General features: G+C 42.6%; 10 protein-coding genes across 13 annotated transcripts; 6 read left to right on the forward strand and 4 right to left on the reverse strand.

Annotated features, from left to right (window-relative positions):
- Positions 1–255: 255 nt before the first annotated feature.
- tob2 (transducer of ERBB2, 2) lies at positions 256–2,157 on the forward strand (the record flags this gene model as incomplete). Its single annotated transcript, XM_083897063.1, has 1 exon — positions 256–2,157. One exon carries the CDS (start codon positions 256–258, stop codon positions 1,465–1,467), a length of 1,212 nt encoding a protein of 403 aa, XP_083753189.1. The 3' UTR covers positions 1,468–2,157.
- A 6,667-nt stretch (positions 2,158–8,824) lies between these two features.
- On the reverse strand, positions 8,825–12,443 carry tefb (TEF transcription factor, PAR bZIP family member b). Its single transcript, XM_083895781.1, has 4 exons — positions 12,273–12,443; positions 11,134–11,739; positions 10,685–10,887; positions 8,825–10,351 (listed from the first exon to the last, which is right to left on the reverse strand). The coding sequence occupies exons 1-4, from the start codon at positions 12,418–12,420 to the stop codon at positions 10,136–10,138; spliced, it is 1,173 nt and encodes a 390-aa protein (XP_083751907.1). The 5' UTR covers positions 12,421–12,443; the 3' UTR covers positions 8,825–10,135.
- A 4,550-nt stretch (positions 12,444–16,993) lies between these two features.
- LOC310932463 (zinc finger CCCH domain-containing protein 7B-like) lies at positions 16,994–31,027 on the reverse strand. Its single transcript, XM_083895789.1, has 23 exons — positions 30,890–31,027; positions 29,847–29,914; positions 29,690–29,726; positions 28,076–28,273; positions 26,074–26,232; positions 24,692–24,772; positions 23,946–24,005; positions 23,753–23,807; positions 23,520–23,626; positions 22,078–22,741; positions 21,562–21,617; positions 21,391–21,484; positions 21,136–21,300; positions 20,594–20,808; positions 20,279–20,379; positions 20,013–20,194; positions 19,798–19,883; positions 19,425–19,585; positions 18,785–18,890; positions 18,507–18,615; positions 18,189–18,325; positions 17,916–18,085; positions 16,994–17,699 (listed from the first exon to the last, which is right to left on the reverse strand). Exons 2-23 carry the CDS (start codon positions 29,903–29,905, stop codon positions 17,519–17,521), a joined length of 3,183 nt encoding a protein of 1,060 aa, XP_083751915.1. The 5' UTR covers positions 29,906–29,914; positions 30,890–31,027; the 3' UTR covers positions 16,994–17,518.
- Positions 31,028–32,023: 996 nt separating this feature from the next.
- Positions 32,024–38,348, forward strand: LOC310933258 (ran GTPase-activating protein 1-like; the record flags this gene model as incomplete). The annotated part of the gene is made up of 15 exons (XM_083896695.1): positions 32,024–32,085; positions 33,124–33,243; positions 33,355–33,482; positions 33,840–33,899; positions 34,052–34,231; positions 34,418–34,552; positions 34,850–35,008; positions 35,436–35,549; positions 35,785–35,884; positions 36,084–36,168; positions 36,532–36,691; positions 36,855–36,971; positions 37,066–37,171; positions 37,955–38,043; positions 38,223–38,348. The coding sequence occupies exons 2-15, from the start codon at positions 33,132–33,134 to the stop codon at positions 38,346–38,348; spliced, it is 1,671 nt and encodes a 556-aa protein (XP_083752821.1). The 5' UTR covers positions 32,024–32,085; positions 33,124–33,131.
- A 1,883-nt stretch (positions 38,349–40,231) lies between these two features.
- Positions 40,232–46,297, forward strand: chadla (chondroadherin-like a; the record flags this gene model as incomplete). Its single annotated transcript, XM_083896551.1, has 11 exons — positions 40,232–40,249; positions 40,480–40,638; positions 41,653–41,847; positions 41,930–42,085; positions 42,223–42,368; positions 43,165–43,403; positions 43,552–43,817; positions 43,988–44,324; positions 44,440–44,792; positions 45,561–45,727; positions 46,012–46,297. 11 exons carry the CDS (start codon positions 40,232–40,234, stop codon positions 46,295–46,297), a joined length of 2,322 nt encoding a protein of 773 aa, XP_083752677.1.
- Positions 46,298–46,771: 474 nt separating this feature from the next.
- On the forward strand, positions 46,772–48,750 carry rbx1 (ring-box 1, E3 ubiquitin protein ligase; the record flags this gene model as incomplete). 2 transcript variants are annotated; one of them, XM_083896612.1, is made up of 5 exons in its annotated part: positions 46,772–46,879; positions 47,897–47,975; positions 48,095–48,165; positions 48,344–48,429; positions 48,591–48,750. In XM_083896612.1, exons 1-5 carry the CDS (start codon positions 46,802–46,804, stop codon positions 48,601–48,603), a joined length of 327 nt encoding a protein of 108 aa, XP_083752738.1. In that variant the 5' UTR covers positions 46,772–46,801. The 2 variants fall into 2 exon arrangements, with proteins under 2 accessions (XP_083752738.1, XP_083752739.1); XM_083896613.1 differs by lacking the exon at positions 48,591–48,750 and having other exon boundaries at positions 48,344–48,433.
- Positions 48,751–49,458: 708 nt separating this feature from the next.
- st13 (ST13 Hsp70 interacting protein) lies at positions 49,459–54,475 on the reverse strand. Of its 2 annotated transcripts, XM_083896712.1 has the most exons (13): positions 54,362–54,475; positions 53,821–53,960; positions 53,476–53,518; positions 53,174–53,288; positions 52,958–53,031; positions 52,717–52,783; positions 52,419–52,503; positions 52,047–52,157; positions 51,175–51,277; positions 50,881–50,997; positions 50,427–50,499; positions 50,223–50,311; positions 49,459–50,108 (listed from the first exon to the last, which is right to left on the reverse strand). In XM_083896712.1, exons 2-13 carry the CDS (start codon positions 53,928–53,930, stop codon positions 49,974–49,976), a joined length of 1,122 nt encoding a protein of 373 aa, XP_083752838.1. In that variant the 5' UTR covers positions 53,931–53,960; positions 54,362–54,475; the 3' UTR covers positions 49,459–49,973. The 2 variants fall into 2 exon arrangements, with proteins under 2 accessions (XP_083752838.1, XP_083752839.1); XM_083896713.1 differs by lacking the exon at positions 54,362–54,475 and having other exon boundaries at positions 53,821–54,149.
- Positions 54,476–55,297: 822 nt separating this feature from the next.
- xpnpep3 (X-prolyl aminopeptidase 3, mitochondrial) lies at positions 55,298–61,601 on the forward strand. Its single transcript, XM_083896372.1, has 12 exons — positions 55,298–55,381; positions 55,525–55,602; positions 56,322–56,447; positions 56,821–57,008; positions 57,322–57,541; positions 58,162–58,346; positions 58,457–58,519; positions 59,049–59,162; positions 59,254–59,339; positions 60,059–60,242; positions 60,448–60,568; positions 60,690–61,601. Exons 2-12 carry the CDS (start codon positions 55,533–55,535, stop codon positions 60,854–60,856), a joined length of 1,524 nt encoding a protein of 507 aa, XP_083752498.1. The 5' UTR covers positions 55,298–55,381; positions 55,525–55,532; the 3' UTR covers positions 60,857–61,601.
- Positions 61,602–62,200: 599 nt separating this feature from the next.
- ep300b (EP300 lysine acetyltransferase b) lies at positions 62,201–90,700 on the forward strand. 2 transcript variants are annotated; one of them, XM_083896268.1, is made up of 30 exons: positions 62,201–64,163; positions 66,444–67,039; positions 68,300–68,479; positions 70,803–71,100; positions 71,450–71,563; positions 71,737–71,973; positions 72,128–72,230; positions 72,337–72,465; positions 72,598–72,715; positions 72,839–73,184; positions 73,329–73,406; positions 73,835–73,920; positions 74,242–74,394; positions 74,748–75,608; positions 75,928–76,167; positions 76,280–76,475; positions 76,613–76,764; positions 78,777–79,016; positions 79,727–79,815; positions 80,843–80,923; positions 81,645–81,701; positions 81,925–82,002; positions 82,598–82,665; positions 82,903–83,053; positions 83,241–83,501; positions 83,798–83,963; positions 84,695–84,862; positions 84,958–85,119; positions 85,269–85,550; positions 86,095–90,700. In XM_083896268.1, exons 1-30 carry the CDS (start codon positions 64,070–64,072, stop codon positions 89,359–89,361), a joined length of 9,051 nt encoding a protein of 3,016 aa, XP_083752394.1. In that variant the 5' UTR covers positions 62,201–64,069; the 3' UTR covers positions 89,362–90,700. The 2 variants fall into 2 exon arrangements, with proteins under 2 accessions (XP_083752394.1, XP_083752395.1); XM_083896269.1 differs by having other exon boundaries at positions 76,613–76,731.
- Positions 90,701–93,001: 2,301 nt separating this feature from the next.
- On the reverse strand, positions 93,002–99,490 carry cbx7a (chromobox homolog 7a). The gene is made up of 6 exons (XM_083895970.1): positions 99,217–99,490; positions 97,959–98,002; positions 97,710–97,775; positions 97,472–97,538; positions 95,651–95,966; positions 93,002–94,514 (listed from the first exon to the last, which is right to left on the reverse strand). The coding sequence occupies exons 1-6, from the start codon at positions 99,283–99,285 to the stop codon at positions 93,937–93,939; spliced, it is 1,140 nt and encodes a 379-aa protein (XP_083752096.1). The 5' UTR covers positions 99,286–99,490; the 3' UTR covers positions 93,002–93,936.
- Positions 99,491–103,348: the final 3,858 nt, after the last annotated feature.

A 103,348-nucleotide genomic window follows, 5' to 3' on the forward strand; every position in this document is an offset into this window, starting at 1 on the left:
AACAATGTTTCTTAAGTTCCTGCCGTGTGAGGATAACCTCTTTCTTCTGCTTTCTTTTTACAGCTGTGACATCACATAACTGTCTGCAAAGAAAGCTGCCCCTGCCCCCCTTTAAAGGGCGCCTTTACCATGGAGACGCCAAACGAATCCTACACGTTACAGTAAGCCAGAGGAAAAAACACCTTGTTACAGTTGCATTGCCTCACTTTCAGCACCACTCTTTCAAACCTAAGGCGGCGCTAACCCTGCACAGCCATGCATCTGGAAGTGAAGGTTGCCCTCAACTTCATCGTGTCCTACCTGTACAACAAGCTGCCTCGGCGTCGAGCTGACCTGTTTGGCGAGGAGCTGGAAAGAATACTGGTGTCTCGCTTTGAGGGTCACTGGTACCCTGAAGCCCCGCTCCGAGGTTCTGCTTTTCGCTGCATTCACCTGGGAGCACCGAGGGACCCCGTGGTGGAGTTGGCCGCCAAGAGGAGTGGACTGGACACCGACGAGGTCCGTGCGAATGTCCCCGCGGAGCTCAGCGTGTGGATCGACCCTTATGAGGTGTCCTACCAGATCGGAGAGAAGGGGGCAGTGAAGGTGCTCTACCTGGAGGACCCTCCGGGCCTCAGCTGTGACAGTGACAGGGCCGAGGCAGTGATGAGAGAGGGCAACGGCGATACAGAGTTGGAAGAAGCCAAGAATTTGGGCTTCAACCCAGATGCTCAGGTGTTTGTGCCAATCGGAAGTCAAGCATCTCCCGCGCTCATGCCATCACACTCCAGCTCTCCCACGCCTCTATCTGCCCAATCATGCTCCGGGCTCTTTAGCTACCCCAGCTCGACCACGCCCCCCGACCCTGCTGCCCACTCCTCCAACACCTCCACCCCTTCCCCTCCAAGCGGCGGGCTGCCCTACCTCTCTGCTCAGCACCCTCCCACTGCGCGCCCTGCTGCTCGCCCTCAACCCATCACGTTCACCACCGCCAGCTTTGCCGCCACTAAGTTCGGCTCAACCAAGATGAAGAAGTGCAGTGGCACAGGGTCGCCGGCCAGCTCTGGAGTTGTCATACCGTCGACCCAGAGGGTTCTGTCCCGCTCTCCGACCAACATCTCAACGCCGGAGCTACTCAAGCACAAGCCGCTCTCTCTCTCCTTGCACTCCCTCGGCGGTCCCATCCCCAGCCAGCTTTCTCCCAACGCCAAAGAATTTGTCTACCCAGGATCCCCAGGCCCCCTTTACTTCGAAGCTGACGCTCAGCCCATGCAACCTCACACCAGCCCTTTCCAGCCCCCCCACACGGTCAACACCCATCCGTCTTTTGACCCGTTCTCCAGCCCTCCTCCAGCCCCGAGTGTGGGCATCATCAGCAGCAACGGCGGGATCTCTTACATGGAGAAGCCGCCGTTCGTGGAGGGTTTAGGAAGCTACAACCTGCAATATCCCAGCCAGTCCTTCCAGCCCGTCGTGCTGGCCAACTAAGCCTTCATTTGTAATGAGAAGAGTCGCTATAGGAGGAGACGGCCGTGAGCACAGTGATGCTCCTGATGTGTGATGATTTTTTTTTCTAAGAAATTGTTCTAATACTAATACAAGTTAAGAGTTTTGTTTTACTACGAAGATTTAAAAAAAACAAACCCACATTCACTGAATATTTCATGTGATTTGTTTTGTTTTCTCCTCAACCGCCGACCCCACCCTGCCCCCTTTGTCCATTGGTGTTGTTCGTCATGTCCCGTTTGTTGGCTTTGAAGGAGTGGCTGGGGTTGAGTTCCAAGTTGTTTATTTATTTATTTTTTTGCATTGAATGTTAATGTGGGAGAGTTCTTTTTTTGTAGTCTAATGGACCAGGCTTTTGTATAGCACCATTTTTGCACTGCACTGTCATGCTGTGGAAAAAAGGACCTTGCCAAGTCCTGCAGGGAATGATGGCTGTGGAAAGCTCAGCACTTTGCACTGCAATCTGCTCTGCCCTACTTGCCACAAATACAGCGAGAGGGGGGCTCTGCTGTCTGTGTGTGTGTGCGCTTCTGTTTTGTTGTGGCTCAGCGTGATCAGGAGAACCACTGATTATACGTTGGGCCCATTACCCTTGAAACGCACTCGTGCACAGGCACATTTTGAGTTGTTGTCGGGCCGGCGTGTGTTGGAAGCAGTTTATTGCCAGCTGGAGTGTGTACATGACAAGGGTTCAGATGGAGTTAGAGCAGAGCAGAGCGAGGGAGCGTTGCGATGTTAAGGGAGTGATGTAGGAGAATGTAATGTACCTGACGGGGGGGGGGGGGGGAATCTTGAAGAATGTGTGAATGGCAAATTCATTCTTTTCTCTTTTTTTGCTATTTTAAAGATGCCAACTAATTGCTGATACCTCAGTTGCACGCACACGGATGCAAGTTGCAGTTAAATGCGGGTTTCGGATGGACAGACCTGCACGCAAGCACACACACACCAATGCATTCAGAAATATAAATGTTCCCATACACACAATTCCAGTCAGCAGTGTTTGAAGGTGAACAGGAAGAGAAGGTGACGAGGGGGAGGGGATGCAGCAGCTAAGCAGCAGGGATTGTGATAAATGGCTTAGCGTGACTTTGACTATGAAGGAGAGGTTTTCCTCTGCATGAGAGACGAGAGGGGAAGATGGAAGGAAATGAGAGAGCGAGAGATGCCTCGGTAGGGTCCAGAGCTTAGAGAGCGACGCGTTAAAACCCAGAGCACGTTTATGTGAGCTTAAATGGTATTGAAGCCAAAGGCTCTCACTACTCTCTTGAAATTCCTCCGTGATCGCTGCTTTTCTGGCTGCTACGACGACGACGACGACAAAAGCAGATCATACGGCTGAGGTTGCTCGGTCTGTTGCAGTAATATAGAAAAATGAATGTTATTTATTGACGCGAGGCTTTAGTTGCTTTATCGGTAACCTTGTCAAATCACTGGAGGCGTGTCGTTTCTCATGTCTGTTTATGTCGGTGAGGTCCCCACGATGCTGTGTGTCGCCTCCACGGACATGAGCACAAAACCATTCCTTTGCCCTGTGTTTCCATGAAATGCTTTAGAGATTCAAGCTAAATTTGTATTCGACTGCGGCTCGTGAGAGTGGAGATGTGCCGTTTTTTTTGTTTTTTTTTTTTCTTGTAAGACCTAAGGACCCTTGACTTGTGCTCATGTCAGTATCGCGACGTCACGCCTCGTCATATACATGAAAATCATCATTTTCTTTTCCCCGAGGGGGGGGGGTACGTGTGGAGGTTCATATCTCAGTTAATCTAACTGTGAAGCAAAGATGCTTTTCTAATTTTTTGGGGGTCATTTATTTTCAATATTTCTATAAATTTTTTGTTGTTTTGTTTTCACTTGCATTTGTATAAGGAAGACGTGAGCAGTCCAGGAATATGTACATATAAAAAAAAAAAAGATTTCTTATGTTGAGATTTTGTTTAGTTTCTTACATGCTGAAGTTATTTTTTCAGAAAAATAACAGGAATATATGCAAACTGAGACAAAAAAATAAATAAAGGTGTACAGATTAAAAGTATTGAATGTTTATTCTATCTTGTCAGTATTTGTCTAATAAGACGGGTAAATGACGGGTTAATTCTTCAAGTTGGAGTTGCAGTTTCAGGTGTGAATGTTTACAGTAGGTTTGTGTAGGAAAAGGTGACTGAGATCACATCGTCTCTGCTCCCCCCAGGGAAGTTACCCCCCCACAGGCAGTACATTTTAAACCAAAAATATCCACATTTCACGTTCATTTGAGTGCAATATCCACCTCCCCTGCATTTCTTTAAAAGATGTAATGTATAAATGGTATAAAATGTTCACTTTTTAACGCGCAAACGATCCTGTTTTCTACCAAAATTACACCTATATTGACCTTCCTCATATTCTTCTCCCTAAGAAAACCTTAACATTGTCCCACCTTTTTATTGAGCCAGTCATCTTCTCCCTATATCAGCCTGGTCCTTTGGTCCTGATACTATAGCCATATCCCAGATTGTCTTTGCTCTCACAGATGCTCATTCCTACTCTAGTGCAATGTAATGCCATATGTTAAATTACCCTGAAAGATACAAGGGGTTTCTACCTCTCTGCACCATGGAAACAAATGCACGTGTACATATATATGTGTGTATATATTTATGTATATGTACATATATATGTATATATATATATATGCGTATGTATATATATGTATCTATATATATATATATATATGTATATGTATATGTATATATGGATATGTATGTACACAGTGTAAATGTACCATGTTGGCACCTGGTTTGGAAGGATGAAGGAAATGAATGTGCTTTGAATGTGATTCTGGTCCGATGTTGACGTCAACCCAGGTTGAGAAGGCCTGCAGAAAACAAACAGAAGAAATGTCTTATTGTATTGTGTGTGTGTGTGTGTGTGTGTGTGTGTGTGTGTGTGTGTGTGTGTGTGTGTGTGTGTGTGTGTTTTAAACAGATGTTAATGTTACCCACATTTGTCAGATTATGCAGAATGCCACTGCGAGGATATTGTATTGTGGAGTATTGTGGAAAAAGCCTGACATCTTTAACAGTGGGGTGCACGGCTTGTGTTTTACACTTCTCGAGATGAGACGATGTTGGGGGGGGGGGGGAAACACACCACGGATCTGTTGTAAATGCAGGCTCTTCTACAATCAGGGTTGGCCATTAATGACGTGGAAAAATATACAATTTTTGTATTCTGATGTCCTTTGCTTATATCGATGTGTGTGTTTTGTTTTGCACTTTTGGGGGAAAAAAACCCAATTTTCATTGTCATAAAAGAAGTTTATTTTCTATGTAAAATTTAACATTTAAGGAGAAATAGATAGAATATTAAAAGTCCAAAATGATGTATAAATATATTGCTTTGTTTCCTGCCCGTAATTTATTTTTCCTATTTTGTATCAGATCTGTACACGCTGTAGATGTTTAATGAATCTTTCACTACTGAAATGCAATGACCTGTTTTCTGTGCTGCCCCTCAGGAATGGGGAGTCACTATTGCAGTTTCTTATTGTATCAGATTCTTTTTTAAGTTTGTAATAAAACCACTTTGGCAAAAATAAGCATGGAAAATAAGCTAATTGTGTCGTCCTCATTGTTTCTGGGTTGCTCGTCGCGTGACCACGTGGGGGGAGCTTGACAGACGTGGATCGTCGGTGTTGTCAGATTAGATTAATCTACCTCCACTTCTAGTAGAAAACGGATCACTGTGTTCACGTGCAAAGCCGCAGACTCGGATGCCAGAGCAGTAAATACATTCATGTGATGCTTGATCAATAATTCAAAGCCAAGACAAAATTCTCTAATGGTGAGGAGCCAGATTGCTCACCACCTACTTCAGCTGGACCCATCCCAGCAGATATTACTTTATATTTCATCATCCAAAACCCTCCCTCCCCATGTGTGTGTGTGTGTGTGCGCTTTTCTCCCATAAACACTGACCTTGTCAGGACCAGTATAGTCCTCATGGAGACTAAAGGAGGCAGAACCTCACTTTTGAGGAACTGGTTAAGATCGGGACTAAGATTTGAGGTTAGGGTTAAACATATGAATGTTTGTGTATGTGTGTATATATCGCTAGGACCATTGCATAAACACTGACCTTGTAAGGACCAGAAGAGGCAAAACCTCACTGGTTAAGGAGGAACTGGTTAAGTTATTAACAGATTATGGTTAAGGTAAGGGATAAGGCTTTGGTAAGGTTGTCCAAATGAATGGATTTCAATGCAGAGTCAAAGGAGAGCAGCGAGAAACTCTGTGTGTGCGTGTGCGAGAGAGATGGAGATGGCATGTGCCTGTTGGCTCCGGCATGTGAGGCACACACACACACACACACACATTCTGAGGCTGAGCTTTCTATAGCAACACATATACAGCGCACGCTGTATGGTGGCGTGACATTAACATGTATGGCTCGGCTCCTCCTTGGCTCTCCTCATCACCCACTCACTGCATCTCCCCCCACCCACATGTCTTCTTCAGCTGCATCCATGTTCTCCATCTCTCACCATCATCATCATCATCATCATCATCACATTCTCCTTCAACCCAGCTCGTCCCTCCCCACTCCCTTCAGAGGCCTTCTCTCCTCCAATCATTCAAACCACCCCATCCTTGTCCTGCCTCCAGGTTCCCAAAGCCCCTCCCTTTGTCCCCCACTTTTCCTTTCCTCCATCATCCCCACACACTCATCCCGTTTCTCTTTGAGGCTGCTGCTGCTGCTGCTGTTACGCAATGCCGCTCCGCTGCGAGTTGATGTGATCATTACGCAACATCTCCTACTCCTCTGGAATACTGATGAGCAGCAGCAGGGCCGTGGCAACAAAAGGACAATGGAAAACGACGCAACCTTTGAAAGAAAACAAAATCACAGTCGTCCTGCGAGGACATTACGACGTCCATTTATTTAGCTCTACGTAACCACAGATGGAAGCCGCAGCCGACATGTTATTAATTTCCAGTTTATTTCATAACACATGGTCAAAACACAGTTAGGACATGGCACTGCAGTTGTGTGTTTCCTATACAAGGTTAGGACAATAATACAAAAACATGTTTATATAAAAAGAGAAAAAAATAAAGCAAAAACACGAAATAACAAAACTCTTTTTTTTCTAAATAGACACTTTAAACATTTTTTTTCTCAGGGGTATTGTCGCTACAATCAAGACTCTAGTATGAGTGAAACGAAGCATCTGAAACTCGTACAGCTTCAGACCAAAACCCGAAAAACAAGTGTTTACGTCTACACTTGCGCCATCCAAAGACTAGTTGAATTTACTATATAATGTATATGTATTTCCACACTTATGCTACCTGCAGGTGGTGTTACAACTGCAGACGCTGAATGGAATTCACACTTCTTCTTTTTTTTTTACATTATCTGCTACTGATTGAATCACCTCACATTGTTCCGATCAATCAATATGTTAACGCCAACTGAATAAACTCCCTGACAAAGCTGAATGTAGTCACACGTAAAAGGTTACTGTTACAAATACATGCGGAAAAAACAATCATATTATATATTATTTCTTTTCTTAACAGGTTAAAATGAGACACCTGAGAGAAACAACAACGGCAGCTAGAAAGAAGAAGAAGAAGAAGAAAAATATGTTTAAAGAATGCCACAAGTGTAAAAGTACAGGAGCTGTTACTTTGTCTGGAGGTGGAGAAACACATCTTCATCTACAGGTCTAAAGCACAGCTCTTACTTCCATTGCTTTTTCATGGTGCAGGACGACACACTGAGTTTTATACAGTTGCTTTGCATCAGTAAAAGAGATTGCTACATACTGTAAGCCAATGCTGTACCATAAAAGTATGTATATTGCCTCCTAGAAGGCTTCCTTGGCCAGAACCCTTTGCTCAGCCTTTTGCATTTACTGATTAACATTGAAGTTTAAATTTCAAAGGAAAACAGATTCCACTGGAAACGTCCAATATACACGTTATATATACATACATATACATATATATTTATATATACATACATATCGTTAGCCTAATACCATAATTGCCTAAGTAAATTTTTTGCTATTAGGCTAACGATATATACACATATATGAATTGTATATATATGTGTATATATATACATACATATATATGTAATTGTCGAGAAAACAACAAGCACCAATTGACCCAGTGTGTCTACATATGGATCAATCTGAGGTAAAAAAAGAAAAGAAAGAAGAAAACAACCCACACACAGTGATCAAATGATGCTGTTTTCAGCTCAGCTTTACCCCGAGGTCAAGGTATGAAAACAAGACAACATCATAGCAGTTTTGCTCCCCCCGCCCCTTTGACAGAACTTTAAACAGACCGCCAAACCCACCCGTTTAAAAAAAGAAAAACACATCTAGTTTTCCGTGATGGTTTACAAACATAAGTACACTTGGTGTATAATAATCAAGAAAAACATACAAGTTCACGCAGGGTTTCATGCATTAAGATCCCGGACTACAGAGGATCTAAACTGGAAGCACAAAAAGAAATGACTTTGGGGGGGGGGGGTAATATTGAGAACATCATAGCAATTTTACACACACAAACGTCACTGAAGTTAAACGAGCATCACGTAACAGAGCATTATTGCCACGTTTGTTTTCTTCACACGGTTATGGCGATTATGAACAACAAGCCCAACCGATGACGAAGTCCGCATCGGTCAAAGACACTTGAGATATTAAGTCCTGTAACAGTCTGAAATGTGTTTTACTAATTTAGACTCAAACTCAGCCATTTTGGCATTAAAAAAAAATAAGGTTCTGCTAAACGGAACTGTGCCCTCTGCTGCACAACACCACTCTGTAGCCCTGCTAAACGCGTACCCACTCTACGTAAGAAGTGTTGGATGAGGTAAATAAGACTGTGCCTTGTTTCGTTCTGTTCACACAAACACTGTATGCATGTATGTATGCGTCGAGAACGATATACATCTGTTTTTAAAATAAATATTTATTTGATTCCCTGCTTAGTCATTGGTTTTTATCTTCATATTGTTTCTCAAAGTGCAGCGCTGTGGGAAAGTCTCAGGACAACACCAGCTCTGTGATCAGTGGCATTTGGACTGGAATGATGAAGTGAACATGGCACGATAGACCTTATTCACAGCAGATAGTCGACATGTAATAGGACATATTGTTCTATTTTGAATTGTTCAAGTGTAGGTAAGACTACATACTTGACACTTCTTCTAATAATGTGTCACAACATCTAATGGTGGCTTAAGACTTCCCCACAGTACTGTACATGGAATTGTCTGATATACGTCACAATCAACAGATGCATTATTACCATCAGAATAAATACAGCACTCACTATTTGGCAGATATAAGGAATAGTAACGGTTAATATATAGACACAGTCAGAGTTCCTGGCGTAGGAAATAAAGACCATGAGACAATCATTTAAATATAAGATTTAGAGGCAGTCAACTTTTTTCTTTCTTTCTTTTTAAAAATCAATCCAGCCATCACTACACTTTGAGCAGGTAGTGGCTCTGGCGTCCATGTCTTTGCTGTGTGCAGTACAATAAACATCCCTACATATAAAACATACCCCTCCACTAGTGATGTACGCCTCCGTCTGCAAACAGAAAAAAACAACTTTCTCTTTGTAAAACAGCCGTCTTAATCCAACAGTTTAATAAAATATCATGTGAGGCCCTGGAAGCTGATCTGAGGTTAGTAGAAAAGGAAGCACAGTAGCTTAAAACTGAAAGTCATGCAAGTCCCCCCCCCCCTCCATTATAAGCTGCTGTGTCTCCCGACACCTGCCAAAAGTGCGAAAATGAACACATATTTATGTGGTGCTGGTAGATGAATATATATATATATATACACAAAGTTTTTCTTAAACAGCATTTTTGTGTGCGCATACTATGTGTGCGAGTGAGTTACAAGAAGGGACTAACCGTGACTGAATGACGGCACTATGAAATGTCGCTCCTTTCCTCCTCGGCTGACCTGAGGTCTTTGATTCCTCTCTAACCTTAAGCATCCTCCTCCTGATTTATCCGTGTGTCCCTCACCTATCCTGCCGGGAGTTTATGAACCTCCTTACTCTGAGTCTCGGCTGGAGAACTGTATAGGTACAGAGTACAGACACGAACCTACGTGCAGCACAAGAGGGACTGCACCCCGGTCTAAATACACAACTTTTGTTACTCGTTCTTTGGTCCACTATAGGAAGAACTGCTATGCAGTGAATTGGTGTGTGTTTTATGTTTAACAGCTCGTGATTCTTTCGTACCAGCCTGCTCTTTTTCATACCCTCCCAACTTTCTTGAAACCAACATTAGACGGACCATATTTTCCACCTGTGTGTGACCATGGGAGTTTCCACAACCCTCATTTCTTCCTCTCGGATTGTAGGAGCCAGGCGCTCTCCACAGGCCCTTTCTGTGACCTCCACTCCCATCATGCCTCACTGCCTGCCAGTGTGTGCATCCAAAACTCCAGCATCACATTAAAAAAAAAAAAAAACAAGTGGAGCACAGAACACAGTGACTGGAGGCCAGCACAGTGCAAATTGAGAATCCCTTGGTATTTGTGTCTGTGTTGAATTTTGTGGGGAAGGGAGTTCCGCTTTTTTCTCGTTGATACTTTGTGAGATTGAAACTAACTTCTTTACAGTGGGCCATACTTGGCCTCATAGCGGGCCAAGACGTTCTTGCAGCGGCCACAGTCCTTCCGCATCTCAGACACTTGTTGCCTCAGTGCGGCGTTTTCCCGCTCCAGGAAGGAGGCGCGCACGGTGATCTGGTTCTCCTTCAGCCGGCGCGCGTCGCGAGAACGCTTCGCTGCCACGTTGTTCTTCTTCCTCCGAGACCAGTATTTATCATCCTGAGAGAATGAGAAATCGGAATAGGTTTAGAGGAACATTAGTCAGGGGATTTGAAACAAACAAACAAACAAACATCTGCGTTGTGAAAACATCCCCCCTGTCTCTTATCTCTAATCCACAAGTCACCCTTCTGTTTGCTTTAATCCAACCACAGCTGAGCTGCGTTCAATTCTGCCTGGGAAACATCAAAGCTCTGTCAGCTAAAACAACATGTTAATGTTGAACCTGATGACTGTGTTTTACCACCACACATTGAATTATCTGTATTCATAAAGACTATCATAAAAAAAAATATTTAACACTAGCTAAATCCAAACAACGAATCAACCGACCTTCTGCTCATCAGGAACAAACACTTTCTTGGCCTTCTTGATCATAGGCTGTGGCTTCAGCTCCTCGTCAGAGAACTTGTGTTTGCGGGGGTTGAACAGTTCGCCTCCTGGCACACTGGACAGAACCAGGTCTGTGGGATCGGGCTGGAAATTAATGTCCACCTCAATCGCATCTGGGTCGGTAGGGGAGGGCGTGTTGCGCTCTGTGGATGTGAAGAGAAAATGCGAGGTCGCGTTAAAGAGAAGTCACTCTGGCACATTTGCAGCTCTACGGAGCATTGATGTCAGAATAGTGTGTTGATTTGTCAAGCACACAAACAGCAACACCACATATTTGCTGTTACAGCTGCACAAGTTATTTCTTTTAGTCTTTTGATTTATCAATTCATGAAAAAATATAATAAAAGTCAGCCAAAAATACATCTTCAAATGTCTATAATCTCAATTACCGTTTTTCTTCTCCACTTTTGCTTCCTGGGGCAATGAATCCTCTTCTTGTCCCTCCTCCTCCTCCTCCTCTTCATCTTGTTCATCCTGCTCCTGCTCCTCCTCCTCCTCTCCTTCCTCATCTTCTAGTTTAGCTGGTAGCAAAGTAGTGATGGTCACAGCTTCTTCTGGTTCTGAGGTGACAATAGAGGTGGCGGAGGCAGAGGGGGAAGATGCTGAGACAGGGATGGATGATGCAGTAGCAGCAGCATCAATAGTAGGAGTGGGAGTAGGAGTAGGAGTAGTGGCAGCTGTAGCAGCAACCTTTCCGATGGATTTGCCTTTGCCCTCCACTGAGGCAAGAGTCTTCTGCAGCTCCTCATCCTCCAGGTTCACAGGGATCCCGTTCTCCAGGAGGAACTCGTCCAGGTCCATGTACTCCAAGTGGAAGGTCTCCCCGTCATAGGGAATGGTCTTCTCCCAAATGGCTGGGGTCAGGGAGGCGGATACCCCTCCACTGCCACCTCCGCCGCCACCTACCCCTCCTCTAGAACCTCCACCAGCACTGGCTGCCTCAGCCCTGCCTCCCTCCACATCCTCAGCTGTGCTCAGCTTCTCCTTTTCAATTTCTGCATTAAAAGACAGAGACAGGTAACAAACAGGTTAAATAAATGGTTGCTTGTGTGTGTTATTTTTTTTCTTCTGTGCACACGTGACTTCAAAAATCAGCATGTGAGACTAAATAATAAATGCAAAGAAAGTGGGAGGTGACCTCTGATAAATAAAAAAAAACAAAAAAAAAACACGTGTAAACAAAGGTGTTGGCAAACATGAGTTTTAAAAGAGAGATTGGAAGATGTCAGGGTGAAATAGGTAGACAAAGATAAGCACCATTAACAACAGAGGTCTGCAAAACACAAACTGTGGAGTGTGTGGATGCTCTGTTCAGCAGCAGAGAGCAGCGAGAACTTTTTGTTCTTTTCTGCTCCGTGCAGCATGATGTGATGTCTGTCATCGTCTCATCATGGAATACGAACCATTGTTTACTGACATATTAGATGATACCAACACACAGCATCTAATCCAGTACATTCATTATTATTTTAAATTTTTTTACCCACACTGGATGAGAGTGGGCGCTCGTTTTAAACACCGGTCTTACCATCGTCGCCTTCCTCCAGGATGTTAGGAGGCGGGATGTCCATGATTTCCTTCAAAACAAACGGGAAGGATTTCGGCGGAGCCACCGTGGCGGCAACGTCGCCGCCGTCGGGCTGAAGAGCCACGGACACCGCGACTTTACCAGGCATTGTCCGCTGTCAAACTCCTGAGGACTAACGACGCCGAGAACTAGCAGCTGAGCTCCTTCACCGGGAAACGGCACACAAACACACACACCGCGATTCTGAGCCGAGTACAACTGCGACTGCTGCTGTTGTTTGTTTGTCAACACTAACGTTTCCAGACGCCACACAACAAGCCCCTTGTTCGCTTCTGTTCTCACTCAGTGACTGAGTTCGTTAGAGATTCATGAGCTCAAAGCCCCGCCCACTCGGAATAGTAGCCGCTGATTAGCTGCCGTTAGCTTCTGTTCACGTCAACGTTCACTACGACAGCTGCTCAAAATACGTGTTTTTGTTTTTGTGAAGCACTTTTGTGCCCCACGACTGTCAACGAGAACAAAGACTGTTGAACCACAGCCAGGAAAACACTGACTATAGCTCATTTTTGAATGAACAAAGAAGTCACTAAATGTATGTTCACCATAATGGAGGGATAATAATAACGCTCACATTGACACAACAACAACAACAACACAACGCGCAGTTCAATGTGTGAGCACAGTCTCTTCAGCGTGCATGTGTGTGTGTGTGTACATTCTGTCCCAACCTCCCCATGAAAGCTCGTGGCCAAACACGTGTGCCCCGCCCCCATGCGTTTCACGTTTCGATACAAGCTGTCGAGGGGCGTGGCTTCACGTTCCCAGCACGTGCGAACAAACACAAGCTGGAGCGGGCACGCGCGCCGCCCCCACCGTTGGAACAGCAGCCACGAGACCCAGAGATAACAGAGAGCTGTTATTTACCCCCAACAACAAATTTAATTAAAATAAAAACAGACAAGAAAGCACACCAACAAACGTACTACTAATAATATTAGTCACCAATAAGTCATTCGACGTCATTAACGAACAACTGTGACACAGTTATAATCTCACGTCTCCATGCACGCGCGCAGTGAGGGTGTCACGCGCTGTTCTGCAGGATGTTCTGGCCTGAGGAACATGATGTTCAAACCTGCCTTCACAGTTCATCTCCCTCTCTTTCTTTCTCTACAAAACAAAACCTATCTTGGTGTCTTGTTATGGTGATATTACATTACTGAGGTAACTCCCTCACTCCCATGTTTTACAGCCGCACCAGAGTAAACAACATGCTTTTGTATCTGTCCCAGCAGAGAGGAGGCTTTAAATCCCTGCTACAGCTATTTTTTATATTCTCATTTTATCTTAAACTGCAAGTCCAGTTTCAGTCTCCTTGGATTTTGCAGTTTGCATGAGGCCCAACACAATTACTCGATTAATCTGTTATTGGTTTTCCAGCTTCTTAAATATGAATATTTTTGATTTTGAGGACAAAAGAGGACAATCGGGAACATCATTAGAATTAATCTAACTTATTATTAGATTAATTCTGTGAAAATAATTGTTAGTTGCTGCAGCCCTCGTGCAACCACAAACAACATGTTTTGGTTTGTTATCATTTTAACCTTGACTGGGAAGCGAGAGGCAGATATATATATCTATACATTACATATGGTCCATCGATTTGGTTTTGTATTAGCAGAAAATCATGCGACACCCGCTTTCGTAAAGGTGCCACTCTGGAAAGCTGATGCCGTTGTTGTCAGCATTCTTGGATTACAGAGGAATAATCTACAATTACAGCCTGTGCAAAAACCATCAAACTAATGACTGGAACCAATGAGGACGAGAAGGTTCTGTACACATACTGCAAGAAAATGTCAACAACTACTACAGTATGTGCAACATAGTGAGACACTGGAGAGTGACTTTTTTTATTCTAACAGGCTGCTGTTAGAATAAACAAGGAAAAGGCGACAAAAGGAAACAGGTTTGTGGCTTCCCTGTGTGAATATTAGTTTTCATTTGCAGCTAAAAGGAGAGCATGCAGAGAAAGAAAACACCTCCTATCATTGTCATGCAACTTGTGTTCTGTCAATAAGAGGCACACAAAGCAAGACCAGCAGTCCAGAGATGCATGCATTTAAGACGTATTTGAGTAACTTGTAATAAAACCATGCACAAAACAAACACAAATAAGTTAATTTATTGTATCTACAATAAATGGGACATGTGACACCAACGGTTTACCGTCAGGATAATTCTCAAAAGTCTTAATTACTAGTAACTAGTAATTTATTTTAACACCCAGTCACAAAAAAATGCCACGTCTTGTAAATAAGCCAGCATTGTCTATTTGTGTGTTCAGTGCTTCAGAGCAAAAATACTTATTTATCTGTGTTCCTTTTTCCATCATTTAAAGGTGCCATATGTAAGAATGTGTCCAAAAACGGTTACTACATTCAAATTCAAAATACCGAGGTCTTTTAGATTTCGTTTTCTGACGTAACTGGCAACCCGTGGTTGCGCGGCAGCTGAGACTCTACTGACTGCAATGATTGGTAGACGGCGGTAGGTGGCGCCACATGCCAAAACATGATTTCAAAACATAAACATGATTTGCAGTCTGCAAAATATTTTTTTTTTAATGCAAATATTTTGTCTGTACTGTTGTTGTTGGTGAGTTCAGTTTGTTATATGAACATTATTCCTGAGTCTCTGTGACATATTAGGAGGAGTTTATGGCCAGTTGATTTAGATTTATTACACAATGCACCTTTAAACATTAACATGTTGATATGACAGTAAAACTGCTTCACACATGATGACAGAACCTCTGATTTTGATGCCAAAGTCTGTAACAAATTGTGCTGGAGTGCTGTCGTGAGGACTTTGGGCATTGATATGTGAAGGTAACGGTAAAACCATAAATTCACAGAATGTGCTACACAGATTAAATTAAATGGCCTTGCCTTGGCAACACAAATGAGCTTCTAACACCTGAACAAAGCCTACAGAGAAATGAGAGACACTGAAAAAAGAAAAGAATGGGGGCCTGTTGTGAAGATAACACACGTGCAGAAGTGATGAAACCTCCTGCTGACACACTACACCTCACTGACCTTCCATCACCTGAGCCTCTAATAAGCATTCAGAGCAGCTGGGCACGTTTTTCATCACCAGCCTGCACCTGCTCCTGGGGTGACGGCCACGCGTAACCATGGTAACCACAGACCACAGCAGCAGGTGTAGTAGTGAGACCAGACAATTCTTTGTTGTTTTTAATTAAATATATCTTCATGTCAGTGGTGGAGGTAGTCAAAAATATCAAAAATATTTATGTTAATAATGATTTAAACTAAATGAAAGCAGACTTTCCTTAAGTATCTAATAAATACTTGTACCTTACATGGATAAATAGTACATAGTATGTCTTAGGTATAAGTAGTAAATAGTGCACCGAGTTGCTAGTTACATATACTTTTTAAAACTATTGCCCACTGGCATGCCAAGTCTTCGTAATGTAGTACAACACAGTACTCACTCTACAAATGACTCAAGGGAAAACAAGTACTCGGCTAGTAAGTATATTTAGAGTAAAGTGAATGGCTTTCCTACGTGAAAAAAACTATACAACAACATTATATACTTATATTCTTACCGCAGTCATCGAAGGCAGGGAAGGAGAAAGCATAGTCAGCCCAGGACTTGAGCAGGTCAGGGAGGTCGCTCTTGTCTCCCATGTAGATTTGGTTTGTTATGGACATAATGGCGAGCTGTCAAACTGTCCTCTTCTAATGTCTTGAAGTCGTAGTCAGAGATGCTCCTCCTGTGTCCGAGTGAGTGTCTGTTCTCGAAAGTGCTGACTTGAGTCACTTATACCAACTTCTCAGCGGCAGCAGCAGGTCTCTCCTCCTCACGGGGACTCTCTCCTCAAGTCCTCACAGTCTCGGCACACAGGGAGCCGCGCTGATTCGACGAGAGCGGAGCGCGCGCCTGTCAATCACGCGTATGGGCCAATCAGAGAGCAGTGGGCGGACTCTTGACGAATCAAAAGCACAACAACAACAGAGCACATTTGTCTCCACGCACGACAGCACGTGCAGTACACTGACGAGACTCGAGACTCAGGCCCCGGTTTCCACCTGGTTTGAACAAGCTGAGCGCCACACGCCACCTAACGATGTGAGGGGGTACTGCACTACAGTCCTGGTTCTCAGAAACGGCAATATTTGACTACTGCTGAACGAAATTGTGGTTACATGAGTTTCTAAAAGAATGTTGTGTAAACAATCCTGTTTATACATATATATATATAATGTGCTATGTATTGTTGCCAAAATATAATATTATTATTAATGGTGTTATTCTTATTCTCATCACTGGGTATTTTACCTCTTTTCTAAGAGCGTGTATAAAAATCCCCGGGCACTCGTACTGCAGTTGTGCAGGTACTAATGCCAAATAAAACCTAATACACCTCATAAAAACTTCACCAATGCTACACCTTTCACCCTCATACATCCAAACATTTTGAAAATGTGGGAAGCTTTCATGGAAAAAAAAATATTATTTGGCATTTACAGAGGTCACACATCAGGCTGTAGCAACAGTGCTATCTTACTGCTTCTAATTTGGGTTAGGGTTATTATTACCAAATCTATTATAATAAAACATCACATTATTCCACAAATAACAAACTATACGTCTTTGCGTGTCCTGGAACCGAACAGTGCATATTTTTATTTGGGATCAAGATTTAGAATGTGACATATCACTTGTGGGGTAATTTAATGTCCTCTCTTTATGAACATTGGAATACAATATTTTCAGAGGAGTAAATATAAAGCTGTAAAAAAAGGGTATGTGTAAACTTCACATGGATTAAACCACCGTTTGTCTCCTGTGTTTTTCATCAGCATCAACACAAGTCTGACTTTTTCTGTATCAAGTGATTTGTTTTTGTTTACACTGAACAGACATGAACAAGAAGAAATTAATATATTTACCCGGTGAAAGTAAATGCTGCATGGTTTTTGAGAAAGCAAATCCCTTTGAAGTGCTTCTTTGGTAAACTGGATACAAAATTTGAAAATTCCTCACTTATCATTATATATCATCACTCCATTCTCGCAGTGAGGCTGCAGTGGTAGGTAATACGCCACCACATGCTTCTTGAAAATACCTAATATACTGATATGTTAGTCTGGCAGGAACAAAAACTCACATTCGTGGCTCACAAGGGGAAAACATAATTAAATGCCTCAGTCCTGAAGTAGGAAGTTGTAATTCCCAAAGTCAAACTCATTAGGCATGATGAGCATATCGTCTCTGGCCTTGGCCAGCTTCTGTCGTAGAAAATCGCGTCTGTCGTTCCACTCCTGAAGTTCCTCCGGGCTGTGGGCGTAGTCACAGCTAACACCGTCGTGGCATACGCCAGTCATCCTGTTAGTCATGAACAGGATGCCAAAAATGAGTTTAGAACTTGACTGTGAGATCTACATCCAGTTGTTTAGCTGCTAAATGGCCAACTACAATCACATACCCTGTGTTTTTCTTATTAGATCATTTAAAAGAACTTTAAATAGTATGTCAGTCAATAAATATTTGCAGTATCGCGAACCAGTTCACTCCCAAAACTGATCCAGGAGAAGGACTCACTTGGGGCAGAGTTCAAAGTATTTTCCAGGGAACCGGTAGCTCCACGTCAGGGCCTCATCTTCTCCTTCACAGCTGAACACTCGAGCCTTGTGCTTCTCAGTGGAGATGTGCTGTTGCCACTGGCGCTCACTGTTACTGTGTCTGCCGCACAGACGGCAGTAGAGTCCGCTCTAAAATTCAAATCAGGGACAATAGTTTTATCATCCGTGGAGTTTTTTTTTTTTTTTTTTTGACTTTGACTCTATGGAACTGACAAATAAATGTAAACCCTACCATCAGTTCAGCGTAGTCAGTTGGCATGACAATAAATTTCTCTTCTGGTAAGGGCTGGGTGAGTGTGGCTTCATCTGCATGACGGGTTTGAGTGGATGTTGTCAGCCACATGTCATAAGCCTGCTGGATGTCTTGCACTACAGACACACACAAGTTATATTTGTTTAGTTATATTATTTTTTTAATCTTCACTATAGAGCCAGTGCTGTATTGAGTCATGCCATGTCACAATGAATCACCAAATGGCAAAAGGAGACCAGACAGACCAGCTTCTGAAAACCAGACTTTGTTGACTGAAAAGCGGTTTCAATAACTCACAGTTATTATTCTTCATATACGTCCACATCTCTCTCTCCTCTTGGCTGTGAGCAAAGGTGCAGTTCCCAGTGAAGTTACATTTCTTTTTTGCTAAAATCTGGCCACACATCTGCAGAGACAAAGGCTCAGACTGCAGTACAGACTCTCAAGAGGTGGCACAGTCAGCAACAACAGGTAAATGTGCACTTTCATTCGTAAAGCACCGCATGTATTAAGCGTATTTAATTAAAAAAAAACTTTTATGTTACATTGCACAATAGGAAGTGCCGGACACTTACATCATACTGGAAAGGGAAGTTCTTTGAATGAGGCAGTGGACGGACGGGAAGCCATTTGCTTCTCTCTAAAGAACAAACCAGCAGCACACGTCTGTCTTTAGTCCACCTGGAAATGATGAAGATGAAGAAGACACACACAAATTATTTTACATAGAGGTTTTCAAAACAAAGTAATTGAGTGTTTTTTGAGGGGGATGAACCAGGATAAAACACATGGACTCAATTAAACACAATTAAAATGAATACAAGGAAATACACAGTAGTAGAATAATAATAAGAACTATTAAGACAAGATTAAACCAGGTGTTTAAATTAAACCTCCACATGAGGGTTGCTGGAGCCAATCCCAGCTGACATTGAGCGAAAGGTGGGGTACACAGTGGACAGGTCTCCAGACCATCGTGGGGCCTTGCCTGCCTTGACCTTGTGATTCGGTGTATTTGCGCTTTTATTGTTATTGGTTTTTAGAAGTTTGTTTGTTTTAAAGCAGGCTTTAAAGTTAAAATGTTTGGGTTTCACCTGGATCTCTGATATCATCACATGTCTAGGTAACCATTGTAATTTAACAAACAGAACATATACTTTAAATACATTTTTGATTTATTTAACATTACTTTTTTTCTTTCTTTTTTTTACTTACGTATGCCTGGCCTTAGCAGTGCAGTACTTGAGGGCTTTATCTGGTTCACTGATCTGGCCATCCCGCCAGCACTGAGCACACGCCAGCTTCAACTTCATGTTCAGACTTTTTCTAGCTCCTGCTGCTCCTTTCTGTTTGCTACCCCCACTTCCCAAAAACAACTGCTCGAATATGACAAAAATAAAAAGCAATAATCACTTACACTTGTCAGTATGAGCCGTAAAATAACCGTAAATGTACAAATTGTACAAAAAACTAGTAATAATTACATAGATTTGTATAAATGCACTATGCTTGCTAATAGCTTTATAAAAATGACATAAGGGGAACATTTCAGGCAGCAAAGACAATGAAAATGTCACCGTTTTCTTACCCTATTGCATTTCTGCTTGCTTGAGTTTTGCGCCTGCTTCTCGTGATGCTGTATGGCTACTTTCACGATCTCCTCAGGGCTAATACCTGCAAATAACACAGATACACACATACAAGTGAAACATTACAACACAACACTCCTGTCCTCTGGTCTCATTATCGAAGTAAGAAATGAACGCCAATCGCTCTTGATTCCACTATTTCCTTCCGCTGCACCTGTGTCTTGTTGCACTCTCCACGTTTTGAGCTCTATGATGGAGTGGGCATAGTGGCAGTTGTCCTCTCTCTGGCAGCCGTACCGCATGGCTTTGTAGCACAGATCCAAATGACACAGGACGCTCAGTGGACGGACCTTGCTGTAGTTCACATTGTGGGTCCTCACCACAAAAGCCAAGCATCTGAGGGAGAAATCGAGAAATATAGTACGAGTTGCAGACGTCACAGATGAGTGAAGTGAGCAAACATGTTGCAAACACACTCACTTGTTGGCATCAAAAGTGTGACGAGCATCCAGGTTAGAGCAGACGGTGGGATTGTCTCTGCGGCGTATACTGATGATTCTAGGTTTGCTGTCGTAACATTCCTAAAGAGAGAGACAGAGAAACAGAAAAGAAGCTCAAATGAGACCAGCAACAAGTAAACTCAGAGACATGCTAATGCTGCAAACAGGAAGTGATGTGATTTACGTAAAGTCTGATGGAGGCGAGAAGGAGGCACAACAGCAGTATTGCGCTAGCCAAGTCAATTTTATTTCTAAATACACCAAATCGGTGTATATTATGTCTAAATTCACTTACCCGACAGAGGAAGATGAACGTGCCCTTGTATTCCTGGAGAAGGCTTTTGATGCTGTTCACAGGATCCAGTTTGACACCTGTTGTTTCAAACAACAGGTTTCTGTCCAGCCACCCTTTCCGCTCTTCGGTCCAAACGTCGATCTCCAGCTGGTTGTAGGCAAACGTACAATTCTCTCCATACTTGCACACACCCAAATCCCCCGAATTCAGCAGCTCTGAATGCGTAAGTAAATACATAATTCACTCACATGAACACAGCGATCATTAGTTGTTAGTCAGAGGCTGGCATAACTGTTATCAGTGGCAATTCATTCAACCGTCTTGTGATGAGAGTCATCTTCACCTATGATTGCCTGACAATATTCCACTCTATACAGTCCAAAAGTCAATTAAAAAGTATAATACATCACAATTTTAATGCTTTTATTCTACATGGACACAATATGTGAAATGGAAAGAATGAGAGGCGCATCACAGTCTTTCTGTGCATTTGTTATTAAGCACCTGCAAATAATTTGTGGACAGGAGTTTGAGATCCTTACCCCGGCAAAGGACAAAGGGCCCTTTAAAGGATGTGCAAGGAGGAATTGGTCTCACTCGGGTCCACTCTGAAGGAGGGTGCCCTTCCTTTCGTCTACATAACAGAATGCCTCGCTTGCAGCTGTGAACCAGGTCTGGTTTGTGAACGTATGAATATATCCCTTGACCTGAAAACAAACGATTCAATATTTAAAATGGGAAGAAACATAGGCATTGTAAACATGTCAGGACTTTACAGAACTACACCATCACCTTACCTTCTCGAGGGAAACAGAGCGAGCAGGCCTGCAGGAACTCGTGGGTGGAGGACAGAGGGTTAGAACCTGCTGGCCCTGCTTTGGTTTTCTTCTCCTACAGGGACACGATTAAAATAAGACATTGGTTACTGCTTTCAAAATAATGTAAAACAAAATAATGATCAGCCTTACTTTATAGTTATTCTTTGGGGAATGTGAAACTACAGGGGCTACAGCTGTGTGAGAGCCTGGAATACAAGAAAGTCAGGTTACAAATTGTGAATACCTGCAATAATTTACATATACTGTACAAATATGTGTACACAGTGCTTCCAGACATTGCTCGACATTTGCCAAATATTTACCACTGTACACACAATATCTTTCCTCATTTTCAGTAAATTCATAACCATGAACCATGACCATGTGTACAAAAAGGGCTTACTTTCCTTGTTTGAAGGGCCTAGACTGTATTTAAAAATGGACAGTCTTCCAATTTGAAAAGTGAAACCTAGGAAGTCAGTAAATATTTTCCTGAGAAGTTAAGGGTCTCAAACACTAGTTACAGCTCTTCTGCAATATAATATGATGAGAAGGCTTTTGAGTAGATCTGCACAAGGTTAAAAACATGTGTCAAAGCAACCTAGACAAAAGGAAAGACCCCATGTATTGCCATAATTGTAATATGTCACCATGAATCATAATCACCAGATGTGCTGAAATCAGAGAGCGAGTCCAGGCCTGATCCTCCAATGACACCTGGTAAAACCGGCCCGACGTGTTTCACCATGCAAAACGAGTCCAGGACATCGAGGGAGTCGAGCTGGTCCAGCGCTTTCACACCAAACACAGAGACATCACTACTATGAGCAGCCAGATTAAACACAGGCTCTATGTCGTCCAGTGAATCACTAAGGCGTTTATTCTTCACAGTCAAGTCTGTTCTGATTGTATTCACTTCCTCAGTTGCAGCAGCAGCAGCAGCAGTGGGCGTTGTATCCAAAAATTCATCAAGAGAATCAAGGCCATTCAGGGTTTCTAGTGCCGTAGAGGTCAGTCCTACATTTGGCACAGCTGCACCAACTCCAGCAAAGTCGTCTAAGATGTCCAGTCCCTGCAAGGTTGAGATGTCGTCCAGGATGTCCAGTGCTGCTGTTGTGGTGGTGGTGGTGGTGGTGGTGGTGGTGGTGGTAGTGGTAGTGGTGCTGTGGCCACCGGCAGAAAAAGAATCCAGGGAGTTCAGCTGGCTGATGGCGGAGTTAAAGAAGGCCGGGGGGAGCTGTGGTGTTGGAGCAGGCAGGATCGCAGGAGCTGTGCGTGTGCCAGTGGATGTTCTGCTGGGATCCGAGAGCGCTGCGTCAGTGTGGCGAGTCTGACGGAGCAAGAGCAAGACAAAAGAAATGTAAAAACTAAAAACAAAGTGCAACAAGTGATGATTAGATTCAAATGTTTTTAATGACGTGGAAATGAAAACACTGTCAAATATCAAGAGGATTCTAATTTCTAACTACTTTACTATACTTTATTACTTAGGTCCAATGTGCAAGAATTAGGCCAGACTCTCATTTTTACCCTTTCCTTCTGGAACTGAGTTACAAGGGGTATTGGTTAGTATCCAGCTCTATGAAATGGGACACTTTAAGGAAGTGATACATCCTCATGTAAGTAAATGCAACATGTTTGCCAGAAAAATGCAATTTCCAGCTGCTGTTCTATTACAATTCTGAGCAATAATGGACTATTCAATGCCTGGGAATACTCATGCACCCGTTTATGGTCTGTACCAGAGAACACGCATAAGGTCCATAATTTGAAGGTCCAGTTCACCCTGCAGCTGTACCTCAACAAGAACTGGGACATGCTACACCTACATGTGACCACGCAACAGTAAGAGGTAAGGCTAAATTTTAGGGGTGAGGGGTGAAATGGGATTGAGCCTCTAATAGTGAAACTGCAGTCTGTAACAAACGAAGGACATCTTCCTTTGCTCACCCTCCAACAGGAAGGATACTCTTAAGTTTGTGTGGTTATGCAAAATGGACGCTCTGGCTAGTTTGTCCATTCAAGCCTGTTGTAGGAACATGACGACGCAGTGGCGACATCAATCACACGGATCGATCGCCTGTGTGAATGCGACCAAACTCCTTTACCTCAGTTGTCTCCTGTTGGGTGGAAAAGCAGTCAAGCAGGCTGTCCAAGTCGTCTCCCATCAGCTCAGAGTCTTCCACAATGGACTGAGGCATGCTGGGAAAGCTGACTGAGAGATGCAGAAAATGATATATTTAGATATGACCTGCTATATGTAAAACTGATGAAAAACGAATGTAACGTACACGCTGCCTGTATATTTTCATATAACAAGTTTCAAGTCAAGTGTTCACACCTGGTGCGAGGCTGCTCAGAGGATTAATACCGTTTCCTAAATTAGCATCAGACACCTGCAGGTGAGAAGCAAGGAAGAAAATTAACATCTGGAGGATGTGAGGAGATGAGTAATAACCCAACAAAAATATTTCTGCAACACAGGAAAGCATTTATAAAACCACAACACATAAATAAATCACTGGAGGACTTGCCTTGTTGGCGTCAGTGGTCATGTTTCTGTTGGCGACAACTCTCGTCACATGTACGTGGTCCTGGGGGAGAGGAAATAAACTTGATAAGAGATGCAAAGTAAATGGAAGCTACATCTATAATATTATACTCAGGTGGTATAAGAACAAACAGTATATCACATAGTTATTCAGGTGCAACAGTCATGCACACGTCGGCGTAAACAGGAAGCTGACTCCATCCCCTGCAGATGTTTGCTTGGTTTCAGAACGTCGCTGATAGTAGAGTATGAGCAGAGTTTTCAAACACGACTTTTGACGATAAAGCTGATTATAGACATACACAGGGCTGAATTGAGGTTTGTTTTTTTATTAACAAAAGCTGAGTAATGTGACATATTACATGAAGATAGGTAATATGACAGCATGGGGTGTTTTTCCCCTCACTTTCCCCATTTTGGGTGGTTCATAATCATATTCAAATTACTTACTTACTAAGTGATATAATATCCTTTGATTAATGGTCTTGTGAGTAAGGTTTAGGTGGGATTATGTTCATTTGGCAGAAATTAAGACAAATAAATGACATAATTAATTCTTGTGAATGTTTTCATTACCCCCAGAATGAGCCTTTATATTCATATCAGGAATGATGTTAACTGAAGGCCACATAGGGTTTTCAACAGACTTGGAAGTGAAGGATATTCATCTACAATGCGCAACCTCACCCATAAATGTTGCTAATATTCACACCTCAAAGAATTACTCACATTAGTGCTGATATATGGTTTTCTGTTCTTTAGTCCCAGGTGGACGGCGAGCTCCTGTGCCAGCTCATTTACATCTTTGTCCTGTCAAGAATCAACAAAAAAAATAAAAAATAAATAATTAACTGATTCAGTACATAAACAACAAGTATGTGACATGTGCATTGAGCATCTGAACAAAACCAACATGCTGTTAAACCATCAGGTTCATCAGACAAATGACATTTCTGTGGCATGCTAACATTCATTAATCATTGTAAAGACTTATATATTTTATAACACAGGCTGGCTGTAATTTCTATGTTGCATCCTATATGGCGTATGCTGAATTTACTGAAAGACAACCTGTCATTGTGTGCTCTTTATCAGATACTGTGCTCCAAAAGGCTCCAAAATACTAAAATAAAAACTTTGTCTCAACTCCCAATTAACTAAAAGAGGGCATTTTTATCAAATGTAAATGATAAATGACACTTTTTTTAAAAACAGCGCTGTTTTTACTAAATGAAAATCAGAATTACATCAAAGCTGTTAGGCTTCATCCACAGGGGGCACTACATGTCAAGGCAAACAATCCAGTCAAACTTCAGATATATCAGTCAGGTGGAATCACACAACCCATCAACACGCAGCTGAAAATCCATTCAAGTGGACCTTGTGAATAGAGGTGGGCAAGATATAATATCGTTTTGTTGCTCTACAGATGTGCTAATTAACATTATCGAGTATTTAAACGAGGAAACCCAGCACTGAAACTCTGCACGTTGCGTGTGGCGGTGAGCAGAATTCAGTGTCACGTGATCACAAGTGGACCTATGTGATCACATGACCTCTCTCTCTAGCGTCCTCCTTGCCACACAGGTTAGCCAAGTGTGGTCATACACCAGCCCCCGCAGCTAAGTCCTTGAATTGTTTGTTTATTTGCTCTTACAGCAGAGCTATTTACCCGGAGTTCAATGTTTCGACACTGTAGTATAAAGAAAATAAGTTTGTTTTCCTGAAACATTGTATCCACTGATATAATCTGTAAGAAATAATCAATGCCTTCTATTTATTATTATTATTATTATAATATCAAGTTATTCATTTTTGCCCACCCCCACTTGTGAGTGAGTTTTTGTACAACTAAGACCCTGTTTGGACCTGGTATTATCATCTGGACAGTGATGAGTACAGCTCTGAAAATGGACAGATGTTTATACCAGGTCAAAACGTGGGCCAAACAGGCCAAGAATTAACTTCTCAAACAAAGTGATAACTTCCCTCCATCATCACACGCTCTCTGTCAGTGACGTAGTCATCCTATGCGTGAGAACAGCGTTTAGCATTATTCCAGATGTGTTTGCATGGAGGTCAACTGAATTGCAATTGTCTCTCTTACTTACCAGTCTAGTGATAAGGAGACAGTCTGTGGTGCAGTTGTAGGCTTCCTTGTGCCTCCCAAGCTCCTTCAAACAAAGTGCCTTCCTGTACAGAGCTCTTTGGCTTTCCTTACACAATGCGAGCGCTTGGTCGCAGTCCTGCACGCCGCGATCGTATTCCCCCTGCAGAAAACACGACAAATGTGGACAACGTGAAACAAGTACAAAGTAAGATTTGGAGAGTGTGTCCTTGGTATGTGGCCTTGCACGGCTCATAAACACATCGAAGTGATTTAGTACAGGTCACATTCTTTTAAGCGCAATACTGCCTTTAGAGGCAGCTTCTTAATTCAAGCGTGAGGAGAGATGAGCCCCTTTCTGAAAGGCCAACATATATGCCGAGTTTTTTTCTCTTAATACCACCTCTTCCTGTTGCGTTCTTCAGGATATCAAATGGATAAACTATAGGATGCAGCTAGAATAAAAAGTATAGTAATTTGGAAAAAAGCATTATTTGCATTATTATGTGTGTGTGTTTTTAACACAACAGTGTAATTGTTAGTATCTGCATTGACCCTCTATTAGTAATGGGTTGGTCTGGATATAGTGCCTCAGTGAGATGACCACATTGTTGACGTCTGAAGTTCATTCTTTTCTGATCAATTATTTAGTCTACTGAGTAATTTCATGCAAATATCACTCTCTCTATAGTATATTGCTATTTTGCCATTATATCATTGTTGATTACTCTCAAAATTCAACCCTGATTTATTCTATATCATAAATTATTGATGATGATGATACATCAGTCTTCCCACAGAATACACACAAGTGAGATCTAAAAGCTCAGATAAATGACTGATTTCATTAATGACTGATGACAGTCAAGCTAACCCCAGTTCCCATAAGCAGCCAAGGACATAACAATAAGAGGGGCTGAGTCATTATAACATGGTGTTATTCTGAAACGACAAAGTCGCTGTCCATTCACTGATACGCGACCACATATTTATTTTGCATTAGCATGCTACTACTTTGCGGCTAACTTGGTAAAACCTGTTTCCAAAGGTAAGCTAGCAAGGCTAGGATTAGCATTGGCGTAGGGCTAACATAAGACAAACACTGTGCAACCTCATTAGGCACAACCCAAATGTTTTCATTTTCAATTAGCATTAGCGTAGCTAGCCATCTGTCACAACATCTAGCTACACTAATGCAATGGAAAATGAAAACATTTGCGTTGTGCCTAAAGAGGTTGCACAGTGTTTGTATTATGTTAGCTCCCAATATAGGAATACATACTTCCTACAGGGCACTGCACTAGTTACTTGCAACTTGCAATTTTTAAATGGTGCCGTTTTAATACACCCTGACAGAATGTTAACCTTCAGACTGGGGAGACATTACACTGTTATCTTCTGTTGTTCACATCTACTCTCCTTGATCTAGATTCATTAAATGCTTCTGCATTACAAATCTGCCAAATTCTGCTGAAACCGTATCCACCATGAAGTGGAAAAAGTGAACCAACCCACAAAGTTGATTTGATGAAACAACCAATTTCACAGAGATACATCATAAAAGAATCAGCGCACACCCTTAATATTGGATCAATGAATATTACACCTTAGCTGCTAAAAGTCCCTCAGTGATAGTATATAACTGTGTACAAAAGGTAAACATCCAAAGCGTGAAATAGTCACTAAATTTATTCTTTGAGCTAAGCTTAACTGAGTTCTGTTTAGACGTGTATTGGACACATTTTAAAATAATCAGCACTGATGGATTATTATCAAATTAACCAGCTGAATATTAATAATTTTTGCAAGTTTACTCATTTATTACCCATTTCATTTGATTTTTAGTTTATACACCATTTAAAATATATACTACAAATTGTCTACAGAAAGTGTGCATGATTTGTTAATATTAAACAAATTTTTTGTAAAAACCTTTATGAGTCAACCTCAAATTTGTATTCCATAAACTGCTGTCTCAGAAACCCACAGGACCAAAAGTAGCTCACCATGCTGTGGAAAGCAGTGGCCCGGTTCACATACAGGCTCTCCAGCAAAGCCTCGGGGATGAGGATGGCTTCCTCGGTGGCGTAGCGCGAGACGTTCAAGCCTTCAGTGAACTGTCTCACCGCCTGCTCCCACTCTCCATCTTTGAACAAGATGTTGCCCTCATCGAGCAGGTTGCGAACCAAGTGGGTCAGGAAATCCTGGGGGGGGGGGGTAAAGGAGGGAATATGGTTCTAAGTTTCATGAATGGTCTTACGAGCTGGGTGCGGCTACAGTGGCTCATGGATGTGCAAGGATAGTATGCACAATGGATGTTAGTGGTTACAGGAAAAGAAAAACAGATTCAAGATCGGCCACAACAAAGTGGATGAAGAAAACATTATCATGTATGGGTGTGAAAAAATTAAATCAAATGCCGTAATACTATGTAATAAGAGATTTAAACAGTAGGAATGAATAATGACAGTCACACATTTACTATTCCACTTGTGCAACAATCCTGCTCTTTATTCAGCATCGAGACGACATCTCACCTGCCAGGCGGATCGATTATTGTAGTAAAGGTTATGAAAACGTATGAATTTATCAAATGTCTGTTTGAACAAAACACAAAATGGGACCAATCACATGGGTTTGTTTATTGAGTGTAACTGTTGAAGTGAAGCTCGATTTTTAAAGCTCACATAGAGTGGTCCTGTTGCACATATATGTTAGTTATGGAGGTCTACTTACATACATTAACTTGTTTTTATAGTCAAAAACCTCATAGTTGCTGTAAATGAGCCGATAGTAATCGTTATTCCTTATTGAAGCTCTCCTCAGTCGCGGTGTTTCTGACATAAATCTCACACCCAGAAGACAGACTGTGTTGTGATTGGCCAGGCAGCGTAGAGCCTTCCCAACTGTCTTGTGATTAGCCAATACCCGGAAGTGACATCATTAGCACACCAGCTCTCAGAAGCGCAGCTTCCCCCTCTGGAACGGTGGATGCACTGCTACTCATTATCAAAACATTGTTTTAACAACGTTTAAAAAGAGCTTTGTCACGACTCCCCGCTGCAGTCTCTTTTATGACTTTGACACAGAGTCTGGCCCAGAGTCAGAAGACACTGTCGCTCGTGATACACCTCCACAACGGACGTTATTCTTCTTCTGCGGTTCAATGTACGCAACCGGATGTGCCCGGACCAGGAGGATCCGCTGTTCAGGAGAAATGCTGGTTACGTAACCGGACCGGGTTTTTTCAGAGATCTCGCTGAGCCCGAGATTACAATACATCAAAGCGTTCTCAGCAGTGGCTGAACTGTTTGTTTCAAACCTTCAGTGCTTCATAAACGAAGTAATGTCGCAGATACACACCAGAAAAACAGCGTTAATTGGAACTTCCGGTCTAGGTCCGCTTTAAATAATAGTCTAATATTTTCTCCAAATCGCTCAGCTTTATTTTGGAAAATTCAGGGTCGGTCCAAATGTAATATGGTAGACGAGGAAAAAGACAGTGAGAGAACACAGAAAGAGTTTCACAAAGTCAGGCCCAACACACTGAGGATAATAAGATTCACAAAAAGTGCAAAGAGGAAAAAAAGAGTGGCTTAATAACAACATTGTGTTTGTACCTGGTAGTGCTCTGGCTCTGGATAAGCCAGGGAAGACCTGAAACAAAAGAAGCAAAATTCCAAATAAGTGACACTGCTTTTCTTGGTTACAAGAATAACGAGTGCTTAATATCAGTCAGGGCTGGTTTCACTTTCTGTCATTTAAAAGACAACTCACTGTATAAAGGAAAGGGCTTTGGCTATCTCCTGCTTGCGTTTGAGTCTGGCAGGGTCCATGCTTTTTCACTGAGGAAGACAAGAGCACAAGTGGATTATTAACACAAATACACCGGTGTTATGTTGACATTAGAGCTGGGCGACGTGGGCAGGAATGGTATCACACGACACGACTTTCAAAAACATAGTTGTGTGTTATGTCTACAAGTGTATTTGCTCAATGCATATAAGGTAGCATAAGGTAGCAGGAGGTTTGATATTCGCTGGACATTCGTTTTTTCGAAAGACATTTTCTCAATCGACAAATAGACATTTTCCCATTCTGATTGCTGTAGTAGTTGCCAATGGTAGACAGCTACTTACTACAGGTGACGTTTTGTTGATATCTGCCATTATTGTGAAACGGTATGATATTCAATATTTTTTAAAAATTCACCAAAAATCAACAAAAAGATATTTCCTCATTCTGATTGCTGTAGTAGGCGGCTACTTGCTACAGGTGAAACAGGGTGGGAATAATTCTGAAAAACACACCAAAGGCATCGTCAACCAGTCATTTTTTTTATTACAGAGTATTTAAGAATAATAATATTTATAATAATTACTTTCATACCGTTTCACAATAATGGCAAATCAACAAAACTTCGGCTGTAGTAAGTAGCTGTCTACCATTGGCAACTACTACAGCAATCAGAATGGGAAAATGTCTATTTTTTGATTGAGAAAATGTCTTTCGAAAAACGAATGTCCAGCGAATATGAAACCTCCTGCTAATGCATTCACTTTATATCAGTGTATATATAGAATTGTATCGCTACATTTATTGGTACGGAACTATCGCCCGGCCTTAGTTGACTGTGTTAGCTGTGAAGTGAAGCTTTTATCTCCCGGTTAACGGCAACAAACCTCCGTCTTCCAGTGAAGACAGTCTTAACTGGGCCTGAGTGGAGCCCTCAAACACCCAGCTTTCATGCCCCCTGCCCCCCGCACGAGCCCCGGCACGAGCCCCCCGCTATCCTGGCTCCAAACACAACAAACACCTACCTGGCGAAATGAGGAAGTTCATTGAAGCCAAACTGTGGCACTGTGGCGCTTCTTGCCGGGGGAAAGACGCGGAACGGTTGTGTCGTGCCGAGAAGCAGAGGTGTCAAGCCGCAGGGCGAGAAGGAAGGAAAGAAAGCAGTGAAGTCTCCCTAAGTTTCGATTCTCAACGGCGGCAGTGGCAGCTCACTGTGCCCCGCCCACAGGGCAACTGCACATTACTCCATTTCGGCACTGGCCCTTTAACGACGCCCCCTGCTGTTCACTGCTTGTGAAGTTCTGGTTCAGACCACACGGCGGCGCAGAGGTTCAGAGTTCACGAGGGCATTTCCGCATGGAGTTTGCACTGGTCTCCGCACGTGTGTCCGGTTTCCTCCCACACGCAGAGGTGTATTTGTACACACTAAATTAACTGTGCATGTGAATAGTTGTTCATCTCTGTGTGTAACTGCTGGCAATCTGTCCAGGGTGAACCATGCCCTTTGACCTTTGTTAATTGGGATTATTTTAGCTCCCGAGGCTCTCATGTGGAGGACAAAGCAGTAGGCAATGACTGGTCTGTAATGAGCTGTTATGGAAAATGTAGTGATGATGATTTTCTGCTTAGTTTTGAAAGTATCTGACAGGAAAACACAATAACCCAAAAATGCATCATGAGAGGGTTGATTTATGGGTTCAGCACACACACACACACCAATGGTAGTTATGCAGCATGTATACAGTAGGAGCCGATAGGCCAGTTTTGGACTAAATTGCACCACTGTCAAATCTGTTATTAAATATATAGAATAAGTTGACTTAACTTGTTTTTCAACATATTTGGCAATTGTCATTTTATACAGCCCTGATGTCTAAATATCAGCGTCAGTCATAGAAAAATCCACCATCAGTTGACCCTATACTATTTATAATAGTTTATAGGGTCAATAATAGTAATAGTATTATACTATTATAATGATAATAACAGAAAATAAGTTTTGCTGCTTGATAGCGACTTTCTCTTGTCCTACATTTTAGCAGCACGTGAACGCACCGTTGTAGTCCTACTGCACTACAAGTCCCGTGTTGTCTCCCAGCGCTGTGCTCGTCATCTCGAGTGTGTGTTGCTGAATTTGGATTTTTGAACACCAGGGGTGAGCGGGAGTGTATGACTTTAACTGGATTGGATTGACTTGACGCAGCGGTCAGCGTGTGTTGTGGTAATGTTGATATTCACTTCTGTTGTCGGTACCAGAGCGAGAACTTTATGTCTTAGAAAACATTTGAACGGCGGAGCGGAGACAGGTCATGCTAACTCACACAGCAGTGGTTTATCTGAGAGGCCGAGCTACGACCACGTTCTGTGTCAGGTTACCTTTGCTAGTTAGCCGAGTTAACAGTGTATATTGACCAGACTGTAACCACCACACTAAAATTCTTTACTAACCTCGAACCACTGCTGTGTTTCCATTGAACCTACCTGTCAAAATTGCCTGTCCACGCTCCTCCGGCGTCACATTAGAAGCAGCGCAGCGGGCTAATGCTAACAGTTACAGTCCAGTCATCTGCTGCTGACGAGGGAAAAAAAACAATCAGAAACAACATTGAGCCCCGGTGACTGTTGATCCTGAAGCCGGTATAAATGAAAACACATGGCAGCCGAGCTCGACAACGAAATAACAGACATTCTCGAGTTATTGTGCACTTTCATAAGATCTGAGCTGAAGTCAAACACCTCAAAACAGACGTGAATAGGATTTTTAAAGGTGCTCTTAATGGTATATTATGGTGTTGTATATGTCTGCAGTTCGGTGATCAGTGTTTTTGTTTATGGTTGGTAATAAATGTCCATCAAACACAAGAAAATTCGGGTACATAGATGTATATCTTTAGGTGCTGTGTATAGAACTGAGTTTCAATTGGGTAAAAATAGAAGTAAATACTACTTATTCATTACTAAGTGTACAATAATATAGTGCTTGACTTTTGTTGTGCTTTCAAAGAGATCTAATGCTGATTTGGTGAATTCTTGATCGGTAAATAGTAGGTCAGAATCTGTTTAAATGCAAAGGTTTTCAATCTAGTCCCTGAGGTAAAAAAGCAAAACAACAAAGCAGCTAAAATGTAATATTAATAATTCCTTTCTTGGGCCACAACATGTAATCAAAATCTGTCCTTTTCTATTTATGCTGCTCACAGACAAACATGAACAAAACATGACCTTCTTGATGAGTAATAAATTATTTTTTGTCCCTCAGGTGTCCCGATGGCGACAGACATTGTTGGGCAGTTGGCCGACTCCCTGGCCAAGACAGGTGTAGACGAAGGGGAGCTGAGCTACAAAGGCCAGGGAAGAAAGCTGGATGATGCCCAGTCAGGTGAGCATCAGCTCTCACTGAACCAATGAGTTTCCCAGGAGTTTATATAAATTAGTCTGCCTTCTTACTTCTTTTTACCTATAAAACCTGTGCCCTGTTCCTCCTCTTTAGTGGAAACGATAGTGAAGGAGATCCAAGACTTTGAGGGTTTAAAGGCCCTGAGGTTGGAAGGAAACACTATCGGAGTGGAGGCAGCACAGGCCATCGCCAAGGCCCTCGAGACTAAGAGCGAGTTCAAGGTTTGAGAATAGTTTACTATTGACCATTTAGTCATTCTCATTTAAATCCTTTTAAAACTGTAAGATACAAATAAATAAGGTTATTGTCGTGATAGTGTCATAACATTTGCAGATTTCTTTCATCTTGACCAGTTTCTCTAATATTTCCTCAAGCCACGTAGTCATTGTGAATTATAGTTCAAACTCATTGTCGAGAACGAGATATATATATATATTTTTTTAAACAGGACACGGATATACTCTGCTCTGCTACAACATTTCAACGAGTTATGTGTTTTATTGTTGTGTCTGATCAGTGATACGATGAGTGTAATGGAATATATTAATGACTCTGTATGTTTACTGTTTCTTCCTCAGTTCTGTTATTGGAGTGACATGTTCACAGGTCGTTTGCGCTCTGAGATCCCACCCGCCTTGGTAATGCACCTTTTGTAAACTACTGTCCACATCTAAACAAGTTGATGCTAAAATATTGCAAATTGTCCACCTCCTGAATTGTTGTGCTCTTCTTTTCATGCCTGCCAGTCACTCACTCACTCACTCAGTCTCTTTCTCTCTTTGTGCTCTAGAATTCACTTGGTGATGCTCTGATGCTGGCAGGTGCCAGGCTGGCCGTTTTAGACCTCAGCGACAACGCCTTTGGGCCAGATGGGGTGAAGGGAATCGAGAAACTGCTCAAAAGCAGCGCCTGCTACACGCTGCAGGAGCTGCGGCTCAACAATTGTGGCATGGGCATAGGAGGGGGCAAGGTAAGGCTGTGTTCAGATTGCTGAAGTGATAAAATCACACAACCATAGAGGAGAGTGTCATACTCTAGAGCTGAAACATACCCACAATTTGCTGTTTTAATTGTTGTGTTACTGGATATCCACCAATGCGTGGATGAAGGTCATTATTACAGTTTAACACACATCTCATGTTCATGCACTCCTCAGATCTTGGCTGCTTCATTAACCCATTGTCATAAGAAATCCAGTGCAGAGGGCACCCCCCTCAGCCTTAAGGTGTTTGTTGCTGGGAGGAACCGTCTGGAGAATGATGGAGCCACTGCCCTCGCTCAAGCTTTCCAGGTACATGTAATCTTTGACCTTTGAACTTGAAGATGTGAAAACACATCAGTCCTCTTTGAAAGAATTCCTCACTGTCGTGCTAAATTTGTACTCCATCAGAACATAAAGATCTGTGTTGCTTGTTTTTATTTTGATGTTATATCTGATTTTATAAATGTCTCTTTTCTATGCTTTTTAATGTTTTATGTAAAGCACTTTGAATTACCTTGTTGTTGAAATGTGCTATACAAATAAACTTGCCTTGCCTTGCCTTGCCTTGTGTTAACAAACTTTTACGTCTGTGACTTTTGTTCCCAGTTGATGGGCAGTCTGGAGGAGGTGCACATGCCCCAAAATGGTATCAATCACGCTGGTGTGACGGCACTGGCCTCAGCCATGCAGCACAACGCCAAGCTCCGTATCCTCAACCTCAACGACAACACCTTCACTGAGAAAGGAGCCATCGCCATGGCTCGGGTAAGAGTGCAGTATTGATTACTGTAAATCACAAACGGTGGCTAAATATAATGTCGCCTTCACTTTCTTTTTCAAATGTTTGCATTTTGCTAATTTTAATTCTAAATACATACAATTACTATTTAATTGTTCTGTTTTTGACTCTTCTATGCTCTATAAAATACAATACACATTTTATATATAATATTTTGTTGAAGGTATGCTGTAGTAATGCTTTATCTTTATCTTGTTTTACTGTATATACACTGCATATGCATCTTTTCTACTGTAAATGTTGTAGTTGTAGGTCTAATAAAGGACTATCCTATCTTAAATCTATAATACAGCAGCTCCATCTTTCTTTCTTTCTTACATTGGTTTGCACTCAGCAGGGTTTGATTTGAATATTAATGACTAATAAGCAGATCATGTCTGTGTCCTTGTGCAGGCCCTGAAACACCTCCGCAGCATTCAGGTAATAAACTTTGGTGACTGCCTGGTGAGGCCAGCAGGAGCCACGGCAATGGCAGAAACTGTTTCAGAGGGACTCCCGATCCTCAAGGTGAGTCTGTATTTTACACTGGACACTGATCAAAGCCTCAGATCTCATTGATTTTTTTTAAGTGCAAAACATTATCAGTTGTGACAGCTCTCTGCATTAGGTGTGGACAGACTAGTTGTGACTTGGTGTGTCTCTGTAAATGGTTCTTCATTTCCTTTAATTTGTTTGCACACATTCTTTCCTTGAGATTATATATATTCTCTATTCTCTGCCCTTTTTTTTTACCTTTAAACAGGAACTCAATCTGTCTTTTGGCGAGATCACAGAGGAGGCAGCTCTGGCTGTGGCACACGCAGTAAAGAACAAGGACCAGTTGCAGAAGCTGGATCTAAATGGTACAAAGCAGCAAATAGCATAGTTTTTTTTCACACCTCTAGGTTAAATGATTCACTTCTAAATGAGGTGCATACCTCAAAGTACAACAGTCAGCTCTTAAGTTTCCATCAGTGGCTAAAGAAGAATAGAAGATTTGACTTCTGATTTGTGTTTATTTCACAGAAACTCCACAGTTTAAAAATGATTTCTGGTTTCCAGGTAACTACTTTGGAGACAATGGCTGCAAAGCTCTGAAAGACATCATGGAAGGCATGAAAATGGGTGATCTCTTAGGATCCCTCAGGTAATCAAGATTGGGCTTTTTATCACCTACTTTGCTTATCTGGCGATTCTCTGAACCTCCTTTTTTTCGAGAGACACAAGAGCAGATGCTGGTATAGGAATCCCATTCAGTTTTGATTCCCCTGTTTTCTGAAATGTTGGTGTATGGACTTTGAGGAATCCAGAGAAAATTGTGTGAAGGTTCCTCTTAAAGCCAGTTTTTACTTAAAGTCTAATGAGGCAACATACAGTTAATTGTCATATCTATTTCCGAAGCCTTCACCATGGGTGGTATAGCTCAAGCAAATCCATCTCAGGCATGTTTTACTTCATCCTCGAGTTGAACTTGACTTGCTTTGTCTATTCTCTTCTTTGACTGCTTCAGCGATGACGAAGGTGAGCCAGAGGATGATGATGATGATGATGACGACGATGAGGAGGATGAAGATGATGAAGATGAAGAGAAGGATGACGAGGAAGTGGATGAGGAGGAAATAGAGGAGGAAGAGGAAGAAGAGGAGGAAGAGGAAAGCAATGGGAACAAGGTTGGTTAAATGTGTGATTATAACCTGATCTGTAAGTATATTGTACATACACTGTTTAGTCAGTTTTATTGCGGTAGTTAATATTTGAGGAAATGGTAGCTTATCTATATACGTTTGTTGTATGTTGCAGTTCGATGACTTTCTGTTCTCTCTCCTTTTTAAGTTCTCCACACCTGTGAGTGCGCCTCGGCCACCAGACGTGTCGTCCTTCCTCAGCTTCCCGTCTCCAGACAAACTTCTCAAACTGGGAGCCAAGAGAGCCATGCTGATCGAGCAGGAGGTAAACTCCAGCTTAGGTTTTCACCTGCAGGACTGTAGGACTGAGAGGTGCGGTAGAGCTAAAAGTCGTAACTTGTGCCATCTCTTGTGTCAAGGTGGATCTAACCGATGCTACAAAAGCAGCTGAAACCTTGTTCAAGATTGCGTCCGTATACAAGGAGGAGAACGTTGACGTTAAGAATGCAGTGCTGGACAGTATCGGTGAGACTTTAATGAGAAACATAAAATGATGCCCTCTTTGTTTTGTTTTTCCATGTTTGTTTACACTATGAAAATGGATGTAGTTTTGTGGTTTTTAAAAAGTGAAGCTCAGGAAGTTGGACACCAGGGGGCGACTCCACTGGTTGCATCTATGAAAGTCTTTGGGAACATTAGCCTACTTGATTTATCAGTTAACATTGAGAGAATGGTCTCTCCTGTTAGTTTCAGGTCTTCTTCAATAGAACATGATGTTGATTTAGCTAATTATCTCCCTGGTTGGAAGACAATAGATGAGAAACTACACCACATTGTGTGTGGTTGACACTGGTAATGTCCAATATGTCCCTGGTTGCAGGTGACATCTGTGAATTTTGAGTCGGAGGCTTTAAAAAGAGTTTGTTTTCCAACCAGAATACTACGTCCACTTTCATGTGCAGTCTATGAACTGGTGCTTAGCGCATGGACGCACATCGCGTTTCCATGATGACTGACCGAAAAAGACGCGCGTGGCGTCATGTTTACGTGCCGCAACACCGGAGTCCAGGCACCGTTTACCAATTAGCTCCGTTAGCTGTATTAGCTCCTTTAGCGCCATTAGCGTGTACTGCGTATGTGTGCCTCTGTTTTTAAAGTTAAGTGTTACTTTAGAGACTAATTTTAACAATCTGGATTCAAGTACATGACGTCATGCGCGTCTTTTTGCGGTCAGTCGTCATGGAAACGTGTCGTGCGTTAACGTTAATGCCCCCAGCACTACTCTGAACTCAACCTATCTCATCACAGATGCTCTTCTGAAGAAAGCCTTTTCCTGCCCAACCTTCCAAGGCATCAGCTTTGTATCAGCTTTGTTAGTGCTGCTCGGACTTATCAAGGTACGTTTTTTTTATTTATATTCCCACATTACTCACTTTCATCTTTTCACTGCATTTACCTGTAGCTGTCCAGCACTGCTCTCTTCCCCAAACTCTCCCACTGCTCTCTTCCCCAAACTCTCCCACCTATGCGTAATGGATCTCCATGTCCACTGTCCATCCCTGTGTCCCCCACTCAGAGTGAGAACAAAGTGAAGCCTGTGCTCGTGGTTCCCGGCCACCTCCACGTCCTGGAGCACGTCGTTCAGCAGGAATACTTTCCCAAAGAGAGCGTAGCTGTGCTCGAGGCCTTCATGTCCCGGTAAGGACGTGACAGAATGAGCCAATCAGCAGGCAGCATGCAGGTACTCGACAACTGGATTACAATCCCGTATATTTAGGAACGATGCACATACTGTACGTGACTGTTGATGCACTTGGTGGCGTGTCGGCGGTGGACACTCACTGGTGAATGCTTATTGTAGTGATGGAATATGTTAGTAATATAAAATTGGTAAAAAATTAAGGTGTGCAGCCTGTTGCCTCAAGTTTGAGCTGACCGTTTGAATCAGATGTGGGGCTGGGAAACACTGAATTAGATATTGGTCAAAGTCATTTGACTAGATATTGAGGTGGAACATTAAAAATGTAAGAATTACAGCTGTGCACATGTCTGTAGAAGAAAATGGACTATCAGTAGATATTCAAGTCAGTGATATTGGTGTGAGTACCTCAAAGTAAGGAGCTATCCCTGTGAGTATTTACAGCAGCACGACAGTGTGTGTTGGACTGACTCGCACTATAGTGCCACTGTTAGTCATTAGTATGTGAACCTACAGAGACGGCAATAGTTCAGTTTCTGTATTTCACTGCATTTGATGACAATTTCCCTTGAGTTTGTATTGAAAGTTTTTCTATCATACAGGTGTAAAACCAGCATATAGAAAAACATTCTTATTTTCTTCTACTCGCTCAACTGCCTCCGTCACTGTTCTTGTCATGATTGTTGTCCACTTTATCAACTTTTCTTCAAACTGAGCTTCCTGTAGTCGTGAGCGGTGTGACCTCTTTAATTCCATTTGTAAATTGTTAAATTGATCAAATTCATTATTTAATACATTAATTTTTAATTAATTGTGTATTTTTCCTCATTCACAGTAACAACAAGACTCTGCAGTCATGTGGTAACGCAAAGAACAGCCTCCTATCAACACTGCAGATTGTCAAGACTAAATGCTGAGGACTGGACGTACACTGAACTTAAAGTGATGAAGTCAAAACCGAGTCAGATTTTGAGAAGAAGACTCTCCTCTCTGAGGCTCCTCCCCCTCCGCTCCCCTGAGTCACCTCTGTCCCTCAGCTACGACCATCTCTGCTTCCTGGACTGGACTTAAATACTTAATATTTTGAAGTAGCTTATACTCTTGTGGTGATGAAGTACTCCGAGTACACTCGTATAGAGACACAGCACAGCACTGATACCTTAGTCTTCATGCTCTTAATGTTCTGGTTTGAAAAGATGACACAAAGGCCTCACTTCCCACATGACCTCTGACCCCTCTGTGTGTTGTGACTGAAGCACAGAAACTTTGTGGCCAGGATAGACTCCGGACTCAGCTGCTGTACATTTTTCTATTTCATTTACTATTCTAGTCTTTTATATAAAATGTTTATGAAATTTAGTTGACAATTTTATTAATTGTGTATTGAGTGGGGAATTTCCACATACGACTGTATATTTCAACGAAAAGAAGGGATTAAAATCAAACATGAGGCACAAAGTGCGGAGTTTTTTGGATTTGTGTTTGTGTTTGTGTCTTTCACATTTTTTCATTTTCATTTAGCATATTCTTTTTAAATTAACTGGCAAGATTTGGAGAGGTTTTGTCTGATTGTTGAAAGTAATATTCACATAGTTTGTTCCATGAAAATTCACTTAATCTCTCGAATTAAAAAGTGCACTACAGTCGTTTGGCCACACAGTTTCAGCTTCTCTAACTGGACTCACATTGTGAAGCCATGGTGTTAATTTGCACTGAGGGGGCTCAAGGATCAGGGGTCAGCGAAAGAATTTTTCAAACCCTTGTTTTTTTTTTTTTGCATTACTGGAACTCAGTGCTGGACATGGACACAGTTAACAGCAGGTAACTGAAGCAGCAGGTTCACATTTAATTCAACTTTAAAACCTGTAATCATCCACACGGACAGCATGTCTTTCTGCTTGAAGGTAAGATGTGCATGTTTTTATATGGCATCTATGATGAAATGATTCTTCGCTGATTAACCTGTGGCTTAATAATTGTGTTGTAGTATGTTTTAATTCCCAAAATGTTTTGTTTTTGGTATTACAATTAATATTTCCCTTTTGTTCCAAACTAAACCGGTGTTTCTGTTGTGAAGTAATCCCAGCAGCTTTGTTATATTTAAACATCTTGATTCATGTTTTCTCTGGCACAGATGAACTTCTGCTATGCTGCGCTCTTCATGCTGATTTTAGCTCAAACGTTGCTCACTGAGGCGGGGAAATGTCCCAGGCTGTGCAGTTGTGACGGCACTAAACTCACCGTCGCCTGCGTTGGCAAGAACCTGACTGTGGTTCCCCCAACTATAGATGAGGTGAGAAATTCACCTGGGAAGTACAGTGACTTCTTTTTTACTTAACACAGTGGTCTGAGGGAGGAGCATAAGATTGTCACTGCACACAGTACATGTTTACCTGTTTTCAAAATGTGTCAAATTTTGGACGACCGTATAGTATGACGTTTTTGTCAAATTTTGGACCAAAACATTATTTTCAAAAAATGTGTCACATTTTGGACAATGTAGTATAGTATGACGTTTTTGCCAAATCTTGGACCATAAATTTTTTTTTTTTTTTTTAATTGTCAAATTTTGGACGACATAGTACAGTATGACGTTTTTGTCCAATTTTGGACTAAACATTTTTTTTAAAAATAATTGTCAAATTTTGAATGACATAGTATAGTATGACGTTTTTGCCAAATCTTGGACCATAAAATATATATTTTTTTAATTGTCAAATTTTGGACGACATAGTACAGTATGACATTTTTGTCCAATTTTGGACTAAACATTTTTTTCAAAAATAATTATTAAATTTTGAATGACATAGTATAGTATGACGTTTTTGCCAAATCTTGGACCATAAAATATATATTTTTTTAATTGTCAAATTTTGGACGACATAGTACAGTATGACGTTTTTGTCCAATTTTGGACTAAACATTTTTTTTAAAAATAATTGTCAAATTTTGGATGACATAGTATAGTATGATGTTTTTGTCAAATTTTGAACCAACAATTTTTTTTATTTTTTTTTAAAGGTCATTTTTTGGATGACATAGAACAGTATTACTTTTTAGTAAAATTTTGGACCAGAAAAAGTTTAAAAAATTGTCAAATTTTGTATGACATACTATACTATAGTATGACGTTTTTTTTAAATCAAATTTTGGACCAAAAAAAAGTTGTCAAATTTTGAACGCCATACTATGGTATGACGTTTTTGCATTTTATTCTGCTTAGGAGCTGCATGTATGTAATGTTCATACCATTATTAGAAAGCTACACCTCCATCTCAGATATATTTTTTCTTCATCGCCCTCACAGATCACAGTAAAGCTGGACCTGAGGAACAACAACCTGCAGATGCTGCCCAGAGGGGCGTTTGTACTCACCCCCTACCTCACCCACCTGAACCTGCAGCGCTGTAATATCATCACGGTGAAAGAGGGAGCTTTCCGGACACTGGGCCGTGTCGTCTACCTAAATCTGGCCTACAATAAAATTGACATCCTCTATCAGGTGAGAGGAGAAAGCACTGAAACAACTGCACCCCCACAGAGATATGAGTGGCTCTTATTTTGTCTTTCTCTCCGTGTTGCAGGAGTCCTTTGATGGCCTCTCCTCCCTGAAGGAACTGCACCTGGACCATAACCGTATAGAGGAGATCCAGCCTGGTGCCTTCACACAGCTGGGCTCCCTCAACATGCTGGCACTCACCCACAACCAGCTGGTTTACATCCCCAATATGGCCTTCCAGGTAGTCAGGTTCATGGTTGTTGTGTCAACACAAACACAGACACTCGCGTAAATCCAGAGAGCGACTGCATAAGCATTATGGATAATAATCATTATGTACAGTCTGTTGATTACACAATGGTCCGACTTCTCTTTCAGGGCCTGCACAACATCAAGTGGCTTCGTCTGAGCCACAACGCCCTGAACAACTTGGCTGCTGAGGCGTTCGCTGGCCTGTTCACTCTCAGCCGCCTCAGCCTGGACCACAATGAGCTGCAGTTCTTCCCCACTCAGACCATGACCAGGTAGGTCAGTCTGAAGCATCGGATGGTTTTTGTCCCTTATTTTTCAAGAGCAAATTTCCTTTTTTACAATTTGTACTGTACTGTAACTATTAACTTTACTGTCATAAAAAAACATCCCAAGAGTCACAGCAGCCTGGGTTTTATTAAGAGCTATGAGGCTCTACGAGGTCTTTCTTTGTGAAATCAAGCGTTCCTTTCTCTCTGTTGCTTTACAATCAGCCGTTTTTCCCTCTTAAGTTATATAAGACCAGGTTATTCAGCTGGATGACTCTGCTTACTTACTGCAGGTGTTCAAGTCTGCACACGCTAAAATTATATCAAGATTTAAAGGCACCGTATATAAGAATGTGGCCAAAAACGGTTACTACACTCTAATTCAAAATACTGAGGTCTTTTAGGTTGCGTTTTCTCCGCCATTGTAGCTCAGACCTAACTGGCAACCATCGGTAGCTGTGACTCTACTGACTGCAATGATTGGTAGACGGCGGTAGGTGGCGCCACATGCCGAAATATAATGATTTGCAGTCCGCAAAAGATATATTTTTTAATGCAAACATTTTGGCTGTACTGTTGTTGTTGGTGAGTTTGGTATGTTATGTGAACATTATTCCTCAGTCTCTTTGACATATTAGGATGATTTTACGGCTAGTTGCATTTACATTTAAAACCAAAATCTTGCTGTAAACACTTGAAATGTTAAGAAAATATCAAGTATAATATAAACACGGTCATGTCATCCTAAGTCTTACTGAACGTGTCGTTCAGATGTTCACTTCACTCTCTTCTCTCTGTTTAGACCCAGTGAGGTCACACGTCTAGACATGAGCCACAATCCCATGACCTACCTCGGGGAAGAATCCGTCTCCATGGCAAAGCTAACGCACCTCTACCTGGACCACATGTCCCTTCAGGACCTGTCTGATCAGGCTTTGTCCCGCGCCCCTCTCCTCTCCCACTTGGACCTCAGCCACAATCAGCTTCGTTACCTGGAGCCACTCACGGGCCCCAAGGAGCTGGTCAGCTTGAATCTGACTGGTACGGCCGCTCTTTAAAGCTCCAGTGTGCAACTTCTGTGGCCAAAACACTGCTAATGTTGCTACGCCTGATTTCAGAGAGAGTCATGTGAACTCACAATTGTTTGAATGTAGCTTTAATACCTCCTGATCATCATTTGTTTTTAAAGGCAACCCTATCTACTGTAGCTGCTACATGAGGCCCCTGAAGCAGTGGGCAAGTGCTGGGCATGTGAAGCTTCTGGGAGCCTGTGCTGGACCTCCTCACCTGTCGGATGAGCTGCTGCAAGCAGTGACTCCTGTGAATCTGCGCTGCCGCAGCAGAGGAGATATACTGACGGATGAGTTAGAGGAGGACAGTGAAAGCACAGGAGGCTCTCTTCCTACTGCCAAGCCCAAGCAGAAGGTCAAGTGTCCGGTTAACTGTGACTGTGATGTGAGTGCAAGGTTGTATTATTTGAAAATGCAGAGGTTTTGAAGGTCCAGTGTGTAGCCACAGACTTCTAAGTCAAGCCGTATAATAGTAGGATTCATTGTTCAACACTATTTATAAATCCAAGAAAGCCAAATTGCTATTGTGTTTAATGTGTGTTTCGCGCCGCTCAGATTGAAGCCCAGCATGCCACATGTGAGGGGCAGGGTCACACTAAAGTCCCACGAGGCTTCCCCGCCAAGACGCAGCTCCTTGACCTCCGCAGCAACCATTTCCACCACCTTCCCGCCAACAGCTTCCCAGGCTCCAGTCAAGTGGTTTCCCTTCACCTGGAGCTCTGCAAAATCCACGAAATTGAAAGCGGTGCCTTCCGGGGGATGAAGCAGCTATTTTATTTGTATCTCTCTGACAATGACCTTACTTCCTTGGACCCCGGAGCCTTTTCTGGAACCCCGGACCTTACCTACCTCCATCTTGAGGGCAATCGGCTGACTCGGCTACCTGGGTCAGGTCAGTGGGCAGGGGTCAAAGCTAGTCTGTCTTTGTGTAAATGAAAGTATCAGAAAGTTACAAATACTAGAGCCTAAACACAGATATTTTGTGTATTTTTGTGTTTCTCTGGCAGCTCTGGCACCTCTGTCAAGTCTGTTTGTGTTACACCTGGAACGAAATGCCTTGTCTAAACTAGAGCCTGCTGGTTTCCTGTCGTCAGTAACCCCTAAACTGAGGGAACTCTACTTAACCAATAACACGCTGACTGCTATTGCCAACGGAGCTTTGGAGTCTGCTTACCTTGGTATACTTCACCTGGATTCAAATCAGCTGACAGAAGTGCCAACCCACGCACTGTCCGATGTCCCTAATCTGGAGGAGCTCAACCTGTCTCACAATCCGATTCGCTGGGTAGGACCGAAAGCATTCCAGCCCGTTTCCCAGTGTCTGAAGAGGCTTTACGTGGATCACGTGGGCATGAAGAAGGTACAAGAGATGTCCCATGCTTCCTGTACATCATGTTTCCTGCATTGTTTTACTTCTTTAGTTTTATTTAATCCATTCCATCATAATTATTGGACACCAAACCTGAAGGAAAACATAAGGGTTGGGATTGTGTTTTCACCCTGAAAACTGTAGAGGTTCATTACATTCAAACCATTGACAAATGAGTTAACACAATGCATCTATAGCGGTGTTTGGGTCTCATTTTGCCCAGTGACATTCCTGCACTGTACACAGGAAGTGTTTTGTTCTATTTGAAAACGGGTGGAGGCAGCAGCCGCAACAACATTGTGCTGGCTACAAAAAACACAAAGAGGGGCCCATGAAAAGTTTTAGTATTGAATTCTACTGGTAGAAGTTCCAACAGAGGTATAACAACAATAAGGCTACTTAGGAAAAAAGATTATACAAATATGAAATTATGGCCCTGTTCAAACCTGGTATGAACATCTGTCCTGAGCAGGTTTTCTCACTCCTGGTCCTGGGGAGTCTCTGTCCTGCATGTTTTAGGTTTTCCCTGCTCCAACAAACCTGATTCAAATAAACGGGTCGTTATCAGGCTTCAGCAGAGTTTACAGACGAGCTGACCGTTTGAAATCAGGTGTGTTTGAGCAGGGAAACATCCAAAACATGACCATGCATGAACCCAAGTGTTGTTTAAATATTAGTCATGGCATGGATGCCACAGCAGCCATGCGTGCAGCTAAATAAGCAGTGCAATCAGCTCTTTGTATTTTTCCTGCCCTCCAGATGTCCAGAGACGCTCTGGCAGGTCTGGGCGCCGAGCTGAGAGCTCTCACCCTGAGAGGGAATCAGCTGGAGACGCTTCCCGAGCTGAACCCGCTCACGGGCCTGGAGGTGGTCGACCTGCAGGACAACCCCCTGCAGTGTGACTGTGCTCTCTTGCCCCTACGCAGGTCAGTGGAGAATTAAATCAGGATTTAACTACATTTTGGCCAAGAAAGAAGGAAAGAATCCGAATAAAGAATTTATCACCAGTAGTGCTGTTTTTCAGGCTCTTCCTAAAACTATTGATAAATACAGTTGCTATCTTATCCAATGAGTTACTCACATAATACATTACAGCACCTATCAATGACGAGGCTATTGTAAATAGCCATCTTTTGCATTGATGACACTAAAACACTAAAACAAGATAACAGCCCGTCTCTCTCTCTGTCTCTTTGTGTCTGGGTCTCAGGTGGATGGAGAAAGTGAGTTTAGAGGTAACTGCCACGTGTGGTCACCCTCCTGAGCTCAAGGGTCAGAAGGTCCGCGAAGTCCAGATCTTTGCTTCGTGTCCGGAGAGCAGTGCTCGTCCACAGCAGGTGGTCATTGTGGACCCCAAACCCATTCTCTCAAAGGCTCTGATGGGAGCCAAAGCTAAACCTGCAAAGCCCAAAACTAAACCACCCAACCAAATCAAGAACCAACCTAAGAGGAAAACTGTGGCAAAAAAGGTGGCAAAAAACAAGAAGAAACCATGAAAAGTCAATATAATAAAAATAATTGTTGTTGTTAAACTTGGTCATAATGTTACTGATTACTGTTTGTTATTATAAAAACATTGATGTCCTAATTAAAACTGTTACAACTGTGTTGAATTTAGCAGCTATTTGCTATTTTGGCTGTATCTTTATATAGGTACATGAAGGCTCTTCTCGATAACTGGTTCCATGGTGTAATGGTTAGCACTCTGGACTCTGAATCCAGCGATCCGAGTTCAAATCTCGGTGGAACCTGAAATATCCTTTTATGTTTTCATCACTCATCGTGACATGAAAGGCAAGAAGAAACGTCGTTTTTTTTTTTTTTTTATCGATTCATAATCAAGTCATCTCTACAATTAACATATACCTACTGTCACGGCGCAGTTAATACTTCATATACATCCATCGCCATAGCCCCGTAACTAATGAGCTAATACGCAGACGGAAATCAGCGAGTTTCTTCCGGGTTATTTCTGTTCGCATTTAACTTCTACGATCATAATGGCAGCAGCAATGGATGTGGATACACCGAGCGGCACAAATAGCGGAGCGAGCAAGAAACGATTTGAAGTGAAGAAGGTAATGCACCGTGTCCCTTAGAGTGTTTTAAGTATGTCTGCATTGCCAACTGACGGCTAATAACGAGATACTTGCCGTTAGCATACTCTTGCTAAGTGCTAACTCACCACGGACTAGAGGCTAACGTTGTTAGCTGTTAGCTTGAATTAGGGCATGAATTAGCACTTCTCCTTTTTGGGACACATAGCCCTTTTAGACAACAAGACGGTGTGGCGGACATACGTGTAATTAACGTTTAGACAACTCATCGTTAAGTTAACGCTAAATCTCATCTACCGTTGTCGTATTAACACTAAAGCTCCTTAAGAGTTAGATTAGCTTAGCTGAAATACATTTGCCGATATCGTCCGTCTCGATAGAGGCATAAGCGGTTTATTTCCTCATTACAAACAGTAATATTTATATTCAGTCGAAGTTCAACCTTGAACAATGTTTTGATTTTTTACAAATTTTTGTACAAATGTTCTTACTGATTTTAGTACGGTTATATAGCTTTACATTAAAGGGCTAGTCCACAATTTAAGGTGGACTTTAAAGGAGGTGGGAAGAAGCCGTGAAAACACGTCAAAAATATCCGGATAACAACAATAATATGATTGTATATAATATGTTTAGTTTCCACTCAACATCTGCAACATCCATGTCAAAACATTAAACTACAGTACTCTGGCACTACTAGTGCTAGTCCACGGTAATACCACACACAGCCCTGAGTGTCATTTTCATTCTGAAGGATTTAGTTCAGAATAATTTTGACTTTTAACATTTTTAAGATTATTTGGATCAGTTTCAAACAATCGTATAGTTATTGTTGCTTAGCTATTATGATTTTTCTTATTGGTCACTAATTTAGACTTAACACAGTGTATGCATTTTGCAAGTCCAGGAGCAGAAGGACCTGCTCTTAGTATACTCAGAATTCTTTCACCAGACCTTTACATTTGTCAAATTAAACCATTTAATTGTTTTTTTTAATCTGAGGTTTTGGAATTAATGTTTGTTGTCGTTTCTCTCTAGTGGAATGCCGTGGCTCTGTGGGCGTGGGACATTGTTGTGGATAACTGTGCTATCTGTCGAAACCACATCATGGATCTCTGTGAGTTCACTTCAACATTCGCTCCCCTGACTCGTGTAAACACACTCGCACACAAACATCCATGTGACGCATGTGGCAGTTTTGTGGCACTTGACATACGTCTCCTTCCCCTCTTTTAGGTATAGAATGCCAGGCCAACCAAGCGTCTGCAACTTCTGAAGAGTGCACTGTGGCCTGGGGCGTCTGCAATGTAAGTTTTAAAACCGGTCTCCCAAGGATGGATGTCTTGATATCACTTATGTGTCTGATTCAGATACCGACATCACTCTTGAGAATCTTCTCAAAAAATAAAGTTTAATTAAGGAACCTATAATTATTACTGTAAAGATTAGTCTGAAAAAATAATCTGTATATCTTTCCATTTCCAGCATGCCTTCCATTTCCACTGTATTTCTCGCTGGCTGAAAACCAGACAGGTGTGCCCTCTGGACAACAGGGAGTGGGAGTTTCAGAAGTAAGAACATTGATTTAAGATTCAAGTGTCATCTTTGAATGTATAGTGCAGCTGTACTGGCTCTTTTTAAATATCTGTGGATGAAAATTGTGGTACGTCAGATGTTATTTATTTAACATTTTTATTGACAACATTCTGTCTCTTTCTCTCTCTCTTCACAGATATGGACACTAGCTGGCTGTGTAGTTGTTTATCTGTTTCTTTGCTTTAGCATTGTTCCCCTGTTCCAATCTGCCTGTAGTCCTGATCATTTTACAGCCATGTCTTTGTTTTGGATATGTACATGAATAAATACAAGTGTTGTCACAACACAATGAGGTTTCCTTGTGTGAGTAGTAGTGGTTTCTGATGATTCTGTGAAACAGGAGGTCTTGATCATCTTTGGGAGCATATGAAGAGCCTCCACTTAACATCGGACATAAAACGGGAAGTAAAATAAAACGAACATCTGGGTAGTTTAAATCGATGAGGCAGATGCCCCAGTCATGATTATGTCAGTGTTTCCTCAACTGTATAGATTTTATCAGTAAACTCAAACTCCATACTATGTCCAGTGTTCTAATACGTCTAATATCATAGTTTTAAATTATGGGACTGACCATGTTTTCGAGCAGTTATACTGTGCCTGAGAAACAAATACACCAAAGTGGTTTGTTGATCCACAGTGGGCCTGACTTCTTCCATAGCTCTTATAAGGATGTGTGCATATTTGTGATCTCTTACATCCTGAAAGAGCACAAGTGAAATGATCGTAATAGCCACGTTAGCTTCAGCGTACAATGTTTCAGCTTTCAAAAACAGTCTGATTTTCTCTGTCCCGTAACTACAGCAATGCAAAGTGCACTTGTGCAAACGTGTCATCAGTGATGCGCTCGGTAATAAAGGGTTTTAAGGATATATTTAATGAGAACTCCGTATACAATCTGCTGCTGCATTCAATGTGAAGCTTGTAAAGTGAAAATCAGTGGGTGTAAAAGATGGCAAAATACAAGAGAACAAAAAAAGGGTAAACTAGAATGTCAAGTTTGCAGTAACAGAGGTTTTATTATTGTGATCGTTTTTCCCCATTAGGGTCAGAATTTTTTTTTGCATTAACAAGGAAAGAACTGTTCACAAAAGTGCCGACAGTAATGTGTGACAGGTCGACACTGCCCAGAGAAAAGAAAATAACCCATGACACGTATTAAATGCCTGTAAAAATGAACTAGTGTCTTAAAGCAGGCACTCACAGTTTAGCTTTTCCAGGTCCAGGTTACAAATATTGACCTGCTGTAGTTAAGGGATTTCCAGCTGAGATGCATCGGAGTTTGTCTAAGTGTCACACCTGACCTCCTAACCATCGGGTTGTTGCTTTGTTGAGACATCGCTAAGTGCTAAAAAGACTGATTCAGAACATTTAATAAGGAGCCCCCACTTTCAGTGGCTCACTCCAATTAACCCGTCACCTGCTCCCATGTTTGATCTGCACACAGTGAAATAATTGTTGAAAAGCTCTCTCCACATCGTTCCACCTCGTATCCGCTCGGATCTTTACCGTTACCATTTTACGGCTGTGGTGAAGCTCCGAATTTAGCGCTCAGCTTGGTGATGAGTGCCATGATTTTGGGGTTGTTCTGGTACTTGGAGATGTTTGCTGGGTTCTGCGACACGTCCTGGAAGGCTGCCATCACCTCAGGGTCCTGGAGGTTGATACAGAGTCATTTACACAATTGCATTTCCAATAAAAGCCTGAAAATGGATCCTACATAACTAATATAGTCTAGTGTAGACACCCGTGGTGAGCATTAAATTACCTGCATGGCACTGAGCAGTTCAGGATCCTTCAGGAGATCACCAAGACCTCCCATGCCAGGAGGAGCTCCACCTGGGAATCCAGCACCACCTTGAGAACAACAATGAGAACTTGTTTACTGAATAACATGACTAATTCCTATTTACAATTCATTTTTTTAATTGGTCCTGTAATGCAATGAACTGGTCCGTTTCCACTCTCATACCTGGGAAGAATCCTCCTCCTCCACCTCCACCTCCACCACCTCCTCCTCCTCTGGTCTGTCGTGCTTCCTCCTCCTGAGACAAAAGCAAGGGTTGTCAGTGGTTACCTCTAGGGCTGCAACAATTCATTGATTATTAATCAATTACTACAATAAATCAACAACACATTTTTATAATTGATGGTGTTTTCAAATAATCAAATCAATGTGAATATTTTCTGGCTTCTTTGCTCCATACAGGAAAGAAATCATTAAATAATTGATGAATTGAGGAAATCATTAGTCGCAGCCCTAGTTATTACCACTGTAAGTGATTAGCATGCATGTAGCTATGAGATGCATACATATTCAAGACAAAATATATCAATAATACCTCTGAGCTGGTTTTTATTACACTCAAGTTCAACTTGAAAAAGGTCCATTTATTCTATTTTTCCCAAATATGACAGCAACTCACCTTTTGAGCACGAGCGTGTTCTTCTCTCGCTTTCTTAATCCGATCTTGTTTCTCCTTAATCTCCTTCTCTTCTCTCTTGCGCTCGTACTTGCGCCTGTGCTCGATGATCTTGTTTGCCTGAAAACAAATGACGGACCACAAACAGAAATCACAAATGCTTCTCAACCAGAGTACTCTGTGCCGGTGGAACACATTACAAAACCACGACATGTTAAAGTTCATATAAAATACATATTGTTATATTATATAATGGCTGCAAGAGTTTTATTCCCTTCATTTTTTGGGGGAGTGTACCTTAGGCTGGACCTCCTTCAGCAGTGCACTGGCGTCTTCATCATAGTCCAGTTTACAGGCTGTAGCCAAGTCCCTGGCTGCCTCTTCCCAGTGGCCCAGCAGCCTGCAGCAGCACACACACATTCATCAGCAGGGTTGATTAAAAACTGCACAACCAAATTGCAAAGTCTGGTTTCCACTCTTTATAAAAGGCTAGCTTTACATGACCCAGCAAAAGGGGTGTTGCGTTCCCACTTTTATTTCGCGTTTAGACGAGTGTCTTTGGGTGGAAATCTGCATGTACACGGTGACACTTTTGATGTAGCATGCATGCCAGGTGGCTAGGTGGCACTGTGAAGCACTGCCATACAACAACACCAGGAGTGCAGGAGCGTTGAAACTTCCTTCTACTTCACCCAAGTAGCGCGAAGTAGCAGCTAAGGCAACTTGAGTGTCCGACATTTTTAAGCCCCAAAAACGCCATCGCCGTCTGAACGAAAGGCACATCTGATAAAGTGTTGGAGTGTTGTCGTGTAAAGCCAGCCAAAGTCTAGATTATTCTGGATCTAGAATAATAATTCCCAGTCACGTTTCATAGCCCAGAAAAGGTCATGGTCATATTTTTATCCCTCCAACAGATATAGTAGTAAAAAAAAATATATATATATATATATATATATATATATATATATATATATTGTGAAGTGGGTCACAAATGTTCACCATCTTTAAAAATTAGTTCCCATATAAAAAGGTTTGGGAAACACAGACCTAGAACAACTACAGTTGATTCCATCACTGACCACATGGTTAGCAATTGGAAAAAAAAATGACTTAACCAGCTGGAAAGGATCTGACCTATAGTAGAACATTTCAACAGAACACAAATGTACCTGTGAGCTTTCCCCCTCCACTTGTAAGGCTGTGCAGAGTCTGGGTTGATGCTGATGGCTTTGTTACAGTCCCTTATTGCCGCATTGGGTTTCTGCATCTTGATGAAGACACTATACACAAAAGAGCACAACTGATTTACACTCAATCATGACAAAAAAAGAGAAGGTGTGACGTAGAAAAAATGTGTGTGTGTGTCAAAGCAAATCGACATAGGACTAAATGCGGGGTACACCCTGGACAGATCACTGGTCCATAGTTTTTGAATTATCTCAATATTTCAAGGGGTCTAGGAATTATGGTTAAACAGCTGAATGGTATTGTCATGAATTGTAACTATATAAAATACATGGATGTGTATAGCTCACTCTCACCTTGCTCTCTTGGCATACAGGATGGCCAAGCACGGGTTCAGCTTGATGGCTTCAGTGAAAAGATCCACAGCTTTCTGCAGATCACCTGTAAAAAAAATAATATATATATATATATATATATATATATATATATATATATATATATATATATATATATATATATATATATATATATGTATGTATCAGAGATAATAACCTACTGCATTTCAATAATTCATTGTCTTTATCTAATTCTATTATTATTTTTATTCCCATTTTGTCAAATGTCATCTTTTTTCAGACCAGCGTGTGAACCTACCTTCTCCCAGTGCATTAATGGCTTCCATCTTCTTCTCACTGGCTTGGTCCATCATTTCCTCTGTGGCCTGATCAAATGTAAGGACAGGTAAACTCAAAAAAAATCCTTCCTAAATTCAGATTTTACAATATAGGCACTTTGGTTTTGATATGAGAGAACAGCCTGTGTTTGAGTAAGTGCATGTATGATTAGCAGGCATAACAGAGGAGCTAAAAAACAAACAAACAAACAAACAATGCACCTCAATGTCTTCAATGTCTTCCATCTCCTCTGGATCAACTGCGTCTGGCTCAATCACTCCCTCTTGGTCGATTTCTGAAAAAGCACAGGCGAACAACATTTACATTAAAGCTCCACTGTGTCACCAAAACACTGCTACGAGTATGACTGACGGCTGTGGGTAATACTGGTAGAATTGTATTAACAGAGCAAGTGTGAGAGGTAGAGTTGGACAAACCTATTTCACTCTCCTCGCTCTCAGTAGGTCCACGAGGCTCGGGTTCAGGCTCAGGCTGAGACTGAGGCTCAGGTGGTGGAGCTGCAGTCGGAGCAGGACCACAGGGACAGCCACCCTGCAGGTCAAAGAACACTCGGTTACAGCACAAGGTGACTGATCAGAATCATCATCTACTGGCAACATATCGACTCCCAGAACTATTCATTATTAACTTTCCAAACACATATCTATGTATAATAAAAAGGTTAAAAATAAGAAGAAAACATCAAATCATTAAATAGCATAATGACAGTATTCATCACCTGACATGACGTCTTGGGAGGAGATGGGAGTGTTGCCCCCATGCTGCAATATATAATTCAAGACAATGAATCAGCAACTATGGTATATTTTGAAAATCAGTGAAAACAGATCATTGTCATAAAAATCCAGACAAGTCATTAGATAATAGATCAGTGGTTTGCACTGAACGATGGGCAGGACATGGCACGTGGAACACTTACAGTCTCTTTAACAACATATCAAAAACTTAAATCGCATGCTGAAACAGAGGAATCTCTGTGAATCCGTTACATGAAAACCTGAATGAACGTGCAACACTGTCACACACAGGCTGGAGCAACTGGGCTGCTCCATGGCGCACTGACCTCTGCAGCCAGCTCCGGAAGAAACCCATCTCTGGAAGGTGCAGGATCGCGGAGTTAGACTCGCACAACTGCACGAACGTCTTCAACTCTGCGACTTTGCGTGGGTCCATGGTGCTCCGTCACGTCCACTACAAAGTGCGCTGTGTGCGGAAACAGAGAGACACAATCCACAGCTTAACAAGAGTCTGCCTTGTTTACGCGCTCAGTCGCTAATGTTTAACTCCAACGGCGCTAACTAAGCTAGCTGCGCTAACTAGCAGCACGGAGTGAATGGCTGTCCACAGAAGTCTCAATGGGATCACTAATCACACCTCGCGATAACCCCACGACTCCTGCACACTGTGAAGAATCCCACCCATAAACGTCCGCAAGCTAGAAGTTTCTAGAAATGCGATTCTGTCACAGTGACGTGAGGGGCATTTGACGCATGATAGCCGCGCTTAGCTAGCTAACGCCTGCAGCACGGATGGAGCAGTAAACGCAGAATAACCTCGGAGCTGCAGTAGCAGCGAAAAACTTAAATTATTAAAGTGAGACGCACCTGTTCGGGGATGTATGCCGTTGGGTCCACAGGAGAAACACAAGATGAGTGCAGCCGAGTTTCAACAGCGCTTCACTTCACTGACTGCGCCTGCCTGCTCGCTCTGGTGTTTTCACTCAGGCAAGTTGTTGGACAGAGCAGTAAAGTTATCAGGCCTTTGCTTCCCTCGCGTTGTCTGTCAGGCAGCCGTCATGAAACCACAAACTAATAATAATCTAATAAAAAATATATACCTGCTATATTCTATCATATCTTCAGAATATTCTGTTGGCCACTTTTTCCTCATAGATAGGCACCAGCTTTTACCAAATGGAAACTTGGGAAATCTGTAAATTGCTCACTTTCTGCACCAAAGTCGAAATAAACCTGCTGAAAGTCATGTTTTTTGACTCACAGAAACCCCAACTAATCTGCAGCTCTCTTGTTGGTTAAGTCAGATCAGATCAGAATCTTTATTGTCATCAAGACAACGAGACATTGCACAATAGAATTAAAAGTGCAGGTTTTCCTGTGCAAACATTTATGGAATATAGAAAATAATAGATACATATATATGTGTTTACATTTTTTGCAAAATTTGATAAACTGAGAAAAGACAGTTATACTCAGACATTATTGCACATGTCCTGAACTATGAAAACTTATAGACGGGATGTGCTGGAAAAAATCAGAACTTTCCTTTTAAACAACTTACAACTTACTTTTAAACAACTAAACAAGTTTTTTTAAAATGGATTTATTCATTGTCTTTGAGAAGTGTTTGTCCAATGTGTAGTCTCATCTATTATATGCTCAAATCACATTTCTGCCCTCAGGTGTTTTTTTTATATTGAGCTCTGTTAGTAATTGTGAAAAGGGGGCGGGACCAACGCCTCTTCCTGAGAAGCCAAACCCAGGGTAACCAATACCCACGGCGCTGTATGAATGTGGATAAGTCAAGCGGTGAGGGCAGCAGTGTAGCTAGCTAGGGTTTCTGTGAAACTAACGAGATTCATGTTACTTTTATAACATTTATAGCCGGTAAGTCGCAGCAGCAACACATGGCGGTGTGTGTAAATATACATATAGGGTGATGACTTTGTTGACTGAACGTGACTTTTCCGGTGTAGAGTTGTTGTACGACATGCGGTGACACATCTCCGTGTGTGTCCTCCACTTTTCAGCAGCAGCAATGTTGCCCTCGGCCAGCACTGTGCTGCGGTCTACAGTCAAACTGCTGCCGCGGCCTCTGTGGAACACAGGTGGGTCCAACACTGTGTGCTTGCTTCTTATTTCCCACTATATTGTGTGTAATATTAAATATTAAACCCTTAACACCACGACATTTATTTGACTTGTTGGAGTAACATTTTATAGTGTATTGTTAAATATTAAATCAATAGTACCCTGTGACTTTTTATTCAACATGTATAATTCGGTATTTGTACATGCAATCACTACTGGTGCATAGGTATTTTAGAGTTAATACATAAACCCAAAATTCAGATTAAAAACAGCTGTTAAGCTACTCACACAATAACATGAACATTATGAACACTGCTGCCTTTTGCATATGAATATTGCACATTGTGCAATTCTATTGCACTTTGTCCTGAGATGATAAATAGTGTGGGAAACAGGACTAAGTCAAAGAGTCCATAATAATAACAGGGAATACTCTTTATGTATGCATAACTTTTCACACACGTGTAAAGTGCTCTTCATAACTGCAAAATTGTAATCTGTAAAGGACAATAATAATCAAATGTCCGTTATGTTCAAACCATTGTCAAATGTGTTCACACGATACTGATGTGAACTAAGCCCATGCTTAGGCTACATCCACACTACTTAAATTCTACTGTGGATACAGCTGTCATCCACACTAACCTGGCAGGGCTCCTGGGCTGCGTGTCTGATAGTATTGCTTGACAGAGCCCGTTTTCAGTGCATGAGTTCCGTGTCGTTTTTCTGTCTGCAGCAGGTTGTTTTTGGTGCTCGTATAGAAACATTTCGTTGAAACCAGGAGGTTTGAAACCAAAGAGAGTTCCACATCGGTACCTGGGCCAGCCCAGCCCTTTCACACATCCACACCTCATTAAACATGGTAAGTATAGTGGTGCAGTGTTGTGCCAAGAACAGCACATTTATGCCTTTTAGCAACTGGCTCAAAACAAAGTTATATGTTTTGGGTGTTAAACGTTCATACTTTCATGCATATGGTAAGAGAATTATTATTCCAAGATGTCCAGAGTTGAAGTTAATTCAAATACAAATGAAAACATGATCATTGTCTGTGATTAATGGAAAATTGACTATGAACTCACAAACTAAGTTTGTTGATATCTCAGGAACAATTTTAGGGGAATTTCTTCAAAATTCAGCTCTTGCTGATCTGTAATACCTCTCATAATGCAGGGTTTTTATCTGTCGTCACTTGTTTTTTGCATGACACCACACTTCTGACCCGTGTTCCTCAGGTGAGGTGACCCCAGGCTTGAGTCAGACAGAGTTTGAGCTCCGCAGACACCGGCTGGCCTCTCTTATCGAGGCCCAGGCAGCCAGATTGGAACCACCGGCATCCTCTAGCACCCATGTCGTCATTGTTTTGTCCCATCCTACCCGCTACATGAGCAATGACATCCCTTATCCCTTCCACCAGAACCAGGTGCGTGTTTGGTGTCATGTTGCATCCTTTTATTGTCAGATCTATTTCCTGTGTCTTTGCTGGACACCACAGCAAACATCATATGACTGACGGCTGATTACTCGGGGTGGGAAATAAATGTAATTGTGATATTTTATATACATACAAATTCTGATATTGATTGATTGATTTTTTAAATTTACGTACAAAGAAGCGTTTCTTGCAGTGCTAATGTAAACCCTTTTTAAAATAAATATAATTTGTTGTTGGTTCCGTTAGTAATTGCATTTCTGACACGCCTTCACCAAATAACTAGGAATCAAATGTTTCCCAGGATTTCCTCTATCTCACTGGCTTCCTCGAGCCAGACAGTGCCCTGGTTCTTCATGGGAAAGGGCGACCGGATCAGGCCATCTTGTTTGTGCCCCGCAGAGACCCAGGGAGAGAGCTGTGGGACGGGCCTCGGTCAGGGAAGGACGGGGCTGCCACTTTGACCGGCATAGAGAGAGTTCATAGCACTGAAGAACTGGGTTTGGTGCTCCGCTCCCTTAAAGGTGCGTGGATGTGTGAGGATGCCTGTCCATCATAAAATGTCTCTTCACTGAACTGAGATTACAGTAACCGTAGCAATTTTGAATAAACATTAATTTTTTTGCATTCAATTTTGAAACGGTGGAGTGGTGATTTCACAGAGGTGTAGAACATCCATTGTTTTTTCAATTCCAGCTAAAGAAACAGTCTCAAATACATTCAATAAGAAGCAGGTACCTACCTATTTACATTCCTCTCTCTCAGCGTTTCCATTCTATCTCCAATTTTACTATCACGTCATAGACTGTATATAAAAATGTATGTCTTCCAGTTGCAAAACAAACTCCCTATTTGAAGTCAAGATTTGACCAGTACAGACTTCACCTGTAACCAGGCTCCCACTGGATAATACCAGCTGTCAATCACACTAATGTCCACTCATATGTTGTGATTTATTGTCTATTTTCCTGTGCACATCATTTTCAAAAGTATTGACAACCAAATCATGCTGTTTCTTGAACGACTGTGACCTGGATGAGGGAGAATGGTCACTTCCTTTATCTTGGCAGTGAACATAATATTGTCCTGAAACACCGAGACTAAAGCTGCAACGTATTAAACCCATTAAACAATATTCTTTCAGGCACTCAGCTGTGGTACGATAACTCTCAGCCTGTTCACCCTCGACTCCACCAGTCTCATGTAAATCCTCTGCTGGAGGCGGGGCCGATGCCGTGCTCTCTCAGGCCCCTAATCCACTCTCTCAGGGCCCTCAAGAGCTCAGCAGAGGTGGCGCTCATGCAGGAAGCAGGTCGCATAACAGCACAGGTTAGTGTATAATAACATATTACTTCTGCTACCTTTAAGCAAGGCTGTATTTTCATGAAACGACTGCCAAACACTTTTTAAAATAACACCTGCTCAACCTTGTCTTCCAGGCTTTTAGGAGGACGATGACCCTGTCTCAAGGAGACGTAGATGAAGCTGTCCTCTTTGCAAAGGTAACTAAAGATCTTTCCTCACTACACTTGACTGTCATGTGTTCAAACAGTATGTTTATATACACATAATGAAAATCAGATTACTCTGAGCCCCTTCAGACCAGGTACTTGCATCCATCCTGAGTGATCTGTTCACATGTGGACAGCTCTAATGCAAAATGCTTCCTCCGTGCGTCTTCAGATCCAATCACGCAAACCACAATCAGAGGTGGTCTGGGACAGATGTGGCCACATTCTTTTAGATGTGCAAAGGCAAATGTTTGCTCAGGATGCATTTAAGACCACCTGCTAAGCTGACATCCTCTGATCCACTGCAGTTTTACTCTGTGAAGAGTATATTTTCATTTCTCAGAGACTGTACGTTGATCTATTTCTGACCACTGTCACAAGTTCAGCACGTATCACCATACTCTTCTTTTACCATTGTTTCTCTTGTTTACACTGACACATATATATGTGTATATGTATATATGTATGTGTGTATATGTGTGTGTATATGTATATTATTAACATTAAAATCTTATTCCAGTTTGACTTTGAGAATCGGATCCATGGTGCAAACTTCCTGGCTTATCCTCCTGTGGTTGCTGGAGGTAATCGAGCCAATACTCTTCACTATATAAACAACAACCAGGTCATAAAGGTAAAGGAAGATGCTGCCGACGTCGTGCTTGTCATATAAGTCGGTATGATCATACAGTATGTTTATATACTTTCCTCCTCTACTGCGTCAGGATGGTGAACTGGTGCTGCTCGACGGTGGCTGTGAATACTTTGGTTACGTCAGTGATATCACTCGAACATGGCCAGTGAATGGGAAGTAAGTCTGACACAATAAAGTCATATAAGGATCTAATCATCAAAACCAACGTAAAACAGAAGTTGCGATGTACAAAAACATATTTTATTTATTTTGCACTACAATCAGTACTCCTTATTTATAACATTTTTTATCTATCTGCAGCACATCATATAAAAAAATTAAACACACATGAAGTTAGTTTTGATGTAATTTGAATGCAAATAATTTGCTTAAATGTTTTTCTTTAATTGTGAAAAGTTTTACATTTGGTAAACTTAAAGTTCCAGTGTGAAAAAAAATACTTGCATCTTACGGTGATAAATGGTGATACTAAGGTGGCCTTTGCATACCAGAAAGGGTGACAACACTCACTTTCACAACTCTCTCCCCTCTCCCATTCTCACGTCTTCATTGAACTATGCATCAGGTTCATGCAGACTGAAATGTCATTGTTTGTGTAGTAAGCTTCCGCATCTAAATATGAAATTCACTCTGTGGCTGTTTTGTCCATTCAGGCTGCTGTAGAAACATGGTGGTGCAACGTCCATAAAGCAAGGCCCCTCATATAGTACATATAAAAGGCTCACTCAAAATGCTAAAAAGAACTAAACACACTGGACCTTGATTGATTTGAAATTGGAAAATTTGTTATGCCTGGGTGTTTGATTATTGTCTTATTATGCATGAGAGACACAGATGTGCCTTTAAGCCTGAAGCTCTGTCCTCTCTGCTGTCAGATTCAGCCCCACCCAGGCAGAGCTGTATGAGGCTGTCCTGGAAGTGCAGCGCTCCTGTATTTCTCTGTGCTCCCCTGGTGTCAGTCTAGATCATATCTACAGCACCATGCTGGCTCTGCTGGGACAACAGCTCCGGAGGCTTGGGATCATCAAGGCCAGTACAAGTGATTCTGATCTACTACAGGTAATGGTCTGGTTTACACTGTACAGTATTGGAAGTGACACTGTGATTAATCCTGAACTTATTAGCCTCGCTTCATAAATGTAGGTAGAAAACAGGGCCACATAGAGACAAACAACCGTCCACTCTCAAACTCACACCTACGGTCAATTTAGAGTGTCCCTTGTCCCCCTGACCTTAAATGTATTTATGTATTTTCACATCCTAGGCCGCTCGACGGTACTGCCCCCACCATGTTGGACATTACCTAGGCATGGATGTCCACGACACTCCTGAGCTGTCTCGCTCACAGCCTCTACAGCCAGGAATGGCCATCACTATAGAACCAGGTACGACTTTTAATTCCCTCACTCTAGTTTCTCGGTAAACCCACTCACATTTTCCTCTATACAACGTTAATATGCTTCTATGCGTCTCGTGTTTTTGCTGCTTTCGTGCATTTTCTACTAGGGTTGTACATCGGTAAGGACAATGACCAGGCCCCTGATCGCTTCCGTGGTTTGGGCATCAGGATTGAGGATGATGTGATAATCCGAGACAAGGGCGGCCCTCTGATATTGTCTTCTGACGCGCCCAAGACCATTGCTGATGTAGAAAAGGCTTGTGCCCAGAGATGAGGCAGGGAGAAACCAAGTCAGCCACAGAGTTGATGGGAGATGGTGTGCTGTGCTTTTTGACCTTCTCTGTGGTGATGACATCGACAGGCTCAGGGCTCGGCTACGTGAAAGGTGTGAGTGCTCTGCAAGTCTCATTTGTCTGCCTACGGCCTGGATAAAGTCTTAAAACATGAACAAATGATGTAACACAGTGCTGATTCAACTGAATCTTTGAATTTCTCCATGTACACTACACTGTACCTGATGTGATTCTCCTTAAAAATGTAACTACTATCAAGACGACAGGGATTACAGCATACCACATCTCCATGTGACATGTGATCAGCCCTAATCATATACACCGTGTTTATCTAATAATGTGATGGTGCTCTCAGCATTTTTATTCTTTAAAACTACAGTATGTGCTCCGCATCATGTTTCCCAGAATCCTGGCACAGCAGTCAAGTCGATGTTTATTTGTTTTTAAGTTCTTAAGCCAGTTCACACACTTCATTAGTCTGTTACACTCAATCATGTGGCAGTGCATGCTGCAGCACAAAGGATTTAAACACCAAATGCACATGAACGTGCATCCACTGTGCTGTAGTATTATTGTCAGGATAATAAGGTCCAGAGGATGTTAGATCTTTAAGCGCACACGCAATAAATTATAAGGAACCTGTCAACAACAGCTGCCTCTAATACACCAATGCAATATAATGTGAAAAAATAGATTCTATACATGTGGGGAAGGGTTTTGTTTTTAGCAGAGACGAATGTTATCTCTTGGAAATTGGTGTTTATACTGTATGTATTAAAAATATATTACTTTCATAACTTATCTCTTATGTTGGTTTGAATAATTCTCCTTGTGATGGACAAGACAAGTTGTATGATGATTTTAATAGTGGCTGCAACAAGACATTGACTGTAATGCACTGGGACAGTGTTTCACCTCTGGGTTGGATGGTCACATAGGCAACGATCTCCATTCTGATTTCTGATATGAAGGCCTCCGTCAATTCGGTTACTAAGTAAGTGCATTAAGTCGGTTAAAATGGAAATACTCTAAATACCACAAACATATTTTTTGTAGGGTATTTGTGTAAAGGTCCACCGTCGAGTGCAGATAAAAGTGGAGCATCACTGTCCCCTACAGATTTATGTCGGCGACTGCCGTCAAAGAGCGGAGAACCGGTTTCCGAGCAATCCCGAACACCTACGAAGACGGCCTCCCCTCTCCTTCCCTCCCTCCCTCCTCCCCTTCACGCCTAATGTTGCTGTACCTCCAACCCTCCCCCCGTATCAGAGGAGTAGAAACAACAAGCCGCCATTTTGTTTGTGCGGAAAAGACCGTCAGAAACAGGAGGAGATAACCGAGAGAAGGAGCGACTCCGGCGACCAAAGTCAGCCGCTCCAGGAACAGTCGGGGGAGGAAAGAACTGCCAAATTTTGTCCGTGTTTATCAAGAGAGCGAAAGCATCACAAAACGATAAGGCGGCAGTGGTGGGAAAACCGACTGGGTGATATTTATTTATATATATAAATATATATATATATATATATATACATATGTGCATGCATGAGAAGTAAATACTCCGAAAAATCCAAGGAAGGGGGTGTTTTGCGGAGCGGAGACGGAGAGGGGAGGCGGAAGAGAGCGAGACATTACAACGAGGAGAAACCTGCGAAAAAAGGGAGAAAACACCAACATGAAAAATCATTATGTGTCCGTCGCGGAGGAAGGAAAGAGTCCGCATAGACAATTATATAAATAAATTGCTGCCGGGCAGAAGGGAGAGGTGGAAAGAAAGACTGGTTTAAAGAGAAGGGGATCAACGCGAAGGGGGGGCAATCTCCATCACAAAGAGTCAATGAGAGGATTTTTGTCTGCCCTAAAATATCTTATGGGGGTGTCAACATCGTTGTGCCGATGTGAAGCTTTCCACTTCCGAAATCATCTTTTCTCAGTGACCCGCCGTCACATTTTTCGCCTGTCGCCGTGCTGTGTGCCTGTTTTTTGTTGAGAGCGTTGTGTTTCTCGCCTCTGTGCACGGTCAAGGCATCCCGTTGCAGTGAATGACAAGTGTGTGTACTTCTGGGGAGGAACCTCTCCGAGAGCACAAGATAAGTAACCCCGCAGATTATTACAGTCATCGGCGAAATGCAACTAATTGGGATCAATCTGGCTGCCCTCTGATTGGTATTGGAGCGCTGTGATTTCCTTCAGAAACCGCACTATCAGAGAGGAAAGTGTGTGCATCAGCATCGACGGCACGAGAGGAGTGATTTCTGACGAGATTTCTCAATATTTCAACCTTTGCCACCCCGCTGACTGCAAGAGGCATATTCGCGTAAAAGGGGGTTGCAACAACCAAATGTGCAATACGAGTGTCTTCTTTCTGACCGAGTGCCTTGCATGGTCAAACACATGCACACGCAAAAGAAAGCCAACGTGCAGTGGAGTATTTGCAAGACTTCTGTGTTTGCATATCCGCAGAACTGTCGTCCTATTTATTAAGCTACCGTTTAACCAGTGCAATTAAATCATTCACAGTGTTGCACTTGAGAGTGCCACTTACACCCGAACTGTATTTTGAATCTATTGCAGGCAGACCGACTGCCTTTTTTTCCATGCAGAGACGTAAAGGGATCTGCGGCGTTGATATCAGTGAGGTGTTTGGTTAGATGAGAGAGAACGATGGTCTCGAAACTGCTGCATGAGAAATCGGCATCCAGAAGTTAACAAGGAGGGGGGTGGGCTGCTCTCTGACCTGAGATTTGGGATCACAGTTGCCAATTCGCACCCACACAGAGTTTAGTCTTCTGGGTTGTTTGAGGCGAGAAGTACAGGCTCTCCCCGCCGACTATGGCGGGCAGGACTGAGTGCACTACGGAGGACGGATCTTGGGACAGTTTTGTGTCGTAGAAGAGGCTACATGAGGTTGTCAGTGGGTCGCACGCTTGCCTTTTCGCCGACTCCACCTTCCCACCTCCTCCTCTTCAAATCTGTGAAGAAACACTCTCCGTCAGGGGAGGGGGATTGATATCTGCAGAGAGGAATAAACTGAGAGGGAGAACTGTGAGGGAAGGAGTCAAGCACCGCTGTCTTCTCCCCTACCGTCCCCCCAAGCGGTGGGGGAACGATTTCTTAAGGACTTGAGGAGACGCAAATAAGGGAGATAGATTTGGCCGCCGTGGATCTACGGCATTTTTTTTTAATTCGTCAAAAATATGGCTGATAATGTCCTGGAGTCCGGCCCGCCTTCAGCCAAGAGGCCCAAGCTGTCCTCTCCAGCTCTCTCTGTGTCTGCAAGTGATGGAAACGGTAAATATATTTGCATGCATTTCTTGTCTGAAAAGAAAACGCAAAGTAGCATGTAGTGTTACTGCATGAAGTAGCCACAATCATGAGTAACCTCGGACTTGCACAGCAACTTAGTTGGTCTGAAACATTACCCTTAATTAATGCATTTTCTATGTGACTAAATTCGAAGTTTGTCTAAAAACAGGTATTCTGTGATACGTTCAGTCCATGTTATTTAATTATTAAAAAGAAAAGACAATTTGGCGTTGGCGGTAGACGTAGTTGTGTTTTGATGTGTTAGCCTCAACAGGCTAACTAGCTTCGAACTACAACATTCATCCCCCAAACAATGGAAGAGTCGAGTCACCCCCAATTTACTCGAAGTTCTCTAGCTCCACCAAAAGTTGTTTATTTGGAAGCGTTAGAGTGTTTACACATACATTAGCAGTATCAATTAATATTTTGCAACTAAAGGGTAAAACCGCTCTTTCTAAAACGGCTTTAGGAGAAAGTAACGGAGCAAGCTAGCTAAGTAGCTAGTTAACCCACCAGACCGGCTCAGCTGTGCACGGTAGCTGGCTAGCAAAGGAAATGAGCGATATTTAGCTAAACCGTGTTGGTCAACCGAGCGACTTAAATTCTGGCTTATACTTGCCAATTCTTTATGTTTATGTTTTTTTGGAATGGTATGGGGCCACGTGTTTCGTGTACTTGGCGTGTTGTAAACAGTGATATGCTCCGTTTCAGTGAGCTGTTGTTCGCCAACTAGCCATTGTTCGACTACTTCAATGGAGTTACGCTAACTGTTGTTTTAGCCAGCTGAAGATGAGGCTGAGGGTGTTTGAATTTTAACTGCGCTTCTGAGTGAACATGTGAGAGCATATGGTCACCGACACTGAAACGTTTACTCCTACGTCTGTCGATTTGGAAGGTTTTACTTTTTGGGTGACGGTACTACCGACGAAGCACATTCTTATTCATCCATTGTTTGACTGCACGGCGACAGTGCGCTGCACTTTTCGCAGTTTACGTGTGCTAATGTTGCGACACTTCACCCAGGCACAGAACTTAAAAGACGTCGATTGTGATTTAAAGCAAAATCAAGTTAAGGCATGGCACGTTTATTTATGAAGCTTTACAACAATATAAAAAAAGGAACAGAAATACAGCAGCAGGAAAGCAACATTAAAGAGGGGGGATAATTTGGAAAGAAACTAAAGGGTGCATTTTGGCTGAGGTGCAGCAGTGATGATAATTATATTATTATCATCAGTGCTGTATGATATATTTAAATACCGTTGCAAACAGGTAGGTTTTAAGGCTAGTTTTAAAATAATAAATTGGTTTAGCAGACTTGCAGGTTTCTGGGAGTTTGTTCCAGATATTTGGGGCATAAAAGCTGAAGGCAGCTTCCCCGTGTTTAGTCCTGGTTCTGGGGACACAGAGCAAACCTGAGCCAGGTGATCTTAGTGGTCTGAATGGTTCATAGTGAGCAGCAAGCATGTCAGAAATGTATTTATCAGCCCAAACCGTTCAGTTAAGGAAATGCTCAGTCTCTAAATGGACTGAGCCAATAAACAGGATGTTTGTTTGACAAGGTCCCACTATTAAACATATGCTTCAACAGTTATTTCTTACAATACTTTGGATTTGCACAGTCATGGGCTGACCAGGCGCGAAAATCAGCACGTTTTAAATTTGATGTGTCGTATCATATAGCTGTACCCTTTAATATAGTGAGACAGGGAATAAAGGGCTTGAAAGGATGCAATTAGTTTCATACCTGCACCATTTGAAAAACTGGCATATCTTTTACACAGTAGCAGTTGGTGAGTCATCATTAATGTACATGTATGTAAATGTGCAGTTTACTCGAGACCATCTGAGGCGAATAACTTGATCGGTTACATTCAGACCAGTGTCAAATAAGTTCACACAATGCACACAAAGATAAAACCATCAGCTCCATGCAACGTAATGTAAAGCACTGTTTAGATCATGTTTTGCCCAGTAACATTCCCACACGGCACATAAGAAGTAATCTGCTCTATGTCCAGACAAATTGAGAGAAAAATGCTTCTTGCACTGCAGCTGTATACACACAGGTTCCCTCAGTCATATCTGGTGGTATTGCTTGACAAAGCCGGTTTCCAGCTGTAGGAAGCAGCATTCAATAATGTTAAATCACTTCTGTGCATGACCAAATGGAGGCAAAATCATAACCCCAAAAAAGACTTAAACCTGCAGTTAACTTGGTCATTTTGGGGGTGTTAAGATTTCAATTTCTCCCCTTGTGTCTAGATTTTGGTTCATTCTTCGACCTGGAGCAAGACCTCCCAGATGAGCTCATCAATTCCTCAGACCTAGGTCTGACCAACGGAGGGGATGCCAGCCAACTCCATACCAGTCATGGAGGTATCGGAGGAGGCATTGGTGTGGTAGGTGGCCAGGATGCAGCTGCAAAGCACAAGCAGCTATCAGAACTCTTGCGTGCTGGGACACCAGGACAGCAGGGTGGCCCAACTTCCAACAGTACAGTACCTGGGGGTTCCATGGGGATGATGGGGGTTTCCTCTGGTGGACCTCAAGGCATACCCCCCCAGGGCCCGCATCAGCAACCAGGATTAATGCAACAGGCTGGCATGGTTGGAGGAGTGGCAGCTCTCAGTCGGGCAGCTGCCATGTTGGGTAATCAGAAGGGCAACACTGGACAGCAGGGGCTGATGGGGGGGCAAGTGATGAATGGTTCGCCAAGAATGGGTTACCCTAGCAATGCAGGCATGGGTAATGGTGGTAACCTTTTGGCGGAAACCTTACAGCAGCAGCAGGGCGGTCAGCCAATGGGACCTGGTGGTCAAGCAGGAATGAGACCTCAGCAACCTGGAGCACTGAACAAAGTAAGCACACTCAGCAGGTCCAGCTGGTTCAAGCAGGTCACATTTTCAATAGCAGCCTATTTATCACAAATTATTAGGAATAAAATGTTTTCAAATGAGGAAATGCCTTTCTCCATACTTTGCATGTTTGTCGGCAGTGTGTCGCATATACAGTGTTCTAGTCACACTGCCTTGCCCTCGATTCTGTTCATACTAAAATGAGGGTTCTTGTAGTTCTGCTTTTTTTCACATAGAGACCTGATCCCACATTCTGTTATAACCCATTTACTATCCTACCTGAAGACTGTGCAGCCAATGGCATATTGTTTGTGCAGTCACAAATGTTGGGCTGTGAGTAGACAACTGCATACTAGTCTATGCATACAGTCCTGGACATTGGTTGACCATGCGATAGGCCAACATTAGCGGACTGGCCAACACGTCAACAACGTTGACTTTCGAAATGTTAGCCCAAATAAAATATGGTTTTGATGATCTACTGAATCATACTATTGACTACTCAAGTAAAAATTCTTAAAATCGTTTGAAATAACCACTGTAAAATATTATTGATTCTGGTTTGTTACAGTTCACTGTCTTAAGTTCTGTTTATTCAGAAAAGGAATACAAGAATGTATTTAATCTGAAAAGCTTCCGTAATTTTGTGAAGTTTACTTTGAGGATTTTGGCATGAAAGTTAGAAGTCATCTTCTCAGCTGAATGAAGGTGTAGAATAGTAATTCTCCAGAGCAGGCATATGGATGTGGTTATGTGCTGGATGCACAGGCATGTGCGTGCTGAAGCCCTATTTTCTCACTTCCCATCTTTGTTACCCATAAAGTGTCAGTAACACTGTGGCCCATATCTGACTAATGTAGCTAATAATATTATTTTTTACTAAAAGCTAGGGCTGGGTGAATATTTCAAATCTGTCTATCAAATATTATCATATAATAAATTGTCAGATGATTACAGATTATGTATGGCAATTATAATGTCTCAAAGTGTATATTTTGAACATTTGTAACGGAATTTTTCTTTATACACACGCATAACAGCAATATAACCATACAGTGTAGCTGGATCATATGGAGTTTTGTTTTCATGTAAGATGACATTCTAATTGCCCTTAAATGTTTACATATCTGCTTCAATCCTCCTTTTAATGATATGATCCTCTTCTTCCTTTCCTGTTTTGGTCATCTGTGTCTCTGTCTCTGTCCTCCTTACTGATTTTCATCCAAATTGTCTCTCACCTGCTTCTGTCTTCCCCTCTTCCAGATGAATATGATGGCTAATGCGGGCCCCTATGGTGGCCCGTATGGTCAGTCTGCTGGCCAGGGTCTGTCTGGAGCAGGGCTGGGCCCACAGCTTCAGAATAAGGCAGGTATGCCCAACAATATGGCGGCTCAGTTCAACATGGACAAGAAGGTGCCACCGGGTCAAGGCATGCCTGGAATGGTAGGATGCATATTTATTTCTATACATTCTGTAACTCTTTAAGCTTTTGCGTGGTTAGAAGTACAACAAAACATATTTCTAATGTTGCACACTTTCTCATATTGCACGAATAGACTTTTCTCCCACAGTTCACTTGGCAAATCAAAGAGCCACAAGTAAAACCTGGATCACAAATCTGTTTTTTCACTGTTCGGTCATGATTCAACATAGTTTTATTAATCTCACTGTTGATGTCCAGAGTCCTTGCAACATTTTTAACATTGTTTTTGTAGAGGGTCATTGTAGAGCTATATCAAACTGTTCATCACAGTCAGACAATTGGCAGCTCCAGGAGAAAACCTGATACATGGCCGTATATCCTGCACTGGTTTATTATTGTGTAGTTTTGTGTTCATTATTTTATTGTTAAATGGATAATTATGTACATCCCCACTGTTTGTATATGGGAATGTCATAGGATTCCTTTTGGGTATAAACGTCAGTTTAAAGACTACTTAGCTGGAAATGGCGTGTCTAAGTGTGTGCGTGTGTGTGTGAGAGAGAGATAGATTGAATGGAACAGGCAGAGAAACCAGTTTCTCCTCCAACAAAAGCCTGAAAAGATGTAAACAATGTGCAAAATAACCGTATTATAATATGTGTCCTCATCACTGTCACGTCATTGGCTCTCTCTATATATGAGATATGATATACAGATTTAAATTTTATATTGCACCTCCCCCTTATGTCTGGCATGGTCCTGCGATTAGTTCTCTTACACCACTCGGCGCATTTACCTGAAGCCTTGGTATGGTGCTCAACATGCTATCAACTAGCCACTAGCTAAACCTGAATTCATCTTAATTCTAAAAAGCTAAAAGTGGAGACGGATACACCTCAGTGTATAAATCAATAACCCAGGAGTGCCTGATCTGTATATTGGGAGAAGGACAGTAGTCCAATTGCACGATGTAGTTGATCTACAACCACAGCTGGACCTAAACAGCTGGACCTAACTGTGGAAAAACATGCTATTTTATGTATTAGAAGAACTGACTGACGAGTAGTATTTATGAAACGGTAAAGTTTGTGCCATTGAAGTCAATGTGACTCTGTCTGAACACTTGTCTGAACAAACCTCACCAAAAAAAAGTTAAACATTCTTTTTTGTGTGTAATTCCTGCCTGAGGAGATAAGGGAGGTGATGGGCTTTGGTCTGTATCACATTGTTGAGTAATTACTTTGTTTAAAGTGTATTTTCTGTTTAGATGGTTCCTTTTGTATTTTTGTATGTTGCAACATGCAAGTGCATTTTTGGGAAAAGGCTAATTTTTGCAGACTACCCTGTAATTAACTAGTAGCTAAATTATCTGCACCTAGGCTTACAGTTCTCAGTACTCATTGATCTTAAAGGAAGACGCTTCCGAGACTGACTCCTCAGGTGGGGTGGTGGGGGGGGCATCATTGACATTGACTTCTAGCTGAAATTAAATTACAATAACCACAGTTGCCTCAGGGAAATTAATGTTCAAGTGTATTTAGTTAATTTTAAGCTTCACTTAAAGTTCAAATCAGACATCAAGGAAAGTCTGTAAACTCAAGTGATGGAAGTCATGACTTGGATATAAAATGTTAGCCTAAAGTTTTCTTTATAGCCAATTGAAACTCTTGAGTTGACTTAAAATTATTTGGTGGGTGTTAAATCAAAAAAAAGTTTTGTTGCCCCTTTTCTTGTCTCGTGCAACCTATCAAATGCCAATGATTCTTGTGAAAGGTTTGATCAGTCATCATAGCGTGGTTCCTTTTACAGGCTTGAGTAATTTTTGGTACATATTGATATTTGTCTTTAATCAACCACCCTTTTCAACAGAGAACAACTTAATTCTTTATATGCCCCCCTGTTTTTAATTACAGCATTGTCACCAGCATTTTGAAACGGACAATTTACTTAGTATTTTACAACTACAATCAGTATTTGATTGTAGTTTTGTGTACTTTTAATTGGCAGTATACTGGGTTCATAAAGAAAGCCAGTTTATTTATTTTTTTAATGATGGGAAATTTTCGTATACCACAAGAATGGTATATGAAAAATGAAACGCAACAGCAAAACACTGTTCGACAAGGGACCCTCTCATTTGCCCAACCACTCGCACAATGCGCACACCCTCGACAGTGCCTTGCTCTTGCTGTAGCACTCACTCGTGTTAAAAAAAAAAATACTGTTGTATACTGTGAAACTGTTGTCAGTTGTAAAAGTTCAAAGTATTCTAAGAAAAAAAAAAGAGTCAATTAAATTGTTTCTTAATGCTCATCTGTACCTCTTCTTTCTCTTTGTCACAAGCCCTCTCAGCAGCCTGGAGCAGTTGGCTGTGTATCTGTCAGCGGAGCAACAGCAGTGGGAGGGGCCCAGGTTGGGCTTAGTGCTTTAGGGACAGGTCCCGGCACAGCGCCCCCTACTGCAGACCCAGAGAAGCGGAAGTTGATTCAACAGCAGCTGGTCCTCTTGCTCCACGCGCACAAATGCCAGCGGCGTGAGCAAGCCAACGGTGAAGTGCGACAGTGCAACCTGCCGCACTGCCGCACCATGAAAAATGTGCTCAACCATATGACTCATTGTCAGGCTGGCAAGTCCTGCCAGGGTGAGTCTGCTGAATTATCCCGATTTGCTGGTTTTATGGTTTGCCGTGTTGGAATGTATCCATGCAAATTATTTTTGCATGTCGTTATTGCCCCATTTCATTTGCCTCCTAGTTATTTTCTCTTTAGGTAGCACTGTTACAATATCACCCTGACACATGGACATGGATTCATTTAACAGAATGACTCATACAATCCCCTCATCTTTTCACTCTTAATTTTTCTGTTTGGCTCTCAACATTTCTTCTCTCATTATTTGTCTTCCTGTTGTACCTACCTATCACATCCTCTTTTTTTCACTCCTCTTCCCTTTTTGTAAACGCTTTTCAATTTCTGTCTCTTCTCTTCCAGTCGCACACTGTGCCTCATCCAGACAGATCATCTCTCATTGGAAGAATTGCACACGACATGACTGCCCCGTATGCTTGCCACTGAAAAATGCCGGGGATAAGAGGAACCAGCAACGTGAGTGCATTATGCAGTAATTCTAATGGCTGCCACAGAAATGTTAAACAAGACCCATCATGCAATTATATAGAATCTTGTAACTGTCCATTAAAATACATTACACTGGGTTGAATTCACAAATAACCTGTCTATTCTCTTTCCCCATTTTCCGCTCTTATTTTCTTGAACAGCTCTTCTCAACAGTGCAGCAGTAGGTTTGGTAAACTCTCTAGGATCTGGTGTGCCAGGCGGACAGTCAAACACTCCAAACATGAACCCTGCCAACCAGATTGACCCAAGCTCAATAGAAAGGGCCTATGCAGCTCTAGGTCTTACTTACCAGGGCAACCAGATGCCACAGCAGCAACAGGCCAACATGCCAAACCAGGGGATGCAGGGGCAGCCTGGGATGAGGAATCTAAACATGGGTTAGTTTTTAATGTCATAGTATACATATGTAATGTACATACTGTGCATTAATATGTTGTTATTTCTTGATCATAAGCTGATCTAAGCATACATTATCAGGGTATTACAGCAGCTATTCCACAATACTGATGTATATCCACTCTGTTCTTCTAGGTGGAAACTCCATGGGAGTGAATGGTGGCGTGGGGGTGCAGCCTCCCAACCAGCAATCGAACCTACTGCCAGACGCCATGTTGCACAGCATGAATTCTCAGAGGTACAACCGGTCAGGCTGGTGTTATGTGACAGACTTTCACAAAATCTGTTCTGTATTGGCTTATGTCTTAATCCCTGTACCTCTTTCTGATCGTCGTTTCCCTCAGTTTGATGAATGATAGTTTGGGTAACCTGGGATCAATGCCCACAGCAACTCCCCCCTCTGCTGCAGGCATGAGGAAGTCCTGGCATGAAGACATCACACAGGACCTCCGCAACCATCTTGTACACAAGCTGTAAGTCTGCTCTGCCCCCTCCCCAAAAAAACCCAAACAAACTTCTAATGGGTATGAGCTAGTGAATTTGAATATTAGATAATTTTTAGTGCTGAATGTAAGTAGGTTGTCTTTGTTTGCCTGTGTGAGTAGTGTGCAGGCCATTTTCCCCACTCCTGACCCAGCTGCACTGAAAGATCGGCGGATGGAGAATCTGGTGGCATATGCTCGTAAAGTAGAAGGGGACATGTATGAGTCAGCCAACAGCAGGGTAAGAACCATCCAGTGGCAGAGCCACCACTAAGATTTTCCAGTAATATAAAATGATAGAAATGTATTTCTTCAGTCTATCGCCTTTGACGTCATCCTTCATTTGTGCTACATCCCCTTTTAGGCAGAGTACTACCACCTGCTAGCAGAGAAGATCTACAAAATCCAAAAGGAGCTTGAAGAGAAGAGGAGGACGAGGCTCCAAAAGCAGGGGATGATGCCAGGGCAACAAGGAATAGTTTCTCCAGGTTTTCCACAAGGGCCTCCCAGCATGGGACAGCCACCCAGTATGGGACAGCCACCCAGCATGGGACAGCCACCCAGCATGGGACAGCCACCTAGCATGGGACAGCCACCTAGCATGGGACAGCCACCTAGCATGGGACAGCCACCTAGTATGGGACAGCCACCTAGCATGGGACAGCCACCTAGTATGGGACAGCCACCCATGGCCCCAGGGCACTCTCCAAGTAAGTAAAAGTATAGTTACTTAACAGGCAACCCCTCCTTGTCAGGCCTTTGCGTAATTGCCTCTAGTATCTGGTCATTCAAATATTTTTTTTTTTGTTTTTACTCTTGGACGAGATTGTGTAACTGTTACTGTAACTTGTCAGATGGTCCCCACGCTGATCCGTCCATGGTCCGACCAGCTGGACCCAATCAGATGGTCAACCGGATGCAGAACCCTGCAGGTATGTCTAATAACTGACACTATTTGTAAAGGCACATTGCATGAACAGATTTGGGCGAATCCATTTTATATATCATACTTTCAACTTCAATACAAATGAAAATTGTGTTAAAGTTAAAATTATTTGTAAAATTGTATCTTCAGAACTGCTTACAACATTATGTTCGATGGTGTGTATTTTATTTTGCATTTGCTTTTCTGTTATTAACCCCATGTTTTCATGTTTTACCATTATCAAACTTACTATATGAATAACAAAAATGTATTAATATTAATAGTAGATCATTACCATTTCAAATTGTTTCAATGTATACCCCACAGACGGTATTTAGCATATTCATAAAGTGACAGACCTGGAGTGTGCACATCATGTTGGCCTTTGTTCTCTTTGCGTTTCCTCTCATTTCTGTTTTCCTTTTTACTTTTTAGGAATGAATCAGTTTAATCAGATGATGATGCAGTCCATGGGTCAGAGGTCAACACCTCCTCTTCCTCATAGCTCTCCAGTGAACCAGGTTGGTATCCCTGTCACTCCTGCCATATTTATACAAATTCATCCAAAGGGTTAAAATGTTGTTACTTCTTTAAACGAGTGTTCTATGATATTGATTATTATTCTAATATACATATCATTATATAGATTTAATGTCTGTGTTCGTGAGTATACATATTTTAGTTGTAAGATATTTAATCAAAGAAAGAAAAAAAAAAAGAGTTCTGACATTAGTTGAATAATTGAACAATCATTTAAAAACATTATGTTTTGGTACAGCCTTAGCTGTAGTGCTGTTGTATTTACATTAGATGCCTCATGTCCCTCGATGTCCTATTTGCAGATGTCTATGGGTACGACCAGAATGGGGCAGCCGAATGCTTCACAGTTACAGAACCAGTACCATCCCCCAGGCCAATTCCCTGGGTCCAGTCCTGGACTTGGTTCTGGTCCTGTTGGCATGAACCATCCAGGGCCACAGACTGCAGTGCCACAGGTGAGGATGGAGTGACAGTGCATTAAGATTTATTACTTATATACTGAATTGTGATACATGAAATTCAATGGCAAAAACTCTAAGAACAGCTTTTAAGGAATTGACTATCAGTGATAATCCTGTATAGCTGTTATGTTATGTTATATTGTGTGTGTGTGTGTGTGTGTGTATATGTGTATATATATATATATATATATATATATTTTTACACAAGGTTTCTAGGTGACTGGTTAGAAATAGTGGAGTGTTCCAGGTTTGTTGGTCACGCCAAGCTATGTTGTGTTTTCTTTCTCATACTCTGGGAGTGATATTTTATAAACGGTCTAAACCTTTACTTGTTCTAACCTTCACAGCAGAACCAGATGTCAACGCCACCTTCCGTCCCAGTCAGCAGTCCCGCAGCACAGTCTGCCTCTTCTGCTCCTGGATCTGCAGGCCCTATAGGGCCTGGTAGTTGCAGTGGTGCTGGGCCTCTACCCAGTCTGCCTCCATCCTCTACGTCCACCCAGGCCAACAACTACCCTCACTGCCCATCCATCCGTACAAACTCCCCATCACCAGCACGCAGCTTGACGCCACAACCCCATCAAACACCCCCAACGTTACCTCGTTCTCAGACCCCACAACCACAGACACCTAGCACACCTCAGCTCCCGCCTCCTCCACAACAACAACATCACCAACAACAGCAGCAACATCAACAACAGCAGCAGCAGCAGCAACATCAACAACAGCAGCAGCAGCAACATCAACAACAGCAGCAGCAGCAACATCAACAACAACAGCAGCAGCATCAACAGCAGCAGCATCAACAACAACAACAACAACAGCAGCAACAACAACAGCAGCAGCAACAGCAGCAGCAGCAGCAACAACAGCAACAACAGCATCAGCAGCAGCAGCAACAACAACAACAACAGCAGCAGCAGCAGCAGCAGCAGCAGCAGCAACAACAACAACAACAACAACAACAACAGCAGCAGCAGCAGCAGCAACAACAACAACAACAACAACAACAGCAGCAGCAGCAACAACAACAGCAGCAGCAGCAGCAACAACAGCAAAGTTCACAGCAGACGGTGAACTCTGAGAAGACCGGTCAGCCTCCTCAACAAACACTTGGGAGTGGGGCTTCCTCAGGTCCACAAGCAAATCAAGCTTCTTCAGTGCCGAACCAGAATGCTCATGTACCACTGCAGCTGCCTCAGACCCCAGTGAGTAGATGTCTTGGCCCACTTTCTAAAACAGTCATGTTTTTTCCTAAACCTTTACCAAGGGTGCTTATGTAGGTTGCAGATTTGTTTCTGATTGCATGTTATTTGTAATCCCTGTCAAGTCTATTGTATTGGTTATTTACTCAAATGGAAAAGGTTTGCAGAATTGTATAAAAGAAAATTAATTGGAGGATAACATAGATTGTGAATCATGTCCTTCAAATGCATGGCAAACTAGTGAAGAATGAGTGTGGGAACTTAACAATAAGCATATGTGTGCAACTTCTAAACTGTATGCAATCTCTGTCTTATAACTCAGCAATCTCCAAAGCCTTCACTGACGGGGGATTGTCAGGTGTCCTCCCCAGCCTCAGTCAACAGCAGCACTGATGCAAGCTCCCAGCCTGCACCAGCAGATGGCCCTGCTCCCTGCCAGGAAGATGTTAAAATGGAGGTGAAGAAGCAAGAGGAGGAGGACGAAGGGGCTGACACACCGGTAGAGAGCAATGGGAAGATGGGGAAAGGTCAACCTGACGTGAAGACGGAAGTGAAACCAGAGGCAATACATTTAAATGATTTGATCTTAAGTTTACGCCTTAAGGAATTAGAATAGTTTGTGTTTTAGCTTTACAGGTTTTCACCTTAATATACTGACAATTGAATCTTAACAGATAAAGAAAGAGAAGCTGTTGGCAGAGGGTTGTAAAGGCGAGCCCATGGACACGTCTTCATCCTCGGTGAAATCATCAGTAGCAACGGTTGAAGACAAGAAGCCTGAAGTGAAAAAGGAGCCCAAAGAGGAAGAGGAGGGTTCAGGGTCAACAGCCAGCAACAGCTCCCCAGCCAGTGCTCAGAGCAAGAAAAAAGGTAACTACGAAATCTTCACACTGCTGGTTTAACATCTATCATTGTTTGCACATTGATTGGTGGGCAGATTTCAGACTTCACAGTGAAAAAATGTACTCAAAATTAGAACTTGTTTTTAATTGCTCCACCTTTTGCAGTTTTTAAGCCGGAGGAGCTGCGTCAGGCTCTGATGCCGACCCTGGAAGCTTTGTATCGGCAGGACCCTGAGTCCCTTCCCTTCCGTCAGCCGGTGGACCCCCAGTTACTGGGAATACCCGTACGTATTCGAACTAGTAACAAAACTAACCTGGTAAGGGACTGCACTGGCTGCCATTTTGCTTCAACTCCTCTTAAAACGTAGTTTTTTTTTGATTGTTTATTTTCTTTTCCATATTTCATATTTTTCTTGCTTTGTCATCAGAAGTTCATACATCTGCTTAAATTTTGTTTAACCATATAGATGATTTTTCTCCCCATTGCATGACAGAAGTTAAGAAAATGAGATTTAAGAAAAGGAGCGTGGATGTTTGTTTTTGTGTGTGCAAATGTGTGCGTTTGTTGCTCTTTTTCTGAAACTTCTTGTCATTTGTAAATCAAAGCAATGACTCTTACGAACATTTGCCTTTACTTTGATTCATATTAATGCTATAAATGCAAAAAAATCTGCACCGACAGCTTTCTGTGCAATTTGATCTGGATATTCTACCTAATGAGTTCACAACCATTGTCTTTTCTAGCAGTCATAAAACCAACATGAGATAATAATGAAATCCCATCAAATTCATAAGGATAAAGGACAACGGTTCATGAGCCAATTGCTTTTATTTATCACTTTAATATGTTTTACTTTTGCATTTTGTTTTTACATTTTAGCTTTTTAATTTAAATTCCATTTTTTGTAGTCTTCATCTTCGTGTTCCATTTCTAGCTTTCTAGTTCAGTTCCTCACCAGTAGTAGTAGTACCGATGTGTCAGTGTTCAGGTGGGCAGTGTGTAGGAGATTGGACAACACATTTTACCCTCAATGAATCCAAGAAGTGGGGAAAAAAGAACCCATTGGACTAAATATTCACTGTCGTATAAGGATAAAATATGATGGGACTGACAGTTCCCATCTTGAACTTTACTATATACTAGCGCTAAGAGCAGTGATGAGTGAGCAGCAGCCTTATCGGCTCCCCACAGTCAAGCGATGCAACTCTCCACTATTGTATATTTATATGACGCCATTTTCACCTAAACTTAAATGAAAGTTACTCACTCACCGGTGGGATTAATCAATGGCGTGTTGTTGTCTATCTATCAATTAGTAGGTTGATATGACAACATGCATCACTTGCTCATGTGAGAGGTTCCATTCAGAGATGAGGGTCTGTTTCCCTAATTCGTGTTGCCATGGTGACAACTGAGATGGACCCTGCTCTTTGAGACTCACACCGCCTCTTTTTTTGGTCGACTCTAAAAAAAAAAAAATCCTTTCTTTTCCTCGCCCTTTTCTCTGCTCATTTTTCAAATGGTATTTGTTGTTTTGAGAAGAGGCAGAGGGATGACGACTGGGACAGAAAAATAACTTGGGGACTCATCTGTCCCCCTCACATTTGCTTCACCTCAACACTGTTGGCTTTAACTGCGTCGTGATATTGTTGCTCATGCTGCTGCCGTTGTTAATGCCAGACACTATGTTGCTAAAAACAGTGAATGTGTCTGCCTGTTGCTGTTGCCACTGCTCTGTTTTTCTTGGTTTTGCACCCAGATCACTACCCAGGCCTAAAAGCTTTGTTTGCTTTCAAACCTCAGCAGACATGCATTCCCTTGCCTCCAACATTTTCATCGCGGTCTGACGAAATGTACTTTCAAAGATATGATAAATGATTGATAATGAATTACAAGGCTGGGCTTTATTTTCATTATGATGTCATAAAAATAACAGGACAGGCTTGTGATGGCCTCTGGGTCCCGGCTGTTAAAATGCAGATAGGGACTTTAATATATAGGGTGCAAAGCAGAGAGCTGGAGGGCAGAAGTTGTCATGTCTCTCTGTTTGCACGTGAACCTTCTTCTCTGCAGTGCTCAACAACATTGTTCCCCTGCACCCTCTTCTCTCCCTACTCTGGTCCCGCCTGGTCAACTGCGACGACTTCATCGTACCTGACGGCCATGATGCTGCTGATACATCCCTCCCTATTTCTTTTCCTTTTCCTGTGGACGGCCAAACCGTTCCGCCATCTTGTTGCTCTTTCTTCTTTCCTTCCCTCTCAACTATCCCTTGATCTGTTACTTGAATCCTGATCCTCCCCCCCCCCCCCCGCCACTCCACACCAGGACTACTTTGACATTGTGAAGAACCCCATGGATCTGTCGACCATCAAGCGGAAACTGGACACCGGACAGTATCAGGAGCCGTGGCAATACGTTGAGGATATCTGGCTGATGTTCAACAACGCTTGGCTCTACAACCGCAAGACTTCCCGCGTGTACAAGTACTGCTCCAAGCTGGCTGAGGTGTTTGAGTCAGAGATCGACCCCGTAATGCAGGGTCTGGGATACTGCTGTGGGAGGAAGGTGAGAATTGTTTTGCTCATTGTCCTTCATGAAGTCAGTGTAGGTTAAGACATTGTACTCTTACTCTTAAAGCATGTTGCCTCTGCTTATTGAAGCATGTATGGCATATTTAGGATTTTTGGTAGAGCTGGGCAATTAATCAATTTAATTCATTTGAATTAATGGCTTAGGGCGATTTTAGTTTTTAATGAAAACTTCATCATCCACCATTCACCTTGGGCATTCCTAGTTCATAGTGGTGCAGCAGTACAGTCCATCCTCTGGCACTTCCACAGAAGCACTAACAAGATGGCAACAAACACTGTTCTCAATGGCAGGTTCTGCAAGCATGTAAACCAGTGTTTGGTTAAACCCAAGGGGAAATTCAATTTTAACTCTGTTTTCAATAAACTTGCCAGTATCACACCAATACTGAGTATCATTTAGGCTCATAGTGTGTACACTTCTTCAATTTATGAATAGGAAAGGGTGAATACAGAGTAAACAGTTGTTTAATTTGTGTACTGTGTTAAGCTAGATCGCTGCTGGCTGCAGGCTTACATTTAATAACGATTATATCAGCCTTTTAGAATTAGGTATTCTGTGAAGTCTTTGTGAATCGTGAACTTGAGTCCTTGTATGAGAAATTTATTTTATTTACTTCATGTCCAGTTTTGGTCAGAAAGCCGTATTGTAAACAACTTTTCTTTTTATTTCTTTTCTTGTTGTAGTTTGAGTTTTCCCCTCAAACGCTATGCTGCTATGGAAAACAGTTATGCACCATCCAACGAGACGCTGCTTACTTTAGCTATCAGAACAGGTAAGGGCTTTTGTAACATTGGATCACAAGCATGCACAGATGACAGAAAAACACTTTTCACAAACTATTATTTAAAGGCATACGTTTTGCAGTCAGTTAGATCAGCTTGAGAATGTCTACAGCATAGCATCAATTAATCAATGCAATCACAGATGAGTTTAAATTTGGCTTCAAATGGTTCCCCTGGCACCATCTTTTTTTCCATAGTTCACCATTTCAAATATCATTTTCACTGTGTTGTTATTTATAAAGTGGGCTCGTCAGGCAAATTTACATCCTCGCCACAGGGTGCTCATGCTTTCTGATATTATATATTTGAGGTGGGTAGGTAGCCATGCTCACCACCAGAAGAAACGTTACCACTTTATAAATGAACTCAAAGGATGATTTGGGTCTCTGTTGCTTTACCATTATTTTTTTCCTCATCCACCCTTTCATGTTTGGAGACTCATATCCTCACTCCCCTCCTCCTCCACAACTCCTAGTGGTCTCTCATGTTGCTGTAATGTTGTTGTTGTTTACCACTGAACGTCTGACGCTAATCTTTGCTTTGCCTTGGCTCTCTGTCCTCTGTTGGTTGTCGTTCACATTCTGTTCGTCCCTCCCTCCCTTTCTCTTTGTCTCTCATTGTCTCTGTCTGACCTGTAACGATTTATTTCACGCTTCTTTAATATTCATTTTGACCTCCCCCTTCCCCATCTCCCCTCTCCCCCTTCCCTTCTCCCCTTCTCTCCCTCCTTTTTTAACGCTTGTGATGTCTGCATTGGCCTGCTTTGGTGTGACCAATCATCCACTCCAAAATTTACGCGCAAAATCACAAACACGCGCCCACACAAAAACCCTGCATCACGATTGGCTGCTACCGCCTGGCGACGACCTACCTTGCCCTCTGCCTCCTCCTGTGTGTCCGCCCCTGGCCTGTCCTGCCCTGCCCTGATTGGCGGCTGCTTCTCCGTGCCCTCTCTGTGATTGGCTGTGCTGATGGCGAATGGTGTAGTTCACCAAAATATGGGCTTCTTGCTGACAGGTACCACTTCTGTGAGAAGTGTTTCAACGAAATCCAGGGCGAGAGCGTTTCCCTAGGGGACGACCCCTCTCAGCCTCAGACGTGAGTATACACCCTCTCCCTCCTTACTCTTATACATAGCAGACAACAGCTCTTCCATGTGTATAGTTTATCAAGTAACGCTGATCCAGATGAGCAAACCTGCAGCTCTGTTTTAGCAGCATCAGTGCATGAATGTACCAGTTGCTAAGTATCTCGTCTAGAAAGTTTCTGGTTTAAAATAGATTGTCATGAGCATCATAACTTCTTAACATCTCAATTTTTTTCACTTTATAGCTTTAACGTCAGGAAAGATATACCATTATAACAGACACATACTGCTCAGATAAAGCTCAGTATTGGAAAGTATAGCAATTCGTTGTTGCACTTGAGTGACAAAAAATGTATATAAGACAGAATTTATTAGGGAAAATGGCAGCCATAACATGTTATGGGACATTATACAATTGTTATCTTACTACTAAAACAATACTACTCATTGAAATAAATGAAGGTTTATATCGAAAATAAGTTGTTTTTTCATATTATCATCTCAAAGCAATTGTTTTACATCAAATTCAGGGTGTGTCCTATCGTAAATGTGGCTTACATAGATGATTGAGTTTAACAATGCATTGTGATCTTATGTTTAGCCGGTTGGTATATTTTGAATTTCTGTGTGTTTACTGACAATTTATAGACAGGATTGTGCACATTCTGTGTTGTATTGCACAACTTTGCGTTGCATCAGTTACAATAATTGGTTTTCTGTTATTTCCGGCAGTTCAATCAACAAAGAGCAGTTCCAACGAAAGAAGAACGACACCCTTGATCCTGAGTTGTACGTCTCATTTTTTAAAAACTTCTTTTTAGATTTTTATGTCTGATTTTGTACCATTTTGTGATGATCATTTATAAACCATACATGTGATAAAATATTCTTATATATTCCAACATGTTGGCTCTTATTTAGCAACTGTTCAGCTCCTATAGAGGTACAAACATGGTGGAATTCAACCTTATTAACCGAGTAATGTGTCTCTCTTTGTCTTCCCTCTGCTCAGGCTTGTGGAATGTACTGACTGTGGTCGTAAAATGCACCAGATCTGTGTCCTGCATCACGATACCATATGGCCTTTAGGGTGAGCCTGCTATCATACATAAACTCCTAGCTTTCTTCCTTCCTCTCTGAAGCTTTAGAATCAGGAAGAGCCTCCAGTAAATGTACTGGAAAGTACAATTGCTTCATCCTAATAAATGACTGCACTTTTTTGTGTAGCTGTGACTGTGCTGTCTAAAGTAAACCCTTAAAGATCACAGCCCTAGTTCGGTAAATGTTTTGAGACATATGAAATATCTTGTGCTTTGGAGTGTTGATTTATTGCATGAACATTAAAAATGCATGCCAGAATGGCTGCAACGGATGCACATGCATCAAATGAAGTTTTTGAAGTCTTGAAGTTCGATTTCTCTTTATGTGTGGTCTGTTAGTAATTAAAAGATTTGAGTCGTTGTAGTTGTTTGAAGAGAGGAGGACGAACATTAAAAGGCTAAATTGTCTATTCATAAGTGACTGTGTGCTGGGTTAAAATGCAGAAATTGGATATTTCCCCACTGCGGGACTAATAAGGGAATCTTAATTTTAATCTTAATATGCTCTTAGGACTGCCACGATTAATCGAAATACAAAATTAATCAACATTAACCGTTTAATGCTTATTTCCTCCTCCACCACAGTTTTGTCTGCGACAGCTGCCTCAAAAAGGCAAACAAGACGCGGAAAGAGAACAAATACGCAGCCAAAAGTAAGTGAACCCTTTTCTACCAGTGCAACTACTTTCTATCTGATGTTCCTTTTTCCATTTTGTTTTTCAATACAAACACTAATACTGCAGTATAATGCATGCAGTATGAACGGATTACATTCCAAAAGCAGATAACCTTTTACTGTTATTACATTACGTGCAGCATATGAACAATAGGACTTTCATACAAGTCGCCGCAATAAGGACATCGCATCTTTTTCTTTTTTTCTTCTGCAGGACTTCCCCACACCAAGTTGGGAGTATATTTGGAGACACGAGTGAACGACTACCTCAAGCGAGAGAACAACCCTGAATCTGGCGAGGTCACCATTCGAGTGGTCCATGTTTCAGATAAGGTGGTGGAGGTCAAGCCGGGCATGAAGTCCAGGTAGGAGGTTAAACTTGCTGCTGCAGGTGAACTATGACTGGACATATTTAGGACTTCTTTATGTCATCAAATACCATACGCCAGAAGAGGACAGCAGGCTGACCACTTCATGAAAAGGCTCCATTTAAAAAAAACTATGTAAAGAAACAGCAGGTATGAAATATAAATGTCTTTTGTTTTCATCCAGATTCGTGGACAGTGGTGAGATGTCGGAGTCCTTCCCATACAGAATGAAAGCCTTGTTTGCATTTGAGGACATTGACGGAGCAGACGTGTGCTTTTTTGGCATGCACGTTCAAGAGTATGGCTCGGACTGCCCACCTCCTAACCAGAGACGAGTGTACATCTCCTACCTGGACAGCGTGCACTTCTTTAAACCTCGATACCTCAGGACTGCTGTCTACCATGAGATCCTGTTAGGCTACCTGGAGTATGTCAAGAGGATGGGGTAAGAGAAAATATCTGGATGAGATTAGCAGATTGCAGTGGAAAAAAATGTTACTAAGTCTCTGGAAGAAAGCAAATCACTTTTCTTTTTTTTCTTTTTTTTTTTGGATTCACATCTTCGCCGACAAACAAAAGTCACCTTTCAAATTGACCTTACATACAGTGAACCATCTTTTCAGTTTTTTTTTTGTTTTGTTTTGTTTTGTTAAACAAACCAAAATTAAAAATAATATGGGGTGTCACGAGTTTGCAAATCACTTTTCAATAACCTCAACGACTTCATGTCTCCCTGTCTAGGTACACCACGGGTCATATCTGGGCCTGTCCACCCAGTGAAGGGGATGATTACATCTTCCACTGTCACCCAGTTGATCAGAAGATCCCCAAGCCAAAACGCCTGCAGGAGTGGTACAGGAGGATGCTGGACAAGGCTGTTTCTGAGCGCATTGTCCATGATTACAAGGTGAGATATATTAATATACCAAGAACGGGATTAGATGCATATGTAATTGTGGATTTTGGTCAAACAGAAAGACATGACTTTGTGACTTTGTTTAAGTCTCAAGCCTTCATTAGGTTTGTGGTTATAGCAATGCTGACAGTGTACAATGTAATCACTTCTCTATCATGAAACATGTATGCAGTTGTAAAAGAACACATTTGTCAGGAAAAAAAGCTTCTACGGGTTAAAGTGTCATATTTACTGTGACTAATCCTTAAACTTGGACAATAGCAGTCCGGACTCTCTTAAAACAGGACTGGAACCTTGATTAATTTTTTAGTAAAAACTTTAAGTTTGCTTCCATATAAAATCAACTCTCAATGTCATCATTCCAATCCAAATGTCAAGGATCACAGAATTTTTGTTCCAATTCTGTAAATAATATAATATTTGAGAAAACAACAACAAAGTCCTTTCACTTGATCATCACTCAACTGTGCCTCGCTCTTGCTGGAGCACTCACTCCTGTACATGCATAAAAAATACTGTTGTGTATCGTGAAACTGCTGATATTTTGAAAAATACTGTGATAGAAATGTTTGCAGCATTGTGAAAACTGGGCATATGTGATATAAAACGATTTGTAAATGGTCAGAGGTCACAAATTTTAGTCTCCATTTATACTATATGTTATTAGTTTGTTTTATTTGGTGGTGCAGAAGCTAATAATGCTGATAATCGTCTCTTTTTAGGACGTCTTCAAGCAGGCAACAGAGGACCGGCTCACCAGTGCAAAAGAGCTGCCATATTTTGAGGGCGACTTCTGGCCCAACGTACTGGAGGAGAGCATCAAGGAGCTGGAGCAGGAGGAAGAGGAGCGGAAGAGGGAGGAGAACAGTACCTCCAGTGAGAGCACTGATGTGAGTACAGAAGTCTTTCATTTGTCTCAATAAAGAATATTGGTCACATCAGTCCTTTTGTTCTGATATGTTTTCTTAAACAAACACACACACAGGCCACAAAAGGAGACAGCAAAAATGCCAAAAAGAAGAACAATAAGAAGACGAGCAAGAACAAGAGCAGCTTGAGCCGAGCCAACAAGAAGAAACCAGGGATGCCCAGTGTTTCCAATGACCTTTCTCAGAAACTCTACGCTACCATGGAGAAACATAAGGAGGTATGTCGGGTTTCAAATCTAAAGGAATACATTATAAACTGAGGATGTATGCATCTACAGGAATTAAATATTCAGATTCATGTCAAAGCCATGTTTTACTAGAAGCCTTCTTGTGGTAGTTAACAGCTGATCTTCATCGTTATTCCCAGGTCTTTTTTGTCATCCGCCTCATTGCCTGCCCCTCTGCCAACTCCCTGCCCCCCATCACTGACGTGGACCCGCTAATGGCCTGTGACCTGATGGATGGCCGCGATGCCTTCCTGACTCTGGCTAGAGACAAGCACCTGGAGTTCAGCTCTCTCAGGAGGTCCATGTGGAGTTCCATGTGTATGTTGGTGGAGCTGCACAACCAGAGCCAGGACCGCTTTGTCTACACCTGCAACGAGTGCAAACACCACGTGGAAACTCGCTTCCACTGCACCGTCTGTGAGGTGAGAAATGAGAATTGCTGAAATCGTAACGTGACTGAGGATCAGTGACCCTTTTTAAAGTGATGTGTTTCATCATCAAACCTTGTACATGCGCTCTGTGTGACAGTAATATTAGTGTGTTAGTGAGCTAGTTTCTCACCCAAAATCTCACCTGAACCCATTCCATATATATTTCCGTTATTATTATTATTCACATGTTTCCAACAGCACATGGAACTTGGTAATTTTTTTCTATCTGTTTCTATCACTGAGAAATATATTGAATAATTTGTCTTTTCTGGAATTCTGTATTCTCAGAGTGTAAGTAAGATGCAGCAACATCCAAAACACAATCCACAGATTTATTCTTCCATGAAGTGGCTGCTGAAAAAAATATGTTGACCGGTTTTGTGAAATCCTGGTGGATTAACAATAATCTTTTATTATTTCCACTTTACTGTGAAACCAGTACTGTATTGGTGTTTGTTGTTTTATCTATCTTTATTTTAATTGTTCCAGTGCTTGTATTCAACTTTGTTTCCCTGTCTTTCCCTTCTTCCTTCAGGACTATGATTTGTGCATCACCTGCTACAACACTAAAGGCCATGTACACAAAATGGATAAGCTGGGGCTTGGGCTGGATGACGACAGTAACAATCAGTCAGCAGCAGCTACCCAGAGCCCCGGAGATTCCCGTCGTTTGAGCATCCAGAGATGCATCCAGTCGTTGGTCCATGCATGTCAGTGCCGCAACGCCAACTGCTCTCTACCTTCATGCCAGAAGATGAAGCGTGTTGTTCAGCACACAAAAGGCTGCAAGCGCAAGACGAATGGTGGCTGCCCCATCTGCAAGCAGCTTATTGCTCTATGTTGCTACCATGCTAAACACTGTCAGGAGAACAAATGCCCTGTCCCGTTCTGTCTGAACATCAAACAGAAGCTGCGGCAGCAGCAGCTTCAGCACAGACTCCAGCAGGCTCAGATGTTGAGGAGAAGAATGGCTAGCATGCAGAGGGTGGGACAGGCAGCTGGAGGGCCACCGGGTGGACCTATGGTAGGACTTCCATCACCGGGGAACAATGGTACCACAGCACCAAGTACCCCAACATCAGTTGGAACCCAACCCCCAACTCCCCAGACCCCCACACAGACCATGCCGCCAGTCCCACAACAGGGAATGGGTCCAGGACCTGGTGTCCAGCAACAGCAGCAGCCAGGTGGGATTCCCCCACAAAGTGGCATGCCTCCTCAGCACAGCCTTCACCAATTTCAGCAGATGGCGGGTGGAGGTGGTGGGCCTGGGGGCAAAATGAACTCTCCCCAACATCAGCAGCAGATGCTTCCTCAGATCCAGCAGCAGCAAAGCATAGCAGCTCAACAACTCCAACAGCACCCCAACAATTTGCCTCCATATGCCAGCAGACCTCCAGGCTCCTCCCCAATCCATCAATCCCAGGGCAAACCAGTTCTTGGCTCTGCAACACCTCCACAGCAGCAGCCTGGTGGCCGTGTCACGCCTGGAGGTGTTGGGGGCCAGCAACCTCCTGGTCAGCCACAGGGTCAGCCTCTACTTCCACAGCAGCAGCAGCCAACATCTGGACCTCCACCAGCAGCTGTAGAAATCGCCATGAAGATCCAACAGGTAGCTGATGCTCAGAGGAAGATGGCTCTACAAAGACAAGCTGCACAGGCAGCTGCAGGAATGATCCCTCCCCACCCACATCAGCAGGGCCAAAGCCAACAGATGGGCATGGGACATCCAGGGGCAGTAGGGTTGGTTGGACCTCAGGGGATCCCACCACAGTCGGCAACAGTGGCAGCTGTTCGGGCCCACATTGATCAACAGCAAAGTGCTCCACAAGGGATGATGGTCAGTCCTGGTGGTCCCATGCAGCAACAACCCCCTCAGCAGGGTAACATGCCCCAGGGCCAGCTCCCCACTCAGGTGCAGATTCAACAGCAGAGGATGGGGCCAACTCTTCCAAACCCTCAACAGCAGCAACAGCAGTGGGCAGGCCAGGGCATGCCACCCCAGCAGAGACAAGCTATGATAAACCATCAAGCCATGATGGCAGCTCAGCAACAACAGCAGCAGCAGCAGCAAATTCAACAACAGCAGCAGCAGCAGCAGCAAATTCAACAACAGCAGCAGCAGCAGCAGCAAGGTGGGGCAGGTATTCCAGGTGGAGCTATTCCTGGAGCTGCCGGTGTTCCAGGAGCTGGTGGGAACATCCCTCAGGCAGCTCTACAGGATCTTCTACGGACACTGCGCTCGCCTAGCTCACCACACCAACAGCAGCAAGTCCTCAACATATTACGCTCTAATCCACAGCTCATGGCTGCTTTTATTAAGCAGAGGGCCTCAAAGTACAAGGGGGTTCAGGGGGGACCTGGTGGTGTGCCAGGAGGTCCTGGTCCCACTGGAGGTCCTGTTGGTAATGTCATGGCAGGTGGGGGCCCACAGGTGAATATGAATTCCGCAGGTTCTGGTCAGCCAGGGATGCACATTGGGGGTCAGGGAGGAACTAATGTCAACATGGCCACTATGGCTCAGCTGCAGCAAGTACAGCAGCAACAGCTACAACAACAGCAACAGCAGCAACTTCAGCAGCAACAGCTACAACAGCAGCAACAGCTTCAGCAACAGCAGCAGCTTCAGCAGCAACAACAGTTACAACAGCAGCAACAGTTACAACAACAGCAGCAGCAGCAACAGTTACAACAGCAGCAGAGACCAATGCTCACTGGTTTACAGCAGCAACAAGTGGCAGCTCTCCAGCAGCAGCAGCAGCAGCAACAACAACAGCAGCAGCAGCAGCAGCAAGGGGGAGGAAGAGGAATGCAGGGCCAAGGGCCACAGATGGGAAATCTCAACACTACCCAGTTTAGAGATATGTTAATGAGACGGCATCTCCAACAGCAGCAGCAACAACAAATGGGAGTAAATCATGGTCAGTTTCAGCAGCCACAACCACCACAGGGACAGGGCTACATGGGACAGCCTGGGATGCAGCCTCCCACAGTGGGACAAGGCCCATCTGGCGGTCCACCTCATGGCCCCCAGCAGCCCAGTGGTCCCCCAGGCCAACAGGGGCAAGGTTACCCAGGATCAGTGGCTCAGCAGCAGGCCACAGCTGCACTGCAGCACAGGCTGCAACACCAGCACCATCTCCAGATGCAGCAGCAAAACGCCATGGCTGGCCTGCAAGGGGGTGACGCAGGGCCCGGCGGGGGTGGTGGTGGAGGTCCCCAGCAGCCACCTCAGGGCCCTCAACCCACTCAAGGTGGCCCCCCACCTCCGTCCTCTCAGGCCCTGCTCCAACAGGCCCTCCACCAGAGGTTGCTCCAGCAGCAGCAGCAGCACCTGGGCCCCGGCAGCTCACCGGCCCAGCACAGCAACCCTATGAGTCCCCAGCAGCCACAGCAGATGGCGCCGTCCCCACACCTGCAGGGCCAGACACTGCCCACATCGCTCGCCAACCAGGTGCGATCCCCACAGCCTTCTCCTCGACCGCAGTCCCAGCCGCCGCACTCCAGCCCATCCCCGCGCATGCAGCCTCAGCCTTCCCCACATCACATCTCACCTCAGATGCAGTCAGGTTCCCCACACCCGGGCCACCTGAGCCAGCACCACCCAGGGATGGGAGTCCCTCCACAACAACAGCAGCAGCCAACAACCCAACAGCAACAGAACTCTATGGAGCAGTTTGGGTCAGACCAGAGCGCTATGCTATCTCAGCTGAGTGGCATGGCGGGTCTCCACGGGCCAGGGGGCAGCGGTCAGGACCAACTGGGCCAGAATATGAATCACAACCCTTTAGACATCATGTAGGAATTCTACTAATGTGTCAAGCCGAGCTGAGACGCTCAGTGATTCTCCGCACAAACTGCACTCACCCAGGACAGTGTTATTGTTTTTACTTAGCCTTTCTTTTTTATACTATTATTAAATGTTATTTAAAATGTTTTCAATAAAGATGCATTGAACTGAACTTCCTATGGGAGATGAACAATAAATCAGTCGTTAAATAAGTTAGAATAAATGAATTGTAAGTTATTGCTGTTAATATATATTTTTTTGCCAAGTGGGGACAAAGAGGGGGAGGTTTTTTCTTTCAGCCTCCTCACCTCCACATCTTGCAGAATAGAAGAAAGGTGATATTTTTGGGGGTGGGGGGATAGGAGTACTTGCCTTTTTTAAGACATTTTTTAAAAGGTTTTAAACATGGTCAAGATTTAAGGGAAATGATTTAATACAAAGAACTTTTTTTTATCGTTTTTGTTTTCCAATCATTCAGTCTGTTTATTTCAGTTTTGCAGAGTGATGTGGACTATTATTATTATTATTATTATTATTAATGTGAATCCAAACATGATGCATATCCTCCTTTCAAATGTTTGGGTTTGCTTTATTTATTGTTCTTTTGAGCGGGTGGGACAAGGATGTCATGTAACGTGAGACTCCTTAAATTCATATAGAAATATATTTTTGTTATCGACTGCTGGGAGGGGGGCGATGTTAGTGCATATATTATTTCGCTGTAGATGTCTTTAGTCAGTTCTCCAAGTGGGAATAAAGAAATGTCAGTGTTTTATTGCAGTGGTTGAGGGTCTGCTGTGAGTTTGACGTGTTGAACGGACATTTTGTGAAGTCTCAACCAGCATCTGTGTTGGACGTCTGCCATGCTGGAAGGGACGAATCCCTCGCAAACATGCAAGCCCTCTCCCTCGAATGTGTGTGCACTCCTTCCTTTTAAAGACACTTAATATGGAGCAGTGGAGGATTGGGGAGGGGGGTGCATACCTGTGTGCCTGCAACATTTTGAGTACATGAGCTGGGATGTGGATAGAAATGGGTGGGGTGGGCTCCTTTTAGTGTTTTTAGGATTCTACTGTTCTGAACAAACAGAGGATTTTATCCAAATGAACTGTGTTGCACAGAAATGAGGAGAAGGGAGGAGATAAGAGAAGTCTCCGTCTCTTTCTGCCTCGTCCCCTTTGCTGCTTCCCTTGGACTTTAAATCCCAATCCTCCTCGAGAGGAAGTTGATCTCCTTCCTCCTCAACTCCATCTTTACCTTTATGAACTTTGGGATTTTAATTTAATATTTTTTACTGTACAAAGAAACACAAACTGTGGACTCAAATACTGTTTTTTATAATAAAATTAAAATTACCAATAGTAATGCGTTCTGCATATGGCTGTTTGTCTGAATGAAAGACGGTGACATAATTTGTTTGTTGACCAAAATAAGTAAAAAAAAAAATGTGGTCCGAAATTTGACCCAAAAAAGTCAAAAAAAAATCTTTTTACCAAAATTTGACCAAAAAGTCATACTATAGCGAATCGTCCAAAATTTGGCCAAAAAGTCATACTATATAGCATGTAGTCCAACATTTGACCAAAAAAAATGTTGTTCAAAATTTGACCAAAAAGTCATACTATAGCATGTAGTCCAACATTTCACCAAAAAAGTAGATACATTTTTTTTTGCAGAATTTGACCCAAATGTCATTCTATGGCATGTCAACATGTGTCAATGTGTCCTCTCAGTTTATTGCGCTAATCTGAAACGTAACCACAAACCCGAAAGTTCAGAAATGCTCAGTTCCTCAGAAATGACTTCTGCCTCCTTACAACCAGGTTTTGGTCCCCATGAGGACTGCTGGTCCGGACAAGTTCAGTGTTTATGCCAAAAAAAAATACAAGCACACGCACACAGCTTGATTCAGATCATTCATTTGCACTTGATGGCGTCACTTACAGTAATCCTTCTTTCCTGGCATCAACGCGCCCTCTAGTGGTGACACAGTGCATTACAACGTGTATGTGACGCTCAAGCAGTGAAAGAGAAGGACAAACACAGGTTTTACCAATAACCTATGGAGAGAATAAATACAGACCTTTGCACGCTGCTGTACATATAGTTGGGTGTGATTATATAGTAATTTGATTTGTTATGGAGAGAATAAATACAAGTAACAGATAAGGTAAAGACAAATACAGTGAGTTGATTTGGGATCTAATTTGATCACGATTCACTGCCTACATGAGATGTTGTCAAAATACTAACTACTATAGTCTATGTGGACAAGAACTTTTTGATTGGACATAATTAAGAAAGGAAAACAAATCACACACATCGTAGCTTTGGGACCGAAGCAAACTTGTAGTGAAAAGAGCGTGGTGGCCGTCTCAATTAATGTGGAAGAAAAGCTTGAGAGAGGAACGTGGAGAGAGGTTAATTGGTCAGGGAGGTGTGGAAGAAGAAGAAGAAGAAGAAGAAAAATCAATAGCCACTCTGACTCATCTGACAACATTACAGTAAAACAGCAGAGACAATGCTGTGGTGTCTTCAAGTCTGTCTGACTCTCCTTGAGTGGCCCAGCTGAAAAAGACCAGATTATTAAAGCTGTAGTGTGTAACTTTTACATATATAAATGTCTGATTAGTAACCGCCACATTCTTACATATGGCACCTTTAACTTGTTTATTATGGTCAAAAACCTCCGATCGTTGCCGATCGAAATCTCTCCTCACTGAAGCTCTCCTCAGCTGCGCTGTTTCAGACTGAAATCTCACCCCCAGAAGACAGAACTGTGTTGGATGTGATTGGCCAGGTACCTGGAAGTGACGTAATTAGCACGTCAGCTCTCAGAAGCGCAGCTCCCCCCTCTGGAACGGTGGACGTACTGCTACTCATTATCAAAACATTGTTTTAACAGTGTTTAAAAATGGCTTTGTCACGATTCCCCGCCGCAGTCCCTTTTATGACTTTGACCCGGAGTCAGACCCAGTTTCGAAACTTCAGGGCACAGATACACACCAAAAAAAACAGCGTTAATTGTAACGTCCAGTCTATGAGCGCTTTAAGTAACGGGCATTTCTTTTCACCATCAACCAAAGCATTGTTGCACTCTCTGTTGTGGAAATGCCTGCAGCCAGATGCAGCGTGATGAGATTCGGCGTAAAGTACGGAGCTCCCGAAGTTAGCGCTAAAACTCGCCACGTTGAGTCCGGCTCCGCATGGCTTAATGCGAAACCACGTTTTTTTCCACTACAGGCGTTTCCACGAGAGATCAAGTGTCATAAATGTTCCGAGTGTCTATGTTTTCCCTGAGCGGAGTCTGGCCGCTGGGCAAGTATGCGACATCGCTCGGAGAATTTCCCAACCCTGATCCTCAGGGAACGCTGCCCTCCGTGTTTTAGTTGTTGCCCTAATCCAACACACCTGATTCACATGAACAGCTTGTGATGTTGGTGATTTTGTGTGATTTCAACACTTGAGATCAGAGTAAAACCTCATCTGGCAAAAAAAAAAATACGTCCAACTTTTACTTTTAGTACATATTTATTGGAAATGCATTCAAAATAAAAATGATTTTTCTTTTCTTTTCTTTCTTTTTTTTTTTTAAAGAGTTATCTTTGTTAGATATTCACACACGCCAAGTGACATAAGTTAGTTTAGCTTATACATGTGACATGCAATAAATAATATACAGCGTACTACAGCGTGATCTAACATACAGTTTGTACATGACCCTACACAGCGTCGACAGTGGCAGTGTAAACTGATATATCTACTCTATTGAAATGCACAAAGTGAAAAGAGCTGACTATCAATTGGTAATACAAAAATAGAACCAGGTAGCATTTCATACTTGTACAGTAAAAAGACAGCAGACACACAACTGTGTACTTCTTTTCAGTGCATCCATCCTCCTTGAAATGCACAACCTCATCTAAAGCAGCAGGCATTTATTTATTCTTCCTCTTTGTTTTTATGTCTTTTGTGACAGAAATAAACCTCATCAGTAAGACACAGGACAGAACTGTGTGTGTGTGTGTGTGTGGCACAGATTGACAGGTCATGCGGTTAGTTCTGCACAGAAACAAAACAAAGAGCAGTATCTTTACAAAACGGTATTCGTAAGAAAGAGGAGTGACTGAAAAAACGGTCCTGGGCAGATCTGTGTGTGTGTGTGAGGCCTGGAGAACGTCTGCCTGGAAAGCACAGAGGACAACTGGAAAAAGTAGTGTCATGGAAGTAGTACTGTAGTACTGTAGTACTGTAGTACTGTAGTACTGAAGTACTGAAGTACTGTAGTACTGAAGACCGCTGCACCGCCATGTCGCCCGGCGACTCCAGCGCTGAACCCTGACGTGATCAGTTTATTGCAAAAGATGGTTTGACCAAATTTGTTCAACACCTTAGGTGAACTATCATGCTTGTAAATGAGCCACAATGGTAAAATCACCACTCATTTTTTTTTTTTTATTATTCAAAGGCAACAATGTCTTCATTGAACTCAGTAGGAAATGAGCGTAGTTTTGTAAATGTGGAATTATTTTGTACATACACGACTATTTACACGTAGAAAATGATTTGATTTCTCATCGTCGTCCTTCAACAGCCCTTAAAGAAGCCTTCGGCCACCTTGGCTTCTTTAAAAGTCACCGTCAGTGCGTTGATTGTCACATCTGTCACGATCACCTTGCCAGGACGCTCTGGAGTAGCAGGAGTGGACTGGCTGGCTGCTGTCGTCTCGGTAACGCTCTGATCGTCTCCTCTCACCTCGGCGGTGGAGCAGGCGGCGACGGCGACGACGCCCGCCGTCTCGCTGCTCCCCTGAATGCTCACTATCACTGTGGTTGTGTTGTTTCCCTCTAATCTGAGACATTTGGACCCTGATTTCACGTCCTCCTCCTCCTCCTCCTCCTCCTCCTCCTCACCTGTGTCCCACTCTGACTTGTCGCCCGCGGTAACCGCATCTCCTGGTCTGGCCACAGTCACCGAGGTGACGGCCTTCAGTTGGTCACACACAAATGTCTGGCTCTGTCTTTTGTCACATGTTCCTCCCTTTGATAGGTCAGTCCATGTCTCTGAGCTCCTCACCAGAGTCAGGCTGCCGTCCACCTTCTCCTCCACCTCAATCTCCAAGTCGTGTCGCTCCAGCATGGGTGGAGAGCTGCACTCTGACTGACCTTAAAGAGAGAGAGAAAAAAGCTAAGTTTTTGTCTCTTTATGGAGATTAAGGCCCCGTCCCAAAACCTTTTGCATGTTCTCTTGTAGGGGGGAGCGAGGGGGAGTGCGATTTTGCTCTTATAATCAACCCTCACAATGTAGTGAGCTCTGATGTGGGCTTAAACGAAGTGGAAGATGAAATTACCCATGATGCTTTGCAAATTCAGCGAGCCGGCTGACTATTTTCAACAAAGACGGAGGCCACATCTGCCGAGGAACAATTTCGTTGCAATATATTTCCGCAAATAAGCGAAAAAATAAGTGTTGGAATATGTTTATTTGATGAACATACAAAGGACCGTTGAGCTTTGAACACTAATGTCAGAAAATAACTGAGGATTTATGAAAGCAGCTAGCTAACTAGCTAGCTAGCGGCTATTTGCCGAGTGCTTCGAGAGTGTTTGCCCATCATGCGTACACTCTCAAAGCACTTGGCAAATAGCCGCTAGCTAGCTCTGCTACATCTGGGGAGTTTTGTCAGTGTTTTGGATGTGTGTACCGGCTGATTATTTTCAACAAAGACGGCGGCCACATCTGCCGAGTAACAATATAATTGCAACATGTTTTTGCAAATAAGCACGTTACAATGTCGAAATGTGTTGGAATATGTTGATTTGATATACATCCGGAGGACCGTTGCGCTTTGAACACTAATGTCAGAAAATAACTGATGATTTATGAAAGCAGCTAGCTAGTGGCTAGTTCTCTCGAAGCACTCGGCAAATAGCCGCTAGCTAGCTCCATCTGGGTAGTTTTGTCAGTGTTTTGGATGTTTGTATTCACTTGAACACGAATACCCTGGACTTCACAGGCAACACAACAGATGGATCCGCCGGCATTTTTCCTGAATGAAAATAGTAGCACGCTCCACCGGTAGAATTGTCAACATGCGACGTAGGTTAGCACGTTCGTTACGTTCACTATGCTCATTTGCATATAGTGGTGTCCCAATTCCATAGGGAAGCCACTTCCCTCAACGAGGGGAATTTACAGTTGAGGGGTCTCCAAACCAAGTGGAAATTTTGGGGGGGGAGAAATGGGACGGGGCCTAAAGGTCATGACTGAGTTTTCTCAGTGATTGATGTGAGAAACCAACCGTATAAACTGTCTTCTCGCCTCCCCTCTGTGGTGCACTCGGACTCGTGCTTCTCCTCCTCGCTGTTGCTGCTCCAGTCCTCCTCCGTGGCCGCCTCCCTCTTCCTCAGTGCGCGCACAGGTTTTTTGGAGAGTCCGATGGGCCGCCGTTTAGCCATTCTCTGCTTGCTCTTCCTCATGATGGCGCGATGGTACATGCTGCTCCGCTCGCCCTGGTCCACATCTGTGCTCATGGAGCGCGTGAGCGAGAGACGCAGCCGCGGCGGAGGCTTCTCACCGACCTTGTTGGTGCTGCGCAAGTCCATGGGAAAGATGTTCTACAGCAAAAGGTAAAAGACACATTAATGATCTAAACCATGGTCGTCAAACTCATTTTCACTGAGGGTCACGTCAGCATAATGGTTACCCTCAAAGGGCCAGATGTAACTGTCATACAGGATAAATGTAACTAAATGTAACCATATATAATGTAAAATATTGCAAAATAACTTTCTGTATTTATTACTTATTCAATTTCACTCGTCGCATGATGCATATACAACGATACACTCCGATCTAGTGGCGGTGCCGTCACGTTGCGGGTAACACAGTTGCCGTGCATTGTGGGAAATGTAGTTTATGGTCGACGCACGCCTTAAAGCAGCATAGACCTATTTTAACACAGATTTTAAGAGCAATTTATCACTCGCGGGCCACATAAAATGACGTGGCGGGCCACATCTGGCCCCCGGGCCTTGAGTTTGACACGTGTGATCTATCTTGAAACAAGCCTACATCCACTGTCCTGATAATGTCAATACGTAAATACACCACCTATTTTTTAGTCTTTTTAAAACAACACCAGGTCACTTTTTAACATTTATACAGTACTAGTGCAGTATACAAACTCTCTGCCTGTAATAAGTTACCTGCCCTGTGATGCTTACCCCTAATTTATAGATAGACGTTCAGAAGTGGGTTTATTCATACAGTAGAAATTTTTTTATCTGATGAAATTTTATGAAATTCTTGATTTCAGCTTGTTTTGTCATAAAGTGTTGCTGTTACTACAACTTAATGAAGAGATATACAGTCTGTGCTGTATAAACCGAGCAAATGCTGAGACCCACGTAGTCAGAATGTGATTCATTGGCGCACTGTTTGCACTGTTTGTTTCTTTTTTAAATAATTACTATTTACAGTTTTCACTTTCTGTTTGGATTTCAGGCAACAAACACTTGCTTCTTTCGCTTTCACAAAAGTCCATTGCATCAAACGCAGAAATTGCGACAGAAAACAGACAAACTTAATCTATAATCTGCACAAAAACTATTATCTGACCACACGGCTTCATCCACAGCTTAAGGTCGTAATACGTTATACATAATAACAGTGTCACACCCTTCACTCGTGCAACATGAGGGAAAGATTTGCATCCAGAAAAAGCAAAGCACTTCATTATAAACAATATTGTTAGTAAAGAGGCAACAGACAACAACTTTGTTGTGAAGCCGCAGATAAGAGCACAGCAACATAAAAAAAGACACTATCCACAAACACACTTTGGTCAGAGAATAAATCAGTTCCTTTGTGTGGAGCTAATGATATCACAATGACATCATCGTGGTTATTTTTACTTTGGGCTCGGAAAACGCAACAGTACAAAGCAGAGGTGTGGGGTTTTAAAAAGTAAAAGAGTTGGAGAGGTCAAGTTCTTCTGACCTCCCCCGAATTCATGAAAGTAGAATTCTGAAATGCCAGGGAACCCCTTTTATGAATCACAATAGAAGCAAGGTATGACAAAAGACTTTAGAGACAAGCAGAAAGGTATCGGTGTTATTACCCGAAGCACGACTCTCCTGGGTCGGAGACCTTTCTTGCGATAGGCCAAAGCTCGGATTCTCTCCTGACTGAGACGGAGGCAGACACAAAAAGGAAGGAGAGGAGAGGAGAGGAGAGGAGAGGAGAGGAGAGGAGAGGAGAGGGGCGCAGTGAAGAAAAGAGACAGACTGTAAGTGGAAAAAAAAAGCAAAGAAAACTTCCTTTAAAAGTGTAAAACACAGCTTCACATCATTACTCACTTTTCTTCATAGGCCAGGACCAAACGCGGGTCCAAGATATTGTCCTCTGGCTCCCAAGTGCTGTACCTGTCCAAACAGTTCAAACACATGTAAATGTGTTCTGTCTCTCTGTCTATGTGTGTGTGTGGATGTTTGCAGGACGTGGTGCTTCAGTGTCAATAAACACACCAAAGAGAGAGAGAGGTCACTGAGTGTGTGTGTATTTATAAATTGAGGGAATGAGGTCATGATGACTCAAGGATTACTCACTTTGGGGGCCATCCCTGCCATTTCAGCAGATACTCCACATTACCCTGAGAGAGAGAGAGAGAGAGAGGGAGAGAGAACAGAGAGTCAGGGAAGATGCAGCACATCCACACCAAACCTGCTCATCGAGTCTGAACCAGTGCAATGCAGAAACAAGCTGCTGAAGCTGCTGTTAGTGTGTATGTGTGTGTGTGTGAGAAAAGGATGACTGTCACTTTAAAGTGTGGAGTGAGTGGAAGAGGGAGAAAGAGAGGGAGAGAGGGAGGGTCATGGACATTTTCTGCCTTTCAAACGTTGTTTTTCTCGGGGATGACGTCAATGACAGCGGGGTTGGGTGGCCTCCAAACAGCAGCTTCTCTCCGGCACATTCGCGGTGACGTGACCGCACATGGCCACGCGACACACACACACGCACTCTTTCTCGAACATTTACACCGGTGGTTAGGAATAGGTGGGGCCAGGGAAGAAGCATGTAAACAGCAACAGCGTTGCGCAACATTCCCGAGTCTCGCGTCCAGGTCTGTCGCTTCAAAACAACCACTCACAACTGCGTTTTAATCCCGGACACTTCCACGCTTGCGCACTTGCGCACTTTACGCATGTGGAACAAAATGTTTCTCTTTACGGACGCGTTTGGCGCACTCAATTTTTAAGCATTGTTTTTTGACAACTTTTCAGCGGAAGGTAGTAGCACACACACACACACACACACACATACATACACACTGTACATTTACAGTGCAGGACACACTGTGAGCGCACATGGTGAGTGAATTATTACTGCGTGGCTACTCTCCACTCTCCACGGCGGCTCACCATCACGCAGCAGCCCGTGACATTACGCAGCACTTTCAGTCAGATGCGCGACCGCTGCTCCGCTCTCTCGCTGGCGTAACCCAAATAAACTGCGCAACTCCCCCCGCACACACACACACACACACACATAGGGGGTCCGCACATAATATATATACACACACACACCCCCTTCCAGTGTTTACTACAGCTGCGTAGGCTACACAAAAACACACCAACACCGCTCCTGTAAACCAGCTAATACACAGGTAAACACTGTTACGCTGCAGTCGCAGGTGCTTTCAAAGAACACAGTGTGACTCTTACGTCTGTCGCGTAAACTATATGGAAACTGCGTAGCCTAGTTGTTGTTGTGCATGCGGACAGAGGGTTCACACAGAGGATGATGGTACAGTGTGAGAACAAGTTACATAAGTTGCACATAAGTGTAACTCCACTCCAGTCTTACCTTCCGTATTCTCTTCTTTGTTATCGACTCCACTGCAAACACTTGGTCTCCTATCGATGACAGCTCCATCGCCGCGAAGCTGTGCTGTGTGTAAATGTGAGTGCGCTTTTTCAATTAAAGTGCGCAAATTAAAATTAAAAAAAAAAGAAGAAAAAAAGAGCGTAGTGGTAAAAAAAAAAAAAAAAGAAAGAAAGAGAATGTGAGTGAAAGTTTCAGAGCGGTCTCTGTTCCTCTGTGAGCCTCAGAGCTGCGCTCACTCCAAACTCCTGCTGCACGCCTGCCTCACTTTTTAAAATCTGCGACACATCAACACTGGACAACGCGCTGCTTTAAGTCGGGCGCGCCCCCTTTCCATTGCGTAGGACCGAGCCCCCAACGTGCGTGCCCGCGGCCGCGGGGCCGCGCACGCAAATTGGAGCAGAGTGCAGAAGAGACTGAGGGGAAGAGAAGAAGAGAAGAGGGGGGAAATGATGGCACCAGGAATGAAGAGACAAAAGCTGCTTTTAACGTAGTGAGGGATACACTTTTTAATCATGTAAAATAATTGATTTAAAGGTGCATTGTGTAATAAATCTAAAGCAACTGACCATAAAACCCTTCTAATGTGTCACAGAGACTCAGGAATAATGTTCATATAACAAACTGAACTCACCAACAACAACAGTACAGCCAAAGTATTTTCATTAAAAAAAAAACATTTTGCAGCCTGCAAATCATGTTTATGTTTTGAAATCATGTTTTGGCATGTGGCGCCACCTACCGCTGTCTACCAATCACTGCAGTCAGTAGAGTCTCAGCTGCCCAGCAACCACGGGTTGCCAGTTACGTCAGAAAAGGAAACCTAAAAGACCTCTGTATTTTGAATTTGAATGTAGTAACCGTTTTTGGCCACATTCTTACATATGGCACCTTTAAAGGACCAGTGTGTAATCTTTAGAATGATGTATTGGCAGAAACTGAATATACACACCATTCTGATAATTTATCCTGATTATCAGGTCTTGTTTGTTTGTTTACACTTTGTTTATTATGGTTATGGTGACGGTGCCGAGTCTTTATAAGAGCAGCTGCATCAGCTTCACTGATCACATATGGATGACGGGGAGAATGCACAGTTTTTATAATATATAAGTTTGAAACTAATTGCGTCATCAGTTTATTATCCACTTTGAAATAAAGGGAATTCAACCCAAAGACCTGGTTTGGCCGAACATTCATTCCTTCATTCATTAATTCATTCATTAAAACAGGTCTTTTTCGCTCACACTCAGCAGAGTGGCTCAAATTAGTCACTACACGCCTCATAAATGTGTTTGTATCTGCATAAAATCACTTTAAAATAGAATGATTCCTAAATTTTAAATAAGACTTTTGCCATCTTGTTTCTTACAAACATTTTATACCACGTACCACCTGGGAAGAGATTGAACTCTTGATATAACACCATTAACGACCACAGTTTGAGAATCGTGGTTCTACGGCAACCTGAAAGGGACATACCGGCCACAGTGTGTATTTGTGAAATTAAATGAATTAACAGCAAAAACAACAATTAACCCTTTAAGGTACTACTCAGCCATTTGGTCACTATATCTTATTGAAAAATGCATCAAGCTTGTTCTGAATGTTGTACATCATGAATTATGCAAACCAGGTTTATTATGATCAGACGTCTCAACCGTTTGGTAGAGGCCTGTATCTGAAATACTGTAGAGTCTTATTGTTATCATAAGTAGATAAAATAAAATAATAAAATAATAAAAAATGCAAATAAATATTTTTTTCTTTGCTTTTTTCTTTGTGCGTACCTTAAAGGGTTAAAATAAACTCAGATATTTAAATGTAAACATTTTAAACACCCATTTTTTTCTCAGATTTGCCTTTGCTTAAGCCATAGTTAAGAGTATAGGCCTTAAAATCACTTAATTTAACTTAACAACTTAACCTATTTTTGGGTTTAACTTTTTCTTAAGTTTTGTGGTGGACTTAAGTGTCAAAATGATCTGGTGAATTTCAGAAACTCAGTCAGACCTGCAGTTTCCTTTTATTTCCAGATTTGATGATCATCTTCCAGAAAACAAATAATCTTTTTTTTTCTCCTAACACTCCATTGCCCCAAAATCTGACTCCTGTTATTCATCTTAAGGTCTTATCAAGTGAAAGTGGTTGAAACACTGAGCGTCAGCCTGAGCAAACAGAGAAACTGATGTATTTATGTAACAACAGCACAGGCACAGAAGATCAAAATCTGCAATGGAAATGAATTCTGTGGCTCACTCTCTGGTACAAAAGTCCACACCTCCAGCTGCATTTGATCCAAATATGGAACTAAACTGACTAAACACTGACTTAAAGTCTTCATTTTATTGAATGCTAAGAAATCTCGCTGCACCAAAGGAGAGCTGTAAGAACACAGATGAAACTCTAAGTGATGATAATGACTGCTGATGTTGCAGCCAACATATGTTTTCTTTCTTTTCTTTTTTACAAGGTGAGGATTCTTTAAGTCTCTGTTGACTGGTGTGATCACACACACTTATCTAATTTTACACCTGAACATCCACACGCCCAGAAACAGCTCACAAAAAGAAGCGACTACAGTGGAAAAAAGGATGAGAGCCAAATTCCTATTATCTTTCACTCAGGCTGATGTGGATCAGTTTACAACTACACACACACACACACACGAAACACACACACACACACAGAGACGGACTCACTCTCTCACACGCACACTCACTCTAATACACACACACACATGGACCCTCTCTCTCTAACACACAAACGGACACACACACACTCTCTCTCACACACGCACACACTCTCTCTCTCTCACACACACACACACACTGACTCATCACCCTCTCTCTCTCTCTCTCACACACGCACACACACACACACACACTCTGACTCACCCTCTCTCACACACAAATTCTATCTCTCTCTCTCTCTCTCTCTCTCTCACACACACACACACACACTCACTCACTCACTCACTCTCACACGCACACACACTCAGAAACGCACGCGCGCACACACACACACACTCAGAAACGCACGCACACACACACACACACTCACGCACGCACGCACACACACATACACACTCACAAACGCACGCACACACACACACTCACGCACGCACGCACACACACATACACACTCACAAACGCACGCACACACACACACTCACAAACGCATGCACACACAAACGCATGCGCACACACACACGCGCACACACACACACACACTCACGCACACACACATACACACTCACAAACGCACACACACACACTCACAAACGCATGCACACACAAACGCATGCGCACACACACACGCACACACACACACTCACGCACGCACGCACGCGCACACACACACACACACGCACACACACACACACACACACACATGGTCTATGGTCCACAGTGTCTCTGCACCTGGAACACTCACATCACGTATGTGCACTGGGCGTCATGGCAACAGTTTCTACAGTGACTGCTGAAAAGCCAGATGATGGTGATGAGACAGCACGTGTTGATGAACAGTTGAGGAGTGAAAGTGATACACACCTCCTGACCTCACTGTGACCGTTCACCTCCGAGCGCCAACAAAACTGTCTCATCATAATTTAAGAGTCTTTTAAACTGAGGCTAAAATGTGGGATTGATCCTCAATATATTACATTTTTTATGGACATAAAATGATAACTATTTTAAAACTGAAACGTGGAACAGTTTTTTTTTATAGATATACATTCAAAAACTGCTAGATTTAGCTCCACATGGCTTCCTGTGTTTATCACTATGGCTATGTTTACAACATTCCTAAGCTGCACACAGGAAGTGATTCATTTTAAGACAGATGGAGGCAAGTAAAGAGAGACGGCTGCAAACCATAGCGCATATATGAAATTGATTCTGTAGAGGACACCAATACAAAACTAAAAACAATGGTTGAATGGAAGTCTATGCTAAAATCAGCTTGTACTTCTCAGTTGATTTATAATTAATTGTGCAAATCAATAGTCTCCTCTTCAATAGAACACAATACATTTGTAAATGACATTCTTAAAGCCTGGCACACGTGATGTGATGGGACACCTGTGTGAGAGACAGCTGCTATCTGTGTA

This window comes from Microchirus variegatus (genome assembly GCF_963457635.1).
Source record: "Microchirus variegatus genome assembly, chromosome: 10".
Taxonomy (NCBI): domain Eukaryota; kingdom Metazoa; phylum Chordata; class Actinopteri; order Pleuronectiformes; family Soleidae; genus Microchirus; species Microchirus variegatus.

What these genes read in the sequence shown, in the direction of transcription:
- tefb (XM_083895781.1), bottom strand. Translation starts at nt 12,420, where the DNA reads ATGCCTGGTAAAGTCGCGGTGTCCGTGGCTCTTCAGCCCGACGGCGGC. An exon ending in CCTGGAGGAAGGCGACGATG is followed by an intron (nt 11,740 to 12,272) that starts GTAAGACCGGTG and finishes CTTTTAATGCAG; the next exon opens with AAATTGAAAAGGAGAAGCTG. An exon ending in AAAAGTGGAGAAGAAAAACG is followed by an intron (nt 10,888 to 11,133) that starts GTAATTGAGATT and finishes TCACATCCACAG; the next exon opens with AGCGCAACACGCCCTCCCCT.
- LOC310932463 (XM_083895789.1), bottom strand. Translation starts at nt 29,905, where the DNA reads ATGGACCCTGCCAGACTCAAACGCAAGCAGGAGATAGCCAAAGCCCTT. An exon ending in AACCATATATCAGCACTAAT is followed by an intron (nt 24,006 to 24,691) that starts GTGAGTAATTCT and finishes CCTCTCCCCCAG; the next exon opens with GACCACGTACATGTGACGAG. An exon ending in CTGACTACGCTGAACTGATG is followed by an intron (nt 18,086 to 18,188) that starts GTAGGGTTTACA and finishes TTTGAATTTTAG; the next exon opens with AGCGGACTCTACTGCCGTCT.
- st13 (XM_083896712.1), bottom strand. Translation starts at nt 53,930, where the DNA reads ATGGACCCACGCAAAGTCGCAGAGTTGAAGACGTTCGTGCAGTTGTGC. An exon ending in GAGCGAGGAGAGTGAAATAG is followed by an intron (nt 53,032 to 53,173) that starts GTTTGTCCAACT and finishes GTGCTTTTTCAG; the next exon opens with AAATCGACCAAGAGGGAGTG. An exon ending in TGGAGGGGGAAAGCTCACAG is followed by an intron (nt 51,278 to 52,046) that starts GTACATTTGTGT and finishes GTGCTGCTGCAG; the next exon opens with GCTGCTGGGCCACTGGGAAG.
- xpnpep3 (XM_083896372.1), top strand. Translation starts at nt 55,533, where the DNA reads ATGTTGCCCTCGGCCAGCACTGTGCTGCGGTCTACAGTCAAACTGCTG. An exon ending in ATCCCTTCCACCAGAACCAG is followed by an intron (nt 57,009 to 57,321) that starts GTGCGTGTTTGG and finishes AATGTTTCCCAG; the next exon opens with GATTTCCTCTATCTCACTGG. An exon ending in ACATGGCCAGTGAATGGGAA is followed by an intron (nt 59,340 to 60,058) that starts GTAAGTCTGACA and finishes CTCTGCTGTCAG; the next exon opens with ATTCAGCCCCACCCAGGCAG.
- ep300b (XM_083896268.1), top strand. Translation starts at nt 64,070, where the DNA reads ATGGCTGATAATGTCCTGGAGTCCGGCCCGCCTTCAGCCAAGAGGCCC. An exon ending in GTCTGCAAGTGATGGAAACG is followed by an intron (nt 64,164 to 66,443) that starts GTAAATATATTT and finishes CCTTGTGTCTAG; the next exon opens with ATTTTGGTTCATTCTTCGAC. An exon ending in AACCTGGAGCACTGAACAAA is followed by an intron (nt 67,040 to 68,299) that starts GTAAGCACACTC and finishes CCCCTCTTCCAG; the next exon opens with ATGAATATGATGGCTAATGC.
- cbx7a (XM_083895970.1), bottom strand. Translation starts at nt 99,285, where the DNA reads ATGGAGCTGTCATCGATAGGAGACCAAGTGTTTGCAGTGGAGTCGATA. An exon ending in GTCCTGGCCTATGAAGAAAA is followed by an intron (nt 97,539 to 97,709) that starts GTGAGTAATGAT and finishes CCTCCGTCTCAG; the next exon opens with TCAGGAGAGAATCCGAGCTT. An exon ending in CCAGGAGAGTCGTGCTTCGG is followed by an intron (nt 95,967 to 97,471) that starts GTAATAACACCG and finishes CTTTTGCTGTAG; the next exon opens with AACATCTTTCCCATGGACTT.